Source organism: Vombatus ursinus, unplaced genomic scaffold (assembly GCF_900497805.2).
Source record: "Vombatus ursinus unplaced genomic scaffold, bare-nosed wombat genome assembly UNPS02014785.1, whole genome shotgun sequence".
Taxonomy (NCBI): Eukaryota; Metazoa; Chordata; class Mammalia; order Diprotodontia; family Vombatidae; genus Vombatus; species Vombatus ursinus.
Window position 1 is genome coordinate 12,008,410 of NW_020954563.1, and position 144,179 is coordinate 12,152,588.

The window sequence follows — 144,179 nt, forward strand, 5'->3', positions numbered from 1 at the left end:
CCAAGTCCGGCGCTCTACCTACAGCAGTCCCATTCACCGTGAACTCCTTGCCCGCAGGGAAAGGGGGCGGGGAAGAACCAACCAAGTTCCCAAGGGACCAATAGGGGCGCACTGCGTCCCTGTCTCGGACCCCCCCCCCCCCCGGCCCAATTCGATGGCATCTCGTGCCCAGACCGGATATGGGTGGGGAGATACGCGGAGTACGCTGGGACCCGGTGCCAAGGGACCAATCTCGAGGCACAGTTGCCCAGTCTTGTGGCCCGCTAGCCAATGGACAGAGAAGACGTTCCCAGCCTCCCCTCGTCCGCCCCAATCCTAAGGCAAGGCAGAGTGGGCGGTTCCTTTACCCTGCAGTCACAACAGTTAAAGGAGCCCTGGAAGGCGACCTCGCGTATAGCCACATATACTGGGGTTGCGTGATGCTGGGACGGGAGGGAGGAACACAGAGAGGAGGGGGTCTGCAAGCTGCTGGCCGCCAGTCGGCAAGGTTTGGTGCAGGCAACGCGAGTTTCGCGCATGCGTCCGGCCTCCCGCACCTGCGCGGTGACGTGGCGCTGCGTGCCGGGAAGCCCCACCCCGCTCCGCCCTTATAGCCACGGCCTCAAAGCGCGCGCGCCATTGTGTGGCTGGGATTCGGCCGCCGTTGTTCCTTTGTCTTCTGTTCTTGTTCTCTTGTTCTCCTTTTCTTTCCTTTTTCCCCCTTGTCTATTTCCTTTTCTGTCCCTACCTTCCTACCACCTCGCCCCTGAGACCACCTCCTTTTCCCCCTCTCCCTCCGCCCACCAGCGGAAATGCCGCGCGTCTACATTGGGCGCCTCAGCTACCATGTCCGCGAGAAAGACATCCAGCGTTTTTTCAGTGGCTACGGACGTCTGCTGGAAGTCGACCTGAAAAACGGGTGAGCGCGCGGCCTGGGCGCCCTGGCTCTCGCGGTGTCTCTTGGGGTGAGGTGGGGCGGGGTGTTTGTGGGGGGGGTGGAAATGAGCGTCCGCGCCGCCGCGTGGCGGAGCTCGCTCTCAAAATGGCGGCGGCCCGACTGACAGGGGGCGGGGGAGGCGGGGGGCGGGGCCGCACGTGCACGCGAGGGGAGGGGGGCCTGGCGCGCGCCGCTGGGGGCCTGACTGCCGCCGGGCGTCCCCACCCCCCTCCCCTCGGTCCAGGTACGGCTTTGTGGAGTTCGAGGACTCCCGCGACGCCGACGATGCCGTTTACGAGCTAAACGGCAAGGACTTGTGTGGGGAGCGAGTGATCGTGGAGCACGCCCGGGGCCCCCGCCGGGATCGCGACGGCTATAGCTACGGCAGCCGCAGTGAGTCCAGTTCCGCGCGTGCCGCGACGCCTCGGGAAAAAGAGGGCGGGGAGGGGTGGGGGGCGGGCGGGCTGGCAGGCAGGCAGGCTAGTGAGGGTCAGGCAGACCGCGGTGGCTCCCCCTGGCGGGGAGGGGAGGTGGGGCGGGAACTCAGCACAAAGGAGCCAGGCGCTCTTAGTCACCCGGGCCTAGGGTAGGTGTGCTGCGTGCAGGGGCGGCGAGGGGCCGTTGAGCGTTGACTTGGTGTGCGGGGCTTCCTCAGAGCACCGCTGTCCTAGCTTTTGCACCGAGGAAAACTCCATACAGAGGAACCTCGGGCTGATTGTCAACTAGGGAAGGGGAGAGGGGTGGAGGGAGAATCCCGAGAAGCATAACAGAAATGTACCTCTGCATTTTGCCTTTCTGTAATTTGTAAGAATTCCGAACTGACCCCAGAAAGGCACCACCACCGGAACCAATTCCGCTGCTGGGGGTGTTAACACCCGCAGAGGTGCGCTCCCTGAGTTTTAGTGCGCTAGATGGAAGTGTCTACAGGCAGATACCCTTCGGAGAAGTAGAATTTGAGAATCCTTGATTGGGGGGTGGGGGGAGGTGGTAGTGCTGGGCAGGAGTTGAGACTTCTCCAATTGACAGTCAATAAGTAGCTTCTGTAGAACCAACTTAATGTTGAATTAGTTTAGTCAGATTGGGAATTAAAGCTAGTGTCCTGCTGTAACTGAAGTGTGGTTGGGGCATGTTATGGGGGGAGGTGGTAGTTATTTACTACTGAATTAAAATGTTAAATGTTGAAATTGTTGCATGTTGAATTCAAACTTTTTAACAAGTCCTTGATGTTTCAATTTGAAAGTGACCAATGGGGCTGAGGCTGTGTCCACTGAGGCTAAGATGACTGCCTTTCCTGATTGGCCTTGGCTTTTCCATACATTGTGTGACCCTTGCCCTATGACCCTTTGGCTGACCTTACCGGAAGCCATGACGACAGCAGCCTTTTGCCATTAGACGCAGGGTGATGGTGAGGATTCCAAGGGTTAGACAAAACTGGTTAATCTGAACTAGGTGACTGTTACCTTGCGTGTTTTGTGGCCAAACCACCACCAAAAACCTCACACTGTGATGTAAGTACTTAGTGTAACTAGTAAACATTTTTGTAAAATGTAGAAATGCATGTAATCAGTTAAGTTTTATATTTTACAATGTTCTGTAAAATAAAACTTAGCGAGGTAAATTGAATAAAGGAGCAGTCACTTTCTAACAGATTGTAGGAGAAATTTAGTAGGATTTTAGTTTATTTGACTTGCCCTTAATATAATGTATGGCAAATCACATATGTGTTGGAGGTTTAGCAAGATAAAAGCAAAGTCCTACTCCAGTAAATAAATTACTTTGTTTGTACTAACTTTCAAAACATTTTGTGCTCTTAGCATTATGAAACACCTAACTATTCATTTATGTGATAAAGGTGGTGGAGGAGGAGGATACAGCAGTCGAAGAGCCACTGGCAGAGATAAATATGGACCACCTGTTCGAACAGAGTACAGACTGATTGTAGAAAATCTTTCTAGTCGTTGCAGTTGGCAGGATTTAAAGGTAGGTGTAATTGTTTTAAAGGTGCTGTTAATATATTTTAGGAGGAAAGTGTTCTGATAAAAACATTTTGTGTATTGTAATGATTCCTTTAAAATTAAGCAATTGTGTATTAGATTAACTAGACTTCTTTGCTAACAGGATTTCATGAGACAAGCTGGAGAAGTAACATATGCAGATGCTCACAAAGAACGCACAAATGAAGGTGTAATTGAATTTCGTTCCTACTCTGACATGAAGCGTGCTTTAGATAAATTGGATGGCACAGAAATAAATGGCAGAAATATAAGGCTCATTGAAGATAAGCCACGGACAAGCCATAGGAGATCCTATTCTGGAAGTAGATCTAGGTAATTTAAGCCATTGGTTACCATTAAGACCAGCTTTAAAGTACAGTCAATTAGGATTTCACGTATTGTAGAAAGTGCACTGGTATTTTGGACTCAGAACTAAGGTTCTTAACCTATATCATGACATAGAAGAAGCTACGTAAAACTATGTAACATGTAACTTGTGATTAGTTACTATCCTTAGATTTTACAGCATCAGTTATTGGTGGTGAAGTGAAAATTGGTGGTAAAAATTAGATAAGTGATTCCTTGGGGATGATCATTCTCAATAGAGTTTGAATGCCGATTAAATAAAATCTGAATGGGTTTTCATTGTATACATGAATGGAAAAACAGTACAGTTCTTGCTTTCTGTTTCTAGGTCCCGATCTAGGCGAAGGTCTCGAAGTAGGAGTCGCAGAAGCAGCCGGAGTAGATCCCGTAGTGCCTCAAAAAGTCGCTCAAGGTAAGGGGTGTTTTTTGTTGTTCGGTTGCTTGCTTTTTGAAGTTCTGACCTGTTTAAGGTACAGTCATAAGATGGTGTGCCTGATAAATTTTTATAATTTTATCTCTTTCCAAGATCCAAATCTAGGTCTCGAAGCAAAGATCATTCACGTTCCCGATCTAAAGGCAGGAAGTCTAGATCAAAGAGCAAATCTAAGGCCAAGTCTGATCGAGGCTCTCGATCTCGTAGCAGATCCAAGGCAAAGTCGGAGAAGTCACACAGTAGGTCCAGGTCTCCATCTCCCAAAGAAAATGGAAAAGGAGAAACAAAGTCAAAATCAAGATCAAGAAGCCAGTCTCACTCCAATTCACCACAACCTCCACCACCATCAAAGGCTCGTTCTGAGTCTCCTCCAGTCAAAAGGGCTACATCAGTATCTCATTCTAGATCTCGGTCACGGTCGAGATCTAGTTCAAGAGATTAAAAGTCCTGAACTCCTTTGCACACTTACGGAACACTTTCTTACTTGTCAGGCAAATTATTCTGTGATGTTAGTACTTTCGATGTTGGCCTCTTCTCAGGAGAAAGCCTGAACGTAGGGGCATAAAGGTTTGATTTGGAAGCAAAATTAATGGGGAAGAAATGAGGCTCTAGAGAAAAGGTGACACAAAGCAAGCAAAGACCCCTTTTTGTAGAAATTAAGCTCTTTGATTTTATAGTATTTCATCAGTAATAACTTTTGTAGAGATTAGGCTTACTTATGATTTTTAGCATTTCAGCAGGATCTGCTGTTGAATGAAGTTTTCTTTTAAAGTATTAAACTCTCAAAAATGCTTTAAGCTTTTAAAGCTTTGGAGAGGACTCAGTTGTGTTTTTTTTTTTAATTATGTTCAAGTTACAAATAATCCTGAGTTGTATTAAAGGTTTGCTACGAAGGGAATGAAAGCCACAGGTCAATATTAAATGGCTTTTGAGCAGTTTTGTCTCTTATCTATTTTTTTGAAAAAATACGAACTGTGTTGTGTATGGTTAAGTGTAAAATTAGGCAAACCTCAAATCAGCAATAAATTCAATTTGGTATACCATCGTATTTCCATGTTATTAATTAAAACTTGCTAAAGTAAGTCTCCTCCCACCCCTTCCTTTTTTTTTCCCCCACATTAGAAACAAAAGGTCTTTGTAGGCCATATTGCATAATGCAGGAAATATGGAAATGTTCTAACTTGAGTTTTGCTGGTGCCCCAGGCAAATGACATTCCAAATATTTTTGGATAATTGTCTTAATTACCAACATTTTCTGGTAGTGGTCAGTGTCATTAACATCTAATATTTAGTTGCAGGACTTGCAACTTGAACAGGAGCAGCAGCAGCAGCTATTCCTTAGTCTTCCACTATATTCAGAATGGGATGTGTGAACATTAGGTTATCTTTTTTAGATTAACAGTTACTTTTGTAAAACTGGAGTTAGAGAGTCCAGTTTGTTAAGTTGGAGGATAGGGACTTAGACCTAATATTTCCCTTAAAAAAGGAACTCCTAAATAAGGAAACTTGTGTACTAATATAGGTAGGCAACGTAGTGTCAGACAAGTCCCTTGAACACCAAGGTTAAGTGACCATGTCTGGGGTTAAACAGCCAGGTCTTCCTGTCTAAAAAAGTTTGCAGTCTTTGCTTAGCGATCCTGCATCTAGTTTTATTAAGTTAAAAAGTAAAATCCTACCCAGTTATCTCCTTTTAGTTAAGAGAATTTAATAATGTGCAATTAGAATTTCCATGTACATTTTATACAGTGTAGGTTTTTTTTAATCAGTGGTAATTCCAAACCTCTGCTTTCTTCATAAACTTTTAAATTTCAATCCTAGTAACATGAAACTTGAATTCACATTTATGATAACTACATTTAGATTAATTTGGAGTATGTACATGTATAATCAAGACCTTACATGCCTGTAAGGACTTGACTTTCTGTGCAAAGACAAGAAATTGGGAGTTAGCTAGATGTCTGTTAGCTGAGTGAGGGGGAATTAGTAATTTTCAGGATGCATACATTTAAGTTTTTATTACCTTGATGCTTAAACCCTCAGTTGTATTCACAAGTCAGCAAAATATTGATCTCAGTGGCTTAGAAGGGTTGTTCATAAAACAAAGGTCCACAATAGTACAATGAATGAAGACAAATGTTAGGACTGAGGTTTTTATTTTAATTGATTGACTGTTAAAATGTATGCAAAGTAAAATGGGATTAAGTAAATGAGCATAGTAGAAAGATCTAGTATTCTAGCTCTCTTGCTAGCAAGATACACAATTGGGATAGTTCTTTTACTTCTAGTTGTTTCTTAATATTTAGATCAGAAAACAAAAATCAAGTATCAGCCTAGAAATTCTAACATCCATTTTTTATCAGATTGGAATAATTTGTGAGGTTGATGTTGAAAGATTTGACAAAAAATTGCCTGAAACTTTGAATCAGTAAAATGAGTGGTGGACAGAGACTATGAGAGGACTGGTCCAGTTAGTTTATCTGAAGGTATAAACTGTCTAGGAGTTGGGCTTTTAAAACCTAACCTTAGGAGTCTAGTGTCCTTCAGGAACTTTGCATTCTGAACTATCTTAGAGATTGTAATAGAGGTCATTTAACTGGCTGCCAAGACAAGATGAGTTGCAAAAATACTGGTGTTTTGCCTTGTGATAACTAGATTTTCCTTGTAAGTTATAGAAAATGAGCTGCTTGTTTCGTTGATTTTTTTAGATGTTTACTACAACAGAGGATGTCCCTTTTCTTTTATAAAAGAGCTAGCTAGGTACTATAAGATTAGAGAGTAGTAGCTGTCTACTATTTTTACCCATACTAGTGACCAGAGGTAAATGGTTGAGTGTACTATCTCTCAGGCACTAAGCTAAAATAAAAACCGTAAAATAGCTCACCTTTGGCCTTCGGGGATTCATTCTTTGAGGAACTTGGCTAGAATTTTTTTTTCCTCGGGCTAAGAGTAGTTTTGGGGGGGATGAAATTGGCTTTTCAAAATTTCCAAGGCAAGGTGGTCCTTTATTTGGGCTTTACTCTTTTTAAAAGTTATACTATAGTATATAGCAATATTAGCATGTTTGGACATTGTTGACTACTGCCTTGGCTTTATAGATAATTGTTTAGCTGTATTATTAAATAAAATTTTTTTCAGTAACTACAAAGCCTACTGCATTTATTGAATTTATCTGGTCACATTAACACAAATATAACTTGTTTAATGATTCTGATTAGGTTAGTTTTTGTTTATAGTATTTGAAATATTTTATTTTTACTCATTCACAAATATAGTAGGTAATAGAAGAATCCTCCAGAAATTGTTATTGTCACAGACCAACCTTGTATGTAAACTGGATGCCATCCCACTTGAGACAAAATTTATAAATCTAGTAAATCTTGATGTCAACTGAAAGGTGAAGGATTTAGACTAGAGGAACTCTTTGGTTTGCTAAAAAGGAGTAAACATTTACATATTTGCAAAATGCTTACTAGGGATGATGAAATGGGGAAGCTGAGACAGTGGGATCCAATTTCCTACTTCCCTCAAGTCATGGGTATGGATTTGCTACCTCAGTGAGGGACCTGCATTGGACTCCCTACTTTACTAATTAATCTTTCCAACCCTTTATTTAAGTACAAAATGAGGGCATTGGACAAGTTTAGAGGTGTCAAACGGCCTGTTAAAAAGCTCCCAAATGCAACTGCAACTACATTAAAATGTAATGGGGAAATATTTAACAAAGTAGAAATAGAACATGTGTGTGTATGTGTGTGTGTGTATATATATATATATATATATATGTATGTATGTATAATGTTAATAGGTTTTCTAAGTCAGCATGTGGCCAGCAGAAATCCTTAGGTACAGCTTAGTTGCTCCCGGGGATACTAAACGCCACTGGACTAGTTGATTTTAAATCAAAAGATCCGTCACAACTCTTAGCTATCGGGGTCTTAGTCTTTCAAAGTTATAATTGATGCCAATGTAGCTAAAAGGAGGGAAGGGCAAACTAATAACTTTTTAAGGTCAAGCTAGGGCGTTTCATTTCTCTGTGGTGCCAAGCCACAAAAGTAACCAGTACAGAATTATTCCAGTTGTCCATGGTATCCTTGTTTTTCAATGATAATTAAACTGATTTTTATGCACTGATTTTGAACTAAGTATAGTCTAAAAGGGCATAAGACTGCTGTCAGTTGTGTCTGACTTTGTGACCCCATTTGGGGTTTTCTTGGCATCACTACTGGAGTGGTTTGCCATTTCCTTCAACTCATTTTACAGATGAGAAAACTGAGGCAAACAAGGTTAAGTGACCTTCCCAGGGTCACACACCTAGTAAGTGTCTGAGGCTCAATTTGTACTCAGGAAGATGTCTTTCTGACTTGTTGTCCAGCACTCCACTGCACCACCTAGCTGCCCTAAATATTTATCACGACAGCAGTAAGTAAGGCTGTCCTGTTAAACTTTTCATTAGTATGTCACATTATACATAGAGAATAGTACATAAAGTGAGAGGAACAGAAATGATTCTATGAGGAAACTGGAGTGGATTAGCCTCAAGAAGGCAGAGTAATCTGATTTACCCAATATTAAAAATCAAAAGAGAAACCAAGTTTTTGGTTTAAAGAAGACTTGGTGGAAATGGGTTTAAGCCATAGGATTTTAGGGCTGATTGACTTGTCATGATCCGCTTTTAAAGGAGTGCATAGTGGGAAGTTGGTTTATCCTTGCCTGCAAATGCTGAAATAGAATTGTCAAGCTGTGTTTTACATTTAGGTAGTTCTTTCACCTTAAGTGCTTCATTTGAGCCCTCAGAAACCTTGGAGGTATGCAAAAGGCATTTTCATTTGATTGAATTTGCCCAGCTTTCCTAAATTTAATTCGTGTTAATCATTCTAATTAATGGAGCTGGAAACTAGGTTTGTCCTGCTCCTGCCATGTTTGCAAGCAGTGGGTTTTCAGTGTTAGAGAACGTGGATTCAGATCCCACAGTTTGACCTAGAGCAAGTCATTTTCGCCTCTCTAGGCCTCAATTTCCCTATCTTTAGTATGAGTTGGTGGGATTAGATGGCCTTCTAGCTCTAAATGTATGATCCTATAATCTCCCATGTTAAGTCACCCAGTTTCTCCTTAGGGCCTTTTGTATCTGTCGCATCTTAACCCTGACTGCTACTGCCTTAGTCCAGACTCTTGTTGCCTCATGCCTTGGGATGATGGTCTTGGTGGCATCACTACTGTGCCCAAAATAGCTGAGATGAACTGTTCTCTGATGTTCTTCAATTATTTGGCCTGAGTCTTTTTCAATTTGTACTGCATTACTTTGACAGCAAATAATAGAAGTGATGGTGTTTTCTGATGGGTATCTAAGCAATTCTTCCTGTTTGTAGAGCAGAATAAGACACAGACCTCCTTAACTTGGCTTTCAAGGCCCTCTACAATCTAACTACAGCTCTAGTTTACCTTTCCAGATTTTTTTTCTTTATTTCATATGTGCTAATCTAGCCAAACTGGGCTATTATCTTCCTTGAGTTCTTACAGTCCTCTGGCATTCGTGAGGGCTCTTTTACCCCAAAGTTGGAATACTTCAAGGTAGTATTAGGTACTAACTCCTCTGTGAATCCATATTGATACTTCACACTCCTGTTTTGTAAATCATACTTAGGTATACAGCTGCACCTTCAATTAGCTCGTTGAGGGCCAGATTTGTCTTGTTTTTATATCTTTATATTCTTAGTACCTTGGATGTAAGCAGACATTTAAATATTTGAATTTAATCTGACTTAAAAACTTTTTCAAACCAAGGACCCACCAAAAAAAATTGTAGGCTACTGTAATAAAAAGCATCCTAAATTGTTTAGGGTAGGAGGAGAGAATATAAAACATTTAAGTTAGCTACTTTAATAGGGAGTGTAAATATGCCAAATAATCTCGAATACCTCAGCTCTGTAATATGTTCAGTTTAGAGGACAATGAGCAAGATGGATTAAAACCATCTTTTTTGGTTTTAAGTAAGATAAAAGTAAGACAAAAGTTATTTATACTTGGGACTAGTAAGAAAAGGTAGAGTGAAACAGGAGTGCAAAATTGGACTCAGTAAACTGAGGTAAATTGGTTTTGTATATGTTAAGGAACTACCTCAATATTAACTCGGGAAATAAAGGAAGATATACAATTTTTTTTTGTGCTGAAAAACACTGCTTTTATTTTCAATGTCAACATTTATTTTTCAAATCAAGTAAGTTGATGTGCTTTGTCATAAAGCAACACATTAATGTGAGTTGTGATAGATGTTTAATAAATTGGAGTCTTGGAGGGCTTACTCAGACTTTGAGAGCCATTTGGTCTTTTGTGTATCAGCAAACAACCAGAAAGATGTTGAGTAGCTAGCTGGTTTGTCGTTGTTGTTGTTGTTGTGGCAGAAGGAGAGAGGGAAATGCCTTTTGTACATGGAAGATGGAGGCCAACCTCATCTGAGAGCCTATTCCAAGAAATTGTTGAGACTAGGAGGACTGGTGTCCTTTATCACCTGTTCCTTCTAGGACCTAGATGGTGTTCTTCCTTCCATACTTAACAGTGAGAACCCAACCATAGCCCAATTCAGCTCCTCCCCTTCCTCTGCCCTAAGACTCCAAATGCGTAGTTATTAACCAACACATTTGAAATTGTTAATATTTTTCATACTGTAAGTCCCATTATTGGGCATTCTAAGTTTCCCTGTGCGTAAGAATCACAGATTTAGGGCTGGAAGGAACTTTAGTGGCCATTGAGCCCAACCTCATCAGTACAATCTATTTCTGCCTTTGTCAGAATTTATGACAAAGCGTGCTGTTCAAATGCATCCTTTTAACAGCATGACTATACTTATATTTTCAGCCTGTACCACCTTACAGAGCAATGAGTCCCTTAATTTTAGACTTTTTGGTATTGAATGAAAAAGCCACCATTTTTTACTCAATTGGTAGACTATGCCAAGTAAAATAATACTAATTCCAATAAAGCCAAGTTCAGTTACACAAAATTTTGCATACAGGAACAATTTGATCAAGTAGGAAATAGACTTTTTCTGAACCCCATAGGCTTCCAATTATTTAACTTGTTTTCTTTCGATTATTTTTTTTAACAAGCATTTATTTTTACTCTTCCACTTCTTCCCTACCCAGTTAAATAACAAAATCCTTGTAACATGCATTTGTAGTCAGGTAAAACAAATTCTTTCAGTCTGCATTCTTGAATCCAGGAAGTGGGTAGCATTCATCAGTCCTTTGAAATCAGATTTGGTCTTGGCATTGATCAGCGTACTTAAGCCTTTCAAAGGTGTTTTGTCTTTTTGTCTTTTTATCTTTTCAACAGTATTTTTTTTTATTGCATGTAAAGACAATTTCAACATTCATTTTTTTATGAAATTTTGAGTTCCAAATCTTCTCCCTCCCTCCTCTCTCCCCTCTCCAAGACTGCCAGCAATCTGGTATAAGTTATACATGTGCAATCATGTGAAACATTTCCACGTTAGTCATGTTGTGAAAGAAGAAACAGAACAAAAGGGAAAAAAACGGGAAAAAAAAAGAAAGTGAAAATAGTATGCTTTGATCTGCATTCAGACTCCCATCAGTTCTTTCTCTGGGTGTGGATAGCATTTTCCATCATGAGTCTTGGAACTGTCTTGGATCATTGCATTGCTGAAAAGAGCAAAGTCATTCATAATTGATCATTGCACAATGTTGCTGTTACAACGTACAGTGTTTTCCTGGTTCTGCTCGCTTCACTCAGCATCAGTTCATGTAAGTCCAGGTTTTTCTGAAATCTTCATCATTATTTATAGCACAGTAGGATTCCACTACATTCATATATCACAACTTGTTCAGCCATTCCCCAATTAATGGGTATCCCCTCAATTTCTAATTCTTTGCCACCACAAAAAGAGCTGCTATAAATATTTTTGTATTTGTGGGTCCTTTTCCCTTTTTTATGATCTCTTTGGGATACAGACCTAGTAGTGGTATAGCTGGATCAAAGGATAGGCAGAGTTTGATTGCCTTTTGGGTATGGTTTCAAATTGCTCTCCAGAATGGTTGGATCAGTTCACAACTGTACCAACAATACATTAGTGTCCCAATTTTCCCACATCTCCAACATTTATCATTTTCCTTTTCTGTCATATCAGCCAATCTGATAGTTATGAGGCGGTACCTAAGAGTTGTTTTAATTTGCATTTCTCTAATCGATAGTGATTTACAGCATTTTTTATATGATTATCGATAGCTTTGATTTCTTCATCTGAAACCTGCCTGTTTATATCCTTTGATCATTTGTCAATTGGGGAATGACTTGTGTTCTTATAATTTGACAGAGTTCTCTGTATATTTGAGAAATGAGACCTTTATCAGAGACACTTGCTATAAAAATTGTTCCTCAGCTTTCTGCTTTCCTTCTAATTTTGGTTGCATTGGTTTTGTTTGTGCAAAACCTTTTTAAAATTTAATATAATCAAAATTGTCTGTTTTGTATTTTGTAATGCTGTCTATCTCTTGTTTGGTCATAAATTCTTCCCTTCTCATGGATCTGATAGGTAAACTATTCTTTGCTCTCCTGATTTGCTTATGGTATCACCCTTTATGTCAAAGTTGTTTGTCTTTACAATACTATTGTGTTATAAATTGTTCTCTGGTTCTCTCACTTTATTCTACATCAGTTCATATAGCTAATCCCAGATTTCTCTGAAACTGTCCTTTTCATCATTTCTTACATCACAATAATTTTCCATTATATTCATGTACTATAATTTGTTCGGTCATTCCCCAGTTGATGGATATCTCTTTAATTTCTAGTTCTTTGGCATTACAGAAAGGGTTACTATAAACATTTTTGAATATATGGGTTTTTTATTTCTTTCCTTGTTTACTTTGGGATATAGACCTAATAGTGGTATCAGTGGGTGAAAGGGTTTGCATAGTTTAGTGATTTTTGCAGTATAGTTCCAAATTGCTTTTAAGAGCAGTTGGACTGGGGGCAGCTAGGTGGCACAGTGGATAGAGCTCTGGCCTTGGAGTCAGGAGCACCTGAGTTCAAATCCTGCCTCGGATATTTCACAATTACTAGCTGTGTGACCCTGAGCAAGTCACTTAACCCTGATTGCAAAAAGAAAAACCAAAAACAAGAATAGTTGGACTGGGAGGCGGGGAGGGATGGGGAGAAAATTTAGAACTCAAAAGCTTATGGAAGTGATTGTTGAAAACTAAAAATAAATTAAAAGAAAGAAAAAAGCACCAGGACCAGATAGATTTACAAGTGAATTCTATCAAACATTTAAAGATCAACTAATTCCAATATTAAATTAATTATTTGGAATAATAGACAAAGAAGGGATCCTACCAAACTCCTTTTATAAAACATATTATATTGATGCCTAAACCAGGAAGAGTAAAAACAGAATAAAAAAATTATAAATGAATTTCATTAATGAATATGGAGGCAAAAACCCTAAATAAAATGCTAGCTAAAAGATTATAACACTATGTTACAAAGATTATACATTAAAATCAAATGGGATTTATGCCAGGAATGCAGAGATTGTTAAACATAAGGAAAACTATTAACATAATTGATTAAATCAATAATAAAAGGTTTTTTTTTAATCTTAATAGATAAAGAAAAAGCTTTTGATGAAGTTCAACACTCATTTCTATTAAAAGCACTTGGAAGTATTCACAAAAAGAAAAAAAGAATAGTTGGACTAACAGCTCCACCAGTCTTCTATATCTGAGTCTGTTTTCCCACAGCTGCTCCAACATTTGCCATCTTCCGTTTTTGCCAACTTTACCAGTCTGATGGGGGTGAGGTAAAGGCCTCCAGAGTCATTTTAATTTGCATCTTTATTAGTGGTTTGGAGCATTTTTTCATCTGACTGTTGATGGCTTATGATTTTTTCCTTTGAAAATTGACGTTCATAAACTTCTACAATTTGTCCATTTAAGAATGGCCTTAATCTTATGCATCTGAGCAATTTCTTTATATATCTTGGAAATGAGACCTTTGTCTAAGAAACTTAATGTAAAGATTTTTTTTTCCTTCGATGCACTGTTTCCTTCCTAATTCTAGCTGTATTCAATTTATTTGGGTAAAAACTTTTTAACTTTATATAATCAAAATTGCCCATTTTGTCTTATGTGATAGTTTCTATCACTTGTTTAGTCATGAACTCTTTCCATATCCGTAGAACTGAAAGGTTATTCCTTCCTTGCTCCACTAATTTATTTATGATGTCACCTTTTATGTCTAAATCATGTACCCATTTTCAGGTTATCCTAATAAAGCGTGTGAAGTATTGACCTATAAATAGTTTCTGCTAGACTACTTTGCAGTTTCTCCAACAATTTTTGTCAAATAATGAGTCCTTACCACAGTAGCTAGGGTCTTTAAGTTTACTGAACAAAACACTAAATGTGCAAGCTTATGTGACTTGTATTCAGTAAATCCAAAGTCCCCAACTAATGAACAGTTTTTCAGTTATTTTAACCAGTTCCTAATAATTTTAGTAGATCTTTATTAATATTGTTTGTTTTTATATCACCCAGCTGTCCCTTCTCCCACCTCTCCCCTTTTTTTAAAAAAAGGGGAGAGGTGGGGAAATTTTCAGCAAAACCAATCAATTATTGAAAAAAAAGAAAAAAATCTGGCATTACAGGCAATGATCCACACCTGGAAACTGCTACCATTATGAAAGAGTTGGGGGGAGGTGTCTCTTCATATTCCTTCTTTGGAGCCAAGCTTTTTCTTCATAATTTTGTCGACTTTATTGAAACAGTTTCAATTGTTTTATGATTATTTTTTTCTTTGTTCTACTTAGTTAATTTTCCATCAGTTTATATAAATCTTTTTATGCTTCTCTATATTCATCATATTCATCATATTCATCATATTCATCATTTCTTATAGCACAGTAATATCCCATTACATTCATGGACCAGTTTGTTTAGCCATTCACCAATTGATGGTAGCATCTGCTTTATTTCCTGTTTTTTGCTACCACGAAAAGTGCTGCTGTAAATGTTTTGGTTTATATACACGTACATGCATACATATATATGTGTGTATGGATACATATACATATATGTGATTTCTCTGGGGTATGTGACCAGCAGTACAATCTCTGGGTCAAAGGTTGTAGGAATTTTAGTGACTTTATTTTTCTTTACATAAAAAAGTAAGATTTTATTGATGTCTTCTGTTTCTGACATCATGATAGTTATGCCAAGAATTTCTCCCCATCCCAGAGAACCGTCTCATATAACAAATAGTATTTTTTTAAAAAGGAAAACAAAATCAGCACAAATGATGGATATACTGGAAAAATCCAAAAACATGTGCAGTGTGTAATACCAGTGGGTGTCGCCTCTCCTCAAAGGGATGACTTGGGGGTGTCTTCTTTTGTTTTTCCAAATGGAATCTTGTTACTGTTTTATCAAGTTTTATAAAGTATCCCCTTGATAATATTATTAATACATATGCTTTAAAAGTATAAATTAATTTTGAAAGCATTGTTATTTTTATTGTATTAACACAGCCTAACCATGATCACTGAATATTCCTCCAGCGATTTAAGTTGTTATTTCTTTAAGGAGCACTTTGTAATTGGATCTATACAAGTTTTTTTGTATGCTTTGATAGATTGAGCCCCAGATATTTTATGCATTTTCTATTTATTTAGAATAGGATTTCCCTTTCTATCTTGGCTTCTTAGGTTTTGTTGTTATATAGAAATGTAGTTGGTTTTTAAGGGTCTATTTTATAAGTGTTCAATGTTACTAAAGCTACTGATTATCTCAATTAGTATATTTTCCCCCTTTGAACCAGAGACTACAATTACTGGGGATAACTATGATGATATAAGAAACAGAAGACATCAATAAAAATATATTTAAAAAAATAAAAAGCAAAAAAAATAGTGTCTTTGCTGACTCCCTAGGATTTTCCAGGTATTCCATCACATCAAAAGTAAACAGGGATAGTTTTATCAACTCTTTACCTATCTATATGCATTTAACTTCTTTGTCTTGTCTTACTGATGCTGCTAGTATTTCCATAAGATAATAGTGGAAAGAGTGGGCATCCTTGCTTTATTCCCATATTTATTGGTAAAAGTTCAAGTGTATCTCCATTGCATTTGGTGCCTGCTTTTGGTTTTAGATAGATGCTTTTTAAAAAATATTTTTTAAAGTCCTTCTGTGCCAATACTTCGTAAGGTTTTTAGCAGAAAAGATTGTTATACTTTGTCAAAGGCTTTTTCTGCATTTATTGAGATTATCATGTGTTTTGGGATGTTTTGTTTTAGGTTTTGTTTGTTTGTTTTTGGCGATTGGGGTAAGTGACTTGTCCAGGATCATTTAGAAGTTACCATAGGACTTTTAGCTTTTATTTCTCCAGCAGTTTGTTCAGTTACATATTTTTCCTTTTCTGTTAGATTTGTCCATCTCTAAGAGAACCAAGTCAGCAATTATTTTTTAAGGGTTTACTATGTGCCTGGAACTCTGATAAGTTCTGGGGATCCAAAGACAGGCAAAAATAGTCCCTGCCCTCAAGGAGCTCACAGTCTAATGGGGGAGATAACATTCAAACAACTATGTACAAACAAAATATGTACAGGATAAACTGGAGATTATCTCAGACGGAAGGCATTAATGCTAAGGACTGGGAAAGGCTTCTTGTAGAAGCTTGAATTTTAGCTTAGAATCCTCTAGCCAGGAGGTAGAGATGAGAAGAGGGAAAATTCCAGGCATGGGAGACAACCAGTGAAAATGTATAGAAACAAGCTGGGTGTGTTCCTGTAATCCTGTAGTTCCTACTACCAGAGAGGCTGGGGCTGTGGATCCCTTGAGTGTGGGAGTTCTGAGATGCAGTATGGCTAAAGCTGATTGGGTGTCTGCACTGAGTCTTGCACCAATATGGTGAGCCCCCTTGGATTGGAGGGCAGCCAGGCTTCCTAAAGAGGTGCAAAGGGTTCAGGTTGGAAAAACAGAGCAGGTCAAAGCTTCCATGATAATCAGTGTTGGAATTGGGCCTGTGTGTGGCCCCTGCACTTCCAGCTTGGGTGACATAGGGAGACCCAATCTCAAAAAAAAGAGAGAAAGAGAAAAAAATCAAAGTCAAAAGACTCTATTGTCAGTAGTTCCTTAGTATGATTTCCTTATTTATCTCTATATTGTGAATTTTTGTTTTTGCTTTATCTGAAAACATGAGCACAGCTGTGAAAGGGAGATTCACCTGCTGAATAGTAAATTTTATTTTAGCTGCTTATATTTATTCTATGTATGTCTTTGCTTTTTCTTTGTATTTCTTGGAAGCAATGAATTATGAGTTTTGTTTTCTTATCCAGTCTCTTTGGTTTTGTTGGGTGGTTTACTCCATCCATATTTAAATTTAAGAGAATTGTCCTGATATTCTTCTGTCTCTCTCCTGTTTTTATTTTCATTCCCTTCCTCTTTTAAGTCAGTACTTTGTCCCTGTTGTTAGTTTTGCTTAATATATTTCAAAGAAACTCTATTCCCACAAGATCTCTTCCTCTCATCTTCAACGCTACTTCCTCCTGTCCACCCTTTCCTAAGTTTTGGTGTTTTATTTCACTTATTTGTATCTTTTTCTTTCTTGTCATTTGGTCATCTAAATCCTCCTTTTTTCCCCTCTGAGTTAAGTGGTTAATTCAGAATTCCCACTCTGGCCCACCCTTCTTCCCTCCAACTTCTTTTGCTTATTAAGGTTTTTTCTTTAAACTTTTCTATAAGGATTTTTTAAGCTTGTTCTTTTCATTAATTCTCTTGCCTTTCTACCTATCCTGAACTTTTATTCTTTAATTCGTGGTCTGTACACTTATTTATTCTTTCTTTAGCTTCATTGTTAGTCATAGAATTAAGGTTTCTAAAGTAGCAAGTTTAAATTTCCTCTTCTAACTACTTTCTGTTATGGCTGTTGTAGATCTTGACTTCTCCTCCCTTTTTTAGGCGGGGTACCTGACTCTTAGAAGTATCGACCAATGAGGAAGACAATGACAAAAGTAGAAATCTCCCTGTGTCCCAAATCATGGTGTCCAGTTCTACTTCCAACCCCCCATAATAATTTTCAATCCCGTTTGCCAGTCAATCTGGCAATTACTTCCTAATGAATACATTCATTATGAATATCTATGCAGAAATTAGGGATATATACACATACATAAACATATATATAAAATGCATAAAATTTATAATATATCATGATGTATACGTTCATCAGAGAACATATGTAAATATATATGCACACACATATATACAACTTAAGTAAGGACAGTCCTCGGCATATTGAGTGAACTCCCTATAGCAAAATCGTGGTATGTAGATTATGAATCAGTTGATACTCCCCATGGGATGGGTAGTCATGGATAGATTGCGATCTCTATTATTGAAGGAAATATCCACATGAATAAACTCACAACTCTACTGGAGCTTTGTAGTACTATTTTCAGAGCCCTGTGTATGTTACTAATGGGGGCACAAAGTGGATTAGACAAAAATAATGTCCTCATGGATCTTACAATCTAGTACAGGAGATACAATGTGCACACAAAAATATAATACCTAGAAGAATGGGATGAGTACCTAAGAAAGATACAAATGAGGGTTCTGTTGTGAGTGGAAGATAAGAGAAGGCACTAGAGGGAAGAAAATATTTGAGCTCAAAAGTGGGAAAGGCATTCCAGGTGGAAGTAATAGCATGAGCAAAGTCATGGAAGTTGGGAAGTTGAGAATATGTTACAAAGACAGTGAGTAGTCCGGCTTGATGGAAATAAAAAATTGTAGAGGAGTTCAGTTATGTTCCACTCTTTGTGCCACATTTGGGGTTTTCTTGGCAAAGATACTGGAGTGGTTTGCCATTTCCTTCTCCAGCTCATTTTACAGATGAGGAAACAGAGACAAACAAGGTTAAGACTTACCCAGGGTCACACCGGTAGTCACACAAGTGACGATGGCCAGATTTGAACTCAGGAAGATGAGTCGAGTCAATTTTTCATTTACCACCAGCTGCATTGCTTGGTTTCCACTCAACCTCATCATACCCCTGTGCTGGCTACCCTTTGCATCTCTCTCTTCCCAACTTCCTTTTGTGTGTTGTCTGCCTTCGTTAGATTGTAAGTTCTTTGACGGCAAGGATTCTTTTTTTCATATTAGTTTCCCTTGTGCTTAGCACAGTGTGTAGCACATGTTGTTGTTGTTGTTCAGTCATTTTTCAGTCATGTCTGACTCTTCATGATCCCATTTTCTTGGCAAAGATACTTCAATGGTTTGCCATTTCCTTCTTCAGCTCATTTTACAGATGAGGAAACTGAGACAAACAAGATTAAGTGACTTGCCCAGGGTGGCACAGCTAGTATGTGTCTGAGGCTGGATTTGAACTTATGAAGATAAGTCCTCCTGACCCCAGGTCCAATATTCTATCTACTTCACCACCTAGCTGCCCTACGTGCCCCGTGCATGGCACACAGTAGGTGCTTGATAAATATTTAGTGTGTTGCATTATATTATCTGGAATGAAAAAGGTAAATTCCCATTGTTCTCTTCCCTGTTCAGAACACATTTGACATATGTTTGATATAAGTTCTTGGTGGTATATTTTAAGAAAGAGATTGACATGCTAGAAGGAGGCAGCAAACTGGTGCAGTACATTGAGTATTGGACATGGAGTAAGGAAGACCTGAATTCATAATCCTGCCTCAAACGCTTACCATCTGTGTAACCCTGGGCAAGTCTTTCAGCTTTTCTCGGTTTCAGTTTCTTCATCTGTAAAATGAGGATAATAATAGCACTTACCTCACAAAATTGTTGTGTACATCAAATGAAATAAGATGTGTAAAATGCTTTGCAAGCCTTAAAACTCTATATAAATGCTACTGTTATTACTATGGACAGGAGAGTGAAAACCATTCCGTATGAAAATCAACCAAGGTAACTGGGAATATTTTACCTAGAGAAGAGAAGGCTTAGTCAGGAATATGATAACTACTTTAAGTGTTTAAAAGGATTTCATTTAGAGGAGGGCTTAAACTTGTTAAACTAGACCCCAGAAGTCGAGAACTTGGAGCAGAATTTTCAAAGACAGATTTCAACTCTGTATAGTGTTGCCCAGTCCCCCTAGATTTGCCCTCCATTTTAACTACACCCAAGTTCATTGGTTCCACACTGATTCAAATCCATAGCTCCAAGCTCCTCATTAATATTCTCTCTATACCAGACCAAACCAGATGATGCATGAATTCAAAGCAAATACACTTAATTAAGACAGAATGATGAGGTAATAACAAAACAATTGGATCAAGTATGAAATGCTCTTGGCACTCATTCCCAGATAGCTGCCATCCCAAATGTCTCCTGAGAGTATTAGTCCACTCCCAGCTAACTTCTCCATCCACCCAAAATGGCAGGAGAGGGACACAGTCTAAACACAGCAAGGTGAAAGTGACCAGGGTGCCTGGCAGGTTCTCCTTAGTTCCCTCTCCTTCCAGTTCTCCCCAGCAGCAGTGCTAGGAACAGAGGCTTCTTGGCATAGCAACTACAATACTGTTTTTGTCAGTACAGCAGCAATCCCAGGAAAACTGTTAACTTCTCTTGGATACCGGAAGGGAACATTTTTGCTACTTCTTTCCATGTCTTTACCATCTCCACTCTCTATGTCTTGCATCCATGGCCTCAGCATGGTCTGGACGTGGCTGCCACCATTTCTGAGATTCTCCCACAGCTGAATCCATACCGCCAGCTCTACATTCGGTTAACAACAAGCCTACCCAATCAGAGTATAAACTAGGTGACGTTGCCATGCTACAGACTGAGCCCACCCACAGGCTTCTGGGAGGTAATTTAATTCCAGAAAAATTTCTCTAAAGTGGGGGGGTTGTCTGGGTCCCAAACACTGTTTAGAAACGTGGGGTCTCTGCACATTCCTACGTAAGAAAAGACTTCCTTATAATTAGACCTGACCAGAAATGGTATGGATGCCCTGAAAAGTGGTGAGTTCTCCTTCACTTGAGGTCTTTGAGTGGTGGCTCGATGAACACTTGGGGATGTCTTGGAGGGGATTCCTATCCAAGTACGGCAGAACTAAATGACTGCTGAAGCACCTTCTAATTGTGAAATGCTGTGAAGTATGTTCTGTTATTTGGTTTGAAGTGTAATCCTAGATCATCTGACACACCTGTATTAGAAGACCAAGATCAATTCAATCCAACAAACCTTTAATTAAGCATGCAAGGCGCTGAGCCACAAAGAAAAAAAAAATGAAACAATCTCTGCCTTTCCAGAGTTTACCTTGTACTGGCAAATACAGTAGTAGTGATCAGGAGATAGAAGGTGATTTGAGGAGAGAGAATACTGAGAGGGAAATCTTCAAAGATTAGGAGGCACCGAGCTGAATTTGGAAGATAAAGATCCTCAGAGATGAGGGAAGGCATCCCAGTCCAGGACGATGGCTTGTGCTTGTGGTTGTGGGAGTTGAAATGCCAAATTCAGGGAAGAGTTAATCATCTGGTTAGGCTAAAAGGGAGATTATGTAAAGGAGAGTAACATGAAATGAAGCCGATGGGATGACTGATTGAGAACTATCAATGATTTTAGCAATCATCTAATCCTATCTCCTCATTTTACAGATAAGGAAAGAGGTCATGCAACTCACTGCATAGTTGCACAGGTAGTAAGTATCAGAGCTGGAATATGAACCCAGCTCCTCGGACTGTCGAAGCAGTATTCTCTTCACTACACCTCCCACTGGACAGGTGGTGAGGGGGACGATTGAAGGAAGGAAACAAACATGTAGGGGCAGTGGATAGAGTGTGAACCAGCTTGAGCCCCCCATCACCAGAAAAAAAACCAAAAACCTGGACTGGCCAATCAGGAGAAAGACTCTGAGTTAGCCTACCATAATGCTCTCTGAGTGAACCCAAAATGCCCCTTTCTGTGTCAGCTAGATGAAGCTGACCAGAAGCATTCATCTGTTATGACTGATAAGGATTAGGCGCTTGAACATTACACTATCTTGAATAATGGGACTTTTCTTGATATTTTATGGGCATTATCCTGTTATGACATCCATGTTTTATGATACTCCCATGGTTATGGGTGACAGATATGGAAGCTATAATTTTGGCTGACAGAGACATCCTGAGTTAGATAAAGGATCCTTATTCTATGGATAAAAGTGTCCTCTAACTGGCCTTTCTTTGAGCTCAGAATTATTCTGACTCCCATATATGTATATTTTCTCTAGCTTAAAGAGGATAAATAGCACATATACAACCTAATTCCTTTATCTGTCCTTTTAGACCAAACTTTTAGAGGTTGACAAGTGCCAGGCCTGGAGTCAGGAAGACTCATCTTCCTGAGCTTAAATCCAGCCTTAGACATGTACTAGCTATGTGACCTTGGGCAAGTCACTTAACCCTGTTTGCCTCAGCTTCCTCATCTGTAAAATGAGCTAGAGAAGGAAAGGGCAAACCACCCTGGTAACTCTGCCAAGAAAACCCCAGAGACACAGAGTCGGACACGACCGAAAAAACGACTGAACAAATGTGCCAGGCAACTTACAAATATTATCCCTTTTGATCCTCACAACAACCCTGGGAAGTAGATACTGTTATTATTTCCGTTTTAGAGTTGAGGAAACTGAGGCAAACAGAGGGTAAGTGATTTCTTGTTTATTCATGGATTGAGGCAGTGGATTGAGGCAAACAGAAGTAAAGTGACTTGCCCAGGGTCACAGACCTGGTAAGTGTCTGAGGCTGGATTTGAACTCGGGTCTTCCTGACTCCAGGTCCAGAGCTCTATTGCCTGCCTAGATAGAAGGGAAGTAGAGCCATAATGAAGAGTACTTAAATGTCAGGCTAAGCAGGAGGTGGCATTTTATCCTAGAGGCAATAGGGAGCCACCGAAGGTTTTTTGACCAGAGGAATGACACAACCAGATCTATATCTTTTCGAACGCTGTTTGACAGCTTTGTAGAACATAATTTGGAGAAGGGAGAGCCCAGAAGCCAGGAGACTAATTAGGAACCGATTGAAAGTCAAATATAAATTATTTTTGGGTTATCTGTTATCTATAGTGTGAATGCCTAGGGCTATCTCTAAGGTAAATTACACCATTCGCCAACTTCTGAGTCTATTTAAAAGAGACAGCTTAAAATAGAAAAGAGCTGCTCAAGGTACAGGTGAGTGAACGGGGCAGGCAGAGAGGCCCCGGGGGTCTTGGGTCAACCTGTGAAGCAGTTACAGCCTCTGGTATGTGTAAGGAAGACTGGGTTTTGTTTTTTTTTCCTGTGGTGGCAGGAATGCAGAGCAAAGGTCACTAGCTCTTTCTCTCCTCCCACTAAGTACCCCCATTACTAAGTACCTCATTGAGACTTCCTGAAGCTTCTGGGCAATTTTGTGGTATAAGCACTAGCTGCCCAAGGTATGTTGATGAGAAGTGGAAGGATAAATGAAAAGTGATGTATGTGTTTAGCCCCAGCATCAGAAAGGCTTAATTAAAGGGGGAGGAGAGGCAGCTCAGGTCCTACAGTACCTACTTCCCAGGGCTGCTGTGAGGATCAAAAGGAATAATATTTGTAAGTTGCCTGGTACATTTGTTCAGTTGTTCTCTGGTCGTGTGCGGCTCAGTGTCTTTGTTTGGGGTTTTCTTGGTAAAGATACTGGAGCGGTTTGCCCTTTCCTTCTCTGGCTCATTTTACAGATGAGGAAACTGAGGCAAACAGGGTAAAGTGACTTGCCCAGGGTTACACACAATTACAAGGCTGGAGGAGAGCAGCAGCTCCTTTCTCTCAACCAGGAATAATATAAAGAGAATTTATTCATCCTGACCCAGCTAGGAGTAGGGACCCCAGTGTTCCTCTGAAGGAAAGAGGATGAGGGAGCAAGGCCTTAACAATTGCTTGAGAGGAATTCTTTTGTGTACTGGCCAAGTATGGAAGAGCTAGGGATATACTGATTAGCCTGCAGGCATGTTGGCCCAGGATGGTCTCCCGGAGTCAGGAAGAAGCAACCGCAGAAAGAAATGTCAGTAACAATTCTGTGGAAAAGCAGTGCCTGTTAGCTTCGGTGTGAGAGAATTGCAGCAGAAAGCAGGACTTGAACAAATAATGGCAGTAGAGAGGAGCAAGGGGCACTTTGGGACATCACCAAGGGAGCTTGCTACTTCACCTTGGAGATTTTCTCAAAATTGTATTTCTTCCCACTGTGAGAGATTGTATCCTTTTTGTGTGGGTGGGGCGGAGGAGCAGACTGAGATTGAGTTGATTGCTTTATTCTCTTTGTTCTTTACTTTTCTATTCTGTCTCAATTAAATGATCTACAATTTAATTTATGGTTCTTGTTTGCTCTGAGAATATGCCAAATGGGGGCTGGAGTCATACTTGCATAATTTTTTATTACCAAAAATATCCCATGCTGAACCTGAAATAGCAAAAAGTTCAGGAGATTCTCATGATAGTGGGAAAGTGAACAGTTCCCCTAGAAATGTATGCTCCAAAGCGGGGAACTATGCGATGTCTCTCTAGTTTGGTCCTGGAGCTCTCCTTGCTGTTGTTACTCTATGTCACCTTTAGCATTTGATGCAGCGCCTCCCTGTGCCTTCCAAACTGCCATTCACTGCTTCTTTTCTGAATTGCTTCTAAAAATAATAATAGCTAACATTTTTATAGGCCTACTATGTGCCAGGCAATGTGCTAAGCACTCTACAAATATCTCAGTTGATCTTCACAACAACGTGAAATAGGTGCTATTATAATCCCCCTCTTACAGGTGAGGAAACTGAGGCAGAAAGAGATTAAGTGACTTGTCCAGGGTCACAGAGCTGGTAAGTGTCTGCAGCTGGATTTGAACTTAGGTCTTGATGACCTCAGGCCCAGCTCTATTCTCAGCACTATCTAGTTGTTATTTACTGAAGTTGTCATGTGCCTATGCTTACTATTTTCACCTCAAGGGGATTATGACTCTTATAAGACCACTCTTAACCAACAAACCCAAGGCTTATCAACACATTTTTTTTATTTTGGTGAGGCGATCAGGGTTAAGTGACTTGCCTAAGGTCATACAACTAGTAAGTGTTAAGTGCCTGAGGCTGGATTTGAACTCAGGTCCTCCTGACTCCTAGGCCAGAGCTCTATTCACTTCACCACCTAGCTGCCCACACATTTTCAATTCTTTTATTAGTCGTGTCTATATACACCACTCTTGACCATCACACAAAAAGATTGCTTAGATGTCAAGATCTTGCTTATTCATGTACATCATACCTCCTTCCTACCCCCCCTCCCAAAAAAAAAATTCCAGTGTCCTCACTCCTAGCTGGCTCAGGGTAAATAAATTGATTTCTTCTCCTTGACTCAGAGTACCGGCTTTGAGCTTCTCTGCTCTCTCAGCATACACATGATCTACACTTCCGACTGAGTCTTTCTGAGCCTGGGAATAAATGCATGCACAACTTCTCATTTACTCTTTGAACGACAGCAGCTAGTGCTCAACCATGCAAATCACCTTGTTTCAACCAGTCTCAAGGAGACATTAACACTGGAGTGCAACAGATGAAGCTGATGACCTTCACCCTGCAATCCTACTGGCCACAGCAAACAGTCCCTGCACCCTTTATATATGCACATACGTGAATATTTCAGGTCCTTTTTGCATGTGCATGCGCGTGCGCATGCGCGCGCACGCACACACACACACACACACACACACACATACACATGCATACTTCCTGTCTCCTTGAGTCACTACTGTCTGGTCTCAGCAACATTCCAAATCTCGTAAGGAGGTCTGAAGAACTTCCAATGGCACTTGGGATCCAAACTGAGTCACTGAGTGATTTGGGAACAAACACATTCTATTCTTTTTTTTTTTTTTTTGGCAATTGGGGTTAAGTGACCTGCCCAGGGTCACACAACTAGTAAGTGTCAAGTGTTTGGTCTGAGGCCGGATTTGAACTCAGGTCCTCCTGACTTCAGGGCTGGTGCTGTATCCACTGTGCCACCTAGCTGCCCCCATTCTATGCATTCTGGTAGGAATCTCTATCCCTTCTCTTTTTCTGTCTTTACTGATCTGTTTTTCCTGGAGTCTGTGAGATGGCACAATGGATGGAGCACTGGACCTAGAGTCAGGAAGAATTGAGTTCCAATTCAGCCTCAGATACAAGTTGTATGGTCTTGAGCAAGTCACATGATCTCTTTATGCCTCAGTTTCCTCATCTGTAAAATATGGGGTTGATAATAATAGCAACTACCTCTCAAGGCTATTGTGAGGATAAAATGAGATAATATTTGTAAAGTACTTCACAAATGTTAAAGTACAATGTAAAAGCTGGTATTATTATTATTATTATGTCCATGAATTTATCTTGTTGCCACTCATGATAAATCCTAGGTGAGACAGCTTGCCCTTCTTACATAGTACATTAGAAGGAATACTGTGTAATCAAAAGATCTGGGTTCAAATACTGCCTTCCCTCTTACTGTCTCTGTGACCTTGGGCAGGTCACCACTTCCTGGGCCTCAGTTTCCTCATCTGTAAAATGAGAGAGTTGGTGTCTGATGTCCCTGGTAGCTGTGGCTCTCTTGAAACTCTAAGTCACCTCTGGATTTTAATAAAGGATTTCTTTTTTGAGGCAGAGTAAACCTCTATATAAAACCACTACAGAGTTATCAATAGAAATGTCTGGAGCTAGTGATAAGCTTCCTAATCTTAGCTAGTTTCACCTGGAAATCAGGCCAGAGCCCCAGGCCTGTGAGATTATAGCAGTGAGAAGCTCACCCAACCATTCTTTCCTTCTAAAGCTTTGGGATCCAATTCCACTGCACGTGTCCTACGGTTAAAAATGACACCTACTTAGTTTATATCTACAGTATATAACTCCCCAACTCCAAATACACCAGAAATATGGCTTCCTTACACCAGCCCAGAGCAATTACTCCATTTGCTATGATTCCCTGGGGATGAATCTGTGCGCAGTAGTGCCACTTTATCAGAAATAATAAAAGTTTGGGAGCACCATATTCTGGGTGTGATGCTTCACTTGAATATAAAAGCTGTTGATGAAGCCAGATTTTAAACCAGCACCGGGTGGCCCTGACTCTATCCCAGACATGCTTTGTTCCTCCCTGGACCAATCTGCCAATCTAGCCTGTTCCATTTTTCCCCTTTTGAGCTGTAAATCCCCCAAATCCTATGGCCATCATGACCCTCTCCCAGAACTGCCTTTCCATTGCAGTAGAATGCCATTTTTGAACCTTTACCAAATGAAATCTCCCAAACCAGCACAACTTCTGTAGGAAGATGAGAAATGAAGGCAAAAAACTCTGGACCTGAGTTCAAAACCCTCCTTTGTCATTTACAATCTGTGTGTGGCTTGAAGTATATCATTTAACCTCCCTTGGCCTCCATTTCCTTATCTATAAAATAAGAGGTTGAACTAAATGGCTTCTTAGGTCACTTCTAGCTCTAAATCAATGATGATGATGATGATGATGATGATGATGATGATGTTACTGAGTCTTTCCATCTCTGATGGAAGTACAGTGGTGGCCATTCATAGGCCGATTCTGATGCTGATCAGCAGGGAAGCTTAATCTGCTCTATTTTTCCAACCTGCCCCTTCTTAGGAAATCTGGTGGCCCTCTGCTCCTGGAAGCTCATTATATTGATGCAGGACTCAATGCAGATACCTCAGCTTTAGCCCTTCTATAGCTCAGAACTCCAGTACTCATGTGATTCATTAGCCTCAGCCTCCCAAGAAGTAGGGACTACAGGAATAGGTTGCCATGCCCAGCTTTGATCCTATATTGAAAGGTTGCTCTCATTCAGTTTGCAATGTAGTATAGACAAAAGAACATTGGATTGGGAATCAGGAGACCTGGGTTCTAGCCCTAGTTCTGCCACCAAAATGCTATATGACCTTGGGCAAGTGATTTCCCTAGGCTGTTTCTTCCCCAGTCCAGCAGTGGGAGCAGGGTTAGACTAAATATTGTTGAAGGCATCTCATAGCTCTGTCCTCCTCCTATAACTATCATGATTCATTCACTCAATAAATACTGAGAACTTATGTGTAAGTCAGTGTGCTGGGTGCTATAAGGCACATGTGGGTGAATAATGATCTCGTTTCATATAACACTTTATGAACAGAAAATATTTTTATATATGGACTAATTTGATCCTCACAATTATCTTTTGAGGGTTATTGCCTCATTTTGCACGTGAGGGCACTGAGTTTCAGAGCGGTGAATGGAAGGGTTACTATGGTTTTCCAGTAGGGTAGGGGGTAGGGAGGGCTGAAAAGACAGACATGCAGAGCAGTGGCCTTAGAGAATCGAAGAGGGAAGGAAGATTAGGAGAAGAGATGCTGGCAAGGGTCGGAATTGGTCCAGAGTCCAGAGTAAATAAGAACCGCAGCTGATGGGCCTCTAGGCATTCTGAGAGCAGCTAAGGTGAGGTCTCAGCCAGGACAATGGCCTGCAGCAAGGTCTGAAAATTACAAAATTTATCTCTCTGTTAACTCTTTCCCCGTAGTCACCCTTGTGCAGAAAAAATCTAGTCCTTTCACATAACAACCCTTCAGATATTTGGTCCTGAAGACAGTGATCATCTCCCATCCGCCCCCACCTCAAGCCTTCCCTCTCCAGGCTTGACACCCCCAACTCTTTCCCGATCCTGCAGAGTACAATTTTCAGGACTCTCCCTCTCCAGCGGGGCGTGGGGCAGCAGACTAGAGAGTTAACTATTTTGTACTGGGTTTTTGAGCTGGGCAGCTAAAAAAGATCCTGGGTTTGTGGCCTCAAGCTGGAGGAGCGAGGAAGAGGAGGCCACAGCTATCCGCCCGACTCTCGAGACTCCTTCCTGGTTTGGGGGCGGGGGGGGGGGGATAATCAGCATACATTGTCTAGATAAACCAGGCCTTGGGCGTCCGAGCCTTTCCACTGTCCCAGTGCAGTGTGATGAAACAGGTATGGAGCAGCCCAAACTCGGCTCACCACTCTGGGTGCCTGGCCCCTATGTACCCATCTATACATCCAGACAGCCAAGTCCTGAGCGCCTTAGACCACAGGCTGCTCCTGCCAGCAGGCTGTGACGCAGGTTTGGAGGCTCCTTTAACGTGCAGTCCAGGTGGTCGCCCCCAGTCCCCATCCCCACTCCTAATCTGAACTGAAATATGCTTTGCAATCTCTCCGATCTCGTCACCCAGACGGCTGAACTGATGCCCATCTTTTCCACTGGTCCCTTCGTTCTAATGGAAGGTTTACATTTTGCAAGCAGCCCAGGCTGAGGGCGGGGGTTCCGCGCTGCGCTGGGCCCCCGCCCCAGCTCAGTGTATATTAAATATGCTTCGCTTGTCAATTTCTCGCCCGTACGTTTCTGCAGAGGAGGCGGGTCCGCCCCCTGTGCGCGCAGGCGCGCGCCCAGCCTGGGGAAGCCGCAGGCTCAGCGTTCAGTGACCACAGACTGGTTATTGTAGGTAAGGAATCAGATAAGAAAGTAATTTATAAACCTCTTTAAATCATCAAAATGCAGCTCGCGGAGGGGCTTCTCGGGCTCCCGGGCCTCGACTCCCCTTTTGCGTGCAGGGCAGGGGTTTTTGAGCAGCCCCCGCTCCGGCCTCGGCCAAGTGGACCGCCTTCCGTGGGCACGTCTTTTGCAAGGGGGGGGATGAAGATGTTCGAGAAAATCCCTGTGGAAGTGGGTTTGGCTGCCTCGCGGGGCGGGAAGGGGAGGGGGGGCTGGGCCTGTTTTCGGGGCGTTTTCTGGCTAACCAGGGAGAGTTTGGGTGTGTTGGTTTTTTTTTTTTAATGCAACCAATTAAGAGTTTTAATTAATGCAGAGGAGGAAGGGGCCAGAGAAGGCAGATTTTTCCTTTTCTGGAAAATGGGTCATTTCCCAAACTTACTTTTTTTCCCCCTTTCATTGATTTTTTATCTGGGAAAGGAAAATGAGATCTGTGTCGGGGGGGACAGGAATAAAAAGAATTCCGCCATTTTGATGTTTTAAAAAAAGTAAAGTGGTTTCGGGATGACAACGGCTCGGAGCCAGGGCTGCAAAGGCGGGGCGGGGGCGGAGGCTCCGGGTGGGCGAGGGCTGGCGAGCTTGGAGTTGAGCCCGGGGCGCCTGCACGGGCTCAGGAGCTGTCCCCGCAGAGCACGCAGGGCAGAGCGCGGCTGGAGGTGCTGACCCAGGGCCGGGAGCCTGCAAGGGGGGGGGTTGGCGGCTATCTCCCTTTGGCGGGGGGGGGGGGGAGGGGGAGGGCAAAAGAAGGGGAAGGGTCCCTGATATTTTTAGCGGAGAGAGGGATAGAAATGGGAGGGACTGAAGAGAAGACCAGATGTATGCTGAGCGATAAGAGCAGAGGTTTGGGGCCTGTCCACAGCCGGGTTTGAAGGGCCACCCCCCCCATCCTCATCAGCAAAAAGCACCGAATCTTTCCTGTGCCCCTGCTGTGTGGCCTTGGCCTTGTCAGCAGGTGAAAGAGTCCTGTAGGTAAAGGGACAGTATTTTCTCCACCAAATCCTGATGCATGGATATCTCTTCTGTAAGAAGATCAAAGTAAACTTTCTTTTCTTAAAATCCGGACTGTCCCAGAAACCTTGGGAACTATGGTCCCCCATTTGTGTTAGGATGCCGTCACTGCATTGTGAGTGCCCACAGCCTACTGGGGGAGACAATTCAATTCATTAAACATTTTTTAAACAGGCTCTGGAGGAGATACAAAGTTTAGAGAAAACAGGGACACTACTGTGCCTCTGGAGCTCATATTTCAATAATAATAATTATAATATTTATATAGGTCCTCCAGGCTTAAAACCTGTTATATAAAATACTTCACGACACTGGTTGAGGGGGGAAATGCTGTTATCATCCCCATTTTACAGATGAAGAAACTGAGGCTCCAAAAAGTTGTTACTTTGTAAACCAGTCATGTGTGATAAATACACAAATATGGCAGGTAGGTTGCAGTGGGGGAAAAAAAATACTGAATTTGGATTCAGACAACCTGGGTTCACATCCTAGGGTCTGCCATTTACTCTGTGACCTTGATTATGTCACCTAACCTCAAAGCCTTAATTTCTACCAGTGTAAAATGAGTAGTTGGACTTGAGGTCCCTGAAGGTCTGTTACAGCACTGAATCTATGATACTAATAACTAGAATACAAAATAACAGCAAATAATATATGATTAAAGCATGGGAGGCGCAAAGTAAAATGTTTTGTGAGGTCTTAGGACAGAACTGAGTCAATGTATCAGGGAAGGCTTCCTAGAATTGAACTTTAAAGGAATTTCCAGCATTGGAGTGGTTTGGGAGAGGCCCTTCTAGACTTAGGCAACTGGGAGCAAGGAAATGGGAAAGTAAAGGGGAACCTTAAGTCTGGTGCCTAGAGTACCTGAGAAGGGAGTAATGTGAATGAAGAGTGGCCCAACCCATCTTCATCTCAATTGTTTGTAATCTTTGCCTTCCTTCCAGGTCCAAGTATGACACCACTTCCTCCTGGAAGCCTTCCCTGATTTCACTTATTCCAAGATCCTGTTACTGGTCTGAGTTAAAGATAAATAAGAATTCATTTTAATGCATATTTATTGAGTTCCTACTTGATGCATCAAAATCAGGCCTCTGGTTCCTGCACTCGAATTCTGTATCTGTCAAAGCTCTGACAGTTGGCAGAAAAAGGTCTGTTTATTTTATTTTTATGCCAGCCTAATGGGGGTTGGGGAAAGAGATGGCCAGAGATTCCTAACTTCCCATTTTAAAAAATCTGTCCTCTGTGACTTTATTTAAAGCTAATTATATCTGTACAGCCTATCCCCCCTCTTGGGATAACATGTTCCATAAGTTGACTCCCTGCTGTGGATGGTCAGACTTCCTTTGCTTTGTCCTAAATTTACCTCTTTCAAGTTTGTGTTGAGCCCCCTTGAAGAATCTGGGATTTGATGAACAACTCCCTCTTCTCCCCATCACCCTTTCATGACTCTAGAGTCTCGACTGTCCCTCAAAGGCTGCCCCTCCCCATCTGGAAGGGGGATGAAAAGGCCTTGTCCCTTGGATGATGCTGTTGTACATTTTCTGAACATCCCCAGCTCCTTTAAGGGACATGGCGCAGTGCTGATGACCTTTGTTCTTTCCAACCCTGTTTTTTAGGTCTCTCCCCTCGAAACTTCCCCCTCCCCATTCCTTTGTATGTATGTTGTACTGATTTATCTGCATGTGTGTTGGTTCACCCCAGTAGAGGGTAAACTGGAGGCATGGGGTTTCATTTCTGTCTCTGTTTCCCAGGAATGTAACAGAGTGCTTAACATGTAGTAGGCACTTAATAAATGCACATGGAGTTACTGCCAAATCATAATAGCATAGATTTAGATCTGGAAGGGTTAGTCTGGTCTAACCTTGTCCTTTTATAGGTGAAGAAACTGAGACTCAGGAAAGGAAAGTGACTTCTCAGTTTATACACTGAGTTGGTGGAATAGATGAGATTTGAACTCAGTCCCCTCACTCCAAATTTGGCATCTCTCTCCACTGTTCCCCTCTGCCTCCTGAGAATCTGTTTATGATACACTTATCTAAACTGCTTGTTTGGGGAAGCAAATTACTTTTCAAGGTACCCGTGTACCATTTATACTTAAATGCCTTTCTAGAATGTTAACTAGTACCTTAGAAAAAAATCCATTCACTTAAAAAAATGAACAGTTTTCTCCCTGAGGGTAATTATTCTTCTGTTCTCTGCTACACAGTGTCCCTGCTGATTTGTAACTGCTTGAGTCTGATAAGGCTCATCCCCAGGGATGCTGCTGCTGCTGCTGCTAACTTCCCTAGAAACGTAGAGACCGGGTTAGAGTTGAATCAGGAACATTCAACAGCCAGGGCCAGGCTTTCTTCCCTACTGGGATTTTTGTGCCCCAGGAGCTGATCAGGATCTGCTTAGAAGTCAGAATTCCGTATAGCTAACACTTACAATTTATAAAGTGAATTACACATTTGTTTGGTCCTTGCCATAACCCTGGAAAGGAAGGTGCTATTACTATTGTCCCCATTTTACAGATGAGGAAACTGAGTGTGGGAGAGGTTTAGTGATTTGCCCAGGGATCACACAGAGAGTAAGTGACTGAGATAGGATTTGAATTCAGGTCTTCCTGTGTCCCAAGTCTGCTTATTCACTATCCCAAGAGCACTATCCACCGTGCTTTCTATCTGCCTTTCTTTTCTTGGGGAAGAAGTTTCAGTCTCTTTGTATTTCTTTTGGCTTCAGGTTAATAATGATTTGGGTTTGTTGGGACTTAGAGGTTTTTTTGTTTTTGTTTTTGGTGAAGGCAATTGGGGTTAAGTGACTTGACCAGAGTCACACAGCTACTGAGTATTATATATCTGAGGCCAGATTTGAACTCAGGTCCTCCTGACTCGAGGACCGATGCTCTATCCATTTCACCACATAGCTGCCCCTATTTTTTTTTTAATTTTTTATTTTTAAGCAATTGGGGTTAAGTGACTTGCCTAGGGTCACACAGCTAGTAAGTTTGGTCTGAGGCCGGATTTGAACTCAGGTCCTTCTGACTTCAGGGCTGGTGCTCTATCCACTGCACCACCTAGCTGCCCCTGCCCCTATTTTTTAAACACATATGACAAGGGTTGACTTCCTTGGCCTCCTGTTCGTGACACTCCCTGCATGGTGAGCTTAACCTTACCTGGCCCAGGCTGATGTAGCTCTAGTCTGCTGTCATTAATGGAGACCAGTCACTCTCTTCCCAATGCTTGTTGACTTATAGCCAGCTAGGCAGGCAGTAGGGAAGGAGATCATGTTGTAGGAAGGTCTCAGAGTCCAAAGGCCTTGGCCAAGGCCTAGCTTCACCCTAGGGGTCTGAGCAGGTTACTTCATAGAAGTCAAACCTGTGATTTCATTGGTATAAGGAACTCCCAGGTGAGAAAATTCCTTCTACGAAGCAGGTCAGCACCTTCTCCGCAACTTACATAGTCTTTAGAAGTTTTCTGTGGCACAAAGAGGTAATTGACTTGTCCAAGGTCACACAACCAGAAGTTGTCAGAGGTGGGACTTGAACTGCAGCCCTCTTGGCTTTGAGACTTTTCATCCACTCCACCATGGTGGAATCTGAAATCTAGAGGAGACCTCAGAGACCATCTGGTCCAAAGCATGCCTCCCTTTTACACTTTCTCTGACAATCACGCAGCCCCTTCCCAAAGACTGTCCATGATGGAGAGCCACAGGTCTACAGAGTTAGAATTGGAAACTACCCCCAAGGTCATTTAATGCAACCTGCGCATTTGCCAGGGTCACACAGACGGTAAGTAACATGAGGCAGCCCAATTCCATTGCTGGACAGCTCTAATTGTTTAAAAAAACATTCCTTATGGACATCTGCTTCCCTGTAATTTTCCTCATTGGACCTCAGTCTGCCCTTTGGGACCGTGCAGGACAAATCCAATCCCTCTATGTCTTAATAGTCCTTGAGCTGTGGAAGACTGTAATCACATCTACCTTCCCCCCAACCCTCCAACCCCACCCCCGCCCTATGTCTGGTCCCCTTCCAGCTAAACAGTTCTAATTCCCTCATGATGTGATCTCCTGCCTCCCCATCCTGACCATTATCCTTTAGATTTGCTACAGCTTTTCAGCATCCCTCCTGAAATGTAACCTCAGAGCAGGGTGCCTTGCTCCTAATTACATGGTGTCCAAGTACAACTAGTTATATCAGAGATTCTTCCTGTGAGTGTCTTTGTTCTATTGGATTGAATATTGAATATTGAATAGTATTCAATGCTTCTTTCCTAATGCAGAGCGGAGAAAACTGACTCTGGAGTCAGAGGAACAGAGTTGAAATCCTACCTTTCTCTTACCTGTGTGATGTAGGACAAATTATTTAGCCTCTCCGGGCCTCAGTTTCCTCATCTGCAAAGTGAGGGAGTTGGATACAATGCCTCCAAGGTCCTTTCTAGCGGTGCAACTATAATTCTGTAATATGGGTATGGATTCCTACCCTCTCCCTCTTTCCCCAGACCCAGGGTCTTCAAACAGTTTTGAAGGTCCCTATGCACACCTTTGCTTCGTCACCTGATCCTTGAGCTAGATAGGCCTGGGATTTGGAGAACTGGCCTGTGTGGATTTTCCCCAGGCAGGCCAGGGGGCCTTCTTGGGGCGGGACACCACTAGGCTGAACAAGTTTTTCTTGAACTCCAACATGCTGTGATAAATGTACCTATGGTAAGAGCCAACAGGGATGAGTCAGGCCCATCTTTGGGGAAACTCATTTTCTAGAGCTTAAACCTCTTCTTGGGCCTGCTTTCTGTTGAACTAATGGTCATTTTTCTGTTGGGGGTCTTATGTGTAGGTGGCTGGTGGGGCCCTTGTGTGGCCCATGGATGGGAGAGTAGAGATGGAGATGTTGAGGACCTTGAAGGGCACTGCTGCTGGGGAGGTCAGCGTCCACCTGGTTGCCAACGACAGCACTGGCCACCTGCCAGCCACCACATTCATCATCCCAGGTGCCCCTGGGCCCCAAGTCCTCAGCCAGCCTGGGGCCCCATCACTGCCTTTCCTCTGTCCTCCAATGACTCACGGCAGGGTGGGAGCTTAGAAAGAACCTCCCACTAGTCAGACAAGGAGCCACACATGCCAATTCCAGCTATGTTGTCTGACTTCCCTGAATATATCTAGGGTCCCAGTGCTCCTGGAATCCCTCTCTTTCCTCTGCTTCTGAGGTCCCCCCATCTCTACCAGAGGGGCCAGGGATCTGGGAGGCCAGCCCTGGGATGACCTGAGTTCACCCTCTTTGGGCTCCCTGAGTCCCTGGACGCATCTCGACTAGAGATCTCCAGGCCAGGTCTGGAGGACCCTTTCTTCCCAGACTTTGTCTAGTGGGCAAGAGGTGATTGGGATAAATGGTATTTCAACCCTGTGTGACAATCCCCACCAGCTCCCAACATGAGGGAATGTGGTGGGACATGGAGGAAATGGGGCTTAGGACATCAGTTTACGTCTCTGGGGGCCTGTTCACGCTCTATCTATGTTCTTCTCTCAGCCAACACCACAACCATCAGCCTCCCCACCAATACCTTAGAGATCCCACGGTTCCCCAGAGAGTCCACACGTGCAGGAGGATCAGAGCGGGTCCCAGGCAGCGAGCCTGTCACAGCCACGGTCCTCCCCCAGCTCAGTTCAGGACAGGCTGGCAACACTGTCCGAGTGCTTGAGTGGAAGGATGGGGCAACCTCCCTACCTGGGAGCAACCTACGGGTCAGTCAGTATGTAAGGAAAGTATCCTCAGCCACCATGGTGGCCACCATGGTGGCGGGGAAGCCTGGAGGCCTTTCTGAGGGAGGTGGCTAAGCCCACTATGGTGTGATATCAATGGGATACAATGTAAAGAATGCTGGCATTGGAATTAGAGGAGCTGGGTTCAAATCTACCCTCCTGACACAACACCAGTAGAACTGTGGGCAGGTCACCTAAGCTCCCCGTTCTCTGTTTCCTCATCTTTAAAATGAGGGGGTTGGACTAGGTGGTTTCTGAGGTCCCTTCCAGCCCTGAGCTATGACTCTGTGATCCCAACTTGAAAGAGGAAAGGCTGGGTAGAACACCTCTCCTTGTCCCTTATATGGCCCAGAGGAAGGGCAGAGGTGTTTACAAGGGCATTCTCCACATACCCCGGCCATCCCCCACATACTCAGTTTCTGAACCCTAGACTGTTGCTCTTTTTCTGGGAGCCCCCTCTAGGCCTTCTCCCCATCCCCCCAGGACCTTCCATTGCATGAAGGCGTCTGCCGGCATGAAGGTGGGAGAAGGGGGATTGTTACTCTTGTTAAGCCTGGAACAAGAGTGAAGAGGGCCGACTGGAGCCGACTCACCCTCCTCTCTCTCTACCAGCTGCGGATCAGTGACTATGGGACGCTGAAGGTGGTGGGCACAGACAAGATAACCTCCCCAGAGCTGCTCCGGGAAGACTCGGACCCTCAGGGCCCAGTGGGTGATGCTGCCTCCCAGATGCAGGGTAGGGCATTCCCCAGGCTGAGTTCTGGGCCTCGGGCCAGAGAAGAGGATAGAGGCTCTGTCTACCCCTAAGCAGGGGGTTTTTGTGGGGGTCCTTCCCAGGAAGGCTTGTGGCCCAGGTCCAGATTCCCTTTTCCTGGGATCCATTGTTATTGGGATCCCCCTGGGCTTAAATCAGAGGTCCAGGGTGGGAGGGGCGGGGCGCATTTGGGGGTGGGGTGAGTAGAAGGGGAGGTTGGGCAATTGAATTCAAGAGCTCTCCAAATTCACCTTTTACCCTAGAGGAGGGAGGGAGGCAGAGACACCTGTGGGTTGAGGTCCCAAGGACCAGGAATGGAGTGGGGAGCTATGGGACCCTAACCACCTCACATCCTTTGGTCCTGATGTAGAATGCCCTCAGGGGCGCCAGGATGAGGAAACTTTGGGCCATTGCCACATGTGTGGGCGTCAGAATGTATCAGGGCAAATCAGGGGTTTCTGCAGCGAGCAATGCCATCGACAATTCAAAGAACGGTAAGGGGAATGGGGACCTGCGGGTGGGGTAAAAGGCTCCCCCATCTCAGGCTGGGGAATACGAGATCCCTTGGCCTGTAGCGCCTCTTTGAGTGGGAGGCTTTTCAGGGCCACCAGGGAACCTTTCAAACATCTATGTCATCAGCCAGAGATTGCCCCCAGCTCAGTGGTTAGGAAACCAAGGCCCCTCTGGCCTCCTCTCCCTTGTATGTGTGGTCTTCTCCTTTGGAACATAAACTTCTCAAAAGCAGGAAAATTCTACAAAGTATTTGGATCCCTGTGCTTAGCATGTAGTAAGTTCTTAATAAATGTTTTTCCATTCATTCATTCATGTTGACATGTGGTTCACTGGATCCTGGAGGGAGTTGGTTGAGATGGGTAGGAAGGCAGCCCCCGGTGTCTGTATTTTGAGGGGATAAGAACTCGAGACCTGGGGTGGGCCCTGTGGAGAAAGATAAGACCCTCATTTCCCTCAGGTCTCCCTGTTTCTTCTTTCCTCCTTCAGGTCTGTGATTGTGGAGAACTCGGGGGGCAGCACCAACACATCTGAGCTCCTGAAGCCTGTGAAGAAAAGGAAGAGGAAGGAGTACCAGAGCCCCTCTGAGGAGGAATCCGAGTCTGAACCTCTGGTAGGAAGAAAGGTCTGGGGAGATGAAGAAGATGATGAGGGTGGTGACCCAGGCGGGGACTGGAGGGCCCACGATGCCGCACGTGCCTTCGTCCATTTGTGAAGATACTTATTAGAGTCCTCGCTGTGTATGGGTCCATGGGCTGGGGAGTGGGGGCGGGGACAATTGGACCAGAGCCACCCCTGTTGTCAGGGAGCTGATAGCTTGGCTTGGTGAGAAGATGGGAACGTCTATAGGATGGGCATCCTCTGAGTCCTTGGGCTCACCTGAGTAACAGTGGCAGCAAAGTCTGTTGGAAGAGGACGTTACAGGCCTGGGTAGCAGCAGCTACTGAGGCACACAGCTCCTTCCTGAAGGGGAGAGAGAAGTGTGTGTGTTGGAGGTTTGAGGGTGCTGAGGACAAGTGAGGGTGGGGCATTGGGGAGGAATAAGGAGAGACAGGGTTGTCCAGTTTGCTCCCATGCTAGCGGCTGGGAGCCTGGCCTGAGCCCAGCACACCGAATGTGTTTGAGGCCTTAGTTTTCCCATCTGTGGCTGCTCACTGATCCAAAGCTCTTTGGGTAGTACATGTTTGAAAGCGCATCTCGGGGGCTAAGCTGACAAGTTTCACTTGGGGCAGAGACTTCAACCTAGAAACTGGGAAGAGGCTTATCTTCCACAGGAGAAACAAGAAGAACGGAAGAGCCTAGAGGCCGAGCCCACTGCTGACACCCCTGAAAGTGAGGAATGGAGTAGCCAGCCTGGTATGGTACCTGTGTGTGCAGGAACAGCGAGCCCACATGGGTGGCAGTGTGTCTGTAGACAAGAATGTTTATCATGAATGTATATGAGTAGATTTATCTGTTGTGAAACTGTGATGAAACAGTGCTGCACAGCCCCAGACCAGCTACTCGCAGCCAGGTGGCACAGTGGATAGAGCCCTGGGCCTGGAGTCAGCAAATCCAGCCTCTAACCCTTCCTAGTTGTGTGACCCTTGGCGAGTTACTTAACCTCTATCTGCCTCAGTTTCCTCAAGTAGGGATGATGTATGGGGATAAAATAGCACCTACCTCCTAAGGTTGTTGAGGATCAAATGAGATAATATTTGCAAAGTTCTTAGCACAATGCCTGGCACACAGTAGGTGCTTAATAAATGCTTATTCCCTTCCCCTTTCATTCCCATCTCATTACCTTATGTGTGAGTTGGAGGAGGAGGTGGGATTATTTTTTATAAAACTGTGTCTGGCTCTGGGTCTTCCCCATTTCCCACTTCCCACCCCCAGCTTCTCCAGGATGCTTGTTTCTCCAACCTAGTCTTTGGCAATCTAGCCTCCACAAGAATGGTTTTAATTGGTCAGTCAACACGCATTTCTTTTAGGTACTCACTGTGTGCCAGAAACTATGCTTACCACCCAGATACAAAGAAAGGCAAAAACAGTCCCTACCCTCAAGGAGCTCACAGTCTAATGGGGGAGGCAACATGTAAATAAGTAGGTGCATAGACAATATATACAGGATGAATGAAGGTGATCAGAAAGGGGGAAGAAAGCACAATTTAACTTTTTTTAGGAACAGAATTAAACTTCTCACATGAGAAACTATAGTTTTCACAGAAAGTCACATATACTCCAAGCTTCATCTATTTCATGCTATTCTGTTGGCTTACTTCAGGTTTAAACCTTCTGTCCCCCATTGTCCCCATGTGCTAGAAGTATCAAGTAGCTCTGTCCAGGTCCTGCCTGTCATTGATTGTCATCAGTTTGACAGGGTGGCACATGAGCGTAATCATCCATGACTGAGTGCATTGTGAGACTGCACTGCACTGGATGTGCGTTTGTAGCTTGAGCGAATAGGTACATTTGTTCAATTTTCAGAATTATGAAGTCCTAGGTAAGAAATAGAATTCCTTAAGATCATTGGTAGTATTTTCATCCTAGTTGCCAAATTAATGGTGGGGGCTTCAAGGGAGGGTCAGTTTGGGAAGTGAAAAAGCTGGTTAAGGTGGTAACTGAGGACAGAATCGAGATTTTGACCATGGCTTACACCATTAGGAATGATGGACCCTTGGCCCTGTTTGGAGCATTCCTAATGAGACCAATAAATATATATATTTGCCTGGAATTTACAAATATAAGCATGAGGGCTTTAAACTGAAAAAGGGAAAAAAATTACATACATATGTTTATATGTAATCTGCCAAGCTATATTGGAGCCAGTACAGTATTGTGGTAAATAATATCTAAGAACGAAGTTAGCACTAAAACATCTATCTGGTCTCAGATATCTATGGGAAAACTATAGATGATAAATATGGTGAACTGAAAAAATCCATACAAGGAAACAAATTCAACCTTCGAGGTATCATCGAAACTTGGTGGGATGGTTTTTCATGGAATATGGCTCTGTAAGGGTATACCTGATTCGAATGGAACAGAAAATGTAAGAGAAAAGTAGAATATTATTATGAACGTTGGCAATGACATAGGAGTGAAAAGCCAGCTGCCTGGTCCTCCAAGGCCATCAGCAGGAGCCATTTGTGTGAAGGCTGTTCATATCTACTGATTCTCCGTTCTGGGTTTTCCTTCTCCCGGATTCTTTTTCTTTTTCTTTTTTTTTTTTTTTTTGCTTAGGCAGTTGGGGTTAAGTGACTTGCCCAGTAAGTGTCAAGTGTTTGGTGTGAGGCTGGATTTGAACTCAGGTCCTCCTGACTTCAGGGCCGGTGCTCTATCCACCATGCTGCCTAGCTGCCCCACCAGATTCTTAACATATTGAAGAATGAATCTCTCAGCTCTCGCTCTCATACACTGATCACTCCCCTTGGCTTCATCCACAAAAGTTCATTAATTTAGTAAACAGTTTTCATTGAATTAGAAAAAAAAAACAATAAAAACAGAAATGTTAATTACTTAAAACATAGGCAGCATGTACATTCCATTTGAAGGGCAGCAAGGTGGTGCAGTGGGTAATGTGCTGGGCTTGGAATCAGGAATACTCATCTTTCCGAGTTTAAATCTGGCCTCAGACATGTACTAGCTGTGTGACCTTGAGCAAGTCACTTAACCCTGTTGGCCTCAGTTTCCTCATCTGTAAAATGAGCCGGAGAAGGAAATGGCAAGCCACTCTAGTAGCTTTGCCAAGAAAATTCCAAAATGAGGTCACAGAAAGTCAAAAACAACTGAACAACAACAAAAACATTCTCTTCAATCCCGTGTCCAGCTCCTGACAGGAAATGCAGTTTAGCATCTGTTTTTTCCCCAGCCCGTGTCTTCATCCCTTAAATATAGAAACAGTATCCGGCCATAAATGCCCCAGCTCCCAGATGCAGCACATGGTGTAGGGAGACACCTAGGACTCATTTTGTGAGTCTTAATTCACTGTAAGTGCAGAGGATTGAAATCCAGAAGACCCCTTTCCTTTCTGCTAGCGTTGGTTTGGGCCATTTGCCTCTGTATTATTCACTCAAGCACACGAAAGGCTATTTAAGCCCTTACCCAGTGCTGAAGAAAACCTGTGTTAGCGAGCAGAAGCTTGCTTATTCTGTCTATCTCAGTCTCTACTCATAGGGCCATTGACCTAGAACTGGAAGGAAAAGGCTTTAGAAGGCACCCAGTCCAAACCCCTCATTTAATAGGCGAGGAAGTAAGTGAGTAATTTATTAAGGAATTTAATTTTTAATTATCAAGTAATTATTAAGAAACATTCATCAATATTGATATAAATTATTAATAATTAAATAAAACAGTTGTTAATATTGGTTATTAATTTTAAATTGTTAAGTAATTTAATAAGTGAGACCCAAGTAACTTGCCCAGCCTCACAATTAGGAAGTGTTAGAAGTGAGATTTGAACTTGGATCCTATGACTCCGATGTTCTTTCCACTTTCATACTTTCTTTCACTATTAAAGTCTGCTACTTTATCTATCCTTGAAGCCTGCCTTTGTTAGGAAGGGTTGATGCTTGAAAGCTTCTAAGGTTGCCAGGGCCAGTAGAATTTGTCTCTTGACTTGGAGCATGAAGGTGGGAACCCATGTTTCTCTTCTCTCCTCCTTCAAAAGTGCATGCATGATTCTGCATCCAATATCACCATTATCCATCTGCCTTCTATACAGATAGAAGCTATGTCAGGATGTCAGTCAGTCAATAAGAACTTTTTAAGCACCTGCTATGTTCCAGGAATTGTGCTAAGTGGTAGGTATACAAAGAAAGGCAAAAGATAATCCCTGCCCTCAAGGAGCTTAAGTTTAATGGACGGTGGCCTGACAAGGGGTTAAACTGCCTTCTGTTGCATTCTTTTGCTTGCTTCCAGTGAAAAAAGTTATTGCTTCTACAAATTCCGTGAAGTACATTTGAGACACCCGTGAGCATACATTATAAGCATTTATCAATTACGTTCATTATAAACATCTATCAATTTGTTATGACATAGCTACAGGTAATTATCCCAGCTACCCTGTATAGTATTTATGCAGGTCTTTCACCTTTAACCTATTAGAATTGGATGCAGCAAGCATGAGTACATGTTTTAAAAAAAAAGAATAACATTTATGATAACTCTACAATCAGTAGACCCAGGAGAAAAGTCATGAAATACATAGCACTGAGCATCCCATCACAGGGTTGTGTGCAATTAATACGTGTCACAGAGGTTAGATGCAGGAGTAATATAGACACATATAACAATAGCCTGTGAGCCCTAGCATATCAGCATGTTTATCAACAAAGCATCATGCAGCATTAAAAGCATACTGCATAACTGATACCTAGGTCTTCAAAGTTACACATTACATGCTCTCTAGCTACATGGGGAACCACTCCCCCACTATTGCAACTGAAGTATCATTAATTAACTTGGGCACTAGCCCAACACTCCTGGCACTTCCACTGTGGTCGTAACTTGTAGGGTACACATGCTGACTATCAGCATCCTCAGGCCTGCTGGCCTGCAGTCCCTATCCTGAGCATGTAGATGGCCCAAGGTGACTAATTCTATCTCCAGGTTTCCTGGTAGCCTTCTGGCAGAGTTGGGATATTGGGTAAGAGGCTTCTTCTGGGCTAGACTTCCTCTTCCCTCCCTCTGGAGAGAAGTCGCCCTAAGTCCAGAATAAACTCAGCTGACTCCCAAGCTACTCTCCTCCTCTGAGAGACTCTCTACAATTGAAGAATGGACTCTTTTCTTCACTAACTATCCATCACTCTCGTCCTCCTGCTAACCCAACTTCTCAGTAGGGCAGTAGGTGGTTGTGATGTATCTCTTCACAGGGCCTCTTTATTAAAAACTGGGTTATTGAGTTCCATTGTTTCTGATTTACCCTGGTCTAGTCTGTTGTATTGATCTACAACAGTTTTGATGACTGCTGCTTTATGATATAGTCTAGAAGTACTATTACCCCTTTGCCCCCACCTCTTTTCTTCATTTCCCTTGATATTCTAGATCTTTCATTTTTCCAAATGGAATTTTGTTAATATTTTTATCAAGTTCTATAAAATATCTATAAGGTAATTTGATTGATGCAGTATTAAAAGTGTAAATTAACTTTGGTAGCATTGTCATTTTTATTATATTGGCACAACCTAGCCATGAGCACTGAATATTCCTCCAGCTATTTAAATTGTTATTTATTTCTTCAAGGAGCACTTTGTCACTGAATCTGTACAAGTCTTTTGTGAGCTTTGGTAGATCAGACCCCAGAGATTTTATGCATTTTGTAGTCATTTAGAATAGGATTTCCCTATTATTATTGCTTCTTGGGTTTTTGTAATTATTATGTAGACATGCAGTTGATTTTTGAGGGTTTATTTTGTAGCCTGCAACTTTGCTGAAGTTATATTTATTATCTGTGTATTTGCTGATTACCAAGAATTTTCTAAGTATACCATCATATCATCAGCAGTTACTAATAGTTTTATCTCCTTCTTACCTATCTTTATGCCTTTAACTTCTTTCTCTTGTCTTTTTTTGTTTTGTTGTGTTTTTTGTTTTTTTTTTGGTGAGGCAATTGGGGTTAAGTGACTTGCCCAAAGTCACACAGCTAGTGAGGCTGGATTTGAACTCAGGTCCTCCTGACTCCAGGGCCAGTGCTCTATCCACTGCACCACCTAACTACCCCAACTTCTTTCCATGTCTTATTGCTATTGCTAGCATTTCTAGAACTATATCAAATAACAATGGGTTAGAGTAGGCATCATTGTTTCACTCCCATGTTTACTGGAAAGAGTTTTAGTGTATCTCTCTTGCAAATGATGCTTGCTTTTGGTTTTAGATAGATGCTTTTTATACTATTAAACAAAGGTTCCTCTATGCCTATACTTTGTAGGGTTTTTAGCACAAATGAGTGTTATACTTTGTCAAAGGCTTTTTCTGTGCTTAGAGAGATAATCATGGTTCTTCACAGGGTCTAATCACTCTTTGGAGCTATTATGTTGAATGACATATATCCAATCATCCATCTTCTTGGTTAATAGCTACTAGTAATTGCTGACATTTATAAAACACTTTGAAGTTTGCAGAACGATTTACATATATCATCATCTCATTGTTTCCTCATAACAATGCTAGGAGATAGGTGCTATCATCATCCCCATTTTACAAATGAGGAAACTGAGGCTAAGAGGTTAAGTGACTTGTCCAGGGTCACACAGCTAGCAAGTGTCAAAAGCAGGTTTCCCTGACTCCAGTGCTTTATCCAAGCTGCCTTAGTATGGGAAAACTTTCTGTGGGTCTGATATCATAAGTGTTACCTAATACATCAAGATTTCTTAATTCTGTCTCATTGTTGAAGTACTTGAAAGGGAACTTGAGTGTCATACCCATCAGAACTTTCCTGAACTGGGGCCACAACTAGAGTGGGAGGCCTCCTTCAGCCAGGTTGGGAGTATGTCTTCTCTAAGATTCCAAAGACAGATTTATAGGCAACTGTGACTCTAAATATCAACAGGTATGGAGTTAAGCCTGTAACATCATTCTTGTAACATTGTATGTAACCACTGGAAATGCTAAATGCTAATTCCTTTGAGACTTCTATTAAGACCTCAGTCCCAGGGCAGCTAGATGGCGAAGTGGATAGAGCACCAGCCCTGGATTCAGGAGGACCTGAGTTCAAATCCAGCCTCAGATACTTAACACTTACTAGCTGTGTGACCCTGGGCAAGTCACTTAACCCCACTGCCTAGCAAAAAAAAAAAAAAGACCTCAGTCTCCAGGACACATTTCTTCTATACTTGTACCTATACCACTATACCTTATTCACAAAATTTTTGATAGTAACCAAATCCTAGAAAAGTTCTTAACTCTTGAAGGTCTATGGATGTGGCCAGTTAATGAGTGTTTCTATCTAATCTGGGTCAAAATTCACTGCTTGTGGAGACACATACCAAACAAAGGAGCTGCAAAACTGATACTTGTTCATTGACAGCTTCAGGGCAACATCTTCTAGCTGATGTGACACTCTTGTCTCATTTTTTCACATTCTTCCAAAAGTCTTCCCAAAGATGATGACACCCTCTAGGTATTCCAATACCTCTAGGTAGGTCATGTTCCCAACCACCTTCTCCATAAGCTATTGAAAAGTCATAGGTGACCTAAAGATTCCTGGGGACATATACTCAAATTAGTAGACTCTTGTTAGGCACATGAAGGCTGTCTTCTGCCACTGGGATCCTAGTAATGTATCCTTCGCACAAAGCTAAAAACCAGTGGCTTACCTGGCAGATAGTCCAAAGCATCTTAAATTTGTAGCATGGTATACTGGTCAAAAGTCCAAGAGTGTACACATATCTGGATCTTTCTAGTCTTCTTCTGTCCCACCATTTTGAAGGAGGTATGTGAACTACAGGATGCCATGATGATGTTATTGACTAACATGATCAGCATGGTCAGATGGTTTTTAAGGTCTTCTGTCTCATAGAGGGCAACCTTCTGAGATGGCTCTTGAAACAGCAAGTTGGTTTGCATGCTCCATGAGCACACACCACATCCTGCTCCTGCAATGAGAACACACTATGCTGTTTCCTCCTTAAATAATCCCCCTGTTCTTCAGACACTTAAGAGTCACCAAATTCAAATTCCTTTGGATGCACTGTTGCCAAGGTAAGGGGGCCACATGGATTGTGACCTGGGTCATTGTCTCCATTATTCTGTTAATATTTTGAATAAGCCGTAATTGGTCTTGATCAATGCTGACACTTTGGGAATGTTCACCAGGTCAATTAAATCATAGAATCATGGATTTAGAGTTGGAAGGGACCTTGGAGGCCATGGAGACCATCCTCATTTTACAGCTGAGGAAGATGAGGTACCTAGAGGTTAAGTGACTTTGCTCATGGTCACACAGCTAGTAGATCTCTAACACAAGTTTTCAAGTCCAGGATTCTGTCCAGGTGGGATGAACTCAGGAATGGTTGTAGGGGAAACACTCCTTAGGTTCTCTGGAATCTGGGTAGCACCCTCTTCCCAACCCCATTGCCATTTCATCAGCTTCTGCCAGACCAGGGTTCCGTTCGCCTCTCATGTCTATTCAGCATGTCCATGTCTATCTAGACCAGAAATGTCAAACTCACAGGCCCTTAGGCAGTCCAAAATACTTCAAGTGCAGAACTATATTAAAATGTAATTGAAAAATGTTTAACAAAATAAATAAAAATACATGTCCTAGATAATGCTAATTTGTGGTTTTCTAAGTCAATATGCTATGTGCAGATATCTCTTTCTATTTGAGTTTTGACATCATTGAATAACACAGTTCTCCCTGCCTTCAGCTACAACCCGTCCTGCTGCTGGTGGTCTAGCTTCATTCAGGGTGCCATGTCCTCTGTTCCCGCCACCCTTTGCCTTTCTGGTGTAGGCCATTCTATTCATCATTCTATGTATCAGCAGACTTTCTAAGTACATCTGCTTTGGGGTCGGGGTAATAGGGATGGTTTCTCACGTGGCCTCCATGGCCTATACACGACAAGGTATTTTAGAGCCAGTTGAAGGCATTTTTCTTCATTGCAATCCTCTTTCCCATTCTCTGTCTTCTCTTCAAATCATTCTGAGCTCTGTAGGCACTAGTCATATGCAATCTACCCTCTTTCCCTTCAGGACAAGCTGGGTGCACTGACAGATTCTCATCCAGCAAACGATGGCTCCCTTGGGTCAGAGCATCCATCTCTTCATCTTCATCATCTAACTCCCAGCTTCCAGTGAAGCCTGTCCATAAATAGCACAAAATCAGAGAGGGTTTTCCCCCTTTATGTTGTTAGGTATTAATGAACTGGACATAGACTCCCTACAGAGTCACTGCTCCACTGTGTTGCCTGTCTAATCTTTGCAAGTGTTCCAGCATTGTGGTCTGTGATTCAGACCGAGTATGAGATCAAATTCTGGACCCCGAAGACTTTTCTAAATTGGTCTTATCCACATCGGTCCCCAGCAGGTGCTGCAGCATCTCACTGGCTTGTCTTACCTAGGACTCAAATGAGTCCTCCTCTGGTAGATGTGGGGTTTTCCCTGAAAAGCTTCTTAGCTTGGGGGGTAATGTCGGCAACACCAGTAAGAATATAGTCTAATGACCATCTCTCACTGCTGTGAGAATAGCTGTCAGTCTCTTCCCCCTCCCCCGAAGGCATTCCAGTCTATCTATAGACAATCTTTCTCTTCCCATGGGGTTTCAGACTTTTAAGCAACTTGTTATCCTCACTGGAAGATCTAGTGATCAGTTTCTAGGTATTTCCAACAACTCATCTCTCTAGGGATGCTGGAAAGCAACACTAATTCCACTAATTTGCAGAACATAGGCAGGGCTTTAATAAGTCCTTTGCATCTCCCCAGGTTGTTCACAGCACCATATATGCTGCTTTTGGGACCCTTGTCATCAACATCAGTAGGGTACCCTTAAAACTAGGAGTTCCCTGGGTGTCTCCAAGTTCACTGCTTTATGCCAGTGTTTCAAACTCGTTGCATCCATTCTGCTGAGCTCTCTGCTTAAATTGCACACAGCACTATGATAAATTGGAATTCTTGTTCCCACAACTGTCCAGTAGTAACAAACAATGCAACACAGCAGTGGCATAAATTTAGGAACAAAAGCATAAAAGTAGAGGGGAATGAAATGTAGCTGTTCTATTAAAGAATGGAATCTCTATAGGAGCAACAAATTTTTGAACTGATAGTTCACTGATAGTGAAGCCTAAAAGCAGCAAAAAAGGAAAAACAAAAAGTTTTAGTCAAACAGGAATTTGGTACAGGAAACTACCAAATAGACTCACAAAAAAAAAAAAAACTTTTTTTACAAGGTCTAAAGAAAAAAAAGAGAGAAAACTGTAATGAGCTGCCTTTTATAAATCACGAGGTGGTGCTGTGGGAGTGTGCAGTCAGTTGTTTTACCCTTAATCGTTAGATATTAAGCATCTGCACTGTGCTGAGATACGAAGAAAGGCGAAAGATGGTTGGTCCCTGCCCTCAAGGAGCTCACAGTCTAATGAAGGAGACAACATGCAAATAAGATCTAGACAGGACTAAGTGAAGATGGTGGAGGGAAAGCACCGACTTGCTTGAGCTCCCCCCCAAACCCCTCCAAATACCTGTAAAAAAATGGCTCTAAACAAATTCTAGAGCAGCAGAACCCACAAAAAGACAGAGTGAAACAAATTTCCAGCCCAAGACAGCCTGGATGGTTGATCGGAAAGGACTAATTGGAGACAATCAGCAGAGGGAAGGCACTAGAATTAAGGGGGTTTGGGAAAGGCTTCCTGTAGAAGCCTTTAGCTGGGGCTTGAAGAAAGCCAAGAGACATGAGGAGGGAGAGCATTCCAGGCATGGAGGACAGCCAGAGAAAATGCCCAGAAATGAAGGGTCTTGGGAGAGGGCAGAGACTCTGGATCACAGAGTACATGGAAGTGAGAAAGGTACGAGAAGTCTGGAAAGGGAGAGAGGGGGCAGGTTATAAAGGATTTTGAATTCTAAATAAAGAATTATATTTGATCCTGGAGGTGATAGGGAGTTGTTAGAGTTTATTGAATGGGGGGGGGTGACATAGTCAGACTTGTTCTTTAGGAAGGTCATTTTGTCAGGGGAGTGGAAAATGGAATGGAGTGGGGAGACCACAGACTATTACATCATTCCAGATGTGAGGAGATGAGGGTCTGCCCCCCAGGGTGGTGACAGTGTCAGAAAAGAGTAGGGGGCATATGCCAGAGATGATACTAGGGTAAAATATATGGGCCTTGGCAACAGATTAGATTGGGGGGGGGGAATAGGGGAGGGTGAGACTGAGAAACTGAGGATGACATCAAGGTTGCAAGCATGGTTGGCTAAGAGGATGGTAGTACCCTTCACTACAGAGAAGTTAGGAAGAGAGAACAGTTTGAGGAGAAAGTCCTCCAAAGTTGTTAGAACCCAGGTATGTGGTGGCCATTGATATCCACTGGCACTCTGCCCTTTCATATATCTCCTAGGATTTTAATGTGTCTGTTAAGGAGCAAAATGTATTCAGTCTCGTAGCTTATGCCCTTGTAGCCACTGGTCACTTCTCTTTCTTCATAGTGTGGTATGTCAGTCAGCTTTGAAGGGTCATTAATTTAGTAAGCCATTTAATTGGATTAGGAGAAAAAGGATAATAAAAACAGAAGCATCACTCATATGTAATGTAGTTTAAACATTCCATTTGATCACAGGTCCAACTATTTCCCAGACAGGAAAATCCCTGTTCAATGTGTTGTGTATTTTCTCCCCAGCCAAAATCTGGGACCTACGACCATCAGAATCTATATCTGACTGTAAACACCCCAGATCCCAGGAGAAGCACAAAGGATGGGGAGACACAGTCTTAACCCACAATAGGTGTGTTGGCTTGAAGTCCATAAGACTCGTTTCCCTCTTGCTGGGCTTGGTTTGGTTCACTCACTTCTGAACTGTACGGACTCAGGTATAGAAGAGGCTACTTGCATTCACTCCTTGATTCTAGGAGATAGGTTGTATGTGTGGGAGCACCTCTTGTGTCCAGCTCTTTCAGTTTTCAGTCTCGTTGACCTTGAAAATCATAGGCTTAAACACTTGTCTGTCTTGTTGCCCCACTCCCATTAGGAAGGATGGATGCTTAATGGTTCCTAAGGCCAGTGGAAGCCCAGAAACTGGACACAGGGGAAACAGCCTGGCTATTGCTCTCTCTTCCAAATTCTACATGAGGCACAGTGCCTAATACCACCATCTCCTCTTGCTCTTCCCTCAAGGAACTAAAATCTCTAGAGGCAAATAGGGCAGATTAAGCTACATGAAGATGTTAATGGACTTTCCAAGGCCTAAAATACCTTCGTTTACATCAAAAAGATAAACTCTTTTAAGGAAATCTAGAAGTTGGAGGGAGAAGAATGGTGGAGAACATTTGAATAAGGATCAGCTGAGATAGAAATAGAAATTTTGTGTATATATATATATTTTTTTTTTTTCTTAAGCAAGGCAATTGGAGTTAAGTGACTTACCCAGAGTCACACAGCTAGTCAGTGTTATGTGTCTGAGGTCAGATTTGAACTCAGGTCCTCCTGACTCCAGGGCCAGTGCTCTATCCACTGCACCACCTAGCTGTCCCAGAAGTGATATTGTTGCTGGTGTAGAGTATAGACCACTTGGACAGAAGGAGGAAATAGTTAAATATGGAGAATAGATCACAAACTTGGTATGGAGGCACAATATAGCAGTGATTATATATGTGTATATATGTCTAATATATACATTAATGTGTATGCATATATGTAAATGTGTGTATGTGCATATGTGTATGTATGTATATGTGTATATAGTATGTACATACATACTATACATACACAGAGATAGTAATGTTGGGAACTTATTTCAACTATCTGGTCATCTAATGAAACTTTCTCCGTGCCAAAAATATGATATCTGATGAATTTTTGACTTGCCTTAATAATAGCTTAATTCTTCAAATGAAGGTGCCAGTGGATGATAAGAACAACAAAAAGGGCACTTTAAGCTATTGGGAGGATAAGGAAGGACTAAGAAGATATGTGATAGTTGCTTAGGGTAGGTAGGACCATGATGAAGGACAAGGGGAAGAAGGCAGAACTTGTCAAAACTTATTCTGCTTCTTTTTTCCCTGTCAAGGAGAATTATCTTCAGTCTGAGTAAAATGGAACAAAAATGGTTAACAAAGAATTGGCTCCAGAAGACAGAACCAGCAGCAATGGGTAGAAATTAGAGAAAGGGAAATTTAAATTTGATGAGATAAAAAACTTCAGAACAGGTAGAGTCCATTAGATTGTAAGCTTCTTGAGGGCAGGTACCATCTTTTGTCTTTTGGTGTGTCCCTAACACTAAGCATAGTACCTGACACACAATAGGGGCCTAATAAATGTTTATTGATTGATCTGAGTTATCCAGAAGTAGAATAGGCTGCCTCAGGAGGGTCACTCTCACTCAGGGGCTTCAAGCAAAGGTTAGATGACCACTTGCAGTATGGTAGAGGAGATTCTCATTCAGCCATGGTATGGCTACATGACCTCCGAGGTTCCCTCCAACTCTGAAATTCTAGGATTCTGATTTTATGAAGTAAAACCCAAAATAAATGATGTGATGAGAAGAGAGCTCTTCAATGCCCTCAGTACCCACAGGTCACTTGGATTAACCTGTATCCCAGGACATTGAAAGGACCAATTGCTGAGTTTGCTTTGGCAAATTATGGAAATTAGTAAAGGTGGTGTAATACTGAAAAGAGCAGATGTCTGAGGCCTCTAGGTGCCACAGTGGAAAAAGGGCTCTGGGCAGGTGGTGCAATGGATAGAGCTCTGGGCCTTGAATCAAGTCCAGCCTCAGATACTAGTTATGTGACTCCCCTCCTTACCTCACAGGTATTGTGAGAATCAAATGAGATAATACCTGTAAAGCACAGTGCCTTGCACATAGTAGATGCTTAACCGATGCTTTTTCCCTTTCTTCATTCCCCCACCCCAGTTTCTCAAGTTTTAAACAAACAAATTAGGTGAAGTCTTCCAAAGATAGTCCCTTAAGCTTGACTTCAATTCATGGCAATTTTTGTGAGCCCCTAGAAAGGGAAGGAATGAGCCAGCCTGGCTTCATCATGAGCAGTGCATGCCAAACCAACTTCGTTTCCTTCTTTGGTAGGACTAGTAAATTAGGGGAATGCCATAGACTTTGGATCCCTGGATTTCAGCACAACCTTTGACAAACCCTCTTCTGCTGTCCTTGTGGAGAAGATGAAGAGATGTAGAATTGAAAATAGTACAGTTATGTGGAATCAGACTCAATGTCAATATTGGGGGGGGGTGTCTATAGTGAAGTACCTCAGGAATCAGTCTTTGTGTGCTTACTGTCCCAGCTTTTTATCAGTGATTTGGATAAGAGCATAAATGGCATGCTTCTCAGATATGTGGATGACACAAGGCTGGGAAGAATAGCTAACGTATTGGATGGCAGAATTAGAAAAAAAAAGTCTTGAGAGGGTAGAAAGAACAATGGGCCAAATCTGAATTTATCCCTATGAAATTTAATATTATCAAAGGCCTACACTTGAGTTAAAAAATCAACCACACGAGCACAAAGTTGGGGAGCTAGACAGTAGCTTATGTGTAGAAGATCTGGAGGTTTAAGCAGCCTGCAAACTCAATATGGAGGCCATGGCACAACAAAGCTAATGGGATCTTAAGCCCCATTGGTAGGGGTAAGGTCTCCAAGATGAGAGAGAGCTAGGTGCTGTTCTTCTCTGCCTGGGTCACTTACATTAGGAGGACTGTATTCAGTTCTGGGTGTTCAACATTTAAGAATGAGGAAAAACTGGACTATGTGTAAATAGGGGTCTGCAAACTACATAGCTAATTGTATGTTTTTGTTTTTGTTTTGTTAATTTTTATTTTATTTTTCTTCTCAATAACATGTAAACAAAAAATTTTTAACATTTGTTTTTTTTTATCTTGAGCTCCATATTTTTCCCTCTTTCCCGTATTCCCTCCTTGAGAAAGCAAATGATTTGATATAGATTATGCCTATATGTTTTCATACTTCTGTTCAAGCTAAGTATAGTTTTTAAATTTTAATTTTTTAAATTCAATAAAACTTTATCTTAAAATGTAAAAACAATTCTTAACTTGTAGGCTTCTACTGTGGCTGGTGAGATTTGACCTTTGGCCTGTAGTTTGCCATCTTCTAGTCTAGAGGAAGGAAAGGATGATGAGGGGACTAGAGACTATGCCTTATGAAGGCTAGTTGAAAGAACTGGAGATGTTGCACCTGGAAGAGACTTATAGGGCATGTATTGTCTGTCTTCAAGTTTGTGAAGGGCTACTAATATGGAAGAAGGATTAAAGTTGTTTTGTTTAAGGGAAGAACTAAGATCATTTGGTGGAAGTTTTAGCAAGAGAGAAATTTCAAATGCATACAAGGAAAAGATTCCTAACCACCTGGAACCAGCCAAAGTGGAGTGGGCAATCTCATTGGGTAGTGACTTCACCTTGAAGGAAAATCTTTAATTAGAGGCTAGATGACCACTTGTCAAGGATGTTGTAGAAAAACTTTCCACCCAGGTCAGTGTTGGAGATGACCTTTTGAGACTCATTCTAACTCTAAGATTCTATGAGTCTGAATTCATTGGGCAGCTAGGTGGCATAGTGGATAGACTGGTGGATCTTTGAGTCAGGAAGACCTGAATTCAAATCCTGATTTAGACCCTAACTAGCTGTGTGACATAAAGCACACTTCTCTCAGTTATACTGTCCTCATCTCTATAAAATGGGAATAATAAGAGCGCCTGCCTCACAGGTTGGTTATGAGGATCAAATCAGATAATATGTGTGAAAGGCTTTGCGAACTTTCAAGCACTGTTTAAATGTTAGCCATTATCATTATTATTATTATTATTACTATTATCATTATCATCCTCATCATCATTCTAGCTTTGGTGACTTCTCAGGGCTGACATGATCTTTCTGTCCCCTATGAGCCTAGCTCACTACCTATGATGTCCCCTTTTTAGGATACAGTCATTTTGTCATTTGGATCCCAGACATGCTTGCCCTCATTCTCCACTTCACCTTTAGGGCCTCTAGATACATCTCCTGGGAAGAATAAAACTATTTCCTGTTGATGCCCAGGCTCACTACTTTGGCTTAAGTTTAAAAGAACCCTCACCTTACAGCTGCATCCTTGCCTTGAGTTGGGTAAAAAATTCAGCCAGAGTTGTAACACGAGAGTGACTCCATCTGCTGAATGTCCAAACCTTCTCTCTATTTAAAAGACTCCTTGATCTTGGGGTTAGGATTGTTATTGAAGAAGTAACCCCTTTTTGAATTTATGTGCTGGAAACTACTGCCAAAATCCATCTACCTCAATGCAGAAATTACAGAGTCAAAAACCTAGTTTTTATTATGTTTAACCATCGTTTCAGATCTCCAAAAGAAATAAATAAATAAAAATAAACCTGAAAAAAAAGTAGGATTCTAACAAGACCTCTTATAGACAAAATTATGTCACAGTGACAGGGAAATAACTTTTTACACATTGCAATCCTGTGCATTTCACTTAGGCCATAAAAGTTAAACAAAAGACTGATTCATAATCCCATGCTTCCTGTGACGTAAAAGTTGAACAAATTTAGGTAAGCAGTCACAATCTGATACATCCCCTAAGGAAACAAACCTAGTTAAATATGCTGTATAGGTAAACTAAGTTAGGTTATAGATTAAACACTGTTTGAAAAATCCTATACTTATAGAACTATAAGGCCACATTGTGAAGAAATCATAATGGACTAATTGAGAGAAAGGGATTTACACGTCACAAAGACTTGCCATCAGGGAAATTCTCTCCCAACAAAGTATCTTGGAGAGGTTTTAAAGATTGTACTCCTTTCTTCCTTTCATTTGGTTTCTTATCCTAAGGATGACAAATGTCTTCTCTTAATATTATTATTCCAGAAGTCAGTTTTTGATCAAGTGAGATTAATATTAACAGAAGACAGGCTTTTAGTTAATCAAAAGTTGCAAGAGGAGTGTCCCTGAGCACTGAATAATAAAAATTAATCATAGGAAATAAAAAATAAAAAAAATTCCCTTTACAGGCTATTATCAGCAGCTGTCACATCACTGGGCTTTTGGAATTTCCTCAGGCTATGGTCTCATTGTCTTTCCCCTACCCTGAAGATCTAGTCATTAGGGACTGAGTAGGCTGGGGGTAGCTCTGCCTTATTAAACGGAAAACAACCAAATTGTAGAAGGCTTAAGGCTGAAGAATTTCCAAAGACAGTCTGTGACCTTTCCCAGAGTTAATTAACCTTCAGTTATTGAAGTGTCTGTCTAGTTTTATTCAAGGATTTTCAACCTTTCTTCCCTTTCTCTACTTTCTTCTCCCCTTTCCTTTTATTTGTTGGGCCTTACTTTTCTCTTCCAAAGAAGATGATTAAATCAAAGGATTACTTGGAATTTCCAAATTCACCCATTTTAGTCATAGTTTATAATTTGACAATTTCCTCTGCCTGCTTGTAGCAATGCCTACCTTTATCCCTGAGCATCTCCCCTGTATACCATTTGACTGACTGCCTGAGCATTCTATGCCATCAGCTTCATCCTCGGTCCATATTATTACCATCTTTTGCCCTAAATTTTTCTTTACTTTAGACAGTGTGGTAGAAAGAGGATTGGACCTAGAGATAGAAGAGTTGGATTTAATTAGCCAAACAATCAACAGGCATTTTATTAAATACCTGTTACATGCCATGTGCTGTGCTAAATACTGGAGATACAAGTACAAAGCAAGTGTGGTGATGCATACTTTTACTTCCCCACTATTACAGGGGAGGCTGAGGCTAGTTGATCTTGAGTTCAGGAGTTCTAAACTGCAGTGGTCTCTGCTAAGGGGGTGTCAGAACTGAGATGGACATTCATGTGGTTAGACCCTAGGAGTGGGGATTGCCTAAGGAAGGGCAGGCACTTGGGCCAGGTCAGAAATGGAGCAAGTCAAAATTCCTGTGTCCATTAATAGTGGCATCGAGCTCATGAGTCATCCTTGAATTTTCAGCCTGGGTCAGATAGGGAGACAAAGTCTATAAAAATAAACAAATAAAGGAATGAAACAATCCCTAATTACTAGGAGTTTAGATTCTAATGGGAAGACAAGAAGTGCGTATATAAATATATATCACTATTGCTTCCCAGTTGTGTAACTGGGAAAATCTCTAAACAATTCTATTTCTTCTTTTGTAAAAAGGGAATGATAATATTTGCATTCTCTAACTCACAAAGTTGTTATGAGAGAAGTGCTTTGAAACTTTAAGATGCCATCGAGGTATGAGCTGCTATTATCATTGTCATTATTGTAATTTTTAAGACCATGCTCGTAATTTTATTGGGGTAGGAAACTGCCTCAACCAAAGCAGATTAGCCTTTGCTTTGTGACTTAGATCCTTAGAGAGCTGTCAGGGTACACTGAGAGGTCAGGTGACTTGTCTAAGGCCACACAGCCTTATGTGTGTCAGAGGCATTTGAACCCAGGTCTCTGTGACACCATGCTACTCTGTTTTGGCTGCTTTCTGGATTCTATCCCTCACATACTTGGCTTATGAGAGACATTGACTTATGAGGGTTACTACTTTGGTATCAGTGGGATAAAGTCTTTGTTAATGCTGTACTTTCCTACAAGTATCTGGATAAGTGGCATCTTGAAGAGCTTCCCTGTTCAAGTTACTTAATCTCTCTTGGTCTGTTTCCTCTTCAATAGAATGGCAATGATAGCAGCACCTTCCTCTCAGTTGTTGTGAGGATCAAAAGTCATATGTAAAGCTCTTTGCAAACCTTCTAGCCATTATTATGATTAAGAACACACTGCTCTCTAGAAGCTTACATTCCGAGTTAACAAAGCATGACTAAATTCGAGCTTCTCTGATGCACTGGGCTAATGCCACCAAAGGGAGGCTGTTTGTTCTTTGACACGTACCTATTCACATCCCAGGGTGAACCTCTGTGGTGGGTGTTTTCCTTCAAATCCTACTTCAGGGGTCTAAGGTTACTGTGGAGGCTTCCCCTCCCTTCCTGAACTACTGAAGGATTTCTTGCTTTTTCCAGTACTTAGCACAGTGCTAGACACATAGTAGGCACTTAATAAATGTTCATTGATTGCTTGAGGAATTGACTGATGAAAGGAAAGGTCAGGCTGAAGTTGGTTCTTTTTTTTTCTTTTACTAGCTTTTTAAAAATTCATTTTGAACTTAAATACAAAAAGACAAAAAAATTTCCACATGTACAGTACAACATAAAAAGAGGATTCAATATAAAACCATGAATTTCCATTTTACACTGTTTACTTTTTTTTTGAGAACTATATAATAAATACTATATATCATTCTAAAAGCTACCCTGCTTTTCTGTGCTTCCTTCTAAGTTTTCTTTTGTTCTCTGCTATACACTTTTTTTCTCCCTTCCTTCCCACCCCCCAAGAGAAGACTACCATTAGGTACAAAAAAAAAATGTGTATATACATATATATATATATATGTATATACACATAAATATATACATATATATGTAAAACCATGTTATACATACTTCTGTTTGTCAGTTCTTTCTCTGTAAGTGGATAGCATCTTCCTTCATAGGTCCTTTGTAGTTGATTTATAAAACTCAAAATGACGTAGTCCTTCAAAATTGTTCTTAGAACAGTATAGCTGTTACTGTGTACAATGCTCGCTTGGTTTTGCTCATTTGGCTGTTCATTATTTCGTGCAAGTCTTTCTATGTTTTTCTAAAATCAACCAAAGCTAGTGCTTTTCTAATAGACACTGAGGGCCTCCTAGTGTCTTTTCCTGATATGAGCTCCTTGGCTGGTCCTGGAGCCACCGCGTCAGATGCCGATGCTCCCTGTCTCTGACCCTAAGGACACGGACATCCCTGAGGCTCTTTGCTGACCAGTGGGAACCCTAGGGCTGCTGCCAAGTAAGTAGGAGATGCTGGAAGAGACTTAGGATGCTCACAGGGGGAGCAGGAGCAGAGCTGCTTCTGTGGGGTGTGACTCTAATCCCTTAGTGCCCGGTGACCCATGAAGGACTTTAACCTTTAGAGAAGGCTAAGTCCTGCATCTGCATAGACACTTGCTGCTTCCCAGGGTGCTGTCTGCCCTCTCTTGGGTGTGAAAGGGCCTTTGATTTCAGAAGCCCTTATAGGTGGAGGAAAGGAACAAAGTGGGCTTAAGCAGAAGGTCAGGGGGTGTGAGAATCAAGGGGCTGAAGAAATCATCGGTGCCCGCTGTGTTTGGGGCCAGGGGAAGATTAGTTGAAGTGGAGGAGCAGCTAAATGTCTGAGCAAAGGCAGAACAGCATTGGTGTCTCTGGTGAAGGAATAGCAGACATGACCTGTTAGGGGTATGCCTGCCAGAAGGAAGGAGAAGGGAATAAGGATATGGCATCTACTGTGTGTCAGGAACTGGGCTAAGTTCTTTTTACAAATGTTATTTCATTTGATTCTCACAACAACTTTGTCATGTAGGTGCCGTTATTATTCCCATTTCTACAGGTGAGGAGACTGAGGCAAACAGAGGTTAAGTGACTGATTAATTGCCTGAGGGCAGCTAGATGGCTCAGTGGATAGAGCAGCAGTCCTGGAGTCAAGAAGACCTAAGTTCAAATCTGGTCTCAGATACTTACTAGCTGTGTGACCCTGGGCAAGTCACTTAACCCACTTTGCCTCAGTTTCCTCATCTGTAAAATGAATTGAAAAAAGAAATGACAAACCATGCCAGTATCTGTGCCAAGAAAACCCCAAAAAGGGGTCATAAAGTGTCAGACATGCCTGAAATGACTGAACAACAATTGTCTGAGGCCAGATTTGAATTTAGGACTTCCTGATTCCAGGACCAGCCCACTATCCACTGTACCACCTAGCAGCCTCTAGAAATAGACATGTATACCTAGTGAATATACGTGAAAGTATAAAACTATATGTGTATGTATGGTAAGGGAGTGTGATTTTATGTATGTGAATATATGTGTGCTCTGTAATTTTGATTGTGTATGTTTGCATGTATGTGTGGATATATATATATATATATATATGAGTCAATGTATGAGTTGTACCTGCAAATGTGTGTCTGTGAGTGATTTGGGTGTGATTGCACAAGTATGCAAGGGTATACATGTGTATTGTATCCGCGTTGTTGGGGTAGATGTCAGTATGCATACTGTGCCTATGAGGGTATATAAGTATATTATGCCTGAAAATGTGCATTGTCGCGGGAGAGAATGCTACGGACCAGCCTGGCCAGTGATGCTCTGCTTTAGGATCAGGTGGTTTGAGTCTTAGTGCTCAAGATCGTGATCGAAAGGTTGGGTCATCCATCTTGTGTCTTGCCATCTGTGTCCCTCACAGGAAGCAAGCTCAGGGAGAGGTCCAGGGATCTTGTTCATCAGATAACTGGTCTTAGCAAGACTGAGCAGGTCTTGAGGCTGAACTCAGGCTGGTCAGACGGGTCAGTGAAAGAAGCAAAGCAGCGCAGGTGCAGGACCATAGATAATAGATGTAAGTGTTAGGAAGGACCTGAGAGACCACTGAGTCCAACCTTCTTATTTTACAGATGAAGAAACTGAGGCCCAGGGAGCTTATGGCTTGCTCAAGGTCACATAGGTAGTAAATAAGTAGTCAGTTGCTATTCAAACCCAGCTCCTCCCTTTCCACACTCAGGGCTCATTTCACTAATGGAGGCTGCCTCAGCACCACAAAGCCCAACGAGGACATGGTAGAAAGTCTGCTGAGGTCCAGCTGTTTGCTAGGCTTGTCTAAAGCCTTTGATCCAAAGCGAGCCGAGGTGGGCTGCCCCCTTCACCCCACACAGTGGACTGACTCCTCTGAATTTCAAGGGACCTCATTTTTTATTAGTTAAGATAACCCACTGCCTGTGTTAGAGAAAAGGGGCTACGTATTCTTAGGCCAGATTAGCGTTGGAGAGGAGTCTGAGGGGAATGGGCCAATGGATTTTGCTCCTAGGGAGAAAAATGAAGAAAATTTGGGGTGTGTGTGTCTGTCTGTCTTGAGGGGAGGAGAATGAGGGTACCAAATAAATATATTTAATGGTAGCCTCTGAACACCTAGCAGGGGTGCTAGGTGGCGCCATAGTGCACATAGCACCAGGCCTGGAGTCAGAAACACTCATCTTACTGAGTTTAAATGAAACCATAGACACTTACCAGCTGTGTGACCTTGGGCAAGTCATTTCACCCTGTTTGCCTCAGTTTCCTCATCTGTAAAATGAGCTAGAGAAGGAAATGGCAAACCACTCTAGTATCTTTGCCAGAAAACCCCAAATGGGATTTTGAAGTGTCAGACACAACTGAAACGACTGAACAAAACAGGCGTCTGAGTATCCTCCTCGATGTGTAGGCCCAAAAAAACTACCTGAGGTTTGAGGCACTTTGTGGGTTAGCATACATTGAATCATTCAGTCAACCAATCAATCAGTAAACATTTATTAAAAGCCTGCTATGTGCCAGGCACTGTGCTAAACACTATGAAAACTAACTCATGAGTTCCCATTACCACCAGAGGACATGTTAGTTCAAGATAAAAAAAAATTAAACAGCAAAGCAAAATAAATGATAAGATAAAAATCCAATCTCTTCCATTCACATAGGAGAAGACAGTTCCAGAAGTTTTCATATCACTGCTTTAGGAACACAGGTAGGGAATATGTATTACCAGGAACAGGGAGCAAAGAAAAAGGGAATACACAGTAGAAAACATGTAGCAAGCGAACATATGTGAACTCCTATCTTCAATGCTGCAGAACCATGAATGCCCATTGGTGTCCTCCCTTCCTGCTGAGCTGCTGTGGCTCTCTAGTGTCACCTGCCAGTCTTCGGTCATAGTGTGACTTCTCCAGCTCCTGCTGCACTGGAGGGAGAGTTCTGTCTGTTCTTTGGCTTGTAAATCCAGAGGATAAGTTTAGCTCTTTTGTAATGCAGATTCTACCCACTTGGAGAAGCCTTTATACATTTAAAGTCCACCTTTTGATTCTGTCTGAGCTACCATTCTTGGAGTACAATCCTTTATATACCTTAGAATGAGAAAATGCCTATACACTCACCTCTACCAATCTGTGGCTTATGCATATCTAAGGGGGAGGGAACCAATTCTGCATTCCTGCCAGTGACAAAATCACTCCTCTGCCCACATAATACACTTAGCCTTCACTACCTTCTTTCTGGAGTAGTTCATCATGGCATGGAGGGGACACTTGAAGACCAAGCTGGCTGAGCAGAGGCTCTCACAGATCTTGCCAAGTCAACAAGGCTTCAGGAATGGACCCAGTATGAACCTGGTGACAGTGTATCTGTCATCTGAGAAACAGCAGAGCTGAGTTCATAGAATCTCTAGTAGACTGGCAGAAGGACAGTGAACTTTTTAACCACAGTAATTCTTGAAGATTATCTACCAGGTCGGGAAGTTCCTAAACTTTTCAAGTCTGTGTACCATTAACTTTCAGTAAACCTTTCCATACTACCTCCTATTCTATATGAAAATGAAGAAATTCTTGAGTTTATTGAATATATACACATTGGAAATGAAACAGAGAGATTGAGAACAGAACTGAAAAAAATTTTTATAGAGAGGTTGTTACAAACAGAACTAAGGCCTTTTGGAATATTTCATTATGATAGTAGTGATGATATTTACCAAATATTCCCCCTACTGCTATAAACTTTGGGGACTCCTTGTCATAAGAAAGATATTTCCTCTCTGAGTTCATATGGTAGGTAACTGCTACCAAATAAATTTCCCACAATGCAGAAATTATGGAGGTAAAAACCTAGGTTTTATTATTATGCTCTACCATAGGTTCAGGCTTCAGAGAAAACCCAAATAATCATTAGTATTCTATCAAGCCCTCTTAATAGGCAAAATTGCATCAGTGACAGAGAAATAATTATTTATATTTATATTTTATATTTTACAATTTTAATTTATATTTAATTATTTATATATTACAATCTTTTTTTTTTTTTTTAGGCAGTTGGGGTTAAGTGACTTGCCCAGGGTCACACAGCTAGTAAGTGTCAAGTGTTCGGTCTGAGGCCGGATTTGAACTCAGGTCCTCCAGACTTCAGGGCCGGTGCTCTATCCACTGCGCCACTTAGCTGCCCCTTACATATTACAATCTCTGTACATTCCTCTAAGGCCATAAAAGTTAAAGAAAAGACAGAATATTTCCTTCAGTGTCAAAAAAGTTGAACAAACTTAGCAAACAGAGTCCATAATTTCATATGTCTCCTAAGGAAACAAACTTCATCAAGCAAACTTCATGGGTAAACTAAGTCAGATAACAGATTAAACTACATTTAGAGGGTTCACAAGTAGTCTGGTTGAGGAGGAAGAGTTATATGTCACCAAGGAGACAGGGACAGTTGAGATTCTTCCTCTGGTTTCTTATCTAAGGAATGTTTAAGGCTTTAAGTAAAATTTTTACATCCCATTGGACAGGATTTGGTCAAATGAGGATAATATACATATATATATTTTTGGTGAGGCAATTGGGGTTAAGTGACTTGCCCAGGGTCACACAGCTAGTAAGTGTCAAGTGTCTGGTCTGAGATCACATTTGAACTCAGGTCCTCCTGACTCCAGGACTGGTGCTCTATCCACTGTGCCACCTAGGTGTCCTAAATGATAATATTAATAGAAGATAGGCTTTCAGTTGAATGATAGTTGCAGGAGCAATAAAACGAAATAAAAAATCAGTAATTCCTATCACACTCTTTATTAGGTCTTAGAGGTTTGGTGATATGTTCAGGGGGAGGAAGTTTCTTAACTTCATAATTTCAGCAAGGTGTAGCAGGAAAAACAATTGCTTGAGAATCATATGAACTTGGTCAAGATTACCCAACCAGTTAGCGGTATATAGAAAAACTAGAACTAACTGAATCCCCTTTACATCCCTTCTCCTCTCTGGACCTTGGCTTCTTCATTTGTGTGTTTTATTTTAAATTAAGTATTTTTTTCAAACAGCAAAAATCCATCTTCTTTCCTTCCTCCCTCCTTTCCCCCAATTGAGAAAGAAAAACAAACTTGTATTACAAACATGTATAGTCAAGCAAAACAAATTTCTGCATTGGCTACATCCAACAAAAAACTGTCTCATTTTATACTCTGAGTCCTTTAACTCTCTGTCAGGCAGTGGGCAGCATATAAAATAATAACAGGCAGCTAGGTGGCAAAATGGACAGAGCACTGGACCTGGAGTCAGGAAGAACTGAGTTCACATCTTGCCTCATGGGCAAGTTGCTTAACTTCAGTTTCCTCATCTGTAAAATGGGGATAATAATAGCACCTTCCTCCCAGGGTTGTTGTGAGGACAAAATGAGATAGTATTTGTAAAGTGCTTTGCAAACCTTAAAGTGCTGCATAAATGCTAATCCTCTGGTTCTTTCATTTGTAAAATGAAAAGTTTGGACTAGAAGATCTTCAAGAATTATTCCAACCTTGACCCTCTGTGAATTCCATGGGATCTCTTAAGTAGTTTTCTTATAAGCAAACTTTAAAAAAAAAAATGTATCTCTGTCAGAGCAGATTGTAGCTACTTCCTACTCTCTTTTTCTATGCTATCTTTATCCATTTCTTTCCAAAATCATGTATGAAAGATCCATCTAATACACTGAATCCATTCTACTAATTCCTTTAATATCTTAGAGGTCTTCAGTGTACCACTTGGGCCATCTCTCTGATATCCCTTGCTTGGACATGCCTGGCCTACCTCCTTTTCCAGTAATACACATCACCTTGATGATGTCTTTTACCCCACTTTTCGTGCATAAACTATTGCTGATCATAAGCCGACTTTTTCACCCACCATGTTTGGATGATTTGTCAATTTGATTCTTATGAGATCATGGTGTTGCGTGATTTTCATGTTCATAACAACAGTGAGATAATGCTGATGTTAAATAGATGGGCTTTGATGACATTGAGCAGTAATCTTTCTTTTTTATTTGTTTTCTTGGACACGACATTGTTGTATTAATGCTGCCTGGAACGTTTTAGACTGCCATGTTTGACTGTTCCATTGATTTAGTGTTAGTTTGTGGTCCACTAAAACCCCCCGGCCCCCCCCCCCCCCCCCGCCATTCTGCCTCCCTGTCCCCACTCCCTCCCCGCCTCCATTGAAAAGAATGAGAAAAACCTTTGTAACATATATGCCCACTGGCCATGTCTGAAGATATATGTCGCTGAATAGTTTTTGAAGGGATTTCACTAAATGAATGTTTTATCCAGCTGCAAGCGCTGCAGATGAAACAAGTGACCTCAGCCTCCCAGTGCTCAGAATCCAATAAGAGAAGGCATCCCCTCTGAGTAGCTGGATCCCCACTTGTCTTTCCCCCACCCCCACATGCACATACTCCTCAACCTTCTTTCTTCCCCCAGCAGGGTGTTTGCTCCTACTGGGTTTTGATGGGTGAGCTTGGGAGTTTAGATAGGTTTTATTTAGGAGTCCAATATGGTGAGAGGGAATTGAGAGTGACCTTCACTTGATGGCAGAACAAAAGAACGGTAAAGAGCTCTCTGTATCGAAGCTCCTGCAGTGAACCAGGGTAGTTCTCAAAGTGTGGTCTGCAAACACTGAGGATGCGGATACCCTTTCAGAGGCTCCACAAGGTCAGAACTATTTTTTTAATAATACTAAGATATTTGCCCATTAATATACTCCTCTCTTTCCCAACTACATAGCTACATAGATCTAGATTTTCTTTATATACTTCAGCCAAAGCAGCATATCACAAGAGACTGATTAAATGCAGAAGCAGATAGGAGAATCCAGCTGTCTTCTATTAACTAGATATTAAGGAGATTTGAAAAAAATGTATAAAACAGTGCCACTCATCTCACTAAATTCTTTTTATTTTGAAAAAAAATAGTTATTTCTCATTTAAAAACACATTAATGGTCAATGGATTTATCATTGTTATTTTTAAATGATTAATTAATAGTTTATCAGTTTTAATTTTTAATATAGTAAATATAGATAGATATAACCCTCATAAACAAAAGTTCTTTGGGCTCCTCAATAGTTTTTAGAAGCATAAAAGAGTCCTAAGACCAAAAAGTTTGAGAACCGCTGAACTAAAGAAAGCGCGTTGCTGGGCTTATTATACAGCAGAGACTTGGGTCTCTGAGTCATTCCACAGCAGAGACATGGGAGCAGTTTTGTTAAACGAATGTCTTCTTTGCAGTGGTATTTGTTGTAATGGAATTCTGGAGAATCCCATTTTTTCATAGGAGACAATCTAGTTTTCAGTAAGGAAAATGAGCTGGTACAGTTTTGAGGCTATGCCCAGAAAGTGGAATCTTGGGGTTCTACGTTGTCAGCTTCCAACAGTTCTCGCTCAGGGTCTTGACTATGACCTGGGTCCTAGAAGTGAGAGTGACTCATGCTTTTCATCCAAGACCCCAGCTTGTCTAAGCTCAGTGGGAATGAAATTCATATTCATTCCTTAGATTGTATAGTGTTAGAGCACTGAAGACAGAACCTTATAGGGAGGTTCCGTGGGGTCACCCAGTGAGGGCAAAGCTGCTTGTATGAAAAAGAGACAGGAGCCTATCCATTGGGGAATGACTGAACAAGTTGTGGTATATGAATGTAATGGAATACTATTGTGCTATAAGAAATGATGAGCAGGCAGACTTCAGAAAAACCTGGAAAGACTCGTATGGACTGATGCTAAGTGAAGTGAGCAGAACCAGGAGACCGTTGTGCACAGTAATGACCACGTTGTGCGATGATCAACTTTGATAGACGTAGCCCTTCTCAGCAATTCAGGGATCTAAGACATCTCCAAAAGTCTCATGATGGAAAATGCTATTCACATCCAGAGAAAGAACTATGGAGTTTGAATGCAGATCAAAGCATACTATTTGCTTTTTTTTTCCTTCTGTTTTGTTTTGTTTCCTCTTTCTTGTGGTTCCTCCTATAGGTTCTAATTCTTCCTTAAAACATGACTAATGTGAAAATATGTTTAATAGGAATGTATATGTAGAGCCTATATCAGATTGCGCACCTTCTTGAGGAAGGAGGCGGGGAAGGAGGGGGAGAAAAATTTAAAACCCAAAGTTTATGGAAGTGATTATTGAAAACTAAAAATAAATTAATAAAAAAAGATTACTGGAAAAAAGAGAGACAAAAGGATAAAATAGGGGCCTAATTCAAGCACAGCTTTAGAACTATAGAATATTAGGTATGAAAGAGCCTTTGAAACAATCTTGTCCATCATTTTACTACTAGGGAAACTGAGGCCCAGAGAGAGAAAGTCATTTGCCTAGAATTATACAGTCCAGTACTTTCCTTCTGGGGTTGGTGACATATCCTCCAGTGTTCCCTAGTGTTGGTTATCTCTAATTTATCCTTTATGTATCTTGTTTGTAACTAATTGTTTGCATATTGTCTCTCTGTGAGCTCTGAGAGGAGGGCCTGTTTTTTGTCTCTTCCCAGCACTCCCAGTATTTTTGCAGTGCCTAGCAAATGGTAGATGCTTAATATAAATGCTTGTTGACTGACTTTTCTTCCCCTTCCTTTCCTTTCCTGTTCTGTCCTCCTTAACCCTAACCCTAATTCCCTTTCTTTTTTACTTCTTCCTGGGGTCTGCTAACCACACCCATAGACAGTGTTCAGTCCCTTCAGATTCACAGTGCCTTTGGGTCCTGGATCTGAAAGGTCCAGGAAAACATAGCATCATAAACAGGAACCTGGAAGGGAACTTAGGGGGCAGCTAGTCTAATGCTTTCATTTTGCATATAAGTAAGGCCTCAGGTAGTTAACTGATCATTTAAGTATCAGTGCCAGGTCCCTTGGACTCCAAATCCAGCCCTTATTCCATCACGCAGCTCTGTCCAGGCAGACCAGAACCAGACGACCATAACCTCTCATTTCCTGTTGGCCAAACCTGGGATCCAGCCAGGACCCCTGTCATATAGTCTAATGGAGCATTCAGAGGGAATTCTGAGCAGAGCAGTGAGTCAGGTGCCAGGCCGCAGTGAGCAAGGATTCTGTCCCTGCAGGACCTGGTGAGGAGAAGAAGGATGGGTGGTCATGGGCTGTGTACCTGGAGGAGCAGAAGGCCATTGCTGCGCCGCTGGATCTCTTCCATGATGTGAGTTCTGGAATTTCCATATGGGAGATGCCACCTGTCTTTCTACCCCAGAACTCAGAAGCCTGGGGAGGCTCACTGCTGCCTGGTCTCTGACATTATTGATGTACTTGATGGAGGAGATAGAGAAGGCCAGAGCTGGAAAGAGGCTGGAAGGGCGAGGAGCCCCAGGTGTTAGCCAACTCCCGGACCCACCTCTGGGCTTCCCATTCCTTAAATTTCTGCGCTCTCCTACCTTGCTGCCTCGTGTCTATTTCTCAATCCATGAATATGTTTGGTGGGGGAAAAGTTAGGTAATAGATGTAACCCATGTGCTAACTCATCACCCCTCCAAAGTTCAGTGCCCTGGTCTTATTCTTAAGCAGCCAGCTCTCTTTCTCATTCTCTCTCTCTCCCTCTCCCTCTCCTTCTCTCTCTCTCTCCCTCTCTCTCTCTCTCTCTCTCTCTCTCCTGATTTTTCCCAGAAGCATCATACCCTGTAGGCCTTTTCTCTCTCTCTCCCCCAATACTTAGCTAGGTCTTGGGGTTGGGTCTCCTCGACAACCCCCCTTATACTTCCCCAAGACCCTCACACTGGATCAAGGCTGTTCCTGCCCCTCCTTTTTATCTTTCAGTGCCAGGCTTTCCCTCAGAACAAGAATGGCTTCAAACTGGGCATGAAGCTGGAAGGAATAGACCCTCAGCACCCATCCATGTATTTCATCCTCACAGTGGTAGAGGTGAGTTCTATACGGCGTGCCACTAGTAGAGAGGGAGGCTTGAGAGGAGGCTTGGGAGGAGCCTCAGCAGAGCCTGGCACTAGACAGTGAAGCTTTATAGGCCGTATGGTATGTGTAAGTGCTGCAGGTTTACCAACGAGTGATGTCCTTTGGGTCTCCAGCTTACCTGGGATGACTTCACTGAGGAATAGTCTTTGGAAAGGTACAAAGGTAAAGGGGAAATAGTCCTTACGGGCAAAAAGACTGAAGCTGGAGTGCAAAGGGTATGTTTGGGGGACAGTTGCCTAAATTGGTTTGTTCAAAGTTCAGAATTGTGTAGGCAGCCCCCAGTGGGAAGCATAGGTTGGGGCTGGATCGTAGAGGGCTTTGAATGCCATTATCATCACCAGACTGGGCAGGGCTTGGATACAAGTCAAGAAGTGAGAGCCAGAATCGGTGGGGAGTGCCTTACAGAGGGAAGGAGCTTTTCAGCTTGGCAGGATTATCTGAACCCCAGAGGCTAGAGCTGTGTCCTTCATGGAGGAGACAGATAATCTCAGAACTGAGGCCCTTCAGTGTCTGCCTTTTACCTCTCCAGACCCCCAGCCTCTGTTTAAGTCTTCCTGGGGTACCCCTTCTTATAAGTGTATGCTCATCTTGTCTCCCTCCCATAGAATGTCAATCAGCAGGCATTTATTGGATGCTTCCTGTGTGCCAAGGACTGTGCTCAGTGCTGGGGATACAAAGGAAGGCAAAAGATTGTTCCTGCCCTCAAGGAGCTCACAGTCTAACGGGGGAGACAAAATGTCAGCCACCACATCCAAGAGATATGCAGTATAAATGGAAGATAACAGAGGGAAGGTGCTAGCAGTGGAGAGGACTAGGAGAGGCCTTTTGTAAAAAGCAGCCTTTGTGCTGAGAATGTGAGCTCTCTGAGGGCAGAGACTGGTTCCTGATTGTCTTTGTGCCCTCTGTGTCCGGCTCACAGTCTGGTGCATGGTGGGCACATGTTTTTTGACTGTCAAAAATAAATAAATTAAGTGAGAGTCAGTGATGGGGCAGATGAGCAGCCAGATGAGGAAACTGAGGCCTGGGGAATTTTAGTGACTTACCCGAGGTTACAGAGGCAATAAGCTTCCAAGGTGAGATTTGAACTCAGGCCCTATGACACCAGCATCAGTGTCCCTTTCAGTATAGTCAGTGATGGCTTTGGAGTTTCATGGTTGTTCAGGAGAATGGTGGTGTGGGGTGGAGGGAGGAGTCAGGAAAAAGACCGGGTTTTCAGCAAGAGGTGAATATGCTGTGCTCGTTTTGGGACATATTGAGCTTGAGGTGCCAAATGGGCATCCAGGAAGAGGTGTCCTTGGCCCATGGAAGCTGCTGGGGCTGACCTGGGGCTTAGGGGAGAGTGGTCGAGGATAGGGATTTAAAGTTGAGAATCACACCTGTAAAGGTAACCCTGGGAGGAGATGATTCTGCCAAGAGAGAGAATTTAGAGTGAGACTGAAAACAGAGGCCCACGTTCCTCTTGTTCCCATTTCCCCACCTCCCAGGCACGATCTAAACTCTGTGCCGGTGTCGTTGCACCTAGCATAGTGCCTGGCAGTAGTAAGTACTTAATAAATGCTTATTGAATGAATGAATGAGAGGAGAGGAGAACATGAAGGTGAAAAGGTGTAGGAATTGGGAAGAAGAGGGACAGGAGAGAAATCAAGGTGAGGCTGCTGGCCCCTGGCTCAGCTCCGGCCTGATACTAGACTTTCTTTCCCTTGAGCTCTTATGTCTCCTCCTGCTAGGTTTGCGGGTACCGAATGCGTCTGCACTTTGATGGCTACTCTGAGTGCCATGACTTCTGGCTCAATGCGGATTCCCCCAACATCCACCCCGCTGGCTGGTTCGAGAAGACTGGACACAGGCTACAGCCGCCCAAAGGTAAGGCTTGGCCGAGGCTGGCGCCAGCCCGGTGCAGGCTGGTGGATGTGTCTGCCCTCTCCTTCCCCTCCTTCCTTAGCCCCCCACTTCTCTCCCACCTGCTGCCCTCCCTACTAAGTCCTGGAGGAAGGGGGAGGGCTTGGTGCTCTTTGGCAGGAGAGAGGCTCCTGGACTGCTTCTGGGGCTGGACATGGGGGCCCTACTTGACTGCTGGGGTCTGTCCCTTTCATGCTCCCCTGTCCCCAAGGACCAAGCCATGCCCCAGCTTCCATACCCTGCTCTATTTGTTGCCCCTGAGGGGACTAGGTTACAAGGAGGAGGAGTTCAGCTGGAGCAATTACCTCCGCAGCACCAAGGCCCAGGCTGCCCCCAAGCACCTGTTTTCCAGCCATAGCAGCGTAAGTGTCGAAGTCCCCTCCCCCACCGCCGTGCCAGAAGAGGGTCTCCCTCTTCTTCTCCCTTTGGACCAGGGAGAGGGCAGCTTCATCCCCAAGCCTGAGTGCCTTTGAGCAGTCATTTGCCCTACCTGGGCTTCCATCTTCTCATCTATAAAATATAGGGGTTGGATTAGACGGCCTTTGGGGTAGCTTTCACCTCTAGACCCATGATCCAAGAATCCTGCCCTTTCCTTCGATCAGGGAAGTGAGTGATTTCTCCTCGCTACCTAGGCTGAAAGGATACACCCTTGCCTGGTCCAGATCCAGGGAGTGAGCTCACTGGTCTCAGGGAAGTGGTGGGGGCCACGCAGTTCCGTTCTGGGTAGAGAAGATGGTCATAAATTCCTAGTTACATTCCCTAGGGTGTTCTCCTTGTCACTTTCCTCAGTTTCCCCCGATGAATGCTATGTACTGGCCAGTCATCCATCTCAATCCCTTGGGCCAACTCCCTCTGAATGAGCTTTGCAAGATTGAAAGTGAGTTGAGAAACCTAGTAGAATGTAAGCTCTTTGAGGGTAGGAACTGTTTTTGGTGTTATATTCTCAGTGCCTAGTATAGTGCCAGGCACATAGTAGGTTCTTAATAATTTTTAACAATTGAATTAGATTGAAGGCTTGGCACCAAACTTACCCCCTTTCCCCCAGCCTTCTCCTCCCCGAGAGTGACTTTGAAGTTACTGTCTCTTCTTTTCTCATTGGACTCAAGAGTAGCTTTGGGTGGGGACAGAAGCCTTAGTTTGGTCTGTGACAGAGGAACTCACGTTCCCCTACAGAGCTCAGTGCCCACAGGCTTCCAGGTGGGCATGAAGCTGGAGGCTGTGGACCGCATGAACCCCTCCCTCATCTGCGTGGCTAGTGTCACCGACGTGGTGAACGGGCGTTTCTTGGTGCACTTTGACAACTGGGACGACACTTACGATTACTGGTAGTGGGAGCAGTCCTGCTGTGCAGGGAGTGGGGTGGTGATCTTGGGATCAATAACTGGGGGAATGGGGTGACAGAACAAAAGAAACAGGTGCTATTTTAGCCTGAGACTTCCATGCCAGCCCTCAATAGTCACCTCGGTAAAGTGGAGAGAATGCTGACGAACTCTGGAGTCAGAAGCCTTGGATTCCAATCCTGTCCATCTCTACCACACTCTTCCTGTGGACTTTGGGCGAGTCCTTTTTGGGTCTCAGTTTCTTCACCTGTAAAATGATAGAGTGGGACTAGATGACCTCTAAGGCCTTTTCCAGCTCTAAATATATGATCCAAGTATATAAAGTCCCTTTTAGTTCTCAGTCTACGATCCTCTAACCACAGTGTCAGGACCACCTTTATGACCTCCAGCCCCTGGGCTGCTTATTAAAGTTATCATGACTCTGGGACCACTGTCGGCAAGGAGACCCTCTCAGGACCAGATAGAACTGAACCTCCCTTTTCTGACCCTCATCTCAGGGGCTCGAGGAGGTGACTAGATACTCTGAGGCCAGGCCACTCTAGGTTCCTTGCTTCTTTCTTTCTACTCCTTCATCCCGATCTCTTCCTTTTTCTCTCCTCTACTTCACCCCATTCTTTCTTTGTTCCTCTCTCCTTTTTCTTCAAAGGTGAGTGCTACCCCTTTTCTTTTTTTTTGTTTTTTTTTTCTTGATAATTATTTATTTCTAGTTTTCAACATTCACTTCCATAAGATTTTGAGTTTAAAATTTTCTCCCCCTCCTACTCCTCTCACCCCCTCCCCCAAGACAGCATGCAATTTGATATAGGCTCTACTTATACATTCGTATTAAGCATATTTTCCCATTAGTCATGATGTAAAGAACAATTAGAACTAATGGGAAGAACCACGAGAATGAAGCAATATAACAAAACAACAACGGAAAAGGAGAGCAAATAGTATGCTTTGATCTGCATTCAGACTCCATAGTTCTTTCTCTGGATGTGGATAGCAATTTCCATCCTGAGTCTTTTGGAGATGTCTTAGATCCTTGCATTGCTGAGAAGGGCTAAGTCTATCAAAATCAGTCATCGTACAATGTGGCTGTTACTGTGCACAATGTTCTCTTGGTTCTGCTCACTTCACTCAGCATCAGTCCATACAAGTCTTTCCAGGTTTTTCTGAAGTCAGTCTGCTCATCATTTCTTATAGCACAAAAGCATTCCATTACATTCATATACCACAACTTATTCAGCCATTCTGCAGTTGATGGGCATCTGTTCAATGCTACCTCTTTTCTAACAGACCTGGACACTCAAGAGTAGAGGGTGTCTCAAGGCCCTGAGGGCCTTAGCAGAGCTGGGCTGACAAGGGGAGTGAGAAAATTCCACTAAAACCACAAGGAGAAAAGATGGAAAGAAGAAAAATGTGGGGACATGGAGAGGGGTGTTCTGCCTCGTAACCTAGAATAAGAGGGTGGAGGGGTTCACTGAATTAGGTTCCCCATCAGGCCACAAACAAAAGAACAAACTTCCTCATCTTCCACCAGCTAACATTTTAAATAGAGAGCATCATCCAGTTGGGTTTTTTAAACTTGAGGGGAAAAAAAATCAAATGTCTCCTTATATTATTTTAAAGTTGAGGGAACACTTTCTAATTAATCAGATAATTAATCTGAAAAGCATCACGAGGTTAAGACAAATTAATTATTTAAAACATAATTTCTACTGAGACAAGATTATGCTATTCAGATTTTTCCATAACCATCTGCTTTTTAAAAACTGTTATTAATATTTTCAGCATTAAAGAGACTTTAAAAAATAATAAGCCAGAGCTATTTGATCCCTGAAGTCCTGCCCATCATAAGGAGGCCCAGAGTCTGAGAGCTGCACTCTGAATATTGAGGTCTCCTTGTGTTTCAGGTGTGACCCCAGCAGTCCTTACATCCACCCTGTTGGCTGGTGCCAGAAGCAAGGAAAACCCCTCACCCCTCCACAAGGTGACCTGGCTGATCCCCTTCCCCCATTCTCCATCCTCCCCTTCTATCCCCCTCCTTCATCAAGTACATTTCAATTATGGGAAACTCTGGTAGGAGGGATGCTCTTTCTCAGTCTATGGGCACCACCCACCTTGTTACCTTGTGTTGGGAGAGAAAAGTGTCTCAGCCCGAGAGCCTGGAGTCCTTCAGACCCTTCCAAGAGACTGTAGAGAAGGTCAGCACTCCTAGCAACCTAGGAGTCCAGCCAAAAGGACATATGCCTAACACTACCAGTGAACAAAGCAACTTGGGGTCAAATAATTGAGGCTTTCCTAGAAATCATTCCTTTTCAGTATCTCTAGGGAAATATCAGGAAAGACAGACAAGTAGTGTAGTAGAGCCAGAGCAGCAAAACTCAAAGGGGAAATAGAGAAGGATTTGGAAAGGACCCTCTGGGCTCTTTGGGTGGATAAAACAGATCATTCCCAGTCTCTTTCCACCCAGTACTGCCTGCCTGCCTGCCCGCCCATCTGAGTGGCTGGGATTCTGAAGGGTCCAGAGACTTACAGCCCAGGAGATGAAAGCTGGGGGCTTGTTTTTCCCTTTGGCTAATTGTTTTTCAGCCCTTTCCCGTTTGGGTACCATAGGAAGCGAGGCCCAGGATATAGTTATGCAGGAGCTACTCAGTGTAGCCCCTGATCCATTGATTGATTGATTGATTCATTCATTCATTCATACCTAAAAACACCTGGAACAGAAGCAACACCCGACCCATAGCTTGCTCTCCATTTTCCCCTCTAGATTATCCAGATCCTGATAGTTTCTGCTGGGAAAAGTACCTAGAAGAGACTGGAACCTCTGCTGTCCCTTCCTGGGCCTTCAAAGTGGTAAGTGTCAAGGGAGGAGCAGTTATGGGAGCGAGGCCTCTGGTTGCTACTTTCAGTGATCTGAAGGCCCATTGGAAGGATCCAGAGAGGGATGCTGGACCTCACTGACCTGCCCTCTATTTGCATGACACCAGTGTGGTGCAAAAGAAAAAGCACTGTATTTGGAGTTTGAAGACCTGGGTTAAAATCCTGTGTTACCTTGGACAAATCAGTTAACCTCTCTGGGCCTCACTTTCCTCACCTGTAAAATGAGAATGTTGGACCAGATGGCCTTTAAGGACATTTCCAGTTCTCTGGAGTAGTTCTAGATGACCCTTACCTTTGACCCCAGGGCTTTGACCTCTAACTACTCCGGATTTCTTTGATATATTTTATATTTACTTTACTGAGTACCTGTTGTTTTCCCAATAGGAAGTAAGGTCCTTGAAAGAGGGAAAAATTTCATTTTTGTCTTTGAATACCCAGAATCTAGCAGTCAGTCAACAAGCGTTAAGCACCTATTATATGCCTGGCACTGGGGATACAAAGAAAGGCAAAAAACAGTCCCTGCTCTCAAGGAGTTCATAGTCTAATGGATCAGCACATGGTAGGTGTTTAATAAATGCTTGTTCAAATAAATGGATGAGATAATCAGCCCCAACCAAAGGTCACCTACCCTGGGTCCTTTCTGACCTGGATCCCTAGAATCAAATCCAATTCAATTCAACAAGAACTATGCCTTAATATGTACAAGGTATTGTTCTAGGGTTTACAAAGACAATAACAACCAACAGTCCTTGCCCTCAAGGAGCTTACATTCTACTGAGAGATGCAACCTATAAAGTGATAAATAAATCTAAAATACTTGATATATTTTGGATGTAGGATAGTAGGAGGGGAAGCAGCACTAACCACTAGGATGATCAGGGAGGGCTTCCCGTAGGAGGTGGCACCAGAGCTAAACCTTGAAGGAAGATCAGCTGCATTTGCTCCCTCTACCACTTCTGATATTACTGCCACTGCCACAATATCTTAGCGGCCAGGTCCAGCACCTGCTTCTTTCCCTTCTTCTGCTCCCCCTACCTCCCCACTCACTCCAAGCCACAAGAGTGCAGAGTCTAGGTGTCATCTACAAAGAGAAAATTCAAATTCAGAATTAATGTACCAGGATAAGGTAGCTAGAACTACCAAGTCCTAAATTGGATAGTATTTAACTGCTAAATTCTCTTGAGGGACTGTTCCCTGGGTCTTGCTGGGCCCAAATGATTCCCTCCTAGGTTGGAGTGTCCATGTTCTCATTCATCCTAATGAGAAACAAGGTGGAAAAGTGGGAAAAATCTTGGTTTTGGAGTTAGGAAATCCGAGTTTGAATCCTCATTCAGTATAATGGAAGGAATACTGGATTTGCAGCCAGGAGAGACCTGAATTTGAGTCTCACTTCTTGAGCCTTATTAGTCAAATAATCATGAACTAGTCAGTAATCTCTCTGAAGTTTATTCAATTTCATCATATGTAAAATGGGGTGATAATACTTGTGGTCCTTACTTCCCAGGATTGTTGTAAGATTCAAATGAGTTAATGTTATTAATTAATATGCCCTATTCTCTGCATCCTTAAATTAATTAATTAATAGTTCATGTTATTTTTAAAACTAACTTATAAATAATATGTTAGTATCATGATTATTGCTTTGAGCAAATCACAGCCTTTCTGGGCCATCTATAAAATCTGAATTTTATGATTAAATGAGAATGGGGTTTCTTATTTCAAATCCCTCCCCCCCTTAATGTGGCATGCCCCCTAGATACTCAGGCCCAAACCCATGACCATTCTATAACCCCAGGCTTATTTTTAGGCAATCAAGAAGCTTTCTCATTACTTAACGGAAGGTGCTGTTCCACCCATGTTCATATTTAATTGGAGACTACCTAACTATGACCCACCCCCAACCAAGAGAAAAATAAAGGAAATATAAAATAAGCATAGTATTTCCATGACCTCAGAAATCAGAATAATTCAACTAGGCTCTCAAGTTACCTCTAATTTTCACAAAATACAGACTCCCATGTGGAAGAGGGATCATACTTGTTCTGCTTGGCTCCGAGCTGTGGAGCAAGGATCAATGGGTGGACTAGAGAGAGGCAGATTTTGCCTCATTTTAAAGATAACTTCTTCATAATTAGAATTGTCCCCAAACAGAATGTGCTGCTCCCTTTCAGGGGAGGTGTTGAGACAGACCACCTGTGAATGACCACCTGTCAAGAACTTTATAGAAGAGATTTCTTCACTGAGTAGGAGGTTAGACCAAATGCTCTCTGAGTGACCTTTGACCTTCTCGCTCTGAGATTCAGTGGCTCAGGTGGCGGATTTACTCCACAGCCACCCTCATGGGGTCTGGCCTCTTACTGAGGGGCTCAGAGCACTTGTGTCATCAGCTCTCCCCCTGGAGCACTAGGAGGGGTGGGGTGGGCCCCCGGAGGAACAGCAGAGTGGACAGAGCCTGTCAGACACCTTCAGGTTTGGCAGCTCCATCAGAGACCCATACTGGAACTCTGCCGAGCTGGGCTCTCAGCTTGATGGCCTGTCCCTCCTGCAGCGACCACCCCATGGCTTCCTCATCAACATGAAGCTTGAAGCTGTGGACCGAAGAAGTCCAGCTCTGATCCGAGTGGCCAGCGTGGAGGATGTGGAAGACCATAGGATAAAGGTGGCACCAGGGGCTGGGAAAGGAGAATAGACTGATAGGGTGGGAGTCTCACTTTGTTCCCCAGACTCTATCCTGGCCCCTGCCCTTTAAGGCAAGTCAAAAAACATTTATTAAGTGTCTACTGTATGCAAGTCACTGTGCCTGGTACTAGAAACACAAAGATAGATACATATAGGACAGAGTATTCAAGGAGTTTATAATCTGATGGAGGAAGAGATAGTCAGGAAGAGGACATATACAAAAATAATTGAAACTGGGGAGAGTAAGAGGGAAAAAAAGGAAATTTACAAGCAAAGGAATTTTGGGGGGAAATTTGAAGGAAACTAGAATTTTCACCTGGTGGTCAAGGAAGGCTTCATGAAAGGGTTAGCTGCTGAATTGGGCCTTGAGGTAAAGGAGGAAATTCAGTGGATAGAAATGGAAGTGGGATGGGTTATGTGAGCCTTCATTCCAGGCCTACGGGGTATGGTATGAGAAAAGCACAAAAACGAGAGAGGGTAGAATGAGAACAGTGAAAAGAGGAAAAGAGAGTTTATATAGTGTGATTGGAATATAGATAACATGAAAGAAAATAGTGGGGTCTGGATGGGTGAGTTGGCTCTAGATTGTGGAGGGCCTTGAATGACAGGTGTTTATCCTTTATTCAATAGGCAATAGGGAGCCACTGAAGATTTTTGAGTAGGGTCATGAATTTATTGCTGGAAAGCACCTTCAGGTCCTTTCCTAGATCATCTAGTACAATTCTCTCATTTCCTGATTCAAAAGTGTCAAATGCTGCAGAGAGTTCAGGAAGGGTGAAGATTGAGAAGAAGCCATTAGATTTGACCTTTAATCACTGGTAACTTTGGAGAGAGCAGTTTCAGTTGACCGATGAGGTCAGAAGCTGCATTGTGAAACGTTTAGGAGAGAGTGAAAGGGGAGGGAATAGAAGAAATGAGTGTAGATCGTTTTTTTCAAGGAATTTGACTGAGAAAGGGAAGATGTAGGTCAAAATGTAGCAGTGGTGGTGGGATCTAGTGAGGGCTTTTTTAAGGATGGGGGAGAATAGGGCATATTTATAGGCAAAAGATAAGGAATCAGTAGATGGAGAGAGATGAAAAATTAAAGAGAGAAAGAATGATAGTTGGGGCAGTATGCTAGAGGGGCTGGGATCAAAGGATTTGGCCTCAGTGAGAGGACCGTGGGTTCATTGGAGACTAGTGTAAAGGGGGAAATAGTGAGGGATGATGTTCAAGGAGTCATGAGATGAGGAGGAAGGAGAAAGAAGGAGATCAAAGTGAAGGACCTAAATTTTTTTGTGTGTATAAGGTGAGGACTTCAGGTGAGAGGGTAGGGGATGATGTTGAAAGCATGAGGAGAGATGAGGTTTGGAATAACCATTGTGGAGAGTGGGATAGAGAATCAATTAGGAAGGAATAAAAGGATTGCCTTCTGCAGTGAGGGCCAAGGTGAGATGAGATAACATAATATTGTAGCAGATCCAGTCTGCAGGGTCATGAAACTTTCTCTCACTCTGCCCAGTAGGTAGGTTGGCGCAGTGCATAGAGCAATGGGCCTGGAGTCAGGAAGACCAAAGTTCAAATCCAGCCTCAGGCACTTACTAGCTGTGTGACCCTGGGCAAGTCACTTAACCCTGATTGCCTCCAAAGAAACAAAAATAAAAGCACTTACCTCCCAGGATTGTTGTGAAGATTAAATAAAATAATATTTTAAAAGTGCTTAGCACGGGTGTTGGGCATATAGTAGGCTCTTGAAGAATGCTTGTCCCCTTCCTTTTCCTTTATGAGTAGGAACAAAGTACACAGATGGTGGGAGCGATCTAGGGTTAATGGTAAGACAAGGGAATGAGGGATTTGAGAGTAGAGATGAACTGGTTCATCAGGAGGTCAAAATTGAGAAGGAAGAAGAGTGTAACTAGAGCAGGGGAGACAGCCTGACAAAATGCTAAGGGGTGGAGACATTACCGGTTATAGTGAGGACAAAAACAGGCTTAGGAAGAATAAGGCATAGGTAGAGATGGAATGATAAGATGTTTTTATCAGATTAAAAAAAAGCAAAGGTCTTGATCATTGAGTGGAACACTTTTGGATGATGCCAAGGTCAAGAGTATGACCTGTGTTAGCTGTGTGACCCTGGGCAAGTCACTTAACCCTGATTGCCCCACCAAAAAGAAAAAAAAAAGAGTATGACCTGTGTGCAGCCAAGGTGGAATGGAAGAAGAATAGGGTTGGGAGCAGGATAGATTGAGGAACTGAGAGGTTAGGATATTTGGGTTAACTCAGCATGTAAGTTGGAAGTTTTTAGGACAGCAGCAGCTGGGGTGGAGAGAGAGGGCATAAGCCTGGTGCTGAGCTCACTGACAAAGAAGGGAGCATGTCTTGGGGCAGGGGGATAAGTAATAGCCACCAGGATCTAACTTGGATGATAAATTTAAATACAATGAGGAGAGGTTGTTGAGGGATGATAACATTCAAGGAAGAGTCAGGTAGGGGCAATGGGGAGCCAGGAATATTCCTACCCTATCTTCAGGTTCAGTGAGTTGGGAATATGAGAGAAGGTCCAACCTATATTGGAAAGGAAGGCCAGGGCTTTGAGAGCCAGAAGATGGAAGGAATATGACAGAGAAAAAAATCTCACATGAAGGAGTTGGTTCATTATAGAACAGGAATTCCAGAGGGCACCACAGAAGGAGTGGGTAGACATGAAGAGTGATGCTGGGGCGTAGGGTGAGGTAGGTGGGGATCAGAGAGCCTGTCCTCCCAAGGCAGGGGCCACAGCGACAGGGTGGGTGAGACAGATCTGGTCCTTGGGAGGGTTGATTTCAAACATGAGAAACGAGGTTATTAGTGGAGTCAGAGACAGAACTAGGGAGATCAGAGGGAGAAGGTTTGGAAGGAAAGGTAACACTAGCCTGGGATGGATTGAGTTTTGTGTGCAGGCAGGGCATCTAGGTAGAGACACCTTTTATGCAGTTGGAGATGTGGGTCTTCTACTCAGAAGAGAGGTCAGGACTGGAGGTAAAGTCATCTTCATAAAGGTGATAGTTCAAGGCACGGAAGTGAACGAGCTCAACAAAGGAGCGAGTGTAAGGAGAGAAGAGAAGAGAGCCAAGGATGCAGCCTGGGATCCCTTCATCCTCTGAGCTTCTCTTGTCAGTTTTTCTGTATTCTAAGACTTTGTGGGGATCTCCCCATTAAATTGGCTAGGTTGAGTCAGAGGGAGTCGGCATCCTGCTCAATGTGAATCCCTGTAGGGTAGTTAGCTTCAGATGAAGAATCGGGGGAGGGGGCAGCTGGATGGCGTAGTAGATAGAGCTCTGGCCTTGAAGTTAGGAGGACCTGAGTTCAAATCTGGTCTCAGACACTTGACACTTACTAGCTGTGTGACCCTGGGCAAGTCACTTAACCCCAATTGCCTAGCCAAAAAAAAAAAAAAAAGAATCAGGGGGAGAAATAGCTTACAATTCCCCTCTCTTGCCAGGTGGGGGTAGTAGGCTTCCTCACTGGATCTCTGGGGCCCTGCTGCAAAGCTCCCTTCTGTATCTGTGTCTGCTCACCCTGAAATCTAGGTGGGTCAGCGAGGAGGGTGGAGTTCCTGGCAGTGGCTTGGGGGAGTTGGAGCCTAGTTGCCTTGCTTCCTCAGCTCCACTTTGATGGCTGGAGTCACGCCTACGACTTTTGGATTGATTCTGACCATCCTGACATACACCCTGTGGGCTGGTGCTCCAAGACTGGCCATCCTCTACAGCCCCCACTCAGTATGTACCTGTCCTCCCTCCAAGGACCCCTGGGCATATACCCCTGACTCTGTGCATACCCTTACCAAGCAGAAACCTGGAGACACTCCTTGTGTCTCTCTCCCTTAGTATAGATCCCTTCCCTCCATTTCATGGAGTCCATCTGACATTTTCTTCTCTACGGCCCCACCCTCCCTGGGTTTGGGGGTCAGGGGAGGGATGGTGAGGGTGGATGGGCAGGTGCTTTCGGGAACTAAGTGTTTCTCTACATAGAGGCCTTAAGCTGAGGGAGGCAGCCCCAGAAACCTGGGCTGATTTGACCCTCTTTTCCTATTCTCTCTTCTCTAGGACCCAGAGAACCCAGCTCTTCCTCTCCCGGGGGCTGCCCCCCACTCAGCTGTAAGAGCCCACCCCACGTTAAGACCTCCAAGTACAGTTTTCACCACAGGTGGGTGGGTGAATGAGTGAATGAGTGAGCAAGCAAAACTATCCCCTTCCTCCTGCCCTGGATGACTATTCTCTGCTGGAGAAGGGCACATTCCCTGAGTTGTGGTGGGCACCCACACATATACCCTGAGAAGTCCAAACTTGCCCACAAGGTGCTTGATGGGCAGCTGAGACTGACCTAAGCTGGGTAGGGTGATCCCGTCTTCCTTTTCCCCCAACCCCGCTGCTAGCCTCTCCCTGGGGCCCCTGTTGGGGATGGAGGACATCTCCTGAGTATTGGGAAGAACTTTTGGACTTCAGAAGACTTGATAAACTTCTGAGGAGGATTTGAAACTGAAAGGACAAGGAGAAAGAGAAGATGCCAAAGAGTGCAACTGAAGATAAACACTAAAGAGAAAAAAGATAGAAAGGAGACTCCTCAGGTCAAATCTGCAGTATTGTGTTTAGTTTTAGACACCAGGCTTTATGAAGGACATTACCAAACTGAAGACCCCAGAGATGGTGCCCAGGATGGACGGGGACTGGAAATCACGTCATATGGAGATGAATCAACGAAACCAGGGATGTTTAACCTGTGGAAGAGAAGGCTTGGGGAAGACATGATGGAACGTTGGCTTCCAGTATCTGAAGGGCTGTCACGTGGGTGATGGACTGAATGAATTCTGTTTGACCTCAGAGTAGAAGTAGGACCAGTGGACAGAAACCACTGCAAAGCAGATTTTGGTTCAATGTGAGGGCAACCTTGATAACAGTCAGTGCTGGTCAGCAGTGGAATGAACGGGCTTATGAGATGGGGAGCTCCTCGTCTCTGGAAGAGTTGAAGCAGACACTAAATGATTGTCTATTAAGTGTATTATAGTTGAGGTTCTTTGTTGGGAGTGGGAGGTTGGCCTGGGTACCCTCTAAAGTCCCTTCTAACTCAGACTTTGTAGTTATGAACTCTGTAAACAGCTATAACCATGTTTATATGAGGCCTATGCGAGTTTTCTCTTTTCAACCGATCCTCTTTAAGCCATTCCTCCTCCCCACTTTCCCCCCTCTCCCTCCGGCCATCCCTGAGCTTGTCCAGATAGTCCTGGCCAATTTGGATCACGTAACTGGTGGAAGGTTTGAATCAGGGTCATGAAGGCATGAGGCTTCATGGGACAGAGCATAGTAATGAGCAGGATAAACATCTTTCAGAGGACCAGAAGATGCAACAACAGATCAGCAGTCAAGTCAAGAAATATTTATTAGGTGCTCGCTGTATGCCAGACTCTGTGCTAAGCACTGGGGATGCAAATAGAAGCAAAAAGAAAGCCTGTCCCTGTCCTCGAGGAGCTTACATTCTAATGGGGAAGACGACAGATAAAAAGAAGTTGAAAGAGGACATGGTGGAGAAAGAAGGCTGGAGAGTCAGGCATGGGGCCCAGAGAGGAAAGAAGGAATGAACATGGCTGGCCTCCCTAAAGTGGAGGTTCCGGGATGAAAAGATCAATCAGAGGAAGGGGCCGCAGAGACATCCAGGAGTTGTGTCTACGCAGAGGACTCAGGGGTACTCAGGCCTAGGCATCCAGGAAGCAGGATCCGATCCCAAGACTGCCGGTCACTTTGGTTGTATCTCCTTTCCCTTCCCAGGAAGTGCCCCACGCCCGGCTGTGACGGCTCCGGCCACGTCACTGGAAAGTTCACAGCCCATCATTGCCTCTCAGGCTGCCCACTGGCTGAGAGGAACCAGGGCCGAGTGAAAGCTGAGCTGTCGGACACCGAGGCCTCTGCACGCAAGAGGAACCTCATTGGCTTCGCCCCCAGGAAGAAATCCCGACACCACGGCCGGTAGGAAGAGGCCCCCCAGCTCCCAGGGCTGGGGGCTGGGCGAGGGGTGTCTCGTCTGGGGGAGGGCCACAGGTCCTGTAAGAAAGGCCCAGGGGGACGTGGGGATCTAGATCACAACAACAACACCTACCGGGCCCATAACTTCCACGGCCTTTCTCTGTTTCTCTGTAGGATTGGGCGCCCTCCAAAGTACCGGAAAATCCAGCAGGACGATTTCCCGGGTAAGTGCCCAGGAGCCTTCTTGGCATGGAGCAACCATATTTTCCATCAATTCTAGCAGCTTCCTGGCTTGTTCCTTTGTCTTGGTGTCGCCGTCCCTGCCTAACCCAGCCTAGGACTCTGCATTCAGTAGGTGCCAAATGAATGTTTGCTGGATGAATGATGTGAAGGAAACCAGAGAAAATAGGAGGTGACTGGGGGATTCTTGTCTGGGCAACTGCTGGCCCATCTACAATCCCTTCCAAATGGTCTCTCCTCTTCTGCCTGATGCTACATTTAATAAACTGAAGACAGGCTGCTTAGGGCTGTTACCTGCTGGCTCTTCAGTGGTCAACCTGCTAGTGCAGACGTCCATTCGCTGACAATGAATTCATCAGTGTGAGGTGGTTGGGAGCAATGCTAAGAGGCAGAGAGGACTCATTAGGACCATAACCAGAGCATAGTTACCATGGAGCCAGGGGCAGAGAGGGAGATTTAAACATTTTGATTCTAAGAGCCTGTGAAAGAAACTGTAAATTCAGTAGGAGTTTAGATAAGAAGTAATCACTGTGAGGTTATGTATCTGAGGTGGCTTCACAGAAGAAATGAGAAGCTGGACCTCAAGGGAGGAGTTGGAATAAGGAAAAAGAGGGAAAAGGTATGTATGCAAGGCAAAAATTGCATGAGCAAAACTGAAAACAAGCTTGTTGTGTTCACTGGACAATGTGAAGGCTACATCTAAGACTTCTTCTTGATGGAGTGATGACAAATATATTTGGATAGGTAGAAAGGGGCCCAGCTTGTGGAGGGTGGGCCCGAGACAACAAGAGAGGTGTTTTCCCATGTAAGAAGCCAAGGCCAATGAAGGTTTCGGTGCATGGTTCCTTGGTTGTTAAAGTTGGAGGTTCTCAGGGGAGTGAAGAAGGAAGGAGACAGACATAGCAGCCCTTCAGGACAAATACAGGGTGGAAAAACAGAAAGATAGGGTGACTCCAAGGAAAATGTCAACAGCTAGCTTCTGGCTTCATCATTGCACCCAAAATGAGTCCTTACTTTGAGGCCCTTCCCTTGCATCCCAGACATATAGAAAGAAGAGACTGAGTTTCAGTGAAAGCGAGGGCAGTTTCCATCTCTGCCCTTTCTCTCCCTTAAGTGATGTGCTCTCCAGGACTTCTCCCAAGCTGACTTTTGCCCTTTCTTCTCCACTACGGGCCATATGGGTCTAGCCCCTTTATATCCTCGCCCTTCATCCAGCAGTTTTTCTTGATGCCTAGCCTAACTCCCTCTTGCCGTATTTTCAGCCTATCCCTCTCAGTGGGTACCTAGACCAAGGGTGCAGCCAGTCACATGGAGTCAGCTCTGGGCAAACCCTCTCAGTTTGCTTTAGCCACCAAAAGGAAGGAGATAGGCCAATGTAAATAATATATTCTTTATAAAATTGCATCTCTGGGAACATCATCTAGTCGAGCTCCTTCATTCAAAATAATTTAATTTGATTTACTATTCTTATTATTTAATTTAATTTGATTTGTTTTGTTTTTACATCATCTACATTTTCAAATATACCCTTCCCCCCTCACCCATCCAGTGAACCATTCCTCATAATAAAGAATAAAAATTTTTTTAAAAAAATCTATTCCACAAAAAGAATGCATCACCTGTGTCTGGTGGTATATGCATTGTTACTTCTCTGTCATCCTCCTCCCTAAAAAAAAAAGGAAGGAGATACATTTTCTTCTGTCTTCTCCAGGACCAAGCTTGGCTGTTATAATTACCAAGCATTCAGCTTCAGGTTTTTTTTTTGTTATTATTGTTATTTCCATTTACATTGTTGCAGTCATTGTGTATGTTGTTTTCTCGGTTCTGCCGACTTCACTCTACATCTGTTCATACGCATCTCCCCATGCTTCTCAGAATTCTTCATATTCCTAGTTTCTTAGAGCACAGCATATTTCACGGCTTCCACGTACTACAATTTCTATAGCCGTTCTTTATAGCCAGGCTCCTGATTTTGCAGAGGACAGAGGGGTGAAGTGCCTTGCCCATAGTATAAGTAGTCAATGGCAGAGCCCAAGGCTCCTGACTCCCCAGTCACTCTTCCTACTACTCCTTGCTGCCTTTTTTATGAAGCTGATGATGAGTTTCTTAATGGCTCCCATTAATGATGGTTCCCATTTCTCTAGGACTTTGAAGTTCTTAAATTGTTTTGCAACAGTCCTACAGATTCAGTGGTACAGGGATTATTCTCCCCATTTTACAGAGGGGAAACTGAGATTCAGAGAGTTTAAATGACTTGTCCATGGTCACACGATAAGTATGAGTGGGGATTGCAACACAGATCTTTTGACACCAAGGCCAATGCTCTTCCCAAACAAACTGCAATGTTTCTCATTTATCCTTCTTTGAACTTTATTATAGTGGGCTCACCCCCAGAATTTTACCCTTGGAAAGGTGCCTTGGGAAAAAAGCAGTTGGGTAACCACCTGTTTTCCATTTCCCCTGAGGTCAGAGCCAGAGGAAGTGGCCTTGCGATGCAGCTAGAGGGATGACAGGTAGACATGAGGAAGAAGCTGGCTATGATGGGTGAAATCCTGGCTTGGGTTACTGTGAAGCAGAGCTGTAATCAGGGTGGGGTGACTGGAGCTTTGTCCAGGACATCAAAATTTAGAGGGTGCCGACAACACCAGCCCTGAGCATGCTTCTTTCCCCCACCCCCAGCGGCCACATCTCAGGTGAGCTCCTCCTACCCCACTCAGTCTACCCCCTTTATCCAGACTGAAAATTCCCAGTTATGGTTCTGCTGTGAAGAAGGAAAAATTATGAAATATTTCTCTGGTGTTTTGTGAGAATAGAGTATGCCCCTTCTCCCGACAGTGCTGAAGACTTCTTGAAGCCATCAGGACAGACAAGGTGACCTGGAGAGCCTGGACAGAGACTTTGTCTGGCAGAAGCCAGTTGTAGGGAGTGGACTCTGTTGACCAGAGTAAAGGAGCACAATGGGAAACCTTCCCTCAGGCTTAACCACGAGGAGATCCTTTGGGACCTTATAGAAGGCAATGTCTATGGATAAAGTTGGGCCCCTAGTCAGAAGAGAGATAGATGAGTAGGAAGCTGGAGAAACTATCTTAGAGGCAGGAGATGTAGACCGTACAGTTCAGTAGGGGGAGAGGAGAAAGGAAAGAAAGCTATAATTGTATCCAAAGCTAGAAAAAGAAGATGTGTCCTCAAACTCTCAATGCAAAAGTAAGGAACCTTTTTATTTGGATGCTTATTGACCTAGGTGGCTCGGTGGCACAGTGAAGAGAGCACAAGTCAAGAGGACTTAAGTTCAAATCTGGCCTCAGACACTTACTAGCTGTGTGACCCTGGCAAGTCACTTAACCCCAATTGCCTCCAAAAAATAATTTTTTTAAATCAACTGAGACTCACATATTTAAAAGCCACTTGATTTTGATTTTTAAAAAATGAAATATTCTAGACATCCACTTTTTAACTTAAGAACACCAAACATAAAACTCAGTTCAGCAAATAATAAAAAAAACACAGTTCAGTTCTTTAGCTAGTTAAGGGAGAAATGGGAAGTAGAAAAAAGGAGAGAAGAATGAGGGGAAAGGTAGAGTTCAGATTTAGAAATGAAAAGGAACTTAAAGGTCATCCAGTCCAACACTCTTATTTTATAGAGGGGGAAATTGAGGCCCAGAGAGTTGCCGTGACTCGCCCAAGGTGCAGAGATAGTAAATGACAAAGCCAGTATTTGAACCCAGGTCCACTGACTCCAGTTCCAACAGTCTTTCCACTGTACCACACTGTCTCCCAGTGAGAGGCTTTGGGAAGGGAGTGTTAGTCTTGACTGGCACTGATATGGGCTAGTTGTTCTCCACCCCAGCCTTTAACACAGTCCTGAGTGCATGGCACAGGAATACATGAAGGGTCTGTGATTTTATCAGTTTAAAGAACCCCCATGGGTAAGGAATCTTTCCACCAACAGCAGGCTGCAACTGCCTATAGCTTAGCAGAAACCATATTTCACTGCATAATCATTGCAGATTTTATGCCAAATTTTTTACAAGAAGTGGGTTGTGACCATTATGTGAAGCTTTTTAAAACATGTACTGGTATTACTTAAAAATCATTTACTACTAAACTGTCTTTGGTGCAAGATTTGGATGGACGGAATACTCAATACATGTTAATATTAAATACTTACAATGCCGTGTGCTGAGAATTCTGGGCTCCCAGCTCACAATGCGTGAGACATAAATGCATATCCATATGCCACTGCCGAATACATTGCTGCTCTGGTTTCTTTTTAAGCAGCTTGACAAACAGAATTATACATGCAACAATTACTTCATGAAAGGTATAAACCAATTTTTGGGCTGGAAAAAAAAACAGAAAGTGACTATTATGTGATAAAATACTGTAAATCTTAGACAGGTATATTAAGACACATGAAAAGTAAATAACTTGCCCAGGTTCACACCCAGCAAGTCAGTGTCAGAGGGGAATGTGACCCCAAGCCTTCTTGCCTGTTAAGGCAGTACTATCTCTACACTTCTCTAATAAGCACACAGTGGGCCCTAAATAAACTTGGAGCACAGTGTTGGGCACACTGTAGACAGGGAGTGCCTAGCACCAATACGTATGAATTAAATGACTGTTACTTGTTGAGGACATAGCAGGGGCTCAAGTGTTCACACAAAATGGATCTTAAGGTGTTTAGCACAGGGCTGGGCACACAACAAGCCCTTATAATTATTCTATTGGAAGAGGGAGTTGGGTGGATCAGAGAGGGTTGTAACAGTAAGGTGTGGAATGTGGATCAGAGAAGGATGGAATAGTGAGATATGGAATGTAGGCTACTCTCCATCAATCAACAATTAACAGGTATTTATTAAGTGCCTACTATTTATTAAGGTGTCCTACTCACTAGGCATTGTGCTAGGGATACAAATAACAAAGAGTGAAACAAACCTTACTCTCCAGGTACTTAGATGCTAATTGGGGAGGCCACAGTACATAGCTAAGCATATGCAGAATAAATACAGAGTGTACCAAAAGTCATAGTGCAGTGTTAAGTTATTAAAGCTCTTAATGGCTTCAAGCTATTAGGTATTAAAACTGCACTAAGATTTTTGGGATGCATAAACAGCATAGATAAGTATGAATGCAAGGTAGTCTGGAAGGGAGAGCACTGGCAGTTGAGGGAGTAGGAAAGGCTTTATGGATAAGGTGGTACTGAAACATTTAAGCCATAATCTTCTTTTTATTTAAAAAAAAAATTATTGGGGCAGCTAGGTGGCACAGTGGATACAGCACCAGCCCTGGAGTCAGGAGGACCTGAGTTCATATCCGGCCTCAGGCACATAACAGTTACTAGCTGCGTGACTTTGGGAAAGTCACTTTACCCCTATTGCCTCGTTCAAAAAAAAAAAATTATTAACTGAAAGAGAAGAAAGAGCATGAAAAAAGCTTCAACAATAAGTACCCCCCAATTGTTGAGAAGGGTGTGGTGCTTCTGGATCAGAAGCCGAAGACCTGTGTTCTTTTAGAGTAGCTCGGTGGCACAGTGGAGCACTGGCCCAGGAGTCAGGAAGACTTGAGTTTAAATCCAACCTCAAGCACTTACTAGCTGTGTGTCCCCAGGCAAGTCATTTAACCTCTGCCTGCCTTGGTTTCTTCAATTGTAAAATGGCACCTACCATAGCACCTACTTCCCATGGTTGTTATGAGGATCAATAAAACAAATCATCTCATCAATGAGATAATATTTAGCATAGTGCTTTGCACACAGTAGGTGTGCTTAATAAATGCTTTTTCCTTTGTCTCCCTCCCCCATTTCCCACCTAATCACAACCTTTGTGACCTTGAGTAAGCCCTTCATCCTCATTTTAAGTTGCCATGACCAAACACTACCCACCTCATTTGAATAATCAGTATGAAATCCATATATATCTGTTGTATCCTCACAACTTCAAGAAACTTGTAGGATAACCCTCATTGTGTCAAACAGCCTCCCCCCATGGGGATGTTAGGAGAGGACGTGGGGCATGGCCAAAAATCGCTTAAGATGGGATGGGAAGGCAGGAATAGTTTGCCGTTTTCATCACTGGTGGGAGCTTATAAGAGTTTAGATTTGGAGCTGGAACATACCTTTGAGGTCATTTGGTCCAATGACCTCATTTTACAGATGAAGAAACTGAGGCCCAGAAAGATTAAGTGACTTGCCCAGCTCAAAAGCAGGAATCAAACCCAAGAGTACTCAATATGTCAAAGTGTAACATGGAAGGATAGGAATAATCATGAATAATCAATAATTAATTAATAATCGGCCTTCAACACAAAGTTGCTTGTACACATTGATTGTTATGGGGATGGGGGCGGCACAGATAGGATCAGGATCACCCCTTGAAGAAGGCTAAGGATGGACCAACTTAAGTCTGAAGCTGTGGATGTCCTGTGTCAGAGACGAAGTGGGAGGTCTTAAGCTCTTAGGAATCAGGGGGCATATATTTCCTCATCTCGATTGTGATTACAAAGAGGTTGAAAGTGACCTGTCTTTGGCTGACCCACATACTCAGAACCTGCCCCCCATGCCTTCCAAGCATGCTGCCTCCCCCAGGCTTAACTTCTCTGCTGGCTTTTGATGCCCTTCAGGAGCGTCATGCACTGCCCAGCGGGGGCCAAGCGCCCCTCCCCATTTGTCTGTCAGGCTTTGCATTTGGTTTCCAGCTTTGCCCCCCGACAACATGCACCAATCCTTCTTCATGTCGGCCTTGCCAGCTCACCCGGGTCGTTCTTTGTCCACATGCTGGGAGCAACACTGCAAACTTCTGCCGGGGATAGCAAGTGTCAATGCGGCATCGGTGACCAAATGGACCATCGAGGAGGTATGAGGGCACTACTGGATCTGGGGAGAGGAAGCCTCCTCCTGCCTGCCTCCACACTCCACTAATGAAAGAACGTGGCAGAGGTGTCCTGAATGCCCCCTCCCAACTTTAGGTGCTCCCTCCTTGAGCCTGGCACAGCAAAGTTGGTGACGGCTCACAATTGTAGGATCACCCAGCCCATATTGTGACTCCTAATTGTTCGGGCCTGGCCCTTTCAATGGTGCTGCCTCCATTTTCTGTCCTTCGACAAGCGTACTGGGGGCCTTTTAGGGGGAAAGGAGAAGAGAAGCTGCCAGTCCAGCCCAGCAAAGGGTGGGAATCTTAAGGGCCCCTCTTCTTACCCTGACTTGCTGGAGCAGTCACCAATACAGCATTCCGAGATCCTGCCTGGGGTCAGCTTCATCTGGTGGTGGGAAGCCAAGGGCATTTCTGGCCTATTTATTCTACATTCTCACTTCTCATCTCTTTCCCTCTCCTCTGCTTCCTCCTCTCCCTTTTTTATCAATATTCCCTTCCCTGGTTTCCAAGGTCTTCAGCTTTGTCCAGATTCTGACAGGCTGTGATGAACAAGCTAAACTCTTCAGAGACGAGGTAAGGAAGGCCCAGTCAAAGCAGCGGGGAGGCTGCTGTTCCAGGCAGAGGCGGGGGGGGGGGGGGGGGGGAGATGTACCAGCCAGCTGCTGCAGAAAGCAGGCTGGAGCAGCCTCTGTTTGGGAAGCCAGACCTCAGAGAGTCTCATCCCATCAGAGGCCACAGGCTCCCCGTGGCCCTCAGTTTCTACATCTCACTAATAACACGTATCCTGAGGAGGAATGAGGCATGGGCTGTAAAGGGGGATGGCAAAACCCTCAGAGAGACAGTAACGGTCTCTCTGTGCGGGCCAGATTTCAGGAAGGACAATAATGGACGCCCGTGAAGTTAATTCAGGTTATATTTATTCTCCTGTTGTCAGTCTAGGCATTTGTTTCTTTGAGCCAATTTATCAAGTGCCAAGCAGCATAAATGTTTCTAAAATTTCACAGGCATAACATTACATAGCATAAAGGTTTACCCAAACATGACATTTAAAATCAAGAGGCAGGGCCTCATTTGAGCTAATAAATGGTTGCCATTTAAAATAGAAGGAGAAAGCAATCTCTAATTCATGACAATTAATTCAAACTCTGAGGATTGCAAAGGACCTCAGGAACGATTTAGTCTAACTATTCAAAACAGCATAAAAGCCATATTGACTTCTGCTTGCATACTTCCGGTGATGGGACTCTCATTACCTCGTGAGACGGTCCATTCTGTTATAAAACTGCTTTCACTCTTTAGGAAGGTCTTTCTTAGGTTGAGATGAAATCTGCTTCCCTGTAACTTCAGCTCATTGTTCCAAGGTTTGCTTCTGGATGGACACAGAATAAACATACTTCATCTTCCACAAGGACAACCTTTCAAATATTTGAAGATCATTATCCTATCTCCCCTCAATCTTCTTTTCACCAGGCTATACATAACCAGTTCTTCAAGTATTCCTGCGATAGCACGGTTTCCAGACTTCTCATCATCCTCATCGGGCCTCATTGCTGTGGTCACTCCCTAATTTGTCAACGTCCCTCCTGAAAAAGGAGTCCCAGAACTGACAACAGAACTGAACATACAGAACATTTTAGATGGTCTGACCAGTGCAGAGTGCAATGGGATTCTTACTTCCTTTATTCTGGGCAATAGACTTTTACCCAAGGCAGCCTAATTGTGACCCTTTTATTTTTTAAGCAGCTGCATTATAATGTTGTTTCACATTGGACTTGTGTTATATATTAAAACTCCTAGGTCTTTTTCACCTGAGCTGTTGTCATCTACCCAGGCCCGCCCCATCCCTCACCCCATTCCTCTACTTGGACAATTGATTAGTTAAAATATATTTGATTTTATTGACTTCCCGTGATTGTTTTGAATCTTGTTTCTATCATCAGTGGTCTCAGCTATCCATCAGCAGATTTGATAAGAAAATCTTCCTTTGGTCATCCAAGTCATTGGTAAAAATATTGAAACTGATAAGACCACGGATGGAAACCCTGCTCGCACCTTGCTGTCACTAAAGGATATTCAGCCATTCATCTATATACTTTGGGTACAGTTATTAAATCCACCTTACAGCATTATCACCCATATTCTTATTTCACCATCTCATCCTTGAGGATATCATAGGAGGCTTACCAACTGCTTTACTGATATCAAGATACATGATGCCTGCAACATTCCCCTGACCTACTTACCCAAAGGAAACCTATCCCCCAAAAAAGGAGAGGAGGTTAGTTTAGCATGACTTATTTAGAGTGAACAAACATTAGCTCCTAGTGTTCATTACGTTTTTTTAAATATTTACAAACCATCTGGTTGATGTTCCCTTTTTCAATTTTGTTACTTAATGATATCTGGCTAGCTAGTTGCTCTGTAGTTCCTAGAATCCACCCTGTTCCCCTTTTGAAAACAGACATTTGCCAGTCTCTAGTCTCCTGGGGCTTCTTTTGGTCTCCATAATTTCTCAAAAATTGCTGGCAATAGTTGGGGGATTATATCAGAAAATTCTTTCAGGTAGCCTGGGTTGTGATTCATCTGGGCCTGGAGACCTGACCTAATGTAAAGGGAATTGAGACTCTGTTATTATTCTTGTTATTACTCTTATAATTATATATTATCAATCAGTAAACATTTATTAAGTGCCTGCTAAGTGCCAGGCACTATGTTAAGCATCTGGGGATACAAAAAGAGGCCAAAGACAGTTCCTGCCCTCAAGGAGCTTACAATCTAATGCGCAAAGTCTCAGGTGTCATGAAATTCCTCCTTGACTTTGTCTTGCCCTTTCCAATTTGAAGACCATTCTCATTGTTAGAGATGATGGGAGCAAAAGAGGAGCTGCCTAGTTCATTCTTTTCCCTGTCAAAAATTAAAATCATAAATCTCTCCAAGTGGCAGACTTTTCCTTTCTTCTTCTTGTCTTAAACAAGGCTTTCAAAGGTCCTTCTCTTATTCTTAGCATTTTTTGCAAACTTCAGCCCGCCCTAGACTTTGCAATACTGTTCTTGCACACAATGGCTCACTGTATTGTACAGTACTTGTCCTTAGTTGTGGGCTGCTTCTTTCACCTTTTGTATACATCCTTTTAACTGTGAGCTCATCAAAGAGTTCCCTATGTTGGTGTCTTTAAAAGCTTCCCCTTTGTCTTTCACATAGCAATTATTTGCTACAGTGCGATCAAAGTTTTCTCTTTTAGAGACTCCCATAAGCTATATTCCCTTTTAAAGTCTCTGGTCAACTTCGTGGAGCTTGGTCACTGTGTCCCTGTGGTTGGAGTGGGGAGGCGTGACTCTTGCTCTATTTCCATTTTGAAGGATCGGCATGGGCATTCTCACGAGAAGTGTATCTCATTGCAGCATGGTTTCAACCTTAGCCGTCGGATCATGTATCTGTTTTTTTCTGAGTGTTTAAAACTCAAATTTCCTAAGTCTTGGGTACATCTCTAGGCCCTGTGTTCCTCTACCTCACTCCTACCATGCTAGGATGTGGTCATTGTTCTCTGCTGGGAAGATTAGTTTCTTCACCCGTTAGGGATGAATTCAGTAACAATTCAGTTGTCATTTGTTTAATGTCTACTAATGTGTACAACCTGCTCTCTCTAAGCACTTGGGGGAGATGCAAACTGTGCCTGAGACCTCAATTCTGGAACTTAGTGAAAAAGGAAACAGGGAAATCGTAGTTGAGAAAGATGAAAGTGCTTGCAACACCTCAAGTGGATGAGAGGGCTTTGAGTATATAAGCTCTGTGCAGAGCTCCCCCATCCCTGGTTCAGTGGGAGTCACCTCCTGACTGTGGCAGTCTGGCCATAATCTATAGGGAGAAAGGTTTGGGAGGGAAAAAAAAAGGATTTAAAAAAAAAAAAGAAAAGAAAAGGAATACAATTTTTAAAAAGAAACAAAAGGAAATACAATTTTAAAAGAAAAAAAGAAAGATGTAAACAATCCAAGCTTCCAAGCATAGTTTCACCTCCTAGTAATCTCATCTAATGGATCAGGATATTGCATATATAGGATATTTCAAACCAGTTAGTTTAGATTTAAGCTATTAAATACTATTTAATATTCCTATTTAATAATCAGTACTATTAAAGCTATTAAATACTATTTCATATTCCTATTTAATAATTAATACTATCAAGGCTTTTAAATACTACTTAATATTCCTATTCAATAATACTATTTAAAATTTTAGGTACTATTTAATATTCCTATTTAGTAACTAATACTATTAAAGCTTTTGATATTATTTAATATTCCTATTCAATAACTAATACTATTTAAATTTTGGTATTATTTAACATTCCTATTTAATAAGCTATTAGATACTATTTAGTATTCTATTTAATGAGCTATTAGGTACTATTTAATATTCTTTTTTAATAGTTAATACTGTTAAAGTTTTTAGATACTATTTAATAAACTATTAGATACTACTTAATATTGCTACTTAATAACTATTACTATTACTTAATAACTATAACTATTTAAGATATTAGATACTATTTAATATTACTATTCAATAGCTAATATTATTAAAGCTATTCGGTACTATTTAATATTCCTATTTAATAACATAGTATTAAAGCTTTTTAACACCATTTAATATTCCTATTTTATAATTAATGCTATTAAAGCTTTTGATATTATTTAATATTCCTATTTAAAAAGCTATTAGACACTACTTAATATTGTTATTTAATAATTAATACTATTAAAGCTTTTTGACACTATTTAATATTCCTATTTAATAACTAATGCTATTTAAGCTATTAAAGCTTGCAGACATTTGAGATACCCTGTAAGTAAGGTCATTCTCAGAATGAAGAAGGCCAGCCAGAAAAGCCACTAGAGAGAACATCCTAACCAATGAGAAGACCCTTAGGCTCAGGCACCTCCCCGCTTTAAAGGATCCCTTTGTTCTCAGCCATCCAGTCCCTCTAAGAACAGACGTTCATGGGGCCAGAGGTGCGAGTGGGTGAGGGTGCTCTTCTTTTAACTTCCCATTGGTTCCAACAGCTCCCTTAATGCTGTCTCCACATGGCCCCCAGGACTTTCATAAGATCATAGCTTTAGAACTGGAAATGATCCTAGCCCAACCCTTCTTTTTCTTCCCGTGCCCCGCAGAACAGTCTCAGACCCAAAAGCTCCCCGGAGTCACAAACAACCCTTCAGGCTTTTACCTTTCTATCCTTAAGACCTAGCTCCCCTTCATCTCTCCCTCAGCTCCAATCACTCCTAGTCCTGTCCCGTCATTCAGTCAGTAGCTACCAGGCTGTATATGCAAAGGGAAATGATCAAGGGAGTTCCATGATCCATTCGACGAGATTACCAGGGGGTGAGGTTATGCTTAGAAGCTTGGATTGTTCATATCTTCAGCAAGCCCTGATTTTCCATTGCTCAAACATCTTCCTCATTAGGAAGTTTTTGGTGACTGTTCCTAAGGGGGAAGAAAATCTTAGGCTCATTGTAATTTCTTTTTTTAAAGCATAGAATCCAGTGTTCCAACCTTAGATATTTTTATGAAATCCAAAGACATTTTGTACCTAAACGATCAGTGCTTGTGCAAATGCCTGTGTGTTTATAGAGAGAAGCCACTACATCTTTCTTTCCTTCTCTGTCCCTATCTCTTGGTCCCTCTTCCTTTATTCCTTTCTCTCCCACCCCCATCCTCCTCTTTTCTCCTTTTTGCTTCTTCTTTTTCTTTTCCCTTCCCTGTTCCCCCTTTTTCCCCTCTGTCCTCTGTCTCTCTTTCCCTTCTTTCTCTCTTCACTTCTTGTCCTTTTCATCTCTCTTTTCTTTTCTCTCTTTTCCTCTAACCTTCCTTGTTCCTCCTTTTCTCTGTTTCCTGATCACCCTTTTCTCCTTTCCCTTCTCCCTTCTTTCCTCCTTTCTCTCTCTCACCTTCCCCCCTTGTCTTCCCTTTTCTGTCTGTTTTCCTGCCTCCCCTTTTCCTTTCTGCCCTTTTTCCTTCCCTCCTCACCACCTTTTCCCTCCTCATCCTTCCCGACCCCAGAAGATTGATGGCGAGGCCTTCCTTTTGCTGACCCAGGCGGACATCGTGAAGATCATGTGTATCAAGCTGGGCCCAGCCCTGAAGATCTATAATGCCATTCTCATGTTCAGAAATGCCGATGATACCTTAAAGTGACTGTTTTCCTGGGTCAGGACTCCCAATCATTGGGGTCCTCCCCTTCCTGCTGACATCTCCTTCTGGCCCCAGCTCCCCAAACCTGCATCCCCATCCTCTCTCTGTCTTGCCTCTCCCTGTTGGGAGTCTTGTCTATTTCCATCCCAGGTTTGGTCTCCATGTTTCTGGGGTTGGTCCTTAGGGAGTGGGAATGGAGGGACTTTGGAGAAAATGCAGTCCCCAACTCCAGAAGCCGAGTTTTCTCCTGAGGTCCTCGAAAAGGCAGAGCATGGACTGGAGATAGGCCTTCCTTCCAAGCTAGCCCAATATCTTGGGTCCAGCTCTGTTCCCACACATTCTAAAGTTGTTGTGGGCGTTATTGGGTGCTGGGGGAGGTAGGGACAGGACTTCTGATCAGGGAATACCTGGAGTGGCTGTAATCACATGGTCCCTCAAATCTCCTGAATAACTCCCCCAGGAACTTTCTTTTTTGGCAACCAGACTTTTTCAGAGCAGTCAAGAGCAACTTTTCAAAAGCTTTAAAAGCTTGGCAGAATGGGAAGCATCCAAGAGGAAGCATCTTCTTCTGACATAATTTTTCTGAAGTCTTCACCCACTTTTCTCTCCTTGTCAGATATACTATTCTGTTCAATTGACCCACCCATTTACTACAGCTTCCCTCTTCTCCTTCAGCCTTAGCTAAGTCCCCAGCTCCTCTTCTGTCATTGGTGACCCTGCCTGACCACAGGCCTGGCTCCCTGGGCAAGGCCATCTCTGCTGGTAGAGCCCACCCAGGCCTGACCCAACTCCTCTTTTTCCCCCTCTGATATCATAATCCACAGGGAGACTTGTTTTTAGAGGATCTGTGGCAAATCCCTCATTGCCTTCCTCCCCGTTGCTGAGGAGGTCAGAATTTGAGCCAAGATGCCTTTTTTGAACATGCCTTGAGCACCAACCCCGGGCTATATGATGTTCCAAACTCCAGTGCCAAGGTCCCAGCCCCAGGGTTTGGGAGACAGTCTAAGGTCTCTTTCAAGGCAAACAAAGGTCTGGATAATTTTTTTAGACCACTCCTTTGCTTTTCCAACATGCTCTCTTCTCATTGGCTAAAGTTCCCACTATCCCACCACGCCCAAGCAAAGGAGCTTGGGAGTGACTGCTAGTGAGAGAGAGGTTGGCCTAGCTCTTGCAGGACAATCTCTACCAAATCCCTGAGCAGCTTGTGGGGCCAGGGGAAGGGTCAGGTTCCCATTTCTGCAATCGCTGCCCCTCCCTGCCCCCCAAGGATGGGGATGGGCACTCTCATCATGTAACACCAGCAACCTTTCTTCACTGCTACATGTCTACAATCCACTTTGGTGTGTGGGTCAAACTCATGCTAGGCTTCCCATGGAAATGTCGCATTTTGACTCTTTACTACTGAATATGTGGGGTCACTTCTGACCTGTCATTTACATGTTTGCTGCTTGCTCTTCATGAGAAATTTTTAAAAAGAAGAGATGTTGGGGGTGGGGGGGAGGCTGTGAGTGTGTGTGTATGGGGGCGCATGTAGGCAAACTTTTCTATCTTTTTTAATGAGTTCTCTGGCATCTGTCCCTTTCTCATAACTGTCCTTCCTCTCTGCCACTGCCAAACTGTTTCCTACAAGGGTGGGGACTCCTGGGAACCTAGTTCACCCTCTGCTTCGGGGTGAGGGAATGGGGACAGGAGAGGGACCCCTGGCCCTGAGCAGTCACTGCCAAATCTGCCCTTTGATCCAGATGGCACCGACCCTTTTCTTGAGAAGGGGACCAGGCTGGAATGGTGGGATTCTTTTGTTTCCAGCCTTACCGGTGAGGAATTTTGAGAATGTGGGCAAAAAAGACTCTTGGGACCAGATCCTTACTATAGGTCCTCCTTGTGGTCCCCACCCTGAGTACTTCAGTGACTGGGAGCTTTTTGCCAAAGGAAGCAGACCCCTGACCAGAGGAAGCCCTATATCTACCTACCTTGTACTACATGGGGAGGGCAGAGGGAGGACACAATTTTTTTTCCCTTCTTCTGGGGCCCACAGAGCCAGCCTCCAAGAAGAACAAAGGCAAACCCAAGACCATAAAGCATATATCTATCCATAGAACACCAGCCTTGGCCCTGCAGAGGTTACAGGCTACAGTCCAGAGCCAGTGGTTCAGTGGGAAGGGGCCCTAGGGCTGGGCTTCAGGTAGGACAATTACCTGTCCCACCCAGTGGCAAGAACCCAAGTTACCCCAGCCCCAGTTTAAGCAAACTATCTTCTCTGGCCCCGGATCTGCTCAGGCTTTGCCCTTTAAACATGTTGAATGTGTCGTTTTAGAGAGGAGTAAAGCCTGGATGAAGTGGACCAGGGGGAGAGTGGATGCGGCTCTCTGTGTATTGTGAGCATGTTGGGGGTGGGAGGTGGGGAGAGGGGATCATGTGTGTAAGGGAAGTATACAAGTGGATGAAATTGTGTATAATGTGAACATGGGAGAGATGGGGCTATGACTTGGGGGTGTGATATCTCTGTGTAGGGGACCCATATATACTGTCTGTGAAGTCATGTCTATCTGCATGGTGTGGACACAGTAGCTGAAATGTGACCGGTAGTTGAGTGTTCCTTGTGTGCGTGTGTATACATGTATGTATGTGGATGGAGAGGTATATGAGTATGGAAAGCACCTGTGAGAGCAATATTATCTGTATATAGTATGAGTGTGAGTGTGACCTTTGTAGGCATATGAAATGTGTGTGATAAAGTTGACACAAGGTTGCATGGCTATATGTAATATGAAGGACATGAGGAAGTATGTATTGTGAAAATGGATAACATGTGGGGAGGGGAAAGGAGGGTAATATGGAGGGGTACATGAGCCAATGGGTAGGAATTTCGGAGAGTTTATGTTGTGGGGGTGGAGAAGGTGTTGTGTCTGTATGTGGTATGGAAGAAAATCTGGTGTAAACAATGAGAGAGGTATATGAGTGTGTGGCTGTTATGTGTGAGGGGTTGTGGTTAGGTATGTGATATGGAAAAGATGCTATGAGCATGTGGAGCTGGGGGATGTCTTCGGGTGTAAGGAGCCCTGACCATAGGTGCTGACCTGAAAGGCCATTTGCCCAGGACAAGGTCAGGACTTAGGGAGAAAGTTAAGGGCTATTACAATTTGAAATTTTTTTTCTTTCAAAACAAAGACAGACAAACCCAAAGCACTGCCCATTCCCACCCCCTCACCCCATCAAGGTGGAGTCCTGCTAAAGTTTACTTGAAGCTGGGGAAGCTGAAATGAGAGGCCCTTGGTCCCTCAGTCTGCAAGTTGCAGAGAGCCAAGCAGAAATAGAAGGACATTCTTGGTGGATGCATAGGGCGGAGGGTTGGGACTGGGACCTCTGGAGTCACAAAGGAGCCTTTCTTGGGGAAGGGAGGAGGGGGTCCCTGGGCAAATGGGGCAGGTCCTAGGGAACTGTGGGAAAGGGTATCTCGGTGCCACCTGCATCACTCCCTCAGAAGGATGAGAACTTGCTGTTGTCTTTGTCTATGGTGCTACAGCGACTACTGCTTATCCTGACCAGGGACTCTAAAGCCAAAGGCATTTTGGGATGGGGTGAGGGGGGGCTGGAAAACCAGCTGCAACCTTGCCCAGAGTGACTTGGGACTTACAGGACCTGGCAGGAGCCCCCCACTTGTGGGGTTTCCTCTTTGGTGGTGAAGCTCTTCCCCTGCTGATGAGGCAGCTTGGTGCCTTGGTGGGGGAGGGTATCTCGTTTTGTCAGTGTCCTGCCTGCTCTCCACTCCCTCCCCCGACTTCTCTGAGTTCAGCTGTCTGGGGCTTGTGCAAGCTGAATCACTCATACCCCATTGCCTCTGCATTACTGCTCCAAAGTGAAGAGAGACCTCAGAACCCAGCCCTGGAAGGCGGGTGACTCATTTCAAAAGGGCATGGCTCGCAAGTCCTTTGGGGTGATAGGATTGAGTTTTGTCAAGGCCACACTGGGACAAAGAGGGCAAGAAGGCTGACTGACTCTCCCCTAATCTTGGTTCTTGGGCCTGGCATTATTTTTTTCTAGTCATGCCTCTCTGTTAAATGGAGAGCAATGCTCTTTCACCTCCTGCCTTGGGGCAAAACGACTGGTGCTAGGTTAGCCTCTCCAGGATCCCTAGGTGAGGTGCTAAGACCGTATTTGTTTCCACGGAGGGATGAATCTGCCAGCAAAGATTTGTGTAGTTTGGTTGTGGAGAAAGTAAGAGGAGCCAGGGACTCTTGGAGGAAGAGGCCCTCACCTCTCCAAACCTGGAAGCATCCATACTTCCTGCACCAATGTCAAGCACTTTGGAGTGGAAGAAAAATCACAGAAGGGGAGAAAATTCAGCCATTGCCTTCTACCCCTCCAGGATGAAATCTTTGCACTTGGATGTGGGGGAAGCAATGGAGACGATTTCTGGCCTCACTTCTTTTACCCCTCTCCTTACATCCCTCCACCCCAACCCCACCAGTTTCTGAAAGAGAGGGAAATCCCTCCCTTTTGCCCCAGCCTAGCCCTGGACTTGAGAGGGGAGAGGCCCTTTCTATTTAAGTTTGGCATTTGGGGGTGGGGGGATAACTGTGGTGACAACAACAAAGGAAACTTTTGCACTTTTGTTCTTTTGCACATTTTTTGGGCACGTTTTTGATATTTGCACCATTTTTTGTGTTTTCATGAGGAAAATACTCTAGTTCAAGTGGATGCAGCTAATCTGGAGCTTTATGTCCCAAGTATACAGAGATTTAAGGCGGGGGAGGGGGGGAGAGTTACAAGCAAAGTGTGATGTGTTTTGTCAGTGTTTTGAAATTACCAGTAAATAAATGTGAACAGCTGAATCAAACAATGTCTTGATTCTCTCCATATGTTTACTTACACCCCACCTGCTTCCCTGATGTCGTGGTCTTCTTGGAGAACAAAGGACAAACCGCAGCCTAACTCCCAATGTTTATTCACATTTCACCTGCTTCCCACAAGGTTCTGAGGTAGTTTATATAAACCCAGTATAAGACAAAACAAAAATTTTCTCAATGAAAAAAGGTGGGGGCAGAGAAATAGATGCAACCAGGCACCAAGGATAAATAGTTCTGACTGTGGAGCACGAAAGTTAGCTCTGTGTGAGTTTTCTGGAAGCCCAGCCAGAAAGGAGAATGCACTGAGGTCTAAGGTTCTTGACTAACAAAAGCAGAGACAGCTGTGATATAGTGTAAAGGATATTGGATGTGGAATCCAGATTGGCATGACCTTGGGCAAGAAAGTCCCTCTCTGAGCCCCAATTTTCTCTGCAAAATGAGAGAGAGAGTAGACTAGATTGCCTCTAAGAGACCATTGAAATTTGTGGTCTTACAATTGATGATTCCTTCCCTTCTAAATTCCTCTTTTGTCATTTGCTGTTCTACAATACCAATATTACAAGGATGTACAATTTCATAGGAAGGAAGGAAACAAGCATTTAGTAAGCACTGACTATTGCCAGGCACTATGCTAACCACTTAACAAATATCTCATTTGAGCCTCATAATAACCCTAGGAAGTGGGTGCTGTTATTATCTCCATTTTACAGTTGGGGAAAACAGAGGTTAAGTGACTTGCCCATGGTCACACCACTAGTAAGTGCCTTAGGCTGGATTTGAACTCAGGCCTTGCTGACTCAAGGCCCTGTGCCCTATCCACTGCATTATCTACTGCCTCTGTAAGCCTTGGGAATCTCTCCAGTGACACATCACAATCTCTCTGTGATTTATGAAATGGTCTTTGTGAGTTACTGTGGCTAAAAAAAAAAAGTCATCACTTGGTGATATGCTAGGATACATATCAATATGCCATTCAGCCTATACTTGAAGACTTTTCATTTGGTAAGACTTTCTATAACTCATCCTCAACTGACATAGCCTTGGGTAACCCAGGATCATCTCTGTACCACAATGAGGCATCAACATAGGACTTTAGTGGAGATACCTTTATTAGTAGTAACAAAAATAATAGTCGACCTCATAACTGTGCATCAAGATTTACTATGCAGGGGCAGCTAGGTGGCACAGTGGATAGAGCACTGGCCCTGGAGTCAGGAGGACCTGAGTTCAAATCCAGCCTCAGACACATAACACTCCCTAGCTGTGTGACTCTGGGCAACTTACGTAACCCCAATTGCCTCACCAAAAAAACAAAACAAAAACAGAACTTTACTATGTACTTAACAAGCATTATCTTACTTTGTTCCCAAAACAATCCAGTGAGGTAAGTGGTGCCAGAGTTATGTAGCAGTCCAGTTCCCTCCCAACTCTAGAACCCCTGGATAGCTCTAGGTTCAATGTAAGATACTTGGGGTAATCATAATTATTCAAATACAGCTCAAAGCCCAGGTTATAACCATTTATGGCTTGGGCCTTCTTCTCCCTTTATATTGTTTCACATTGTAATTTCATCAGCTGTGTATTCCATTATTACCTACATGCTGATGATTTTCAGATCTGCTCATACAGCTCAAACTTCCCACCTAACCTCCCATTTGCCTTGCAGACATCTTGATCAGGATGTCTTATAGACATCTTAAATTCAACATGTCCAAAACTGTACTCACCTTTCCACCCAAGTCTTTCCCTCTTCCTCACTTTCCAGTTACTGTTGAAGGTACCACTATCCTCTGTTACCCAAACAAACCTAAGTGCCATCTCGACTCCTCACCCTCACCCCCACCTACATCCAATCTGTTGCCAACTCCTATCAAAATTTTACCTTTTTAATATCTCTTGAATACGTTCCCTTCTCTTCTGACACTGCCACCACCCTGGTGCAGGCCCTCATCACCTCCCTCTTAGACTACTGCAGTAGCTGCTGGTGGGTCAACCTCCCTCTAGTATCTCCCTCTCCAATCCATCCTCCATTCAGCCACTAACATGATTCTTCTAAAGCACAGGCCTGACCGTGTCCCCATCTCTCCCTGTTCAATCAACTCCATTAGCTCTCTATGCCCTCCAGGATCAAAAGTCCTTCATAATCTGGTCCCCTCCTGCCACCTCTGAGGGAGTCCCAGTGACATGGATGTCCTTGCTGTTCCTCCACAAGATGCTTCACTTCCTGACTCTGCATTTTCACTGGCTGTTCACCCATGCCTGGAATTCTCTCCCTTTTCCTCTCTGACTCTTGGCTTCCATGACTTCCTTCAAGTCCTGGCTAAAAACTCACCTCCTACAAGAAGCCTTTTCCAATTCCCCTAAATGCTAGTGCCTTCCCTCTCTTCATTATCTTCAATTTATCCCATCTATATTTTGTTTGTCCATAGTTGTTTTCATGGTCTCCCCTATTGGACTGTGACCTCCCCAAGAGCAGGGACTGTCTTTTGGTTTCTTTGAATCCCCAGGGCTCCGCACTTGGTAGACATTTAATAAATGCGTGTTGACGGACACAAAATTATACAAAACAAATAGGAACCTTAAATCAAGGAGCCAAAGGATCTAATCAAAATATAATAGCAAGGTAAGTAATACAGGATAGTCAAATAATGGAATCATCCTTACCACCAAACTCAAATCTGTATAACCCCTTATAAGTCTTCAAAAAATTATAATCTATTCCTTTCCTCCTGCAATGTATCAGGGAAGGAAAACCGATTGCAAGACTCACTTGCCTGATGGAAGTTAGGTTTCAGTTCCATCTCCCTCTTCAGATTCTGCAGAAGCCTTTGAGACATGTTAGAGACCTGCTGAAACCTGCTTGCATTCAGGCATTAGCTTCGACACTAGGAGCCTCAAGAATGTGTTGGGACCCCAGAGCTGCTTAACTCCTGCACTGCAGGCTTTCTTAATCAATAAACAACTATTAAGTACCTACTATGCGAACAAAGAATAAAAAGAAATTAAAATCTCTCCTCTCAAGGACTTACATTTTAACAGGGAAGAGAACAAGTACATATAAAATTATATACATAACAAATAGAAAGGGAATTACTACAAGGTATTTCAGGGAGAAGGCACTAGCAGTTGGAGAGATCAGGAAAGACTTCACGTAGAAGTAAGTGTTTGAGCTACATCTTAAAGGAAAAGAAAGATTCTGTGAGGCAGAGGGGAGGAGAGACTTCTTTCCTGACACCAGGGATGGCCAGTGCAAAGGTTAAGAAATAGGATTTGGAGTGTTATATGTAAAGAGCAGAGAGAAGACCAGTGATTAAACCACAGAGTACAAGGTGGGGAGGAATGTACTGTGTTAGGTTAGAGCCAGGTAGTAAAGCCAGGACTTTAAAAACTAAACAAGTGGGACAGTTAGGTCACTGCCCTCTAGATCAAGCTGCTTCTTCACTACAACTTCACAGGATTTTAGCCCTGAGAATTAATTGATACTGAGCATCAATAATTTGCTAAATTGATCCAGTTGGAGTTGTTTTAATTGGACATCACAGCACTAATTTTTTATTATTTCTTCTGGTTTAGTATTAATTTTGATCTTTGCTCTATCAAGTTGGTGATCTGAATGCAAATAGACAGCTGATTCAGGAAAGACTCCCACATTAATAATGAGTCATTTCCTATCTATTAAAATATGATTAATTTCATTTTTGAGTGTGATATTATTTGGTACTGAGTGCCTACCAGTTCTTTTCCCAAAGAAAAGTATTCATGATGTATGGGTGTGAGGCTTCAGTATAATCTATAAGCCTTTGGTCTCTTATTCCTTATACCTAAACCCTATTTTCCAACATGTTCTTCAGTGTCATCCCCATATCATATAGGATTTTTTTTTTTAGGATTGAAGGTGACTATTATTAAAGTATTGTTGTTTAGTTATTAAGTTATGTCCATGGGGTTTTCTTGGCAAAGATACTGGAATATTTTGTCATTTTCTTCTCCAGTGAATTAGGGCAGAATGTGTGACTCACTCAGGGTCACACAGTTAATAAGTGTCTGAGGATGAATTTGAACTCAAGTTTTCCTGACTCTAGGACTAATGTTCTGTCCACTGAGTCATCTAGCTGCCTCCATTAAAGTATAGGCTGATTTAATCTGCAGGCTCTTATCAAGTTCTACATAGAATTTCTCCATCTCCTCATCCTCTGCAAGTGATGTTGGGGAGAAAGGAAGGGAATAAGCATTTATATAGCATCTACTACGTGCCACATACACCAGGGGTGGGGAACCTGCACCCTCAAGGCCACATGTGGCCCTCTAGGTCCTGAAGTGCAACCCTTTGGCTGAATCCAAACTTCATGGAACAAATCCCCTTAATAAAAGGCTCCCAAGGTCCTGACTGATGTAAGATCAGAAAAGTCTACTATTTCAGGCCAGCTACTCCAGCCATGATTCACTTTACTCCCTTGCCATCTTTTTTAACAGCTTCCTGGCTTCCAAGAACTTGACCTCCCTACCTCCCTACCTCCTACCCCCATACTGTCTAGTTCTAGAGTCATAATCAAATTAATAATTCCATTGCTCTTGAAAATGGCAGGTCAATCTGCTCAGTGGCTCCACTCACTATTCCTATAACTTTACAAATTAAAATACCCTTCACCGGCCACTATTTCCCAAATTAGAATTTAAGCTCCTTGAGGGTAAGCACTGTTCGGTTTTGTTTTTGTGTTCACAGGGCTTAGCACAGTGCTTACACATAGTGAGGACTTAATAAATACTTTGTCATTCATCCATTCATACACTCGTTTACTCAGTCTATATTTCTGTATCTCATCCACAAAGATAGTGGGAGAAATTTTGTTAAATATGCATAAATTGAACTCACTATTGGACAAAAACTACTGGGAAAACTGGGAAACATTATGATAGAAACTAGGTATAGACCAACATTTTACACCATATACCAAGATAAGTGCAAAATGGGTACATAATTTAGACATAAAGTGTGATACCATAAACAAATTAGGAGAACAAGGAATAGCTTACCTTGTCAGATCTATGGATAAGGGAAAAATTTATGGCCATACAAGAGAAAGCATTAAGAGATATAAGATGGATAATTTTGATTATATTGAATTAAAAAGATTTTGCACAAACAAAACCAATGCAGCCAGGATTAGAAGGAAAGCAGAAATCAGGGGGAAAAAATTTTTACAGCAAGTATCCCTAATAAAGGCCTCATTTCTCAAACATATAGAGAACTGAGTCAAATTTATAAGAATGCAAGTCATCCCCCAACTGATAAATGGTAAAAGGATATGAATAGGCAGTTTTCAGAAGAAGAAATCAAAGCTATCTATAGTTATATGAAAAATGTTTTAAGTCACTATTGATTAAAGAAATGCAAATTAAAATAACTCTGAGGTACCACCTCACACTATCAGATTAGCTAATATGACAGAAAAAGAAAATGATAAATGTTGGAGGGGATGTAGGAAAATTGGGATGAAAAAACTTTGCATTGTTGGTGGAGTTGTGAACTGATCCAACCATTCTGAAGAGCAATTTGGAACTATGCCTAAAGGGCTATAAAACTGTAAACACCCTTTGACACACTAATCCCACTACTAGGTCTGTATCCCAAAGAGATTTTTTTAAAAAGTGAAGAAGAGTTCTTTGTACAAAAATATTTATAGCAGCTCTTTTTATGGTGGCAAAAGATGGAAATTGAGGGAATATCCATCATTGGCTAAACAAGTGGTAGTATATGATTATAATGGAATACTATTGTACTATAAGAAATGACGAGCAGGATGATTTCAGAAAAACCTGGATTTATATGGACTGATGCAAAGTGAAGTGAGCAGAACCAAAACAGTACACAGTTACAGCAATATTGTATGATGATCAACTGTGAATGACTTAGCTATTCTCAGCAATACTATGATCCAAGAGAATTCCAAAGGACTCAAGATGAAAAATGCTATCCACCTCCAGAGAAAGAACTGATGCAAATCAAAGCACACTATTTTTCACTTTATTTTTTTTCAAGATTTTTTTGGGGGGAGGAGAAGGGATCTGTGTCTTCTTTCATAATATGACTAATACAGAAATATATTTTGCATGACTAAACACGTATAACCTATATCAAATTGCTTATTGTCTCAAGAAGGGGAGAGGGGAGAAAAAGAAAGAATTTGGAACTCAAATTTTTAAAAAATGAATGTTCAAAATTGTTTTTACATGTAATTGGGGTGAAATTAAATATTCAGAAAAACCAAATATGCATAAATGTCATCATGAATTTCAAGTTACAACAGAACAGGTTTTTGGTTGGCATAGCTTTTATGTTTAAATATATTTAAAGTGAATTTGGATTAATTTAGAATGTGGAGGAGGGGAATTGCTTATTATGGCACCATCATATCCTTTCCCCTGTCCAACCACCTGCCTGGAAATGATCTTCAGAGAATCACAGAGCCCTTTCAGGGTCTGGCTGTTCTATAAACTTTTGAGATGCAAAAGAAACAAAACAGTTTGGTTCAATTTCCAAGAAGGGTTTTGAAGACGGAACCATTTGATGTGTATTCATTCGATATGAGTGTTTAGATTTGATCTTTTAGATCATGGGAAGCCACTGTTGAGTCCTGAAGAGCACACTGCAAGAAAACAGTGCTCACCCAATTATTTAGGCAGTTTTTCTAAGATGAGCTACGGTAGGTAAAGCCTGGAGTCAGGGAAAAGAAACTTTTTTTTAACTGTCTGAAATTTACTTCTTCCTCCTTTCTCTGCCTTACCTCTCCACTGAAAAAGAAAGAAAAACAAAGACCTTGTAATGAATATGCACAAATATGTTGTGTATGTAAATATATACAGTATAAATATAAATTCCCTCATTGACTGTGTCCAAAAAGTATGTCTCAATCTGCACTCTGAGTTCAACATCTCTCTGTCTTGAGTTGGTAGCATTTTCAGCAATAATCCTCTGAAATCATGGTTGGTCATTGTGTTTATCAGAGTCACTGATTCTTTCAAAGTTGTTTGTCTTTACAATTTGTTGCTATTGTATAAATTGTTCTGATTCTGCTTCCTTTACTTGCCTCAGTTTCTCAAATCTTCCCAGATTTCTCTGAAATTGTTCTTTTCATCATTTCTAAACACACAGTACCATTCTATTACTTTTAAATACCATAATTTGTTCAGCCCATTTTCTATTTTATGAATACCTACTTAGTTTCTACTTCTTTGCCATCACAAAAAGAGTGGCTATAAATATTTTTGTATATGTGGGTTCTTTTCCTCTTTCTTTGATCTCTTCAGGATTATAAGACTAGTTATTGGGTCAAAGGTTGTGTACAATTTGGTAATTTTTTTTTTTAATCATAGTTCCAAATTGCTTTCCAGAATGGCTGGACCAGTTCAACCAACAATGTATGAATGTGCCTGTTTTCTCCACAGCCTCTTCAGCATTTGTTGTTTTCTGTTTTTGGCAACTTTGCCAATCTTATAGGTATGAGGTGAGTGCTTCAATTTATATTTCTCTAATTATTAGTGATTAGAAGCATGTTTTCATATGGCTATTGATCCTTTGAATTTCCTCCTCTGAAAACTACCTGTTCTTATCCTTTGACCATTTATCAACCTATTTTATAGGCTTGAATCTATTTCCTATATATCTTGGAAACATGACATTTATCAGAAAAGCTTGCTGCGAAGATTTTTCCGTTTCCTGATTTCCTTCTAATTTCAGCTACATTGATTTTGTTTATGCAAAAACTTTTCAGTTTTATATAATCAAAATTGCCCATCTTATCTTCTGTGATGTTCTCTATCCTTTAGTCATGAACTCTTTCCCTATCCATAGATCTGAAAGACATATTCTTCCTTGCCCTTCTGATTTATTTATGATGACACCTTTTATGTCTAAGTCATGTAACCATTTGGAAATTATCTTGGTACATAGAGTGAGAAGCTTTTTTCAAGTTTGAATATTGCTCTTAACAGTGATTTTTATTTTTATTCATACTTATTTTTTAAAATATTTAGGATCATGTATCTAAAGCTGGAAGGGCCCTCAGAGGCCGTCTAGTCCAATTCCCTCATTTTACAGATGAGAAAACTTTGGCCCAAGGAAGTTAATTGACTTGTCCAACATCACAGAAGCAGGATTTGAACCCAAGTTCTTTGACTCCAGAGCCAGAGAAACAAAAATTTTCAAGGCTGAACAAGAAAATTGAATGCAACATATTCTCCAGAAAAAGAAAAAAAAATGAGGAAAGGGAGGAAATGAGAAGCTTGAAATTATCACTGCTAGTTACTATCTGCGTGACTTTGGGCTAATTACGTCTAGGCCAGTTTCCTCATCTGTAAAATGAGGGCCTTACAATATATTCAAACATTCCATGAGCTGCTGAATTGAACCTAAGCTCACTTGGAATCTGGACAAACATAGGAATAGACACCATTGAGAAAGCTGTGACTGGGTAATTTGGCCCTTGAATTTCAGACTAGCAGTTGGCCTAAAGGCCATTTTGAATGTAGAAACTGTATTGGGACTGCATCTTTGTAAATTTGGACATTTTTATTCTATTAATTTGAAGTACATGTTTAGATCCTTAGAACTGAGCGTAAGTGATTTTGCTCACTAAAGTTTGATGTTGGTTTTGATGAGTTCAGGACGCACCCCAAGAATGTTGGAGTACCACCTGAAATGATGAGGAATACACATGTGGGTCCTTTTGTCCTAAAAGGATTCACTTGGACAGTCTCCAAGTTAAAGAAAGGCATTTGTTGGGTTAATGCACCCAAGCGGGCCTGCTCCCTGTGAGGCAGAGCCCTAATGGGCTCTACTCCACATAGGATGCAGAGCATAGGTGGCAGGCTCAAGGCCCTGCTTCTCGTAGGAGGCAAAGGAGGTTATTGGGGTTAGGTGTCTGGTTTAAATACAATTTTATGGAATGGGGGAAAGGAGACAAGAGAACAGGAGGAGCAAGCACAGCTCCAAAATGCCTGGGATGTCAGGTAGTCCCGAGGTGCCTTTGTCACACAGATAAGCAAAGAGAATAGGAAAGGGGAAGGCCAGAGTTGTTCTGTAGTTGGGGGTGCTTTGTGAAAGCACCCAGGTAAGTCCACAGTGGGGGCTTTGAGGCATAGTCTTCTCTGCTCACTTTTCTGGCTGGCCACGTCCTGCCTCTTATCTCCTATCTCACATCTGGAGTCCTACTTGTTCCATCTGCCTCTTTTCTACCTCATCAGTTTGACTGTCTTCCTCTCTATCCTCTACTATTTCTCTACCCTTTAGGCCTTCCAGAGGCAGTAGTGTGTATACCAGGGGTGGGGAACCTGCAACCTCTAGGCCACATGTGGCCCTCTAGGTCTTCAAGTGTGGCGTTTTGACCAAATCCAAACTTCACAGAAATATTGAATGTGTTTTGGAAGTCTGGATTCAGTCAAAGGGATTCACATGAGGACCTACAGGGCCACATGTGGTCTCCAGATCACATGTTCTCCTCCCGTGTGTGTGGGCTATTCCTTCATCTCTCTCTCTCTCTCTCTCTCTCTCTCTCTCTCTCTCTCTCTCTCTTTGGCTAGGCAATGGGGTTAAATGACTTGCCCAGGGTCACACAGCTATTAAGTGTCAGGTGCCTGAGGCTGGATTTGAACTCAGGTCCTCCTGACTCCAAGGCCGGTGCTCTATCCACTGCGCCACCCAGCTGCCCCTCCTTCATCTCTTTAGGTCCCCTGCAGAACTTGGAGGCAAAGCTGGGGATGCAGGAGACAGAATGTGGCTCTGAGAGCAGGAGAAAGACATAGTTCTAAGCACGGAGAAGTCAAAGTGATAGCCAGTGCAGGAGTAGGAAAGAGGCTGGCATGATAGCTCAGATAGTCCTGGGGACCTCTACTCTCTCACAGGATATAGAAAGCATTCCCAACAGTAATTACCATCATAATGGTTGACATTTACATATTTATTGCCTTAAGGTTTGCAAAGTGCTTTACAAATATTATCTCATTTAATCCTTGTTGTTCAGTTGAGGCCAACTCTTCATGACTCTATTTGGAGTTTTCTTGGCAAAGATACTGGAGTGCTCTGCCATTTCCTTCTCCAGCTCATTTTACAAATGAAGAAACTGGGACCAACAGGATTAAGTGACTAGACCAGGGTCACACTGCTAGCAAGTGTCTTCAGTCGCATTTGAACTCAGGTCTCCCTTACTCCAGGCCCAGTGCTCTATCCACTGTGCCATCTAGCTGCCCCCATTTAATCCTTACAACACTGTAAAGCACATGCTATTATTTTGCTGATTTTACACAAGAGGAAACCAAGGCTGACGTTAAGTGATTTGCCCAGGATTCCACAGCTAGAGAGAGTCTGAGGTGGAATTTGAACTCAGGTCTTCCTAATTCCAAATAAAGCACTTTATTCTCTGCTGCCCCAGCACATGATAGACAAGCAGACCAATGACCTCCTCTCCACCATCACCATTCTTGATGGTGCTATATCTGGGACAGGGAGCTTAGCACTAAGCAAAGTTATGTAATGGTGGCAGAGGCTTGTAGAGAAGTTACCTGATGTAGTAATGGGAGTTAGAAAATCTGGATTTGAATCTCAGCCTGATTTAAGAGCTGGGTGACCTTCAAGCAAACTGTTTAACTTCTCTAGAACAAAATTTCTTCATCTATAATATGAAGAGGTTGGATTATCCGACCTGTTAAGGTCCCTTTCAGGACTAGGGATAGGACAAGTAGAAGGACTGAGGACCTTTTTTTTTTCCTTTTTGGTGAGGCAATCAGGGTTAAGTGACTTGCCCAGGGTCACACAGCTAGTAAGTGTGTGGGACAGCAATGACCCTTACCCAAATTAATTCAGAGACTTCTCCAGGTAGAAAGTAGAAAGGATTTTATTTTGATCTTGAGAAAGGGCCACTCACACTGAAAGGCAGTTCAATGCAAGACCACAGGTGGTGTCAGCCAAGCAAGCATTTTAATAAGTTCTAACCGCAACCCTACCTCTTATCCCATTGGCTGGGCTTCAGAGGGCACAATCTAAACACAAAAAATCTACCCCAGCATCAGCAGTGCAAATTACAGAATCATTACATAGTTTTCACCTGCCTTTCCCTCCTTTAAGGATCCTCTTAGTACATCCTGTTTTTGTTCATTTCAGATCCTGGGTACACATATATTATTATTAGGGGACTTTACATTATTTTACTCATTTAAGTTTAAATTTTGTGAGGGGTTTTCACCAATCTCACTCATAAGTGTCATGTGTCTGAGTCCAGATTTGAACTCAGTTCCTCCTGATGCCAAGGCTGGAGCTCTATCCACTGCACCACTTAGCTGCCCCAACATTTTTTTTTAAAGATTGAGAAAGACCAGTGCATCTTTACTAGCCGCAGAAGAGATGAGAAAATACGATACAGAAGAGAGGGACTATGGGTATGAAATATTACTTATGCCCTCAAACTCCCTTGATGAGTTGATTAGTTTGGCTGAACTGACTTTTTCCTCCTTTTTTATTTCTTGTTAGAAGGGATGGGCTCCCTAGGAAGAAGGAACAATTCCGATATGAAATTGCTATCAAAACAAAAGACATCAACGTGGGTGTGTATTACTATTGAAGCTAGGGGTGAGCGATCTTAATTTTGTTTAAGAGATTAACGGAAGAGAGGAGAGGCAGTAGGGAAATAACTTTAAACCTCAATTTCCTCATCTGTAAAATGGGGAGAATAGCACCTACCCTAAAGGGTTTGTTGTGAGGCTATTTGTAAAACACTTTGCAAACTTTAAGGCACTCCAGAAACGCTAGCTATTGTTGTTATTATTATGAGCGAGACAAGGGATCCTGCCTGGGATCTCAGACCACTTTATAAACTTTTATAATTATTCTCTGCTCCCTCTCCCCGCCAAGCCTCGCACCCCCAGCCCACTAGCAGTGGTGTCTTTTTTTTTTTTTTAAGGTTTGGGGGGGTTTCCCCTATCTCTTCTTTATCATAAAAAATTAGGACACTGTGATTCTTCTTCTTTTTTATTAAAGTGGCTAATGTTCCCGCTCTCCACATGCATATACTCATATCCTTCATAAATAAAATATGGAGGGAGGGACGGACCAGCGGGAGTCTCACAACACGAGGTAGAAGGTACCCAACCACAGAGCTCCCTGGAAAAGAGGCTGCGCAGGAGACCAGACACGCGCCGCGCTCTGGCCCCGCCCACCCCCCGGACTTGGGCATTCTGAGGTCCTTCTTCGGTTGTGGGCCCCGCCTTTGCCCCGCTCCCTCATGATCATAAACACGCCCCTTTCCGTGACCCCGCCTCTCCCTATGACCTTCCCCTTCCTTTTATGATCCCTCCCTCTCTGCCTGCCTCTCTCTTCCCCGCCCCTTCCGGTGACCCCGCCTCTCTGTGCTTCACTCCTTGTTATGACCTCGCCTCACCCTTCTATGAGCTCCCCTCCGCCACTGAACGGCATCTGAGTGCGCAGTCACTCCCCTCTCGTGACCCCGCCCCTTCCTGCGGCCTCCCCTCCCCCGTCTTATGAGGCTTTTCCGTCTCTGCCGTCCCTCTTCCCCGCCCCCTTGAGTGACCTCACCCCTCGCCTTTCTATGTGCATGCTCCTCGCTGTGGAGGTCTCTGAAAGAGGGGTTTTCGTATGATCAAACAAGTTCTGAGAATTTTATCATCCCCTCAAGATGACAAAAAAGAATAACTGAAAAAAGTGCTCCTCCACTTAGGGAAACACCACAGAATAGCCACACAGACTGGAAAACCAGAGAGTAGAAATGTCTAGAGAGGACTAGGGATGTGACAGCGATAGGATGAGGGGAAGTCATGCATGCCATGGAGACGTCTGTATCTCCTCCGGAAATTAAAGAATCGCTTTCCCCCTTCTCCCCCTCCCCCTGAAAAGGTAGCACTTGTAGATACAGGAATCTCCAAACCTTGGAAAATAATTTCCTCCCTGACTCCCCATGCCCAGGGTTGGAAGTCCCAGGTTAACTTTCAGGACTCATGTGATGTGATGTATCTGTCATCACACATCTTGAGCTCTGATACATCATCCCTGCTTCCCCAGGAGGGCACGACTGTGGCTAAATGTAATAAATGAGAAAGGGAGAGGGCCTGGAGGCACAATTTATGTTCCCAAGACCCCAGAGGCAGACATTACCTAATCAGTAAAATGTCCCCTGGAAGGATCTGGCCACACATTTCCAAGTCTCTTTCTAAATCCCAGAGGCACCAAGATGACTCCTAACCCTTATGTCACAGACTCCCTCTTGACCTGAAGGGCCCAGAGTTCGATTTGGGAGACTCACCTTTATTTTTTCACACCTGTGCAAAACTTAGCAACTATGATAGTTTGGCTCCTTTGATGGTAGCCACTACTCTCAGGTGACTCATTTGCTACTCCATGTGACTTACAGCAGTACTACTCTCCAGGTTTGGGGGGATACCCTGATACCCACCACTATAGCAAAACTTATTGGACCCTATATCTATGTCAAATCATGGCTCTATCAATGTCACCTTGGGCCACTTGGTCACTTTCCCTCTCCAGACCTCACAAGTAAAATGGTGGGTTTTGGACCTAAAGTGTTCTGTGGCTAGTGCTGGAGTCAGGAAGATCTGGTTTCAGATCTCACCTCTGACACTAGTTATGGCACCCTGGCAAGTCATTTAACATCTCTGAGCCTCAGTTCCTTCATCTGTAAAATGACAGTGCGCTAGATGATTTTTAAGGTCCCTTCCAGTTCTAAGTCTATGATCCTATTAATAAAATCCTGATGTTGTGGTCACGGCAAGTGTCACAGGTCCATCTTGCTATTGTTAATACCCTGGACAGCCTCCTAAATTCAGCTTTGCCCTTTATACCTGCTGTTTGCTGTTTACCCCTCAGAAAATAGTGCCAGCCCTCAAACAGCTTGACCAAGAAGAATGTTTTTGCAATTAAAATGCCTTGAGGTTATTTAAAACTTACTGTTCTATATACCTTGGGCCCTGGCCCTCAACACAAAGGGTCTTTCCTTGCTGCTGTAGGAATTCCTTTTACTCTCTCTGCTCAACTAAAGCGTCCATTTCCCATTCTACACTAAACTAGTAGGAATCCGTCCAGTTTATCTCTACTCATCCCCAATTCAATTGAACAAGCATTTATTATGTGGCACACATAGTTCCAGGAGCTGGAGATACAAAAACAAGAAAGTCCTCATCCCCACCCTCAAGCAGCTTATGTTTTACTAGTGGGAAACAATGCACACTCAAAGAAGTGAGGCAATATAAAAAACTCTTGTTGTGGCCCAGTGGTTAGCGTATGGAACTTGGGTTCAAATCCTATCTGGAACACTAATGTAGAAAAGAAACATGAAATACTCTCAAATGGGTACTTTTATCTTATAAGTCCAGGGATAGAGAGCCTTATGGACCCTGTTAGGTGGATATCCTTACTGTAATTGGTTTCTGACTTTTGCAGTATTGGCAGTGTGATCTCTGTATGGGGAAGGGGATGTGCCTTACAGCACAAGATCTACAAAAAGCTAAACTAAACCTTTGTTTAAAGAGTCACTTTTTAGTGAAATAGCACCCTTAGATAGTGTTAGCAACAATAGTTCCAAGAAGCCATTGGTGAATCAGAAAAACTTTTTATTAAAGGACTAACAAGGCCAGATGTCCCACATACGGGCACACTTTACAGAAGGGAGAGCAAGCTTTTATTCCTAGGATTGAATCGCAGTTCCCTCCCTTGTTTCCCCATTGGTTGGGTAATGCAGGGTTTACAGCCTATCCAGAGTGCCTAATTTCCCCACAGGAGTCTCTGCCCCTAATTAAATCTCCCACTCCCCACATTTCCTTGTCAACAGCCTACAGCTGTTAATAACCCAGCAACTACTCATCAAGGGGTTTTGGGGATTTATCCACACCCTGATGAGTGATATGCAGAAGCAACATTCCCAACCACATTTTCTACAATAGCTTTGAATAAACTTATTGTTCCCTTTTCAATCAGTCTCTGAAATTATTAATTACCTGTGGACCCAAATGGTGGGTGAGATTCTCCTGAGGGGCTCCCACAAACCCCAGATTAAGAATTCCTTAATACTATCTGTGTGATCATGAGCAAGCCACTTAACTTCTCTTAACCTCAGTTTCTTACTCTGTAAAATAGGGAAATAAGCCATAATACCTATCTTATAGAGTTATCATGAGACTCAAATGAGGTAATGTATGTAAAGGGCTTTGTAAATTTTAAAACACTTCAAACTTTGAAGTTAGCTATCATTATTTGCTATTATGATGCTGTCATCAGTATGATGATGATAACAAAGATGATGGATTAGATGTGAGTGGAGGTTGTTGCAGAAATAATGCAGAGTACAAGTCAGATTCAGTTGAATGATGAGGTTGGAAACCAGACACCAAAGAGTTAAGAAGAGAGTGAGAGGAAAGGAAGGAGAGGCAGGCATTGATTGTAGACAGCCTTCCCAAACGGTTTAGGGAAAAGGAAAAAAACTATAGGACAATATCCAGCAGGATGCATGTAAGGGTTTTTTGTGCATAGGGGAGATAGGTGTAATTATAAACATAAGGAAGGCAATCAGTAGACCAGGAGAGGCTGAAGATTAGTGAGAGAGTATGGATGACAGTAGGAGTCATCTTTTGAAGAAGATGGGATGAAATGGGACCACATGTGCATGTAGAGAGGTTTGTCTTGGCAAAGAGACCACCTTGCCAAGATCATCTGTTCAGGTGAGACAGGGGTGAAGGAGGACACAGTAGCAGAAGGTCTCTGAGTGATGTGAGATTAGGGGAAGGAGAAAAGAAGGGGCTCTCTGGGAATGGCCTCAAGGTTTTCAGTGAAATATGGAACAAGGTTCTTGGCTAAGAAGGATAAGGGGAGAAGAGACAGGGATGATTTGAGGAGGGATGAAAAAGCTTGGAAAAGTTGCTGTGGTGAGTGGGATAGTGAGCCAATGAGGGAGGTGTAAAAGAATTGCCTTGTCACAGTGAGGGTTCAGATGGGATTATGTAACAGATTTATAGTGGACTCAGTCAGCAAGGTTTCATGATTTTTTCCAGGTTTGTTCAGTAACACATGCATCAAAGTAAAGTCAGTGGATAGAAGAAGTGATCCAAAGGCTGAGACCCTGTCAAGATCTGCAATAGGATACGGAAAGAAATAGTGTAGAGTTGAGTTGGTTCATCAAAAAAGTCAAGATGGGAAACAAAGGAGAGTGTAGCCACTGCAAAGGAAGTAACTGAGAAAGAACTGAGGAGTAGAGAGAGGGGAGGTCACAGTGAGAATATAGAACAGGGTTGGATCTGAAAGGCAAAAAGAAATACAGAATAGCAAGAGATTATAATCAAATAAAAGGATTTCAGAGTTCACAAACATGGAAGTGGAACACTTCCACATGGTGACAAGATCAAGGATATAACTGATGGGGTATTGGCCCAAGTCGAGATCCTCACCCCTTGCCCCAAAGGGAATCTGGCTCTACAGGTCCCAGCTCCTTATTTCCCTTTGAAAGCCTTAGCCTTACCTTTTGATCTTATTCAGATGCACCTTTGCCCCTAGCCCTAAGAAGAATCTGGATCCCATTTGTCTGCAGGTCCCAGAAAACCGTTAAAACTTTTAGGTTCCTTATCTATTCCCCTTATCTCTCTTTGAAAGCCCTAAAAAACTTCTACCTTCCAGTTCCCTTCATTATCTATTCCCATTGTTTATTCAATCTCTCAGACCTTCCAAACAGAATTCTCACCTAGACCCTTTTCCCAACCACCACCCCCCTCCTCTGGCTGCCCAAAGTTAGTTTAGTGTATATAAGATCTACCCTGGCCCCCATTGAAAGGCTGAGATTTTCTCATGCCCAAAAGGCTGAGACTCTCATGTCCACTCATCCTTACAGGCATCACCTGGCTTATGTGATTTATCTCTAATAAACTTTTTCTCTGGCTTTGAAGAAGATTTGAGTTGAATTCTTTCAGGCAGGATCCAGTGCCATGATCTTGGGGTCCGTTCGAGCACCCCATAACCTCTAGACCTCTTCATAACCATCTCTATGATTAGCTTGGGTAGGGTAGAGGAGTAAATGGAAAATGAGTTAGTTGACAACCTGGGAAGTTAGGATGTTTGAGGAAGTATCAATTGATAGGTATGTTGAAGTCCCCTAGTAGGAGGAGTTGGGGAGGAGACCAAGTCTATGAACCAGACACTGAACTCATTGAGGAGGGAACGAGAATGTCCTAAATTTCAATAGATAACAGCTACCCGAATCTTAATTAGGTGATACAGATCGAATGAACCTCAGAAAAGAGGTTCCTGAATTACAATGTTAGAAAGAGAATCTGTAAATGTCAGTGGGGAGCAAATTGCCTGCACCTCATTCTGGTGCTCAGTTTGAACTTCCTTGATGATCCTCATCCTCTACCACCCCATGTCAAGGGCGCACTTAGCAAGCCAAGAGGATCTATTCTGACCTGCAGAGCTTCAGTTGTCCGTATCTAATTTCTCCACATCGCAGAGATACTAACAATTATGTCAGCCTGGAAGTATATGCACTATTCCACACCAGAAAACCTCTACTTTTGCAAATGATGGAGGCATGTATCAACGGACATATTTTTAATGCCAGAAAACTTCCCTCTCCATGACATTGTTGTTGTTCAGTGTATCAGTCATGACGCCGTATGGGGTTTTCTTGGCAAAGATGCTGGAATGATTTACCGTTTCCTGTCCAGTTAATTAAGGTAAACAGAGGTTAAGTGACTTGCTCAGGCCCAGTGAGTGTCTGAGGCAGGATGTCAAAACAGGTCTTCCTGACTCCAGGCCCAGCACTTTATCCACTGAGCCACCTAGATGCATCTTATGAAAAGGAGGTATTATTTTATACACCAAGCCTCATGTATTACAGGAAACGTTTAAAGGCTCCAGTGGAAAGGAGAAAAAGGAAAAGCGGTTTCAAACTCTGTCTAAATTCTGTTGGGAAGAAAAATAAGAGGAACAAAATTTAACATGGGTTCTCCTAGGGTTTAAACTGGGAACCCCTTATGGCCTAAGAATCATAGACTTAGAATAAGACCAACAAGCCTTTCAAGGTGGACTCTGAAAAGAGAGTGGCTCACCCATTTGTTCTGCTTGTGGAGGGTCAAAAGAGGAGAGAGGTTTTTTGTTTCTATTCTATTAACAACATCTCAGGGGTTATTGTGTGACAAAGAAAATAGAATTTTGAACTTTGGAAGGTTGAGCGAGGAGTCAAACTCTGACACAGAAGCTCCATTCAATTCAATTCAACCAATATTTATTCAGTCAACTATGGTCAAGGTCCCTCTGCTGGGTTTAGAAGACACGAGGAGAAAAAAAAACCAGTCCCTTCACAGAAGGTGCTTATGATTTGAAGCACAAATCAAATACTTTTGCTGGATCTGCTCAGTTACAATTAGGTTTACATCTGCCAAAACATTACTGTCAGTGAATTGACCTGGTCAGAGTTCTCTGGTCCTCTGAGTGCAAAGAAAACCCCAGAAGTGAAGCAAAGCATGATGGGTGGAAGAAGAGGAATGCTTCTGCTCCCATCCCTATAATCTACCCAAAAATTCTGGAGTAGAAAATTTCAGAACTTCTTTGCTAGCTGAAACCAGTTATCCTGTTTCAGTACCCATCAGGATTTCCTTTAGGGACTATCACTATCTATTCCAGTTACCAGGGCATCCAGGAAGTGCCAGTAACATTATGTGCTGGTAATGTTGTGTGCTCTGCCCAAAAGCCTGGGAAGTGTTAGCATCATAGTGTAGTCTGCCAATTTTATATTATGTTAATTGATATTAGCAATGATTGAACATGAGAGAACACTGCTATTTTCACTGGAGAGATTTGTAGAAATTAGATTTAATGTAACCTTTGTATCAGAGGCTCCTTCCTGACACTAAAGACCCAAGCGCATTTGAGGGTATCTTTCCCTTCTGCATCTGTGATTGCCCCCAACCACAAGCCTGGGAACTTCAGTATCTGACCCTTCCCTACTCCCAGAGGTGTAAGCATGCACTTCCCTTACAAGTAAACGAGTTCACAAGACTCAACACATGTGTAACTACCCAGGGCAAGATGAACAGATTTATTTGGGGCTTAATGGAAACCAGTCAGATTCAGGATTACTTAAGTATCCTTCCACAGCCATGCAGGTTCTTGAAAAGAGACTGTTAACAGCTGTTTTCTCTGCCCACTTCCTTGCCATTAATCTCAGGGAGTACCTGGCAGGGGCATCCACCTATTAGTCAGTCAATAAACATTTAAGTGCCTACTATGTGCCAAGTACTGTCCTAAGACAGTGCCTGCCCTCAAGGAATTCACAGTCTAATAAAGGAGACAGTATATGTATGTATGTATATATTGTGCATGTATGTATATGTATATTATGTGTGCATGTTTATGCACATATATACCCTTACATACATACACATATGTGTATATATACATACATGCACACATACATAAGCTACCTACAGGATAAATAGGAAATAATTAGAAAGAGAAGACACTAGAACTAAGAGGTGTTAGAAGAGATTTCCTATAGAAGACAGGATTTTAGTGGGGACTTAAAGAAAGTCAGGGAAGCCAGGAGGTAGGGATGTGGAGGTGGCAATCCCAGGCATGGGGGACAGCCAGAGAAAATGCCCTAAGTCCAGAGATAGAGTATATTGTTCATGGAACAACAAGGAAGCTGGTGTTACTGGATTGAAAGGTACAAGGTGGAGAAGAAGGTGTAAGAAGACTGGAAGATAGAAGGGGTCTAGGTTATAAAGGGCTTTGAACACCAAAGGATTTGTATTTGATCCTGGAGGTGATAAAGAGCCACTGGAGTTTATTGGGGCAGGAGCAGAGGAATTTGATTGACTCTGTCCTTTAGGAAAATCACGTTAGTGGCCAAATGGAGGATGGATCAGAATGAGGAGAGACTTGAGGCAGGCAGGGCCACCAGCAGGCTTTTACCGTGGTCCAGGTATGAGGGGATGCGGGCCTGCACTAAAGTTGTGACAGTAGGAAAGGGGAAAAGGGAGCATATTTGAGAGAAGTTTCAAAGGTAAAATTGACAGGCTTTAACCACAGATTGGATATGGTGGGGTGAGAGATAGTGAGGAATCAAAGATAACACCTCCATTGTGAGCCTGGGGGACTGAAAGGATAGTGTTGTCCTCCACAGTGTTAGGGAAGGGGTGAGGGGAATTTTCAGGGTGAGGGTAAGGAAGGATGTAGGGGGAAAGATAACAAGTTCAATTTTGGATGTGTTAGTTTAAAGTGTCTGCTGGACATCCAGTTCAAGATGTCTGAAAGGAAGCTAGAGATGGTAGATTGGAGTTTCAAAGAGAGATTAGGGCAGGATAGGTAAATTTGAAAATTGTTATCATAAAGATGGTAATTAAATCCTTTGTAGCTGATAAGCTTACCAAATGAAGTAGTATAGAGGGAGAAGAGAAGAGGGCCCTGAGGGACACCTACAGTTAGAGTGCATGATCACAAAAGAGATCAAGAAGAAATGATGAGATTGGTAGAAGGAAAACCAGATGTTCTGAAGATCCAGGGAGAAGAGAGTATGGAGGAGAGGGTCATCAACATTGTCAAAGGCTGCAGAGAGTTCAAGGAGAAGGAGGATTGAGAAAAGACTTTAGATGCAGCAATTAAGAGATGACTGGTGACTGTGGAGAGAGCCATTCCATGGAATGATGAAATCAGAAGCTGGATTATAAGGAGTTAAGAAGAAAGCGAGAGAAAAGAAAGTGGAGGCATCTATTGTAGCTCCTTTTGAAGAAGTTTAGCCAGGAAAGGCAGAAAAGAAATAGGACAATAGTTAGCAAGGATGGAAGGATCAAAGTACAGGTTTTTTGAGGTTAAGGGAGACATTTGGTATGTTTGTAGGCAGTGTGGAAGGGGCTGGACAGAAAGATTGTAGAGTTGGGGACAGCAGAGGGGGCAGTCTGTTGGAAGAGATAAGATGGAATGGTGTCCCTTGAACAAAGAAAGGGATTAGCCTTGGTAAGGAGTAAAGCCACTTTATCATGTGAGACAGGAGTGGAGAAGATAGTGGCAGAAGGCCTATGAGTGATATAAGATGAGGAATAGAGAAGGGGGAGCTCATGGCAAATGGCCTCAATTTTTTGTAAAAATTTTGCAAAAGATTCCTCAGTAAAAATGGTCCCAGGATATAAATTTAACAGTTCTCAAAAGAATTATAAAATCTTCACAACCATATGAATGAGTGCTCCAAATCACTAATAATAAGAGAAATGTAAATCAAAACAACTCTAAACATTACCTCACACCCTGCAAATTGGCAAAAATGACAAAAAATGGCAATAGTCAATGTTGGAGGTGTTATGGAATGATAGGAATACAAATTCATTGTTGGTAGAACTGTAAAATGGTACAACCATTTTTAGAAAGCAATTTAGAATCCTGCAAATAAAGTGAATAAAATGTTCATACCCTTTAGACCAGAGATTCTGCTTATGGGCTTATCTCCATCATCAATAAGAAGAAATCCCCATATACACCAAAAAATCTAGCATGAATTTTTGGGATGGCAGAGGCTGGCTGCTTTTTTAGGGGTGTCATAGAGAGGATCGCTGTGGCAATGAGGATTGAACTAGATGGCCTCTGAGATCTCTTCCAACTCAGAGTTTCTGAGACGGTGGGGCTCTGTAACAAAACCCATAAAACCTGTTCTTGCTCTATAAATCCTTATATTTGAATAATTGAATTTCAATACACCAAATGTTAAAAACAACTTGTGGGTCACTCCCTCTAAGTCTTCATCACCTTCTTTTGTCCATTTCTTCTCATACATTTTTCCTTTTGCCTTCTGTTATTCTGGTTCTGCTAATTTTTTTTCACTTTTTGTTGTTTCATAAAGGTCTTTTCAGATGTCTTTATATTTCCTTTACTTATCCTTCTTAAGTGAATTCTAGTATTCCGTTACATTAATATGCAAAAACGCATTAGCCAATTCCCCTATTGTTGAACATTAGGTTCCTTCTAGTTTATTTTTTTTCAATTACAAATAATGCTGCTAGAGATATCTTTGAACAGATAGTTCTTTTATTCTTTTTCAGAACACTCTCAGGGTACATTCCTTGTGCATGATTAACACAAGGGTATAATTATTTTTGTTACTTGCAGAGTAGTTCCAGATTGCTCTCCAAAAAGATTCTATGGTGTCACAATTCCACCAAGAATAGAGCTAACAAGCCAGCCAGCATCAAGTTTTATACCTTCTAATTATTTTTTTTAATCAATATAACGTGTAATAGGTAGTACCTAAAAGTTGTTTTAATGTGCATTTACTTGTATATTAGTGAGGCTAAGAATTTTGAAAGGATTACTTATAATTTGTTTTCTTTGTTTATAAGTTGTCTATTAGATATTCTTTGATCTTTTATCTATTGAGGACAACTTTGGAGGTACCCGCAAGGTGTTATCTTTGGTCCTTTTCTCTTTACCCTCTATACTCTTTCACTTAGTGATTTCTTCAGCTCCTCTGGTTTGAATTATCATCTCCGTGCTGATGGTTTTCAGATGAACTTGTTCAATGATGATATCTCTTCTGACCACTAGTCTCACATCTCCAGCTGTCTGTTAGACACCTCGAACTTGATGTTCCATAGACATCTTAATCTCAACATGCCTAAAACTGAATTTATCATCTTCCCTCCCCCACAATTTCCCCTCTTCCTAACTTCCCTACTACTTGTACAAGGTACCACCATCCTCTCAGTCACCCAGGCAGACAACTAGTTTCCTCACTCTTTCTCATCCCCCACAGCCAATCTGTTGCTAAGTCCTGCTGATGCTACATTCATAACATCTCTTGTGTACATGCCCTTCTCTCCTCTGACACAGCCACCACTCTGATGCAGACCCTTATTACCTCATGCTTGTACTGTTGTAATATTCTTCTGCTTCATCCCTCTGCTTCAAGTATCTCCCACTGCAAGCCATTCTCCACTCAGCTGTCCAAGTGCTACTCTTAAATCACAGACGTGACCATATTCCCATGCTACTCAATAAAATCTAGTGGTTCTCTATTACTTCCAGAATCAAATATAAAATCATCTGGCTTTTAAAGTCCTTCAAAACCTGGTCCTTTCCTACCTTTCCATTCTTCTTACACCTCATATTCCCTCTTACGTGATCCAGTGACCTTGACCTCCTTGTTTTTTCTCAAATAAGGGGATCCCCCATCTCCTGACTCTGGGCCTTTTCACTGGCTGTCCCTCAAGCCCATAATTCTCTCCCTCCTCCTCTCTATCTCTTGGTTTCCTTGGGTTTCTTCAAGTCTCAGCTAAAATCCTACCTACTACACGAAGGCTTTTCCAGTCTTCCCTTGATCTTAATGCTTTCCCTCTGTTGTTTAGCTCCAATTTGTCCTGAATAGATAGATAGATAGATAGATAGATAGATAGATAGATAGATAGATAGATAGATAGATGTTGTTTGTACATATTTGTTTGCATGTTATCTCCCATTAGAATGAAAGCTACCTGTCTTTCATTGTATCTCCAGTGTTTAGCACAATGCCTGGCACATAATAGGCAGTTCAAATATTTGCTTGTTAACTGACTAATTGACAGGGGACTGGATGTTATCCTTTCATATCTTTAACAGTTCCTTGTCATTTTAAATATCATAGTTTCTGTGTCATATTTGACATAAATATTTTTCCAATCTGTTATTTTTGTCTTGAGTACTTTTTTGGTACACAGACTTTTATTTTTAAATATGCTTACATATTTATATTCCCACTAACTATTGATCCTACTTATCTAAAATTTCTCTTAGATAAGTTAATATTTGATACTAGAGGTAATGAGGACCCAGTGAAGTATATTGACCAGCTGGGTGTTATGATCAGATCTGCACTTAAAGAAAATCACTTTGTAATCCACATAAATCATCAGCATTTCTATATATTATCAACAAAACCCTACAAGAAGAGATAATAAGAGATACTTCATTTAAAATAATTGTAGACTGTACAAAATGCCAGGGAGTACACCTGCCAAGATAAACCCTAGAACTAAATGAACATAATTATAAAATTATAAAATACTTCTTATGCATTTAGAGTCAGATTTAAATAATTGGAGAAATATTAAAAAGCAGAATTGGCCACATGGAAAAAGGCACAAAAATTCGCTGAAGAAAAGAACTCCTTAAAAAGTAGAATTGACCAAATGGAAAAGGAAGTACAAAAAGTTCATTAAAGAAAATATTCCTTAAAAATTAGAATTGGGCAAGTGGAAGCTAATGGCTCCATGAGACATCAAGAAACAACAAAACAAAATCAAAAGAATGAAAAAATAGAAGAAAATGTGAAACATCTAATTGGAAAAACAACTGACATGGAAAATCAATCAAGGAGAGATAATTTTAGAAATATAGGACTACCTGAAAGCTATGATCAAAAAAAGAGCCCAGATATCATATTTAAAGAAATTGCAAAGGAAAACTGCCCTGATATCCTAGAACCAGAGGGTAAAATGGTCAAATTCTAGAGCTCTCAGGTCAAGGAGAAAATATTACAAGCAGCCAAAAGGAAACAATTCAAGTATCATGGAGCTACAGTCAGGATAACACAATATTTAGCAGCTTCTACTTGAAAGGATCAGAGGGCTTGGAATATGATATCCCAGAGGGCAAAGAAGCTAGGATTACAGCCAAGAAGCACATACCCAGCAAAACTGAGTATAATCCTCCAGGAGAAAGAACTTGCTATTCAATGAAATAGAGGACTTTCAAGCTTTCCTGATGAAAAGACCAGAGCTGAATAGAAAATTTGACTTTCAAATACAAGACTCAAGAGAAGCATAAAAAGGTAAACAAGAAAGAGAAATCATAAGGCATTCAATAAAATCAAACTATTTATATTCCTACATGGGAATATGACACTTGTAACTCCTAAGAACTTTCTCATCATTAGGGCAGTTAGAAGGCATATACATAGACAGAGGGCACAAGTGTTAGTTGACTATGATGTGATGATGTCCAAAAAAATAAATTTAAGGGGGTGAAAGAGGGATGCACTGAGAGAAGGGGAAAGGGAGAGGTTGAATGGGGTAAAATATCTCTTATAGTAGGAGGTGAAGATGGGGGGATAGAAGGCAACCCTTGAACCTTACCCTTATTGGAACTGGCTCAAAGAGGGAATAACATATACACTTAGTTGGGTATAGACATCTATTTTGCCCTACAGGGAAGTAGGAAGGGATAACAGAAAGGGGGGAACTGATAGAAGGGAAGGTGGATTAGAAGAGGCAGTGATCAGAAGCAAAACACTTTTGGGGTGGAACAGGATAAAAGGAGAGAGAGAGACCACATGATTTAGACATAAAGAGTGATACCACAAGCAAATTAGGGGAGCATAGAATAGTTTACCTATTGGATTTATGGATAAGGGAAGAATTTATGACCAAATAAGAGATATAGAGCATTACATGATGTAAAATGGATAATTTTGATTACATTAAATTTAAAAGGTTTTGTACAACAAAACCAATGAAATCAAAATTAGAAGGAAAGCAAAAAAAAAAAACCTGAGAGAAATTTTTTAAGTTTCTCTGATAAAGGCTTTATTTCTCAAATATGCAGAGAACTGAGTCAAATTTATAAAAATATGAGTCATTTCCCAGTTGATAAATGGTCAAAGGATATGAACAGGCAGTTCTCAGAAGAAGTCAAAGCTATCTATAGTCATATGAAAAAAATATTCCAAATCACTATTGATCAGAGAAATGCACATTAAAACAACTCTGAGGTACCACCTCACACCTACCAGACTGATATGACTAATACGGCAGAAAAGCAAAATGATAACTGCTGGAGGGGATGTAGGAAAATTGAGACACTAATGCATTGTTAGTGGGGTTGTGAACTGATCCAACCATTCTGGAGTCTGGGACTATGCCCAAAGATATCAAACTGTGTATACCCTTTGACCCAGCAATACCACTACTAGGTCGGTATCCCAAAGAGATTTTACAAAATGGAAAAGGACCTATATGTACAAAAATATTTACAGCAGCTCTATATGTGGTGGCAAAGAATTGGAAATTGAGATGATGCCCATCAATTGGGGAGTGGCTGAACAAGTTGTGGTATATGAATGTGATGGAATACTATTGTTCCATAAGAAATAATGAGCAGGTGGATTTCGGAAAGACCTACATGAACTGATGCTGACTGAAGTGAGCAGAACCAGGAGAACATTGTACATAGTAATAACAAGACTGTGCAATGACCAACTTTGATAGACTTAGCTCTTCTCGGCAATGCAAGGGTCTAAGACAACTCCAAAAGACTCATGATGGAAAATGCTGTCCATATCCAGGGAAAGAGCTATGGAGTCTGAATGCAGATCAAAGCATACTTTTTTTCCTCCCTCTTTTTTTTTTGTTTTTTTTTTGTTTTTTTTGTTCTCATGATTTTTCCCTTTTGTTCTGATTCTTCTTTTACAACATGACTAATGTGGAAATATATTTAATATGAGTATACACCTATAGCCTATATCAGATTGCATTCCATTTTGGGGAGGGGGAGGAGAGGAAGGAGGGAAATTTAGAACTCAAAATCTTATAAAAGTGAATATTGACAACTAAAAATTAAATAAATAAATGAAACAGCAATACTGTATGTTGATCAATTGTGAATTACTTAGCTATTCTCAGGAATAAAATGATCCAAGACAATTCTGAAGGACTTTGATAAGAAATGGCATCCACCACAGAAAAAGAACTGATGGAGTCTGAATGCAGATAGAAGCATACTTTTTTTTAAAAACTTTCTTTATTTTTCTTCTTTGTTATTGTTCTGTGTTTTCTTTCACTATGTTTTGCATGTCACGCATGTATAACCTGTATCAAATTACTTGCCTTCTCAATGAAGGGAATCAGGAGCAAGGGAGGGAGAGAATTTGGAATTCAAAACTTTTTTAAAATGCAAATGTTATAAATTATTTTTACATGTAATTGAGGAAAAAATAAAACATTTAAAGAAAGTATATATTAAACTCCACAGAAGTAGAGAAGAAAATTAATCTGGACCATTCCTCAATTCTCTTAGACTGAGAATGAATAAAGCAGTAGCATTAAGGGAAAAGAGGTAAGAAGAAAGTAAGAGGAAATTCTTTATTTAAGCCTTTTTGAGGCAGTTATTCTCTGTCTACTCCTTTCCCATCATTGTTTTCTTCTAAAGGAAGTTCAAAGAATCATACCCCATCCCCCCATTAGAAGAAGAATGAAAGTGTTGATTCAAGCAAAAATTATTTCCACTGGGACAACTGAAGGGTGGAGCTGAGAAAGACTGGCTCTGTCCACACAAGATGGGGGGTGCAGGGTGGGGAGGGGAGGGGAGATCCAAGAGGAAGTAGTTAGCTTTTCTGCTGAACATAAACATGATAGCTCTAACTTCCAGCTGTTTTATTCGGACATGCTGGGTTTGATATCTAAAAATAAATTACTTATCCTGATTTGAGATCAGAAGATCTCAGACCTGGAAGGGACCTTAGAAATTATCTAGTCCAATCCCTTTATTTTACAGATTGGAAAACTGAGGTGCAAGAAAGGAAAGGGACTTGTCCAAAGTTGCACAAATATAAAGTAACAGCTTACATTGAACTCAGGTCCTTCAGCACCGTATCTAGTGCTTTTTCCATTGACAGATTCTTAATAATAATAATAATAGTATGCATTTATGTGGTGCTTTAAGGTTTACAAAGTGTTTTACACATATTATCTCATTTCATCCTTACAACAACCCTAAGAGATAGGAAATATTATTCCATTTTAATAGATGATGAAACTGAGACAGACAGAGATTCAGTGACTTGCCCAGGGTCATGCAGCTAGTAAGTGTCTGAGGCTGGATTTGGGTTCAGGTTTTCCTGACTCCAGGTCCACCTAGCAGTGCCACTTAACTATCTTCCATTTGTGAATTAGTTATAACAATGATACTTTGAATGCTGAAAGTGAAGCCTGCTAGGTTAAAAGCTTAGTTACATGACTAAGTTGAGGAAATAGAACTGCCCATCCTTGCAGTAGAACCAGAGCAGGCTAGTGGGAGGAGAAAATTAAGAGACAGGTGCAATAAAGGAAGATGCCCTTGCCCAGCTGTAGAAACCAATATGACATAGTTCATGGGCCCTCACCCATAATTTCTCCTAATTCTCATAATTACTTCAAATCAAAGGCATTTCACGAAGTAGTATAATGAGAAAAGTAGCAATAGAACATTTCCTCCATAAACCTAGGGCATAGTCTCCCACAACTTCATTTATTTATTTGTTTGTTTGTTTGTTTGTTTGTTTTGAGTTATCAACAATCACTTCCATAAGTTTTTGAGTTTTAAATTTTTCTCCCTCTCCTTCCCTACCTCTCTTCCCAAGACTGCACGCAACCTGATATAGGCTTTACATATACATTCCTATTAAACATGTTTTCACATTAGTCATGTTGTGAGGAAGAATTAGAACCAATAGGAGGAACCACAAGAAAGAGGAAACAAAACAAAACAGAAGGAAAAAAAAAGAGCAAATGGTATGCTTTGATCTGCATTCAATTTCCATGGTTCTTTCTTCGTATGTGGATAACATTTTCCATCGTGAGACTTTTGGAGATGTCTTAGATTCTTGCATTGCTGAGAAGGGCTAAGTCTATCAAAGTTAGTCATCACACAATGTGGCTGTTATTGTGTACAATGTTCTGGTTCTGCTCACTTCACTCAGCATCAATCCATACAAATCTTTCCAGGTTTTTCTGAAGTCTGCCTGCTCATCATTTCTTTTTATTTTTTATTTTATTTTATTTCATTTTTTGGCTAGGCAATGGGGTTAAGTGACTTGCCCAGGGTCACACAGCTAGTAAGTGTTATATGTCTGAGGTTGGATTTGGTCTCAGGTCCTCCTGAATCCAGAGCCGGTACTTTATCCACTATGCCATCTAGCTGCCCCTCATCATTTCTTATAGCACAATAGTATTCCATTATATCCATATACCACAACTTGTTCAGCCATTCCCCAATTGATCGACATCCCCTCAATTTCCAATTCTTTGCCACCACAAAAAGAGTTGCTATAACTATTTTTGTACATCTGGGTCTTTTTCCCATTTTTATGATCTTTTTGGGATACAGCCCTAAAAGTGCTATTGCTGGGTCAAAGGGTATGCACATTTTTATAGCCCTTTGGCCATAGTTCCAAATTGCTCTCCAAAATTCTTGGATCAGTTCACAACTCCACTAACAATGCATTAGTGTTCCAATTTTCCCACATCTTCTCCAACATTTATCATTTTCCTGTTTTGTCATGTTGGTCAATCTGATAGGTGTGATGTGGTACCTCAGAGTTGTTTTGATTTGCATTTCTCTAATCAATAGTGATTTAGAGCATTTTTTCATATGACTATAGATGTCTTCAATTTCTTCATCTGAGAACTGCCTGTTCATATCCTTTGACCATTTATCAATTGGGGAATGACTTGTATGCTTATAAATTTGACTTAGTTCTCTATATATCTTGGAAATGAAGCCCTTATCAGAAATGCTGGTTGTAAAAATTATTTCCCAGTTTTCTGCTTCCCTCCTAATCTTGGTTGCATTTGCTCTGTCTGTGCAAAAACTTTTCAATTTAACGTAATCAAAATCATCCATTTTGCATTTCATAATGTTCTGTATCTCCTGTTTGGTCATGAAGTCTTCTGTTCTCCATAAATCTGACAGGTAAACTGTTCCTTGCTTTCCCAGTTTGTTTATAGTATCAGCCTTTATATCTCTCCTGCAAATTCATATGTAATTAAGGAGAAGAATGGACATGCCTAGGAAAAAGATGTGGAAGGCTACCCAAGGGGAAAGATACAAACATCGGAAACATGTCTCCAGGACACATCTGTAGATAGGCACACACTTAGAAGACATGTTACCAAGACATACATGTATATGGGCTCTTTATAGCTCTGTGTGAGGCCACTAGTATCATCACATTACTGGGCCTTCATTTTGCTAGACTCCCTCAGAATATTTGTTTTTATATTTTACCTGAGAAGCAATTGTGTCTATTAATGGCTATAGTCCCTGCTTTCTTTTTAGGCAGAAGTTGGTGATTTTATTTGTTGTTTTTTATTCACTGTATTTATTTGTCATATTTATACAACGAATTTTATCGCTTCTTTGGACAGATGCAATAAAATTAGTTGTTTTGGTTGTGGTCATTGTGAAGTTTTAAAAATTATTTTCATGCAGGCTATTTGTACAACTAATTTTATTGTGGGGAAGCTAGGTGGCGCAGTGGGTAGAGCTCCAGGCCTGGAGTCAGGAAGACTCATCTTCAAATCTGTTCAAATCAGGCCTCAGACATGTATTAGCTGCGTAACCCTGAACAAGTCACTTAACCCTGTTTACTTCAATTTCTTCATCTACAAAATGAGCTGGAGAAGGAAATGCAAACCACTCCAGTATCTCTGCCAAGAAAATCCCAAATGGGGTCATAAAGAGTTGGATACAAATCAACAACAATAACAACAACTTTGTTTGGCTAATCTTAAGATTGATGCTACGCCAGGCTTCACCGGGAGGAACATAGTTGAGGAACTTCTCTTTCCTTCCAGTTTATGGAATCAGCTAGAGTCTTTGGCTTTTCCCCTAAGCAGAAGAATGGGTTCTATCATCTCTCTTTAAGCTTAGAAAATGGAGGGTTAAACTTCATCTTTTTTAGGGAGGTACAAATCTAGGGTCAAGCAAGGTGACTCAGTGGGATAGAGTGCTGGGCTTGGAGTCAGAAAGACCCAAGTTATAATCTGGCCTTCAAATCTGAGTAACTCTGTACGCCTCAATTTTCTGAATTGTAAAATGGGAGTAACAGTAGTACCTACCTCCCAGGGTTGTTATGAGGAGCAAATGAGATCATATTTGTAAGGAGCTTAGCACAATGCTTGCCACGTAATAGGCACTTATAAATGCTTGTTTCCTTCCTTTTCTCCCTGAATCAAGAGGGAGTTTTGTCAGTTATCAAGATACTATGGGTATCTTTTCTTTCCAGAAGGCAAATCTTCCCTTCTAGAGGGTCTGCTCTTTTGGAACACAGAGCAGCCAGCCAGTTATGTGAATCCTGAAGGCAGTGATTTGTCTTTGAATTTGCTATGTCAACATACCACTGTCTCATTTGGAATTAAGAAATTCCTTGTGTAACCTCTTGCTCCAGGCTTTCCAGTTTGGTAATCATTGCCAGGGAGACACGGGATACTGGAATTAACTATGGGAACTGAGCAGACTTTTGCCAGGGTAAACAGGACCCATGACGTTTGGAGAAGGAGCACGTGGAAAATCCATTTTGGCCAAGCCGTGTGGGGCAGTGAGAGGGCAGCCGCCATCCTGGGAGTGTGCCCAAGGAATGAGATTGCTTCTGGGACAGGGAACTGGGAGGCAGGCCTCCCTGAGAGATGCAAGGAGAGCCCAAAGGGCAATGTGGCGATGAAGCTGTAAATGTCACCATTGGAAGGGGCAGGTCACAGTAGGCTGGTGAGCCACACACACACCACTCCCCTGACATCTTCTTTTCCTCCCTTTGTCTCTGGCTGAATAAACTACCTAACTCTTCACTTCCTTGTTTCCCTCCCACCTGGACAAGGAAGGAAAGGAGGAGTCTATTCTGGACCCTACCAGCTTCAGCTCCAGTTAAGCATGCCAGTATATGTCAGAGGTGGGATTTGAACCCAGGTCTTCCTGGCTTTGAGGCCAGTTCTCTATCTACTACCTGCGAAGCCGAAGGTTCCCCACCCCTGTTACACAAATCTACCTCTCTCATCCTACATATAGGCTACAATAATCATAAGAACTGATATTTCCATAGCTTTTTAAAGTTAACATACCTTATCTGATTTTAGCTTTATACCCTGTGAGGTAATGAAACAGAGAAGTTAAGCAATTTACCTGTGGCCACAAATGTGAAATTTGAACCCTGAACTTCCTGGCTCCAAATACTCTTCTACACCATGTTACCAAAACCTGACTTGAACTCTCAGTGCCCTGCCTCAACTACCTTCCCTAATCCAAATATAAACGTCTGGGACATTTATATTATCGGACTTTCTCAACACATTTTGTAGTACATAACATCTGGAATTACACAAGCTATCTGGAGCTAACCAGTCTGAAGCTAACTGTCTGTCTGAGCTCCTTAACCAATCTCCTATCAAAGCATCACCATTTTGTATTATATAATTGGATTGGACTTCCTTGGGCAGCTAGGTGGTACAGTGGAGAAAGCATGAGCCTGGAGTCAAAAAAATCTAAGTACAAATCCGGCCTCAGACATTTACTAACTGTATGACCCTAGGCTAGTCACTTAACCCCGTTTGCCTCAGTTTCCTCATTTGTAAAAATGAATTAGAGAAGGAAATGGCAAGCCATTCCAGTACCTTTGCCAAGAAAACCCCAAAGGGGTCACCAAGAGTCAGACATGACTGAAACAAATAAACAACAAAAATCGGACACCCCTATTAGAATCATCTCCATGATCCTTTTCCTTTGGGTCTTTGGGTTTGATGGTGACCATACACAACCAATTTGGAGTGAAGGGGTGAATAAAATAGTGCCTCTGAGGGGTCCTGAAGCCAGGAGCTTGGACCTGGGAGGGTTGTAGAGACCTTAGGAGGGAAAGGAGGGTTCTGCTTTAGACCTGGAACTACTAGGAGGTGGGATTTTCAGGATATCCCACTTCAACTATAGCAATGCATCTCTTTTTTCCTCTGTAAATTGTCATAGATTCTTGGAGATCATCTCCTCTCCTTGAGTTTCTTTAAAACTGGAAAAGAAAGTCTCAGTATCAGAGACTATAAGTGAGGAATTCTCTCTGGCGGCTGGCATACTGAGAGCTCACCTCTGGATAGAACAGCATAAAGTTAAGCTTCTGGGCCTTGGTTAATTACAGGAGAATCAGACTTCAAATGCAAATTCTAACCAGACACAGTAACTGCTGCCAGGTGTTTATTGCCTCATGGTTTTCATCCAGTTGTTAGAGCCACAAAAAATATTTGACTTGAGCAGGAGAAATTTGGTGGGAGGGAAGGGACTGCTGTAGGCCAGGCCTGCTGGTTCAGGATTGGAACCAATGAGACACTTGTGAGCCATTGTACGTTTGTTTAACAATAGCACGGAAGAATATCTAGCAAAGCTACAGCTGCATTTGATGTGGATAAGGGTCCCCTCCTCTGCCTAGGAAGAAGGCCAGTTAAGAGCTGACTCACATGGCAGAAAGGGTTCCATCAAGCCTAAGGGGCTAACTCCTTGTGGGCTAGGATTTTTATGCCCTAAGTAACGCAGAAGCTACCTCAGTGGTTAAACTCTAATGGACTAATTTTATCTCAAGGACTATTTCCTCCCCTTTTTGGAAAAAAAAATTAGCCTAGACTATTTGAAGTAGATGTTGCTTCTACCACAGAGAAGTATAGCAGACTCTGATAATACATTAAAAATACACAGCCAAGCATATCACCCCTGCACTTGGGCCTGTGGAAGACCAGATAAGAAGGTAATTTTATCCCTTGTCCGAGAAGTCCCTCCCAACTTCTCGACCATCAACAGTAAATAGGTTTCTGGGGTCGCCAAAGCCAGATAGGCAATGGGCTTCCTTCCCTGCTCATCTCTCTTCCTCACATAATCAGCTACTTTATAAAGATTGTGAACTGACAATGCCTGGTCTCTGCCACATATAACCTTGAACTGTGAAATAACTCAGATACCAGGACTGGGCCCTACCCAAAGGACCATACACAACCAATTTGGAGCGAAGGGGTGCAAACTGCCTGCATCCCATTTTCAAAGCTGATAGGGTTGGACTTTAGTCTGAGAGTCACAGGAATGCAAAGATCCTGGTCTTCTTGGTTTAAAAACTGAACCTGCCCAGGCTGGGATTCACAAAGGGACAGCTGCAAGTTGACTCTCTGCTTATGGCAAGCAATATCAGGAGTGCAAGGCCTCTGAGCATTGGAACACCAAGCCCTGGGGAGTGTCCTCTCAACATTAATCTACATGGGGCAGTTTAACACACCTAGACAGCTTTACAGCAATTAACAATTAATCCACAAGCATTTATTAAACCAGTAACCCCAATTTTATTCTTCATGTCATCCTTGGCGAGAAGCTTTTCCACTTCATTTTCTCTTTGTTCATAGTTCTAAAATTAAATGCTGAGAGACCCAAAACAGACTCTGGTCACCTAATGGACAGAGACTGCTGCTATTTACAGATCTTAACATCAGACACAGTTAGTTGCATGCCAGCAAGCGGTAGAGAATCATCCTTGTAACTATGTTCCCTCCAAGAGAATCCATAAACATACATCAATTGCTTCCTCCACACAGGCTGCTCCCCAACGCAAAAACTCACCTTTTTAACAATATTTCCCCAGAGATGCTCTAGGACTGCAAATCATGCAACACTATAATTTCTGAATAATTAAAACTGCCAAACAACCAAAACTTTGGAAGAAGAACCTAGTTTTCTAGGGGGAAATCACACCTCCCCTCTGAGGGGATGAGGGGATTTCTATTTCCTTCAATCCCCTTTAACTGGACCTTTTGTACTACCAGAGGTCACACACCTCAAAGCCATCGCCTACCCCACACTGCCCTGGGAGCTGGCAAGTCTGTCTTCCCACCAGTCAAGGGTCACTACTCTTTGATTCCATCAATTTTGATCCAAAGAACTTCATTATTGGTAAAGGGGTGATAGAACGTATAGCACTTTTTTATATTTCTTTTTAGAACAATGATACCTTGTTGTTTCTCCTGCTTGTCCTTTACCTTCTGTGATTTCATCTAGGATGAAGAGAAATTAAGTGATCAGGGGTATCTTGATCAATACATACATACACACACACACACACACACACACACATACACACACACTCCTCAATTATTTGAGCATGAGAATTGGCATAAAACAAATCATTAAGGAAATATTTGATCAGAAAAGAAGGTGGGTCAGTCATATTCATGAAATTGAGAGGTCACTGATAGGTAGCCCAATGTTACAGTGGTACCCAGGAAATAGGAAAGTACCTAGAGGAAGGCATCTAGCTCATTGAGAATGGAGAATATCATTGGTCTTTGTATGCCTAGTGCTTAGCCCAACGCCTAACAGCTGGTAGGCACTTAATAAATACTGATTGATAGAAGGCCTGTCTGTGGTAATAAGTGCTATCATCTAGATTCTATCCAAATAAAAGAGGTCCAAGCATGGTCTTTCTGAGATGAGGGAAGATGTTGGTATGAGAGAAGATCGCTGGATATTAGATTTGCTTTGCCAAGTCTGACATTTTAGAATTGTCAATGTTACTTTCTTTATAGCCTCCTAGGTATCAGTTTTTTCTGTGAATTATCCACTCTGAAGGGCTGGACTTAGAAATTCTGAGGGAAAATTTTAAAACATTAAACACATAATATTTCACAGGCATAATTCGCTTTGGATTTCTGAGCAAGCTATTCAGATTTACTAAATAAGTAGGTCTGGGGAAGCTAGGTAGCATAGTGGATAGAGTTCTGGGTCTGCAGTCAGGAAAAGCTGAGTTCAAATATGACGTCAGATACTTACTGGCTGTGTGACCCTGGGCAAATCATTTAAATTATGCACAAGCTTCCTTATCTGTTAAATGGGAGTAATAATAGCACCTACCTCCCAGGACTATTATGAGGCTTAAATGAAATATTTGTAAAGTGCTTAGCATAATATTTGGCACATTTTTGTTATTGTTTAGTCATGTCTGACTCTTCATGACTCCATTTAGGATTTTCTTGACAAAGGTACTAGAGTGGCTTGCCATTTCCTTCTCTAGGTCATTTTACAGATGAGGAAACTGAGGCACACAGGATTAAGTCACTGGCTCAGGGTCACACAGCTAGTTTAGTGTCTAAATTTGTGAAGAGGAGTCTTCCTGATTCCTAGCCCAGTGCCTACACCACCTAGCTACCAATCTGGCACATTGTTAAATACTTTAGAAACATCAGCTATTATTATGTTATTATTTTAAATTTTTTATTATTTTTAACATTAATTTTTTAAAATTTTGAGTTCTGAATTCTCTCCCTTCCCCACTCATTGTGAAGGCAAGAAATGTGATATCAACTGTACATATGAAATCATGCAAAACATATTTCCATATTAGCCATGTTGCAAAAAAATAAAGCAAAAATAAAAAAATAAAAAAAACTATGCTTCAATCTGCATTCAAATTCCATCGGTTCTCTCTCTGGAGGTGAATAGCATTTTTCATCATAATCAGAGTCATCTTGGATCATTGTATTACTAAGAATAGCTAAGTCATTCCTTTCGGACAAGGGCTGACTGATGCTCTTTTAGTAGCTATGAACCACCCATCCAGCCAGACAATGCTAGTAGAAACCTCCAGGCTAAAATTGACTTTTTTTTAAAACTACTTTCTCCTGATTCCCACTGATGGTCCTTGGTCACAGACAGCTATCTGACTTGCGGTTAGAAAATGCCTTTAATTTTTTATAAGTCTCAGGTTTCGAGTATTCATGACCAAGGTGGGCTGCTACAATTATCAAGATTCTAAGGGTAACCTGTGGGTGGCTATCCTCCTTAACACAAGTACCTAACTGTGCTTCCTCTTAACAATCAGCCAGTAGACTCCGTTCTTTAACAAAAGCATTTACTCAAATGGCATAGGAAGAATTTAGTTACAAAGCACTTCCTCCAACTCCTGGGAAGTACTCTCTTAAAAGTACACCCAGAGCCTGAACTGGGGGGGAGAAGAATAGGCCTGACCTTAAAAGTACAATGGTAGTAAGGCATATATACACAGGCAACTCAGAAATACAGGGTCTCAATGTTGTTCTTTTATCCATAGTGTTTACGATGTTTGCTGTGTGTTACTGTTGGTGATGGGGTTAGATCTCACAAATGGACAAGCCCAACCACTATTGGGCTGGGTGGAACAGGTCACAACCACAGCATTCAGGTGGTGATAGGCAGGCTATTCTGCTACTGAATAGTTGCTGCCAGGGTGGGCTAGGCAGATTGCTTGCCTGCTGGGCTCTTCTCAGAGCAGGTGTCTCTGCTGAATTAGATTATCAACTCCTTGTGGTCAGGGACTGCCTTCTGTATCCCCAGTGCTTAACACAGTGACTGGCACATAGTAGGCACTTAATACATTTTTATTGATTGATTGTGAATAAATCAAGCCACTAGACTCCTTAGGTTCTTCTATGGACAGCTATAGTCTTTTTCACCTTCTGCCATGTTTTGGATGGGTGGGATTGTACTCTTTTCATCAGGAATGTTATTGTACTGTTAGCTAAAATGCTACAGAGCTGTTTCAGCTAGGGAATTGACTCTGTCAGAGGCTCAATTCCGTTGTGTTTGGCACTTGTAGGGAGTAGAGGGGCAAAAATGTAGCCTTTCTATACTCTCTCCAGGATTAACTCTTCCTCTCCCTCCCCACTCCCCAGGAAACCATTCCATTGCCTTATTGCCTTAGGGTGATCAGGTTCAATTCAGTCAGTTCCATTTCCCACATTCCTTTGGGAGTCTTATGTAGATGAGTTGTTATTCAGTCCTGACTGACTCTTCATGACCCCATTTGGGGTTTTCTTGGCCAAGATACTAGAAGGGTTTGCCACTTCCTTCTCCAGCTCATTTTATAGATGAGGTAACTGAGGCAAACAAGGTTAAGTGACTTGCCCAGGGTCACACACCTAGTAAGTGTCTGAGGCCAGATTGGAACTCAGGAAGAGGAGTCTTCCTGACTCCAGACACAGCTCTCTAGCCGCTGCACTGCCTAGCTGCCCTATGTAGATGAGTAGCTTCCCACAAAGACAGGAATGCTGTGTGTACCCTGGTTCATTGTCTAGCTGGCCTTTATTTATTTGGTTGAGTTATTCAAGCCTCAAACTCTTTCTAGGATAGAAAATATCTATTTTGCATCTGAAAGCCCCTCTCTTGACATTTCAATGTTTCAATTTTAATTTCTATATTTCAGACCCTCTTCTCCATGGGGCACTTCTGTCCAATCTACAATAGAGCCCTTCTGGTAGATTCATGAACACACAGCCAAAGGACCAACTTTAAGTTTAGGGAAGGGCCCAGACAACATATTGGGTCCCTTTCCTTTTTTCTTTTGTGTTAGTCTGTTAGGCTCCTCTTTGAAAAGTGACGGTGCCAGCCCACAGACTTCTCATAATCACTTCTCCTCTTCTATGCCCTTAGAGAATTTCTTGAATTTTATTAATTTCTCTGTCTCCCACAGTCTGACTCTGGGCCCTCTACACGATAAATATTTTTTTTGAATTAATGCACTGGTGTTCACTACAACTAGATTTGCCTAGGTGTGTGGGAAAGAAGACAGAGTGAGATCAATTCAGTATCCCTTGGGAACAATACTGCCTGCATCCCCTTAATGCCGCAGTTCCCAAACTTTTTGGTGTTGGGGAACTCTTTATACGCTTAAAAATTATTGAGAAATCCAAAGACCTTTTGTTTAGATGGGTTATATCTATTGATATATACCATATTCAAAATTAGAAATGATAAAATTTCAATTTACTACTTCATTTAAATAATGATAAACCTAATACATGTTAACATATATATATAATATTTTTATAAAAAATAACTATTTTCCAGAACAAAAAAATTAGAGAGAATTGAGGTTTTACATATATTTGTGAATCTCTTTAATGCTTGGTTTAATAGAAGAATCTGGATTCTCCTTTCTGTTGTGATATGTTGTTTTTGTTGAAGTATATGAAGAAAATCACAACAGAGCATAGCTGTTATTGTTGTTGTTTAGTTGTTTCACTTGTGTCTGACTCTTTATGATCCCGTTCAGGGTTTTCTGGGCAAAGATACTGAAGTAGTTTGCCATTTCCTTCTTCATTTGCCATTTTCTTCTCATATAGCTATGAACCTGTGGTTAAGGGGCCCCTATAATAAATCCAGGTACAACTCCATGGACTTGTAACATTGTTTTTGGTTAATACTATAAAACGGAGAAGTATATTTCTACGCAAACAATGTCTTAGTATTATTATGAAAATAGATTTGACCTTTCACACCCTGAAAGAGTATCAAAGTCCCCTTTGGACCACACATTGAGAACTTCTGTCTTGCTGAATTCCTCCCAAATTCCCTTGGAAGAAAAAAGGACTCAGTAGGGTCTATTTCTTCATGAGAAGTCTCCAGCTTAGAGTGTAAGGGTTCCCTAGCCACCACATTTAAGAACCCTATGTGACCCCATCAACTCAATGGTCTCCTCTACTCTAAAAGCAAAAGGCTAGAGCAGTGAAGGCTAAAACTTCTCCATTTTCTTTTGTACTTCACAGGCCTAAAGACAGTGACAGACTTACTTTATCCTACTGTTTGGGTTGGTCTTGTCTCACCAGCTGTCTGAAGGTATACATTTACTATGCAATTTTAAAAAATTGGTCTTTTTTTAAAGTCCTTCTGCCTTCAAATAAAATGTTCAAATTTGCAGCACATGTAATTTTCCAAACCAATTCTATATATTTTAAGATTTTCATAAAAATGTTGGTACCAACTTTGCCTTTCTTGTATGATCACTAAAAAAATCCTGGGGAAATTCTAATCGATACTATATGATGTCTAATTGTTTCCATTTTTACTATTCTAAAAAATTAGTTTTCCTTACCATTTTGAAATTTAACAATTTTGTCTCTTAGAGATGTGAGTTTGGGATTTCTTCATGCTGAGGTCCCTATTAATTTTTTCTACATGTGAAATGATTCCTATTTCAATTCTAGGAAATTTCCTCCAATCATTTCTTCTAATGTGGTTTTTCTTTTTTCTCTTTTTCTTTATACTCTGGGATTCTGATTAGTTTGATGTTTGAACTCAAAATCTCTTGTCCAAATCTACTACTTTATCTTATATTGTTATTATATTAGTATTTTTTAAAATTTCTGTGGCAATCTAGACTTGTTATTTAATTTTGTTCTCTTTGACCATTGGTCTTTGTTCAGCTACACTTATTCTGCTATTAGCGTCTTCCATTGAGGTTTTTTTTTTACCCTCTTATGTTGCTCTGCATTTTTATAAATTGTTCCTTTTTTCCCCCTTGCTTCTTTTGTTAAATTTTAATTTCCTTTTAATTTTTCTAATGTATAACCTGTGGGCCAAAACTGAAGCTCTTGATTTATACAAACTGAGTCTTAGGGGCTTCTCATACACTATTTCTCTGGCTGGTTCTCTCTGTGTCTATTTTCTGGGCCTATAGGTATTGTATTCCTTGCCTTCTCAATGGGTGGAAGAGGGGGGGTAGAGAATTTGGAATGAAAATAAAAATGTTTTCTAAAAAATTTTTTTTAATAAATAAATAAAGGCCAAGGCCAATGGCCAAATAAAGTATATAAAATGGCCACAAACCAATCAATCACCTTGCAAGTGCCTTAAAAGGATCAAGAAGCGTCCAGGGCAAGATGAGTTCACACACCTTAGAGAAATGTCAATAATACAAGAAAAAAGGCAATGTAATGTCAACCTTGTCAAGTGAATCTCACAGGAGGCCTTTGCTACCTTCCATGAATCTTGTTGCTGTTCAGTCGTGTCTGACTCTTCATGACTCCATTTGGGGTTTTCCTGGCAAAGATGGCTTGCCATTTCCTTCTCCAGCTCATTTTTACAGATGAGAAAACTGAGGCCAACAAGGTTAAGTCACTTAACCAGGGTCACATAGCTAGTGAGTGCCTGAGGCCAGATTTGAAATCAAGTTGAGTCTTCCTGATTCCAAGCCTAGTGCTTCCTGTCCACTATACCATCTACTTGCCCTTAAGTTCTGTAAATATCAATAGCCAAAATATTTTATCTTTTAGTATTCCTTCCTTTACTTCTATTTCAATTTCAGATGTCAATTGTGATTTGGTTTTTTGTTTTTGTTTTTGTTTTTTTTGGCTTGGCTTTTTTGCATTGCAGAATTTATGGTGGTTTTGTTTTACTTTATTTTTTCATTATCTTTGTAGGGAGACCATAAATTTTGTTGTTGCCAGGAATGCATAACAAAGGTAAGAATGTAGAATAAAAGAACCATGGAGGTCCAAGTCCATTCACATGGCAACCAGGGGCATTATGGAGACTGAAAAGAGCTTCATCATCCCGGCTCCACATAGTTCCTTTGTAGTTTTGCTAAGTGGAGTTCCCTAGATTGTTTTATGGAGGTACAAATTGATGGGGATATGGCTGGGGTTGAAAGGAATTTTCTAGCCCCCAGTGAGATCAGAGACTCATGCAATCATGGAGCACAAGTCTAGCTGAATTCAAAAGACAGATTTTTAAATGCCTAAGAGCTTCTCTAAGAGGTCTGATTAGGGCAGACTACAGAATCTATTGCCTCCTTATTCCTGGAAGCTCTGCATCTCCTAATGTAGTCCCAAGATTGCATTAGCATTTTCGGTCACTATATCACGCTGTTGATGAGTACTTGCTATTCAGTGAAAATCCCATATCTCTTTCAGACAAACTGCTAAGGATGCCTCCCCCATCTCTACTTTATAAAGACAATTTAGTAAACCCAAGTGTAACAGAAATTACCCTGGCCTCTACTGCCTGAAGGCTAGGTATGTGACATTTCCTGACTCCCCCAAGATTCTTCAGTGCCCTTAAGAGTGTTTGGGATATTGAGTTTCTCTGACACTGGCTCAAGCCCCCCACTCATTGTATTCACCCAATTTTAAGAGTTCCTTGCACTCTAATTCCATCTACCACTTACAGTCAGATTAGCTTTTACAAATGAATATTTACTTCAAAGTTATAACAAAAACAAACATATTTAGGATGTTTATTTCTCCTTCTCCCCTGAAACACTTAGGGTGGGGCATAATCTCTCTCTTAGTTCTTGTGGAGGGGTGGGGAATTAGATTCACAATTTAACACAGTTCCTATATAGCATGGTCCCACTAAGTTCCAACAACAACTAGGTGGCACAGTAGATAGACTGCTGGGCCTGGAGTCAGGAAAACTTCTCTTCCTGAATTCAACTCTGGCCTCAGACACTTACTAGCTATGTCCTGGGCAAGTCACTTCACCCTGTTTGCCTCAGTTTCCTCATCTATAAAATGCGTTGAAGAAGGAAATGACAAACCACTCCAGTATCTTTGCCAAGAAAACTCCAAAAGAGTTCATGAAGAATCAGACACAACTCAACAACAACACTAAGTTCCAAATCCAAAGCCCCCCTGGGCTTCTGTCCTGGTACCCTAGCTTCTCAGGGTTTCTCTGATAGGCTGGCAGCAATATCCAGCTTAGAATTCTGACTCCAAGATCTCCATGGCTCAAGCTTAAGGTCTGGGGATGCTAATACCTGTACCTAGAACAGAAAAAGAACAATTGCAACAGACCAAACCCCCATTCTCAGGCTCAGAGGTCCCCAAAGGAAAAGGAAGGTAGCTTTGCCCTCTTTGCCCCACCAGTTTAGTTCATAGTGCCCATGCACTGCTGGACACAGAGAAAGAGAGACAGAGACAGACAGACAGACTGACAGAGGCAGAGAGATGGAGACAGAGACAGAGAGAGACTGCCCAGTCTGGCAGCTTTAAAGACACAGCCTGTTCGAGCTGTATCAAAAAAGCTGCTCCCACTCAGGTGGTGGGGGGACAGCAGGGTGTCTTTTCCCAGAAGCAGATCCCTGCTGACTCCCTCGTGGAAGCCCCAGTTTTAGGTAATCTGAACATGCACAGCAAGGTCTCGTTATAAAGTATAAAACTTTAGATTTATCCTCATTAAATTGCTTCTTATTCCATCTGACCCAATGTTTTAGCTTATCAAGATCTTTTGGGATCCTGACTCCATTTCATCTACCTTTGCATCATTTGAACATTTGACAGTGACTTTATCCAAGTTTTTGATTTTAATTTTTTTTTATTTAATTTTTTTTTTAGTGAGGCAATTGAGTTAAGTGACTGGCCCAGAGTCACACAGCTAGGAAGTATTATGTGTCTGCAAGTCCTTGATTTTAAAAAGTGTTCTCTTCCCTTTTTTGAAGATTGAGATGTTTGTCCTTTTGCAGTACCTGTCCTGTTTTCCATAGTCTTTCTAACACTGACCCTGACTTCAGTATTCCCTTCTGTCAATTTTTTGGTACACCAAATTGTAAGAATAACAGCTAATAAAGAAATGGCACTCTAACATTTACATTATATTATTTTATCCTCATGACAATGCTGTGAGGTAAGTGCTGTTCTTATTCCCATATTGCAGATGAGGAGTCTGAGGCAGGCAGAGAGTAACTTGCTCAGTCAGCGTGTTGCAGCTAGTGATTATCTGACACTGGATTTGAACTCAGGTCTTCCTGACTCTAGATTTAGCACTTCTATACCATACCATCACTTTCTATGCCATTGAGCTGCCTCATAGTTCATCTGAGCCAGGTGACTTGAATTCATCAAGGGCAGCTAAGTGCTCTCTTATCTCTCTACTTATTTGGGGTGTTAACTCCATATTAGCTTTTCATTTTTTTTCTTTCTATTCCAAAGGTCATTCTCCTTGACAGAAGA

At 42.2% G+C, this 144,179-nt stretch overlaps 2 protein-coding genes across 5 annotated transcripts; both read left to right on the plus strand.

Annotated features, from left to right (window-relative positions):
• Positions 1-578: 578 nt before the first annotated feature.
• Positions 579-6,847, plus strand: SRSF6 (serine and arginine rich splicing factor 6). Its single transcript, XM_027867166.1, has 6 exons — positions 579-898; positions 1,161-1,309; positions 2,769-2,896; positions 3,035-3,243; positions 3,605-3,688; positions 3,803-6,847. Exons 1-6 carry the CDS (start codon positions 792-794, stop codon positions 4,149-4,151), a joined length of 1,026 nt encoding a protein of 341 aa, XP_027722967.1. The 5' UTR covers positions 579-791; the 3' UTR covers positions 4,152-6,847.
• Positions 6,848-29,135: 22,288 nt separating this feature from the next.
• L3MBTL1 (L3MBTL histone methyl-lysine binding protein 1) lies at positions 29,136-91,502 on the plus strand. 4 transcript variants are annotated; one of them, XM_027867133.1, is made up of 23 exons: positions 29,136-29,193; positions 31,193-31,396; positions 35,062-35,215; positions 35,752-35,966; positions 36,597-36,720; positions 37,109-37,232; positions 37,738-37,861; positions 38,523-38,604; positions 66,870-66,961; positions 67,573-67,677; positions 69,453-69,588; positions 69,895-69,986; positions 70,798-70,949; positions 72,863-72,939; positions 73,720-73,805; positions 76,381-76,491; positions 80,134-80,248; positions 80,576-80,675; positions 82,292-82,489; positions 82,661-82,710; positions 89,420-89,577; positions 90,106-90,168; positions 91,066-91,502. In XM_027867133.1, the coding sequence occupies exons 3-23, from the start codon at positions 35,089-35,091 to the stop codon at positions 91,180-91,182; spliced, it is 2,448 nt and encodes an 815-aa protein (XP_027722934.1). In that variant the 5' UTR covers positions 29,136-29,193; positions 31,193-31,396; positions 35,062-35,088; the 3' UTR covers positions 91,183-91,502. The 4 variants fall into 4 exon arrangements, 3 of the variants coding, with proteins under 3 accessions (XP_027722934.1, XP_027722931.1, XP_027722932.1); XM_027867130.1 differs by having other exon boundaries at positions 69,453-69,986; XM_027867131.1 differs by having other exon boundaries at positions 69,453-69,986; positions 89,471-89,577.
• The last annotated feature ends 52,677 nt before the right edge of the window (positions 91,503-144,179 follow it).

What these genes read in the sequence shown, in the direction of transcription:
- SRSF6 (XM_027867166.1), top strand. Translation starts at nt 792, where the DNA reads ATGCCGCGCGTCTACATTGGGCGCCTCAGCTACCATGTCCGCGAGAAA. An exon ending in GCAGTTGGCAGGATTTAAAG is followed by an intron (nt 2,897 to 3,034) that starts GTAGGTGTAATT and finishes CTTTGCTAACAG; the next exon opens with GATTTCATGAGACAAGCTGG. An exon ending in GCCTCAAAAAGTCGCTCAAG is followed by an intron (nt 3,689 to 3,802) that starts GTAAGGGGTGTT and finishes TCTCTTTCCAAG; the next exon opens with ATCCAAATCTAGGTCTCGAA.
- L3MBTL1 (XM_027867130.1), top strand. Translation starts at nt 35,089, where the DNA reads ATGGATGGGAGAGTAGAGATGGAGATGTTGAGGACCTTGAAGGGCACT. An exon ending in CGCTGGATCTCTTCCATGAT is followed by an intron (nt 66,962 to 67,572) that starts GTGAGTTCTGGA and finishes TTTATCTTTCAG; the next exon opens with TGCCAGGCTTTCCCTCAGAA. An exon ending in TCATCCTCACAGTGGTAGAG is followed by an intron (nt 67,678 to 69,452) that starts GTGAGTTCTATA and finishes TCCTCCTGCTAG; the next exon opens with GTTTGCGGGTACCGAATGCG.